We start from the raw sequence: 144,179 nt of genomic DNA on the forward strand, positions 1-144,179 counted from the left end.
GGCTGAATGAAATGGAAAAAGTTTTCAATGCCCTGAGATGCCCTGATGAGGATAGGGTCACTTTTGCTACATTTATGCTGCTGGGAGAAGCGAATATTTGGTGGAATATGGAAAGAGGAAAGATGGGACAGAACGCTACATCTTTGACTTGGAAAGGATTTAAGGAGCTTTTCTATGACAAGTATATTTCCCAAAGCGTGAGATGGCAGAAATTTCGAGAGTTTAACCGGTTAGAGCAGGAGAATATGACGGTCACAGAGTATGCTGCAAAATTTGAAGAACTAGCCAGGTATGCCCCAGGACAGGTGGAGAATGAAAGAGAACGAGCTGAGTAGTTTGAAAGTGGACTTAGAGCCCGAATCAGACAACATGTATCTACCTTCGAGCTTTTTTCCTACAAGGATGTGGTTAACAAGGCTTTGGTAGTTGAAAGGGGCTTGAATGACACTCAAGAAGAGAGGGAAAAAATTTTGAAAAAGAGAAACAGACAAGCTGAGTTATAAAATAAGCATGACAAAAATACTGAATTCAGGCCCAAGAAACAAACTATTGTGAATGATAAAACTCAGCGCAAGGATACTGTAAAATGCTATAGATGTGGCGGACCCCATTATCAGAGCGAGTGCAACTGGTTCAATGGGAATTGCTTTTCGTGTGGCCAGCAGGGCCGCAAGGCAAACACCTGTCCTAATCGCAGTGAGCAACAGGCTCGACAGACGCCTCAGCCTATTCCGAGAGCTCCAGCAAATCAAGTATCTCAGAGTGAACAACAACGAGGAGGACAACAGAGGTCTAGAACTCAGGGGCGAGTCTATGCTCTTACGCAACAGGATGCCAATGCCTCTAACACTGTGGTGACAGGTACGATTAAAGTCTCATCCACCAATGCATATGTTTTGATTGATCCTGGAGCTAGTCATTCTTTCGTATCTGTCGATTTTGTTAGAAGAAATAATACAATGATTTCTATGCCATTAGAAATTGAACTTTGTGTTTCCACCCCTAGTGGAGATGTAATCTTAGTTAACTCTGTCTGCAAAGATTGTATCTTGAATATTGAAGGCAGAAAAATGAAAGTAGATTTACTAGTCCTAGAGATGAAGGATTTCGACATGATCCTTGGGATGGACTGGTTGGCAACATATCATACCACTGTTGACTGCTTCAAGAAAACAGTTAAATTTCAAATCTCTGGTCAGCCAGAGTTTACTTTTAGTGGCAACAAAATGTTACCTCCGCCAAAAGTAATCTCAGCCATATAGGCCAAGCGACTCCTTTGGAAAGGTGATGAAGGATTTTTAGCCATGGTGATGGGCACTCAGCTAGAAGAACTCAAACTAGAAGATATTCCTATTGTGAGGGAATTTCCTGATGTCTTCCCAGAGGATTTGCCAGGATTACCTCCTGATAGAGAGGTTGAATTTTCCATTGATTTGATTCCTAGCACTGAACCGATTTCTAAGGCCCTATACCGGATAGCTCCAGCTGAATTAAAAGTGCTAAAGGAACAACTACAGGAACTGTTGGACAAGGGTTTCATCAGGCCTAGTGTTTCTCCTTGGGGTGCTCCTGTACTATTTGTGAAAAGGAAAGATGGCAGTTTCCGGCTTTGCATAGATTATCGAGAGATAAATGGAGTAACAGTGCGGAACAAATATCCTTTACCGAGAATTGATGATTTGTTTGATCAGTTGCAAGGGACACAAATCTTCTCAAAACTTGATCTACGCTCCGAATATCATCAGTTGAAAATACAGGCTGAAGACATACCAAAGACAGCATTCAGAACTAGATACGGACACTATGAGTTTTTGGTTATGCCTTTCGGGTTAACAAATGCACCGGCAGCCTTTATGGATCTTATGAATCGGATGTTCAAACCCTACCTAGATCAATTTGTGGTAGTGTTTATTGATGACATTCTAGTCTATTCAAAAAGCCCACAAGCGCATGAGGAACATTTGAGGACAGTATTGCAAACTCTTAGAGAAAACGAGCTTTATGGCAAGTTGCAGAAATGTGAATTCTGGTTAAACAGTATCACCTTTCTCGAGCACGTGATCTCCAAGGATGGCATCTCTGTTGACCCAAAGAAAGTGGAGGCAGTAGTTGATTGGAGTAGACCTACTAATGTGTCCGAGGTGCTCAGCTCTTTAGGAATGGCGGGATACTATCGGAGATTCGTTGAGGGATTCTCTCATATTGCCATGCCTCTATCTCGCCTAACCCAAAAGCAAGGGCCTCAGCTGTGTTCTTATGCAAAATGAGAAAGTGATAGCCTATGCTTCTAGACAGTTGAAACCATATGAGCTGAATTACCCTACTCATGATTTAGAGTTAGCAGCTGTGATCTTTGCTTTAAAAATATGGAGGCACTATTTATATGGTGAACATTGTGAAATTTTTACGGACCACAAAAGTTTGAAGTATATCTATACTCAAAAGGAGCTGAATTTGAGGCAAAGGAGATGGTTAGAGCTATTAAAGGATTATGATCTAACTATCAATTACCATCCGGAAAAAGCAAATGTTGTGGCCGATGCTCTAAGCAGGAAATCTTCAAGTAAATTAGCGGCTCTGATCACTACGCAAAGAAACATTTTGTTGGACTTGGAGAGATATGAAATTGAAGTACGACTGCATGATCCTCAAGTACGACTTGCTAATCTTATGGTGCAGCCTACCCTGATTGAGAGGATTAAGTCATCTCAAAAAGAGGATTCAGAATTACAGAGGATAAGGGGAATAGTAGAGTCTGGTGTTCAAAGCGAATTTCATATGCATGAGGGTGGTTCCTTAAGATTCGGTAGCAGATTGTGCGTCCCTAAGGTTTCAGAATTAAGAAATGAAATTTTAGAGGAGGCTCATAGCTCGGCTTATACGATACATCCAGGAGGCACAAAGATGTATCAGAATTTAAAAAAACATTTTTGGTGGAGTGGTATGAAAAAGGATATTGCTCAATTTGTAGCTCAGTATCTAGTATGTCAGCAGGTAAAAGCAGAACATCAGAGACCTGCGGGACCATTACAGTCTCTACTTATTCCTCAATGGAAGTGGGAGCATATCACCATGGACTTTGTGACTAGCTTGCCAAAAACCCTACGAGGTAATGATGCCGTGTGGGTAATTGTTGACCGGCTAACCAAATCAGCACACTTTTTGCCTTTCAGAGTTGGTTTCTCCTTAGAGAGATTGGCAGGTTTATATATAGAGCATATTGTGAAGTTGCATGGGGTCCCAGTTACCATTGTGTCAGATAGAGACAGTAGATTTGTATCACAGTTTTGGAAGAGTCTTCATAAGGCTCTTGGAACCAAATTGAGCTTCAGCACAGCTTTCCACCCCCAAACCGATGGACAGTCAGAAATAACCATCCAGATCTTGGAAGACATGTTGAGAGCCTGTGTCATGGATCTAGGAGGAGCGTGGGATGGCCACTTATCATTAATAGAGTTTGCTTACAATAATAGCTATCAAGCAAGTATACAATAGCTCCTTTTGAGGTGTTGTATGGCTGGAAGTGCCGATCTCCTATTTGTTGGGATGACGTGGGCGAGGGAAAATTGTTAGGCCCAGAGATAGTACAACAAACTGTTGATAAAGTGCAAGTGATCAAAGAACGACTTCATACAGCTCAGAGTCGCCAAAAGAGTTATGCTGATAATAGAAGGAGAGAACTGAAATTTCAAATTGGAGATCATGTTTTCTTGAGAGTGTCACCTACAAAAAGTGTGATGAGATTTGGGGTTCGTGGCAAATTGATCCCTAGGTATATTGGTCCGTTTGAGATTTTGGACAAGGTTGGGGAGGTGGCGTATCAACTGGCTTTACAACCGGCTTTATCCAATGTACACAATGTTTTTCATGTGTCAATGTTGAAGAAATATGTCCCAGATCCGAGTCATATGGTAGCATATGAGCCATTACATCTTCAGGAGGATTTGACCTATGAGGAGTTTCCGGTACGAATTGTGGATAGAAAAGATCAAGTACTACGACATCGAATTTATGAAGGTACAATGGAATAATCATACGGAGAGAGAGGCTACTTGGGAGCTCGAAGAAGAGATGAAAGTCAAGTATCCGCAGCTTTTTGAAACCTTAGGTATGTCAATTTTGAGGACGAAAATTTTCTTTTAGGGGGGGAATGTGAAGGCCCACGTTGGGTTGGGCCGGCCTCTGAGAAAGGGCGGCCCAACACACGAAAAAGGGGGAGTTTCTCCCTCCCCTATTTCAGAAATTCTCCCCCTCCTCCCGAATCCACCAGAAGGGAGGTTTTGGGGTGATAAAAACCCTACCAAATCGGGCCGAAAACCTCCTCCCTTCTCTTTCTAGGGCATCAACCGAGAGGCTTCCACACACACTCACACAAAAGAAAAAGAGAAGGGAGATTGGAGTTTTACCATGTTGCGGGAGGGATCGGAGCATTCGCCGTCGATCCGATCAGGAGGACCTCGCCAGAGACAAGGTGAGCACCTTCTCCTCCTCCTCCATCGTCTTTGGCCATTACCTCTTTGGGAATGTGGCCGGAAAGCCGCCGGATTGATGGAGAAGCCGAGCCTTGTTCGGCCTTCTCTTCTCTCGTTCAGGCCGGCCGTCACTGGGCGTGGCACCGCCGGCACCACCACAGGCCGACGACCAGGGGGCGTCGCCGGCCGTGGGCCGCCTGCTGCCGGGCGCCCTTTCCCCCTTTTCCGTCGGGAAGAAGGAAGAAGAGACGAAGGGAAAGGGTCTTCCCATTCCCTTCCTCTTATTATATTTTTTTGTTTTTCTCTCTAGTTGGGTTCTCTCCTTACACTTGGATCCGGGGAGATCATGGCTTTAAAGACTCTAGATAGTCTTGGGATGCTAGATTTTAGAGGACCCTTTAGAGGATTAAACAAGGGTCCTAAATCATCATATATTTTTGATAAATTTTAACGATGACTTGGTTCTGTAGGGGAACAATCTATTGGACGAGAGGACGTTGAGCAAAGTCCTGCACATTCCGGTTCATAGATCGCCGTGAGGGCGGGTGATTAGTTGTCTGAGTTTTCAACAAAGGATAAGGATCCTTATACGTCAATCCTGCATGATAAAAATAATTTTTGCACCTATTTATGTATAATGTTCTATGATCCAGATAAGAAAGAAACAAACTAGTTTTATATTAAATTGTGTTTTGATCGTATTCGCTTGTGATTGGTATCATGATGGATGCATGCATGCGCATAACCTACACCTACATGATTGGACTGATGGATGTGGTGCTCTAAACTAACCACGTGATATTGGTTGCCCCGTCACGGGCTAGAAACGTGACCGTGGTTAGTCTAAAGCCGGAAATAAATAAATAAATAAATAAATAAAAGAATTGATGTGTGGATGTAAACTGGATTGTATGAAAAAGGACTTTGGGTTTATCTTGTTATTATGGCAGGCTCCGTCACAGGCTAAAAATGTGGTACTTTGGTAGGCCCCCTCACAGGCTAGAAATATGAAACTACAATGTACAGGCTCCGCCACAGGCTGAAAATGTGATACTTTGGCAGGCCTCATCACAGGCTAGAAATGTGGAACTATAATGTGCAGGCCCTGCCACAGGCTGAAAATGTGATAATTTGGTAGCCCCACCACAGGCTGAGAAATGTAACCGAGATTTGACCCAAAGTCGGAGAGATAATTGATCCGGATCAAGTTGAAGAAAAGGCATTGAAACTATAATACAGGTTTATGAGCTATCATATGCTATATCATTCTTGTGTGGCTGGACTTTTATTGATGTTTGATGTACATACTTATATTGATTATTTGAGCTTTGATAGCCGGTTTATGACGTCATGATATGTGCATCGACTTGTCGTGGTTTTCATATTTATATTATTATTGTGTTGGTGTGGATGTGTAGGGATTCTTACTGGGCTGTAAAGCTCATCCCCTTTTCTTCTTTCTTTTTATCAGAGTTGCAGGATGCTTAGATTTGGATGGAATGGGTGCAGAGTGCAAGTATCAGAGTCATTAGCTAGTTAGTTTGTTTATTTTTCTTTGATGTCGATGAACATTTGAAGATCTTGTAATTGAACTAATTTGTTTATTTGGACATGTCAGACTTGTCTATTTGAATTACTAAATTCATTGTGGATTTATTGAAATTTTTGTTAATCATAGGCCTTACATGATCTTTAGGGCACTGCTTTAGGGCTCATGCGGCCGGTTGCGTACCGGACCCGGGTACTGGGTTTGGGGCGTGACAATCCCCATCCCCATCCCCATCCTCGAGCTTGGGCTCACGCTCGGGCTCGGGCAAACGAACTTTACGAGCTCAAGCCCGAGCCTTTGTTGTGCCAAGCAAGCCCGAGCTCGAGCCCAATACCGGGCTCGGTACCGAGCCCGAACCTAAGATTTTGTGAAACGAGCCGAGCCGAGCCCGAGGAGGCTCGGGCTCGGCTCGGCTCATTGACAGCCCTAGTCTCTGGGTGTAAAAAAAAAAAAAAATTGTTATCTTGGAAATATGGCTTCCCATTTTGTTGGTCCTTGGTAATGGATTGAGCATACAAAGAACTTGGTTATCTGGTTCGTGTCAAAAAATGATGCAACTTGGTTATCCCAATGCAACTCAAATTGGTATAAAATCAACAAAGTTGGTTTTCACTCTGATCCCTTTTTCCTTGTATTTGTTTAACAAATGATAACAAATGTGTGCTGTAATTATGTTAGAATACAGAAGTGGCAATGAAGTTTTCGTTTTTAGCGCTTCTTGTATAACAAGTTCTTCATATAACTAATGGACACATTTGTTCCACAAACTTGTGCTTCACTTATTTTAGAATTACTATGGAAAAAAATGTAGAAATGCTGATGCAAATTTGCCGATGCTGGACACAAGCACCGTCAATAAACAAACTGCACCAAAATATTACGATATCTAAAAGCGTCGGCAATGAGTTCTCATAAAAAAAAATGGAAAAATCCGATAGAAATTTGCTAACGCCAGAAAGAAGCATCATTAAAAAAATAAACCACGCCAAATTTTATAGGTACAGCTTTAAAGCGTCGTCTTATTATTGCCTTCCGATAACGCTTCAAATAGGGTTACAAACTTACAAATAAAATCAGATATTTGGATATGGATTGGATAGTTGTCTATCCATATTCATATTTCTTTTTCTTCGAAAGATAAGGATAAGAATATAGATATTATTCGGATGCTCAAATTTGTCCAGAGTATTATTCGGTCCACTTCCACCCTTATAAAAAAAAAAGATATCTATGTCCTGTATGGTGTTGATGTTAAACGATACGTGACAACGTAATGCATTAAGCCTCTACGCCACCTTTGCTGCCCTCACGCGCATTTGAAGTCTCCAGGAATAACATTCTTGCACTACAAGAAAAATAGTTTTTTCCGGCATTTTTTATAACCTTTACCGACGCTATTTAGCGTCGGTAAAAACCCCGCCGACGCAACGCAAAGCGTCGCAAAAGCGTCGGCGATACCTGAGTGGGAAAAATTTTTGCCGACGCTTAAGGAAAGCGTCGGCAAAACCAAAGCTTTACCGACGCTTCCTGAAGCGTCGGCGTACCTTGTTTTGCCGACGCACTAAAGCGTCGGCTTAAACTGCTAATTCGGCGTCCAGGCTGGGTTTTTACGACGCTTATATAGCGTCGCCTAAAGCCATTTTTACCGACGCTTTGTAATCGTCGGCGATGGCGTGCCAGCCCGTGCCAAAGGGGGTTTTTAACGACGCTTTAAAGCGCCGGGAGTGGATTTTTTTTTAAAAAAAAAAAGAAAAACAAAAGCATATTAAAAAACATATTATAGCAATATGAACCTACATTACATTTACATCAAGACAAACATACAGATCATTCGAAACATTCATATTGTCATATAAGATTAAATTTACATAAGTTTAGAATTACAATGTATTTTGAAAAATATAAGAAAGATACATATAAAACTCATTAAATAACAGTCTAAAAAATATCAGGGACCGCATTCAGCCCATCATCTCTACGAGCTGTTGAAGTATCAGGAACTTAAAAAAAAAGGGAAACTTTAGAAGTTAGGAATATGAAAATCATTAACTCATGCAAAATAATAATTATGTATAGTCATCAAATACATATAGTTATTTACCTGAGGAGGGAGAAATCGCTGTAACATAGATGAAATATGCTCAAGCTGAGACTGCAAAGTTTGTTGGTTCTGCTTCAGCTCTGCCAACTCTGCCTGATGGTGATCCTTCATATCTTCAATTATTGCCCGAAGTCTACTAACTTCTGCATTGCACTGCCTTCTCCAGCATTTCTTGTATACACGCCCACTGCAGACAACTGAGTGGGGGTAACTCCAACGCCATAACCCCTCACTCGACCATAACGCTCTGGGCACAATAATTCAGCAGCACCTGAGCTTCGACATGACTGGTCGCGTCGGATGATGATGACTCTCCGACGCGCTCTGAAATAAGAGTTGTTGCCTGATGAGAGCACAAAAGTGCGATCTACATGCTGCTTAAATTAGTATTACTGCCAACATATAACGATAAAATCACTAAGTTAATACTATATTTTTGTTTGGCACAGGTTAGTATAAATTAAAGTCTAAATGCGCATTTGGTAGGGATTAGAGGGATGCATCATGGCCCCAAACTGCGCGGGCCCAATCCTGCCATGATCTGATCGAGTACATGTGTACCCAAACATCCGAGCCCGCGTGCGATCTCCTAGTGATCATCGCGTTCCCTCCTTTCCGGATTAGCACACACACTCTTTCGAAATAGAGACTCCCACTCTCACTTCATCACAAAGAAAAAGACCTTTTTAACCTCCAATCTCATGAAGAATAGCTGAAAATACTATTCATTCCTGAAGTTACTGTTCATGCTGAAATCACTGTTCATATGAACAGTGTTCCGAGATGAAACTATCCAGATGAACAGTGTTCCGTGAAAACACTGTTCATATGAATAGTGTTACGTGAAAACACTGTTCATATGAATAGTGTACGTGAAAACACTGTTCATATGAATAGTGTTACGTGAAAACACTGTTCATATGAATAGTGTTACGTAAAAATACTGTTCATATGAACAGTGTTACGAGAATTTTTTTTAATAGGGTGTTCACTGTTCTTCTTCCTCCCAGCAGCTTCTTCAGCCCGTAGCTCCATTCCAGACCAGCTGCCATTCCGGATTTCAAGCAAATGAAGATCCCCAGCGATCACGCGTCAAGTTCTTCTTCCTCCCGTCGATCTAGCAGCCAGCCAGCCCCTCTTCCAAGCCTCCCAAATCGGCAAGTTGCTTCCATCCCGCCTCTGCACGAACGGATCCACGTCCTCCCAGAATCCCAACCTCAGCCTGCGCCTCCTTCCTTCCGCCCGTCGATCCCACGGCATCAGCCTCCTTCTCGGAATCACAGCAGCCTCCTCCGCCTCAGCCCGCGTCTCCTTCCGTCTGTGATCAAGGAACCGCAGCCAACATCCTTCCCGAATCAGCATCCACCGCGTTCGTGGTCAATCTCCTCCACGATCCGCCCAGCCACGGCATCCTCGCATCCGGATCAGCGCCTCCATTCCGGAGACCCAATCCCATCGATCACGCACCCCGGACGTTCCCTCTTCCGCATCTGCAATCGGCCGCCCGTGATTCCTCCCCTAATTTCAGCACCTCGCGACTATAAGAGGAGGGGTGGAGAGGCCATCGGGAGGGGAGAGGAGCTCGGTTGGGGGCCAAGTGACAGAGGAAAGAACAGAGCCATGCTCTGTTCTTGAAGGAAAAGAATAATAAAAAAAAAAAGAAGAAGAAGGTTTTTTTCCATCGTGGGAGAGAAAGGAATTTTCTTATTTTTATTTTATTTTTTATTTGCAGAATAAAGAAGCATCAGGCTTCATGTCCAATCTTCCTTTTTACTTTTTGTAATTAGTTTTCTTTTCATGAAGTCAAGCAATTTCCTTTCGTGCAATCCTTGTTCTAGGTTCCGTTTAATTTCTGTTTTTTATGCAATACATTAAATGTTCCTTTATGCAATTTGTGTTCGCTTCAATGTTCTTGTCTTCATCCGTTTTAATTTATGCTAAAGTTTTTCTTTTCCATTAAATATATAAATGCTTTTCGAATTTAAGTACCTGTCTTTCCGTTAATTTCAATTAGTAAATCATCTCATATCCCCAACATAATGTTTTTCTTTTATTATTCAAAAATCGATTTTGAATCCGAGTGAACGTTCTAATTTTTATGCAACTCCAATCGTCTCCCTGTGGATCGACCTCTTACAACCGCTATTCTTCGAGTAGGAAAGGTAAGAGTAAAATTAATTTAAACTTTGTTTGTCGGTTCTAACAACGATCTGTTTAGCATATTTTTAGGTAAACAGAAATCGGACGAACAAAAATTTTGGCGCCGTTGCCGGGGAGGCAAATCGAGAAGCAAGAACGATCACGAAGATCAAAACAAATTTTGGATGCCCGGAGTGAACGCACTCCGGTAGTAAGTTTTTATTTTTATTAATTTTTCTTATTTTGATAATTTCTAGTTAATAATTTCGTAGTTATTAAATTCTAAAATTTGAAATTCAAAATTTAAAGTTTGTTTTTTAAAAAAAAAAGTAAAAAAAATTAAAATTCAAAAAAAAGATAATTAAAAAAATTGAAAAAATTTCCAAAATTCAAAAAAAAAATCAAAAATTTAAATTCAAAATTTGAATTATGTGATTCGAAATTTGAGATTTAAATTAAAAAAAAGGTTAAAAAATTAATTTAAAAAAAAAATTTTTGCTAGTAATTGATAGGGTGCAATCCTCCGAGGTGATCATACCTCTATTGGGGCTCCTCACGGAGTAATCTCCAGAGCTTATTCAACGGGCATTCGGAGATTGACTGACGCATAATGATTAGTTTTAGTTTACATTCAAGTTATTCCTATATAAAAAATTAAAAAAAAACAACATAAAATTAAAAAAAAATTAAGAAAAATAAAAAAAATAAAAAAAATTACTTGCTCATTTAATCAGTACAACCTAATGACATTGCATAAACTTTAAAAAACCATTGATTATTTGCTGCATTTAGTATTAAGCATTTGCATAAAAGAATTTAAGGGCAAAACCCATTAAAAAGATAAGGTCAGAAAGTCATTACCTGTCCTTAGCCCAAAAATCACCACCTTGCATACTTATCCTAAGCCAAATTAAATTAAAATCAAATTAAACGTTGGCCTTAGGGTTTTCGAGCTCAATTAGGCTCTTGGAAAGAAGCGGCTGAAAGCCACTCCGGTGAGGATTTAGGCCCTGTTTGGGGGAGCTGTTGGCAGTAGAGCTGTTGGAAGTAGAGCTGTTAAAAGTAGAGCTGTTGGAAGTAGAGCTTTTATAAAAAGCTGTTTGCTGTTTGGTAACTACATTTCTAAAGTGCTGTGGTACTTTAACATTTGTTTGGTAAACAAACTGAGAAAGTACTTTTGTATGACAAAATGACCATAAAGGACATTATTAGTATTATACAATAGTGCATAATAAAATATAATATATATTAATACATAAATATATGATATAGTATAATATTAATGTAATGTAACATAATATTATTATAATATAGTACTATAACATTGTATACTATAGGATAATAATTTAAAATAATATTAAATTATTTAACATAACATAATATTATATTATATTATATTTATAGTATAATACAATAATAAATGTATAAAATATTATAATTATTAGTATAAATTAATTTTTTACTCTTTTGATGACCATTATTTCTCTAACAAATTTTCTAACTAGGTGAAAAAATTGGTTAAATAATTACTAATATTTTTATTTATTTATTTATTTATTATTTTATTTCATTGAAATATATTTATTTATTATTTTATTTATTTATTTATTCGTTCATTTATATACATATTTATTTATTTATTTATTTTTCTTTATTTTTCTTTTTTTTTCCTTTTCTTTTTTTTCTTCTCTTTTTTTCTTTCCTTTTCTTCTTTTTTTTTTCTTTTCTTTTTTCTTCTCTTCTTCTCCTTCCTTCCTCTCTTTCCTTCTTCTCCTTTCTTCTTCTCCCGCGAAGCCGGCGGCGCCGGAAGGGGGACCGGGCCGCGGGAGTGGGGCCGGGATGGCGGGCCGCGGCGGCCGCGGGAGGAGGGGGGCTCGGGACAGGGCCGGGACAGCGGGCCCTGACGGCCGCGGGGGGAGGGGGGCTCGGGAGGGGGCCGGGACGGCGGGCCCCGACGACCGCAGGGGGAGGGCGGCTCGGGAGGCGGCCGGGACGGCGTGCCGCGGCGACCGCGGGGGAGGGGGGCTCGGGAGGGGGCCGGGACGGCGGGCCCCGACGACCGCGGGGGGAGGGGGGCTCGGGAGAGGGCCGGGACGGCGTGCCGCGGCGACCGCGGGGGAGGAGGGGCTCGAAGGGGGCCGAGACGGCGTGCCGCGGCGACCGCAGGGGAGGGAGGGCCTCGGGAGGGGGCCGAGACGGCGGGCCGGCCGGGGAGGCAGCGGCCATGGCGGCCCCTTCCTCCCCTTCCTTTTTTTTTTGGCTGTGTGGTGGGTCGCAGCGGCGGGGGGCTCGGGTGGGGGCTGGGGGGCGCGGCCACGGGTGGCCGGCGTGGTGGCTGCCTCCCAAAAAAAAAAAAAAAAAAAAGAGGAGGGCCGACGGCATTGAGGAGAAGGAGATAGAGAGGAAGAGAGAGAGAGAGAGGGGGGGATGGTGAGAGAGAAAGAGGCGGTGGGATTGAGATTTTTGGGAGGAAAAAGAAACTTTTAAATGGAGGTATTTTGGTCAAAAATACAGCTTTCCGACAAAGCTGAAAACAGCGTTTTCGGAAAGCTCCAAAATTGAGCTTCTGCCAAAAAGCTGTTTTCAGCTTCCCGCAAAAGCTGAAACAGCTTCTTGGAAATTTTACCAAACACACTTTTTTCCCTAAAAGTACTTTTGGAGGGCCAGAAAGTGCTTTTTGGCCCTCCAAAAGCTCCCCCAAACAGGGCCTTAGTAATTGGTGATGTCTAGGAAAGTTTTACAACAGTGAGAACTGTTACGGGTATTGTGGTATCGGTGTATTCTTTCTAGCACCACCACACACCCCGGGACTTTCCTGGTCACTGGTTACTGGATTGCTTAACTGGTAAGCTCAAGCTTAATCTGAAAGGGAGATTAGGAGCTGTCTAATCTAGGAGAGAATTTTAGAAATTTTTTAACCTAATAAATCTCTGTGCAACTAGATTTAAGAAGCTACTAAACCTCACTTAATTCTAAGACTAATAGGGTCAAATTGTTGTGTGGTGTTGGTTGTGGTCATCTGTGTCTAGCCCTTCTCTTCTCTTAGGATTTCGTTTATTTTAGGAGTCAAATCTAATGAATTGTTGATAATGTATGCATGGTAGAAGGTCATTAAGGGATAAGTTAACCCCACTTGATCCTGAGATTGACAGAACTTTTCATCACAACTTGCAAACTGTAAACCAACTGTCAATCTCTATAATGGGTGAACACATTAGAACTTTGAATGAGTTGTTCGCACCCGCATCCGCTAGTCCCCCTACTTGCATAGTATTACCAATTAATAATGCAGCCCAATTCGAGATTCGGGCTGCAACAATAAACATGTTACCCAAGTTTCATGGGTTCGAGAGTGAACAACCCTACATTCATCTAAACAAATTTTTGACAATCTGTCAAACATTTAGAAATCAAAACTTAGATGAAGAGGGTATTAAATTAAGGTTGTTTCCCATGACTTTAGAGGATCGTGCTGCTGCATGGCTGTATTCCCTTGCTTCAAATTCCATCACATCATGGGAACAACTATCTAGGAAGTTCATGGCTAATTTCTATCCCATGGTAAAAACTGAAAAAATTAAGGATGCCATCAGAACTTTTAGAGAAAAATCTGAGGAGGAATTTTTCCAACTTTGGAAAAGATTCCATGATCTTTTGGTCAAGTGCCCGCACCATGGGCTTGATAAGGCTGATCTGGTCTATTTCTTTTACAAAGGACTACCTCCGGCACATAGAAACATGATTGAGTCCATGCACAAGGGTAGGTTCATGAACCAAACCCCAGATCAAGCCTATGAATTTCTTGTTGACTTAGCTGAAAATGCCCAAAATTGGAGTAGCTATGGTGAGGAAGTAAATAGAGATGAGTTCGGGTCTAGAAAATCAGGTAATTATGAAATGAAAGCAGACCCAGAACTCAAAAATGTCATGTCCAATCTGGTGACTGGAATGAACAACTTAAGCAAAAAGTTTGATGCTTTCACTGTTTCCACTAGCTCAAGTTCATATAAAGAGTGAAATCCTATCATGAAAGTGGAACACGAGCCACAGGGCTTATGTATCTTATGTAACAGTTCTGAGCATCTAGTGGAGTGCTGCCCTAATCTGCCCACCATAAAGACCGAACAAGCAAATGCTCTAAATTCATATAGTGCCTTTAAGAAGCCCACTCCCAACTCGTTCAGTCTAGTTTACCATCCTGATAATAGGTTCCACCCAAATTTCTCATACAAGCAGAATGAACCTATTCAGCATCAAGGTGGTCCATCAGATTTTCAGAACAACTTCCCCAGGATAGGTCCATCACAAATGAACCAACCATTGGCTCCATCTGTACCTCCTTATAATGCCCCTATCCCACAGCAACCTTCACAATTAGAAACCATGATGGCTAATATGATGAAACAACAACAAGATTTTATCAAGCAACAACAACAGACCAATACAGCCCAAGCCCAGACTAACCAATTTCATGCGCAAGCAATTGCAAAACTTGAGGTTAGTCTAAGCCAAATAGCAAACTCTCTAGGGGATAGAAAGAAAGGTGAACTACCTAGTCAACCAGTGCCTAACCCTAGTAGACAACAAAATCAAGGTCAGAGAGATCAGTATCAAACCAATTCTAATGGAAATCTGACCTATGAAGTCCAGGCAATTACCACTTTAAGGTCTGGCAAGCAAGTGGACAATAAAGTCCAACTTCCTGAACATGAAAAAGAAAATAAAAATGAATCCGATAAGAATCCTATTCAGAAGAGATGTCAATCAGAAAAAAAGGAAAAACCCATAGAAACATACAAACCTAATGTTCCCTTTCCCAGTAGACTTCGGGACTCCAAGAAATAATCTAACTTTGATGAAATAATGGAAGTTTTTAAAACTGTTCAAATAAATATATCTTTTCTCGATGCCATAAGACAAATTCCCTCCTATACAAAATTCTTGAAAGACCTCACCACGGTCAAAAGAAAAACCAGTATTCCTAGGCAAGCTGTTATGGCTGCACAAGCCTCATCTCTCATTCAACAACAGATTGCCCCGAAATTCAAAGACCCTGGTTGCCCCACCATTGAAATAAAAATAGGAGAGACGATCATCCAGAGAGCCCTATTAGATTTAGGAGCCAGTGTGAACCTACTTCCCTACTATGTGTACCAAAAGTTAGGTTTGGAGGAATTAAAGCCCACAAATATTACCCTTTCCTTAGCAGATAGGATGGTGAAGTATCCCAAGGGGATTGTAGAGAATGTAATAGTGAAGGTAAACGAGTTTTACTATCCTGTGGACTTTGTTATCCTTGAGACCGAACCTGTAATACATCCAGACATTCACACACCTATAATTTTAGGGAGACCTTTCTTAGCCACAGCAAATGCTGTGATCAATTGTCGAAATGGGATGCTGAAGTTATCTTTTGGCAACATGAAAGTCGAGCTTAATGTCTTTAACATAAGTAAACAACCACCAGACGATGAAGAAATCAATGAAGTTGACATGATTGAAAGTTTGGTTCAGGAGACTTTCTTTCAAACTTATAGTAAGGACCCTTTCGAAGCTTACCTTGCCCATTTCGATGAAGGGGTCAAGCATGCGCTCCCTAATTCTGTTCCCCTCATGAGCATAGATCGTCATCAGCCAACTGTTCTTCCTCGGACTCTTCCAAAACCATTCTTAGATAATGGTTGAAAAAAAAAAGGGGGATCTACATTATGTCTGGCTGAAGACATAAAACTTAGCGCTCTTGGGAGGCAACCCAACATATAAATATTAAAAAAATAAAATATATATATATATAATTTACTAACATGCAGGTTTGGAGTTTTTTTGGCCCCAATTGTCACTTTACCCACCCATATCAGGTAACTTCTCCTCTGTCCTATTACTACTTTAAATCTTCTTTAACATTGAGGATAATGTTAGATTTAGGTATGGGGGAGAGACTATTTTTGATTTTTTATGCAATTTAAAAAAAAATAGAAAAAAGGGGGATTTTAAATTTTTAACTCAAACTCTAATCTTTTTGGCTGTACAAACTAGGAATTGCTTTGACAATAGCTTTGAGTTAAGGAATATGATAGCAGTTCTAGCTTGAGTTTTCGTCCCACCTATCTTCTGCTAACATGATACAAGATGATTTAGCACCTACACGTAAACATATGAATAGTGGGGTATGTATAATTGCAACTAATATGAATACTTTTAATCTTCAGGATAATTTAAAGTTATATGTGTGATGAACACTCAAAAAAAAAGAGAGAAAATAAAATAAAATAACGAGTTTATTTTAAGTCTTCTCACTGAGTAACCGGGCCTCTTGCCTGGCAAGCAGCGAGTGTTCGCGTAAAAAGGTGAGGATGGCTGAGATTAAACTCTGAGTGACTAATTTGGCCTTGGAGCCTAGTTGACTTGAGTTATTAAGCCTGTTAGGGTATCTTTACACCTAGTGCCCTAAGCCATCTGGATCGGAAGTCATTGGCCTAACACTCGCTACATGGGTTAGCTAGAAAGCTTAATAAGGCTAGATATTGCACAAGTCATTCTTTTTAGCATTCAAAAAAAAATAATAAAATAAAATAAATAAATAAATAAATCTGGGATGTTCATTACCATTTAACTCTAGAAAGTCCTGAAAATTGAAGTGATCATGTTGGAAGTAAGTGAAAGCCACTCATTTATATGATACTATCTTGCACATCACTACATTGTTAGCAGATAGATAGGGTGTAATGAAACTTGAGTTAGACCCTGCTTAAATATGATACCAACAAGTCTCTATTGTCCTTGCAATTCTAGTTTCATACAATAATACTTGTTCAAATTTCGAGTTAAAAATTAGAAATTTCTGACTAATGAAGTTTGTGGGTAACTTCACTGCAAACCCTCACGAGACAACACTCGTCCACTAGGATAACCTAGGGGTTTAAAGGCTTGTTGCAGGTGCTAAGTGCAATCGTGATGCTCTACGAAAGTGGGTACGTATCTCAGTTTTATGTACTTAGCTTCAATAAAAAGTCATGGGTGAGACTACATCTTTTGTGCCCTCATTTTATCGTTTACTTATTAATTGCTAGAGACTAGCAATAAGCTAGTTGGGGGGTGTGATGAGAGCACAAAAGTGCGATCTACATGCTGCTTAAATTAGTATTACTGCTAACATATAACAATAAAATCACTAAGTTAATACTATATTTTTGTTTGGCACAAGTTAGTATAAATTAAAGTCTAAATGCGCATTTGGTAGGCATTAGAGGGATGCATCATGGCCCCAAACTGCGTGGGCCCAATCCTGCCATGATCTGATCGAGTACATGTGTACCCAAACATCCGAGCCCGCGTGCGATCTCCTAGTGATCATCGCGTTCCCTCCTTTCTGGATTAGCACACACACTCTTTCGAAATAGAGACTCCCACTCTCACTTCATCACAAAGAAAAAGACCTTTTTAACCTCCAATCCCATGAAGAATAGCTGAAAATACTATTCATTCTCGAAGTTACTGTTCATGCTGAAATCACTGTTCATATGAACAGTGTTCCGAGATGAAACTATCCAGATGAACAGTGTTCCGTGAAACCACTGTTCATATGAATAGTGTTACGTGAAAACACTGTTTATAGGAATAGTGTACGTGAAAACACTGTTCATATGAATAGTGTTACGTAAAAATACTGTTCATATGAACAGTGTTACGAGAATTTTTTTTTAATAGGGTGTTCACTGTTCTTCTTCCTCCCAGCAGCTTCTTCAGCCCGTAGCTCCATTCCAGACCAGCTGCCATTCCGGATTTCAAGCAAATGAAGATCCCCAGCGATCACGCGTCAAGTTCTTCTTCCTCCCGTCGATCCAGCAGCCAGCCAGCCCCCTTCCAAGCCTCCCAAATCGGCAAGTTGCTTCCATCCTGCCTCTGCACGCACGGATCCACGTCCTCCCAGAATCCCAGCCTCAGCCTACGCCTCCTTCCTTCCGCCCGTCGATCCCACAGCATCAGCCTCCTTCTCGGAATCACAGCAGCCTCCTCCGCCTCAGCCCGCGTCTCCTTCCGTCTGTGATCAAGGAACTGCAGCCAACATCCTTCCCGAATCAGCATCCACCGCGTTCGTGGTCAATCTCCTCCACGATCCGCCCAGCCACGGCATCCTCGCATCCGGATCAGCGCCTCCATTCCGGAGACCCAATCCCATCGATCATGCACCCCGGACGTTCCCTCTTCCGCATCTGCAATCGGCCGCCCGTGATTCCTCCCCTAATTTCAGCACCTCGCGACTATAAGAGGGGTGGAGAGGCCATCGGGAGGGGAGAGGAGCTCGGTTGGGGGCCAAGTGACAGAGGAAAGAACAGAGCCATGCTCTGTTCTTGAAGGAAAAGAATAATAAAAAAAAAAGAAGAAGAAGGTTTTTTTCCATCGCGGGAGAGAAAGGAATTTTCTTATTTTTATTTTATTTTTTATTTGCAGAATAAAGAAGCATCAGGCTTCATGTCCAATCTTCCTTTTTACTTTTTGTAATTAGTTTTCTTTTCATGAAGTCAAGCAATTTCCTTTCGTGCAATCCTTGTTCTAGGTTCCGTTTAATTTCTGTTTTTTATGCAATACATTAAATGTTCCTTTATGCAATTTGTGTTCGCTTCAATCTTCTTGTCTTCATCCGTTTTAATTTATGCTAAAGCTTTTCTTTTCCATTAAATATATAAATGCTTTTCGAATTTAAGTACCTGTCTTTCCGTTAATTTCAATTAGTAAATCATTTCATATCCCCAACATAATGTTTTTCTTTTATTATTCAAAAATCGATTTTGAATCCGAGTGAACGTTCTAATTTTTATGCAACTCCAATCATCTCCCTGTGGATCGACCTTTTACAACCGCTATTCTTCGAGTAGGAAAGGTAAGAGTAAAATTAATTTAAACTTTGTTTGTCGGTTCTAACAACGATCTGTTTAACCTATTTTTAGGTAAACAGAAATCGGACGAACAGACCTGTCCTATACCTCTCAAAAGAAAAAGTCAAATTAATATATGCCAATAATAGAACTAATAATAATATCGTTGAAAGATTCAAAGATGAATACATACAACTATATTTCTTGACTCCTTCCAAACAAAACTGTCATCTCGGTGGGTGTGAGCTATCTTATAAAACTCCACCTTACCAGGCTCCCTCCCATTATCATCCATCTACAACAAAAAGTATATTGGCAAGCTAGTTATCTTGATACATGCTATATGATAGAGTAGTTAAAAATAGTTTCAAAGAGTTTCAAAAAAAACTTACGAATTCAGCTCTACGCCTAGCATAACTCATCGAGCCTGAAGTATGAGGAACAGTCTGAGAGGCTCGTGCAGCTCTACCAATGTTGGAATATGTCTTTCCAAAAAAAGAATAAACAATATAATATATTTAATGTATAAATTTGTAATCTATATTATTAGTAAGTACAATCTAAAGTATTGAAAAAATATACACAACCTGAGCTTTCTCGGAAAACCAGTAGTGGACAAGCTCCCTCCACTGATGAGGGATTAATCAGGAGGACAAACATAGGCAACCTCCTCTTCTATCATACCATCGTACTTCCAGTCCGCCTTTAACTTGGTCCTATATTCTTTCCACTTGCGGTTGACGGACTTCAGCACCCAATCATGGCTCTCTTTAGGAAGCAAAAACTTACGCTACACCAAAGTAATTAAAGAATGTTATAATAATGTTAAATCAAAAAATAAAATTGGGATAGTAAGCAAATTCAATTATTTACCTCAATAACTTTAAGAAGCTCAACTTTATACGAAGAAAGCATTTCATTCCATTTCAATAGTTGAGCGGACACAACTGACCCTTCCGCGCAACCGATCCTAGAAAAGTCGATAAAATGCTTGCAGCCCTCTTGATGGGCTGCCCCAGTTCATTGCAATGGACAACGATCTTCTCATCCTCATGTAGATTCCACACATCCCGTGCTCGAGTGGGTCCTCGTGTCCTCCTCACTCTTCCCAGTCCATCTATAAAAATAAAATAAAATATACATTAATTAAAACATTAAAAGCAAATGATTTAATATATAAAATGTAAATCAAATTATCCTGGATATGCACGTCATCCATGTCTGGACAATCAGCAGGTGACACGTGCTCAGACTGAGACTTGTGCTGAGTATGGAACTCGTGCTGAGAATGGGACTCGTGCTGCTGGGGCTCGTCGGGCTGCTGGGACCGTAGGGACTGATTGGAAGAAGATCCCACGGATGTGTGCTGAAACTCAACATCTCTGAATCGTTTTTCTCGGGGCATGTTGTTACCTAGTATGCACAGAAAGAATCAAGGATTTTCATCAAAAGAAGAATAAAGAAAAAGGATTGAAAGCCTGTTGAGCTGGCACCTGAAAAACTGCACCTGGACACTATAATCAGATACAATTGGCCCAACGTATAAAGAGCGTGCAATGTGAAGCTCGGATTGCAATGTAGACAATGCTTTGAGGAACAGAATGTGATGAACTGAATGAACAGGAGCCCTCTTGTTCAAGAATATCCTCTTATCAGACATGACAAGTTAAAAGCAAATATCCATATATTATTTAGGAAAACAAAAAATATTACACTATCTTCAATCAAAATCAAGGATAAAGAAATGTTATATTACAAAATGTAAAATAAAAAAAATACATAAAGTAATAATAAATGAACCATCCAAGTATTAAATAATAGCAGGGAATTACTTTTGTCATCTACACTTAAAACCTAACAAAACCAACAAAATATAAAACACCATATGGCTAGCATCGTGATAAAATAATTCTACAAGAGAGTTAGATATATTTGTGATTTGTACTTCAGTTTGACTGATTGATAGATTTTAACATTAATTCTGTATACTCTAATTGCAGATAAATGTGACCATGTTTCTCCAGTTTCCTTGCCAAGGGAGAAGCATGACAGAACAGATGGAAATAAACAAACACGAGGTCTCAGTAAAAGCAAACAATAGGCTTGTAGCAATATGCCCACAACTTATTAATTCATGCAGTTACCACCCGGGAAAAAAGAGAATTAAAGAAGAGTCCATTAACAAGCATGAAACTGGATCCTTAATGAAAAGCAGGGTATCTTTAACAGACATTGGAAATGCTAAACATAAAAAAGATGAAGTTGACCACAATCTCTTAACTTTATTCAGAAGTCAAATACCTATTTTGGTTTCAATGCACCTTCAGAAGATCCTAACTTTATTCTCTACAATCTCTGCAGTTGTCTTGACATGATATAACGGAAATATGAATCCATGGACTTTGACAAAATACATATTTAGGCGAATCCTGTGTGTGTGTGTGTGTGTAACAGGCCCCCATGCAAGCAGAAAAGTACAAATAAAAATGTCAATTAATAAAAAAAAAAAGGAAAATAAACAATGAGCTAAAGAATCAAAAGGACAAGAGATGATTGTATATGTAGACACATGCACACACGCACACGCGCACACAGCTGTTAAATGTGTCAGCATATGAAAATTCATGAATGTAGTTCCATCAACTAACCTTCAAGTTCTCAAGATGTCGCCATAGCTCTTCATCATTACCTTTTAAGAGTTCAGATAAACGTGAAAGCGTAGAGTGAATTCCCACGGAGCTATTATCTAATTGTTGACAGAAATGGTCCACAGAATTACTCATCACTCCTTGCTTCTAGAAATGCAGCAAGAGGAATTATAAATTTGAAGCTTCTTATTTCTCTAGCTTGTGATGTATGCCTCAGGCGACAAATGCATGCAAATGTCAAGCAAGGATCTGAAAGAAACTCTCTCATCGAGTGCATGAGATACAGGTTCTGTCAGAAAGATCAGAAGGTATCATTTGCTTTTCTTATAAAGCATCTAAACATTTGTCCTCTATGTATCTCCAGTAGAATTGGGTACAATGGCGCTCACTCCTTGAATAGAGACGACTGAATTATGTTACTTACCGTCTAGTAAACCAAATAATATAGTAGAAAACATATGATGTTGATGAATTTTGGCTCCAACAAGCTTATATATGTGGAAGTGCAATATATCCCTATTTTGCCCTCTTTCTTGCTTATCAGTGAAACTAAAATGCTCACTTTCTGGGAATTAATTGACCTCTTCACTGATGAACAAATACTAGTTAAAAGAAATCCGAAAGAAAAAAACCAGTCCATGTTTCTTGAAGCCGCATGGACAAGAATCAAAAGTAAGTTCTAGTAGTCTTTTACGTTTTATCTAATCGCATGGCAGACAGTTTCATCAAAGCCCATGGGTTATGGATCAAGTCTAGGTCTGGTTTGGACATTAGAAACTAGAAATAATCCAGAAAAATCAACCAATTTGTGTTTCTTGAACCCCAAGTTGAGAAAGGGAAGTTTGTGATATGAGGAGAAAAAAATGTACATGAGAAAAGAAAAATAACCTTGAGAGCAGAGAGAGCCTGTTCGATTTGATCGGCAGAGAAACCTTCGAGCAAGAGCTTGTCGTAGATGGTCCGGAGCCTCTTCGCTTTTTGAGCTCTCGAAGTGGTGTCCGTACTGGTGGCCGGTCACTCGGTGCCGGAGAGGAGAGAGGACGAGAGGAGCTTGGTGTCGGACGTCGCTCGGCGCCAGAGAGGACAAGGGTCGGTTGGTCGCTCGTCGTCGGAGAGGAGGGAGGAGGAGCCAGAGGAGCTAGGGCTTGATCGATTGGGATGCAAAATGAGGAGGAGGGGGGCGGCCGCTGGTTTTGTTGTGAATTTGACTTTTGACGACGCTTATAAGCGTCGTTTTAGGCCGGAATATACGACGACACTAATAAGCGTCGTCTATTCCTAAGAATTGCTGACGCTTAATGAAAGCGTCGGCAAATGCATGGGCGGTGAAATTTTTCCCGACGCTTTCTTTTAGCGTCGGTAAAAAAACGTCGGGAAAGATCCATTTTTCTATAGTGTTGTCAAGGAGCCCATAAAGAAAGAGAGCTCAGCTCATTGTTTCTGCAATCATTTACGACATACGTGGGCCAGGACTGACATGCATCTTGATGGCAGTACTTGTGTAGGACAATCGAATGTCTCCCAAGGTAATGAACCACAGATCACGTTTGAGTTTGAACAGCCGAAAGTTTCTAACATTGAAAATATTTTACATGTTATTGATGGTGAGTTTCTGTTAGGACATTCTAAATTCAGGTTCACTGCAGGATAATTTTGCTGTACTTAAGGGTTGTTGGAGACATATAACAATGGAGAAAAATCTCAGAAATTACACAAGAATAGGTGATCCTTCAGTATTTTCATGTCATTCAGTCCCTATAACAAATACACATGATCTCAAATATAAGGGCCTAGGTGCTCCAATGGCATCACCACCAAACTGCTGCTCTCACCTAAAATGGAGCATGCTTTAGGTCATATCTCTGGTGATGAGAGTGATGGAGGCAAAGGCACAATAATTCCCAGTTCCCATCTATATATATGGTGTGTCTTGTATTTAGAGAATATATCAGTAAAAGAGCCTTTCTCGGGCTTGCAGCTTGGGGGCTGAGACCCACTATGGAGGGCCGGAGGCCTACGCTAGAAAGTTTGAGAGCTTTTTATCGAGGATTTTTCTTCCACTGTACTCTACTATTAGTGAGCTTCGTTTGATCATCTCTGCCTATGAATATAAACCATAGGCTAAAACTCAAAAATCCTTGTTTCTTTTTGTGCGTGTTCTCTATTTGCTTTACAAACCCTAAATATATTTTTTTAACATAACATCACCCATCCTATGGGGCAAGAAATGTAAGCTTTGTTTGGCCGATAAGATTGCGAGATGATACAAAAATAGTAAGAATAAAGTGTTCCTTCCTTTGTTTGGCAATGGAAAGAATATTCATGAAGAGAAATTATTAAAAATAAGGAAATTATTCTATTCTCTCCGTAGTGTTTTGAATAGAAAAAAATAGAAAGACGCATGCACAAGGATAACTTGAAAATATATCTTAGACACTTTTATACTGAATATACTCCAAGAAGAGTTGTTACCTATAACAACTCTTTCTCTCTCCTTCCTCGGTATGTTCTATCTGATAACTCTTATATGTAAACTATTATTTCAGTTGTAACAACCATCCTTATCGTATCCTTCAAAACAGCTCGATAGCCTTATCTCTTCACCTATATAATTCACCCTTGTAATCTCTCATTGAGTGCGGTAAATAAAATATCATCTCCTTCTTCTATATGGTATCAGAGCCTCCTTAGTTCCCACGAACAACAAAGGATCCTCTGACTTCTCCTCATGGCAGATTCCAGTTCCTCCATTCATCTTGTCTTACACACTCCAGTTTGTGCCAGTACCACCACACTTCTAGTGGTTGTAAATGCATGCTCTCAGCTTCCTCTCAAACTCACGCCGATGAACTTTCCATCTTGGCGTGCTCAGTTTGTTTCTCTTCTTATTGGTTATGATCTAATGGGATATATCAATGGAACAGTTAGGCATCTGGCTACGGTCTCCTTCTCTCAAGACGATGCACCAGTGGTTGTCCACTCCCATTGGCTACGGCAGGACAAGTTGATCCTTCATGCCATTTTTTCCTCCATATCTAAGACAGTTATTCCACTCATTGCGACGTGTGAAACTTCTCATGAGGCGTGGATGACTCCTACTCGCTTATATGCGAATAAATCCCGCTCCTGTGTGATGCAGCTAAAGGAATCTCTATCTTTGGCCCAACGAGTAATATCGTCTGTAACTGAGTTCTTGCAAACAGTCAATGGTTTTGCTGATAAGCTTGCTGCTTTAACACTCCATTGTCTCTGGATGATCTCACACTTTACATCCTCAATAGACTGGGTTCCAATTTCGGGACATTGTGGCACCTATCCGTGCTAGGGAGAAACATTTTTCCTTTGAGGATCTTCATGATCTCTTGGTATCTCATGAGGCTTATCTACAACGACTCGATAGCAATGTAACAGCCACCCTTATCGTATCCTTCAGAACAGCTCGATAGCCTTATCTCTTCACCTATATAATTCACCCTTGTAATCTCTCATTGAGTGCGGTAAAGAAAATATCATCTCCTTCTTCTATATGGTATTAGAGCTTCCTTAGTTCCCACGAACAACAAAGGATCCTCTGGCTTCTCCTCATGGCAGAACCTAGTTCCTCCATTCATCTTGTCTTACACACTCCAATTACTGCCAGTACCACTACACTTCTAGTGGCTGTAAATGCATCCTCTCAGCTTCTTCTCAAACTCACGCCAATGAACTTTCCATCTTGACATGCTCAGTTTGTTTCTCTTCTTATTGGTTATGACCTAATAGGATATATCAATGGAACAGTTAGGCGTCTGACTACGGTCTCCTTCTCTCAAGATGATGCACCAACGGTTGTCCACTCCCATTGGCTACGGCAAGACAAGTTGATCCTTTATGCCATTTTTTCCTTCGTCTCTAAGACAGTTATTCCACTCATTGCGACGTGTGAAACTTCTCATGAGAAGTGGATGACTCTTACTTGCTTATATGCGAATAAATTTCGCTCCCGTGTGATGCAGCTCAAGGAATCTCTATCTTTGGCCCAACGAGGAATATCGTCTGTAACTGAGTTCTTGCAAACAGTCAATAGTTTTTGTTGGACATACTCGGCCGCTGTGCGGGCCATACCTGCGGGGTCCCTAAGCAGCACAGGGAGGGTCACTGTCAGCATGTCCTGCCGCCTGCCAACGGCGATGGCCTGGTTAGTAGGTGGGTTATACCTGAGGGGTCCCTGAACCCATGGCGAGGCCAGGTCGGAGTCCGGGGTTGGGCGAGGCCTTGGTCGGAGTCGACTCGTGGCGCTGCCTTTGGTGGGGTTTAAGGAAATAGAGTTGCGCCTTCACTAATACCGGTCGGTTTTGGTGTAATGGTAGCGCTTGATCCTGACAACTGGTATCAGAGCCAGAGGTCTCGAGTTCGAAACCCAGGCATCGCGTTGGGGGGGGGGGATGTTGGACATACTCGGCCGCTGTGCGGGCCATACCTGCGGGGTCCCTGAGCAGCACAGGGAGGGTCACTGTCAGCATGTCCTGCCGCCTGCCAACGGCGATGGCCTGGTTAGTAGGTGGGTTATACCTGAGGGGTCCCTGAACCCATGGCGAGGCCAGGTCGGAGTCCGGGGTTGGGCGAGGCCTTGGTCGGAGTCGACTCGTGGCGCTGCCTTTGGTGGGGTTTAAGAAAATAGAGTTGCGCCTTCACTAATACCGGTCGGTTTTGGTGTAATGGTAGCGCTTGATCCTGACAAAGGGCAAAACAGTGAAGGAGGCTGACCTGTGTCGTACCCTGCCCCAAAGCGGACAATACCTTTTGCGGGGACGCAGCCTTCTTTTCCTGTTTCAGTTCAGTAGAGCTAAGGTTTAAGGTCGGAGGAACCCCGACCTCATCAGTTTCTTTTTGATGTAGAAAGCTATGGATTAACTGTTGGCCTACTTGTACCGGTAGTTATTGGTTTATTGGTCATCCTATATTAAAATTAAGGGTATCCATATAATTTATTTGCACCTGGTACCAGCTGAACTAGAACATAATTTTTTTTCCCCTTCTTTTCTTTTCTTTTTTTGTGACAAGCAGTAATTCTGATAAAATCTGGATACAGTCTCATATGCTTAAGTTGTTTTCTCCACAGAACTTGTAAAGAAATTTTAAACAATTAAAAGGTTATTTTCAGAATCCTAGTGGCCATGTTAGCTTCGGCATCTCTACTATATAATAAAAGGAAAATAATTTACTTCAGGTAAAAAGTCATGGTTCTGGAAATTATGTATGAAGGCTTCCATGACATAATCTGTGACGCTACAATTATGTTTGAAGGCTCCTTATATATCAGAAACCAAGTGCGGCACAAGATCTTTCATTCTATCAACAAGAGTCTTGGCAAGAATTTTGTGGAGAGTGTTGCACAAGCTAACAAGCCTATATATTTTTGAGATTCGAGGGATTAGTTGTCTTTGGGACAAATGTAGCTTTCCAAGCAATTGGCATCTGATTAGAGATGATGAAAGCCCTCACTGCATGAATAATCTATTTTATATGATAAACCAAAAGGCTTTATAAAATATGGGTTCTAATGATAAACCAAAAGTTACAGTAAGTGTTGTCAAAATAGAGATCTGATTTCTGTATCATCTTCAGTTATAGACCCATCATGTGGATTAATTGACAGGATTCTGCTCTTTCTTTTTTCTCAGGATGGTTGTCTTGTGGAAGTAGCTGGTCTTAGAACCCCCTCCCTTACCACTTAGCCCAAGATCTTTGCCTCCATAAAATTTCTTGTTGCCAAAGAGCATAAAGTAAACTTTTGAAAAACGGATGCCCAACCATTAACTGCATCCTTCAAGGAGCATTCTTATTATATTTTGTACCTGTTAGCACTACAAAAGAAAGGATATCTCCCGGCGGTTTTTTTGGTCTCTACCGATGCTTTTAAGCGTCGGCGTGGGTCCGATTTTTGCCGACGCTAAGAAAAAGCGTCGGCAAAAACAGGGCTTTCCCGACGCTAATAAAAGCGTCGGCAAAAAGACATTCGCCGACGCTTTAAAGTGTCAGGAAAGCCCAAAATGCCACGTCGGCGTAGGCATGCCACACCTTGTATCTACTAACGCTTTAAAGCGTCGGGATTGCTATTTTTTAAAAAAAAATAAAAATACGAATGTAAATTATAAAGGTCAAAAAAGTTTAGTTTTTTAGTTTACTTCAGCATTAACATAAGCGAAAGGTAATATTTTAGTTTACTTTTAAAGTGAACTAGTAATAAAAGTTACTATCCTATAATAAACCAATAAGCTCTACAATCAACTTTCGAGAAAATGTGCAACTGGGGATAATGTATTGAAGACACAACCTTCTGGATGATATTGAATTCCATCTTCTGTTTTATCACAAGGAAGAGTTAGGTAATTCAGAAAATATTAGTGGACATGGAAAAGTTTTATTGCATCTGAGATGTGACAAGCTTAGAACAAATCGGCATGGTCTGAGCATGAATTGGCATCCAGTTAACAGCCAAAGCTTTTTACATTACCATGCATTAAAATAACCTCTAAACATAGAGACATCCACAAATCTAAATAGCCACTAATCATAGGCAGCAGATTATCTGCACAAAGATGGCAATTAGGTTTCACTTTGTTTTGCAAGCACAGAAAATGATCACTGTAACCATGTTGTGGAATCCTATTACTCAAAGGAAGATTTTTCTTGATCAATGTGGTCTGTAATATTTGATCCCAAACACTCCAATAAACCAAATACCCTTGCAAATGCATATAGGCAGATGTTAATCATGCCAATCGCATACTTTTGTTGCTTTTGGCAAAATAAAGCTCATGAGTATAGCAACCTAACATAATAAACAGTCAAGTAATCAAACTCCAAGAACCTTGTTGTATGTTATGTGCCAGCAATCAAGCAATTTGTGATTCATGATAATACATGAGTTAGATTACTCATAGAAAATTAAACTACTATTCGAGGAAAGAACTCACATGCTAGCATGGACAGGCAGAGTTGGAAGTTGACATTTTTCCTCGAGATGATAGTTATCAGCAGCACAGAATGTGGAACAGTAGTAAGCATATCAACCAAGGTTCCTACAGATGCATCAAACTATAAGGCTCAATGGCCACAAATAATTTAATAAGATCATATTGGATATTTGATCAGTGATAAAACATTTTCATAAGCAGAAAAAAGATGAAATGACATTTTGAACATAAGATATGCACATCATTCAGAGGAACATCGGGAAATATGGAGATGAATTTTTCACTGATGGACAGTATTGGAACAGGTCCTGCATTATTGTACTAGGAGTTGGGATTGGGCAGTGAAAAGATCATTTCCCCCTCCTACCATATTTCGGCATTCATCTATGCAAAACATTACAAGTGATGCAGTATTTTCAGTAACACAATTTTAAATATAACGAACACAATTCATTTGATTTTTTTTAAAAAAAAGAATTGCAACATCATGTTAAATAGCATATTAGATAATGTCTTTAAGCATTAGATTATATTGCAAACAATTAACCTGTCAAACATTCATTTTAGTGTGAAGCGAATCTGTTTAAGCATTTCAATGTTTAAATGGTATAAAAATACCACTTAACACTTCAGAGCCTTTTAAATGGCAGCTTTAAGCAACCATATTTGATGATGGTACTTCAAAGAGGGTAAGATGCACCTCCAAGCAACAATCCTCAATTGAGAGCATAAGAAGAGACGTACTTACTAAGAATAAAAACAATGTGATTAATTCCTCTTATCTTCTCTTCCTTTTAATTAAACTGGGGCAAACTAATAAATATAATCCAACATAAGCAATTCTGTTTTCTTATTTTTCTTATGTAATACGACACATATCACCTCAATATGTTGGAAATCAATGTGTTTGAAGAATAGACAGAGGTCCTACTCCTAGTTGGAACATTGAAAAAAGAAGAAGAAGAGCTGGCTCTCAAGCACACAGAGACAGGACATGTCCTAGTGTAACTTTAAGGGTTGATGAAACACCAAAAAACAACAAATATTTTTTATCTTCTTCTTCAGAGAGGAAAGAGAGGAACCATTGACAGTATGCCAACTTGTCATTGCTTTGCCCCAAGAGCATGCATCCAAAAAAGTTCACAACTAAAATCTACTTCAGATCTAAGCTTCAACCAATGGCCCAATTTGAACCTTCCAGTACCACAAAACCCTAAACCAACATTCCCTTCCATCTAAACCATTTTAACTTGATCCTATCACCCTAAACCTTCAGTAAGCAACAAAACCCTTCAATATGTTTGTACTCTCATAAAATTCACAAATTGATACAAACATATTTAATCTAAGACTCAGGAACCAATGGAGATGATCATTGCCTGCTTGCGGACTGGGCAGCCGGTCGCCATGGTGCACCGGTAGCATGCCCGGGGGCACGGATTCCCTTTGGCCATCTTCTGTCCATACTTTCTCCATTGACATCCATCAGTGATCTATAAGACAAGTGGGGCATTGTCTAATTAGTTTCAACATTAATTGCTATCATAATTACCACAATCGATCAGATTAGAGATATGGATGGAAATTTGTCTCGGGTCATCTTACCATAGGTGCTTCGGATCCTGCTCGGACCGATACACGGGCTTTCCTCATGGTGGCCTCTTGGCTCTGTTCTGCACTCTTGGGGGAGGCCAATTTGGATGCTTTGTTAGGGTTCCAACCTTCGGACGATGGGTCAGGGCTGTCCTCCCTGTTAGTTCTTTCATGGTCAAACGAAACTATCTCTTTGTTCGTATTATACTTGTTTAGGTGGTACTCCATTGATCCTGCTTCGACATTGTTCGTGGGCGAAGAGGACCGGTCCCAGCCTCCACCTTCAATCGAGGAGCGAGAGGGCTCATCAGTGTTTGCGGCCGGACCAAGGTCCAAGAACTGCCTCGGCACGATCCTCCCATCGGTCTTCTCGTCCGAAGCCTGATGAATTATAGATCTCGAAATCAGTTGATCTACTATATATTTCTTCAGGAATTCATGAATTTAAAGGTCTGGAGGGCAAGTAACAAGCGAGATCTCTTCAGGGCCGTGCTCCATGTCGACGACCACGTAGTCGTAGCCGGCGAGGGTCAGGGAAGAGCGCAGGAGGAAGAGGCCGCAGAGGGTCTCGCCGGCGATGAGGTGGGACTTGAGGATCCGTGGTTCGAGGGAGAGGGGGGCGAAGTCGGGATCCAAGGAGGCGGTGAAGAGGCGGGCGAAGACATCATCGCCGGAGCCGTTCTGCTTCTTGAATCTGGAGGGGATTAGGGAGGGGGGGCGATGATGATGAGAGAGAGAGAGAAGACCAGGAATGGACGAGGAATGGGGAGGGGGTTCCGTTTTCTCTTCGATCTCTGGAATGGGTTGAGGGTGGAGGGCGGTGGCCGGGAAAACGGAAAGAGAGAGAGGGCTCGTTGGGATTTAGGATGTTGGGGGAATGTTGGCTTCTGACGACGCATCATCTTAGGCTGGCAACTACACCTACGCTTATTAGCGTCGTCTTTTGCCGACGCTTGTAAAAAGCGTCGGTAAAACCGACTTTTCCTGTAGTGTAGTTCGGAAAAGCATTGATGTAAAGCGAGAGTATAGGTGGTGATCTTGATGCACATCAGAATTCCCTACTCACATGCCATAAGAGAACTGGCTTAGTTCATGGGAATTAGTAACATACATAGCAGATGGCAGAACATAGAATTGCCAAGTCATCTTTAGATGGATCTAAGAAACTGGTGTGCAATAATTCGGCGTCCAAAGCAATTTCCATCTTGGATTAAATCGAAGAGTTCTTTACTTTAGGGCGCCAAAAAAGTGAAAGTAAAAGTATATATCAACCTTATATTGGACTCGATCACGACTTAAAATTATGATAACATATGTTAATGACAACAACATGAATTAGGAAAGGTAGGAATCCATTGACCCATAACGATCAATTGGTGTCGCTACAAAATTTGAAGGCTATGTTAGATTTGGGAAGGAGCATATGTACGCAATTTTATCTCTTGATGCCAAGAAATTATTTACATGTTTCAAACATGTAAAATCCAGGTCACATGAAGTGGCTTTATCATTTGATCTACTATTAATCTTTATAACTAAAAAGGTATCGCGATAAATTTTAGTTTTCCTCGGGTGAAGTATTTCTTTTGATATTAGAGAGTATTGAACTTTATTATTAAAATAATAACCGGATATGTGGTTAAATAGCAGCCATAATGGCTGCTATAATGGGTTTTGTAACAGTTATTTGACCACACAATAGCTGATATGGTGGGCGAAGATAACTATCAAATAACGGCTATTATTTGGAGGGGAAAAAAGAATACATCAAGGCCTTGTACCAACATCGCTTTTTTTTTTTTTTTTGTTGGTACAATAGCGACTCACACTAGATGTGCATGAGTATACCCAGAGAGATCAGAAAGAAGAAGATGACATAGAGGAGACGGAGCTGACTCAATACTCTCCTAAATGAGAGCATCTGAATGGTCCGCAGCATAGGAGGCTACCCAATCAGCAGCAATGTTCGTCTTCTGAAAAACGTGAGTGGCCCGAAAGAAGGCCAGCCCTCTTGCGAGCCTACAAATGTCCCGAAGCAATGGGTGTCGGTCGACCTAGCTGGGCTCGCTCTGAATCTAGTTGATCACCGTGGCTGAATCACCCTCAAGATGAACACAATCCGCACTCAAATGCAGTCTAGTATGGGTGATGCTCTCCCATACAGCTCGTAGCTCTGCAGCGATGATAGACTCATCGAAGATGTGCCGATCCCGGGCGGCAACAAATCTAGAGTCCCGAGCTCTAATCACGAAGCCTACTCCTCCTTTGCTTCCATCCTCAAAGATGCTGCCATCAAAGTTTACCTTAAAAAAACTATGGGATGGAGGCTCCCAGGAAACAAAAACAGTCCTGGACGCTACTCGAGCAAAAAGGAAACCCTAGATGTCCTTGGTCACTCTAGGTAATGCCACAACAGTAGAACTGATGACCTCAGCTGCATGAAGAAAAGCTCTGTTCACCACTGTCCTCAAGTGCACTCTTCTACCCTCGAAGATTTCGGTATTTCTATCCAGCCATATATGGTATGCTAGGTAGGCACATATGATACCCCACTCTACAGTACTAGGCCTACGTCGGGACTCCTTCAGCTAGCTCAGGAGTCCTCAGTCGAGGTCATAGCCTGCGGTGAGGCCATGACGCATCCTCAAATTTGAATCGTCCGAGAGCAACCAAAGAGGACATGACTAATAGACTCCTCCATGCTGGGGCATCCCTCGCAAGTTGAGATGACTCGCACCCTCTCCTAGCCAGTACACCCATGGTCGGCAAGCATTTCCATGCCACCTTCCAAATGAATAAGGCAACGTGGGAGTGGACGTGCATCCTTTAGATCCATTCTCCATCTATCTAATGAGTCAACCCAACGCAAACCATATCCTATAGGTCTCGGGCTTTGACCTTCGACCTCCTAGTTGCTTGCCAGATCCTCCTATCTGCGGTCTCCCTAGTGGATATCCGAGTTGCCAAGACCCTTTCGGCCAGCAACTCCCCAAAGACATGTCAAGCATAGTCCTCGTCCTATCTGCTCTCCCCAAGGACAATCAGATCACAAACTCTACAGCCCGCAAGGGATCTTGGGTCAAACATGGTAGGCCAGCGGCCAAGCGGTAGCTCCGACATCCTTCTCTCCTCCATGGCATCAATAACCCGGCCATCCCCAATCGCCCAACTGATCAAGGGGAGCACCGTCAGGGCACGGGCACAGATCTTCCTCCAGATGAAGGAACAGTGGTGCCCGGGGTGGAAGATAGACCCAACAACTAAATCTCTATACATGGCCCTCATCAGTGTGCACCAAAGACTCTCAGGCTCCAGGAGGTACCTACCTGCATGCTTAGTCACTAAGATCTCTCGCCTAGTAGTCAAACAGTGAATGTCCAGTCCCTTGCTGCTAGTTGGTTGACAGATCAAGTCCCAAGCAAGCAGGTGGATGCTGCCTCCTCCTCCTCGCCTTCCTTAGATGAAGCTCCGAAACGGTTGTTCCAGCATCCTCAGCGGTGCTAGCGGTACGAAGGTGTTAGAAAGTAAAAAGACAGGAATCGAGCTCAGAACTGACCTAACCAATATGACTTTGCCCATCATGAAAAGAGCACTCACCTGCCATTCCTCCAACCTGTGCTTGATACTCAGCTCCACGGCTGAACAATTCCCCCTACGAAGACGTCGCCTAGTAACAAGAATTCCAAGATATCTCATGGTGCCCCCTTACTCGCCTACCCCAAAATCTCCATGATAGTTCCCTTCATGGAAATAGTTGACTTGGTTAGGTTCATCTGTTGCCCGGAAGCCCTACGGTACTCAATGATTTTTTGAATTGGTTACACCAAGTGTCTCGTTGCACGGGTTATCCGAAAGCAATCTTCGGCAAATAACAAATGAGCGCCGACACGAGCTAATTCGCGAGGCTAATTCAAAAGATGCCCCCAAGCCCGTTCTAACAGTTATTATATGAAGGTAAATATATAACGGCTATTTTCAACCACGAAAACATCCCAAATATTTTCAACCACGAATGTTGTCATGACGAACAACGGGCAAATCTGCTACGCGTCACGAATCCATCCATAGATCACAGACGCGGGCCCTGTCGATATATAAACCAGAAATCCAATATCTTTTTCTGATCGAAGTGAAGGCAAAAAAGATTTCGAAGAAGGAAAAAAAAAAAAAATGGTGGCAGCCATTGCTGCTGCTACTCTTCCAAACACTGCTTTTTTGCCGAAAAATCTCTCCTTTTCCAGCACAAGCCATCAATTCCTTGGTGGGTTCTCAAAAAGACTCTATTTTGATCAGAAATTTGGGAATAGAAGCAAGGATTTGATCGGTTTAGTGGTCGCTTCTGCTGCTGCTGCTAGTAGTAGCGATAGCAGGGGAGCTGGGAGGTTCTATCTAAACTTCACTGGCTTCCCTTTCCCACTTGGCCCGTTCCTCAATAGACGCACAATAAGGACCGAGGTGAGCTAGCTTCGCCGTGCTGTTTCCTTTTAGAATCGTTCTCTGGTAGTTGAGGTACTGAAGTTGTATGATTGCCTATTTTGATTGGTCACTTTGTGTGGTGTGATAAGTTTCGAAGAGATTATTGGGTAGAAGCATAGTTAATAACATGGGGGAAGTGGATACTAAATTTTTATACATGATATTAGTTTGATGTGCTCGTTATTGGCTAGAAAGATTCGTCTTTATTCCATTCAGATACTATCTTTTCATCATTCTAGACATGTCCAATTGCAAGTATGCAGGCTAAAAGCTATGATTTCTTACTGCTAATTTTATATTACTTCTTAGTACCAAATGTCCTTCGATCAGATCCACATGTTGTTTTTGGGATTTGTCGCTGTTATGGCTAGCCATTTTTTAATATTTGGTTCCTCTCCAGTCTCCAAGACTTCATCTTCAAAAAATAATGTAATATTGAAAACCTTGAAAGAATGAATTCACTGGTTGGATCTGTGATCCTGGCCATATAAAATTAGACTATTGAATAGCCCAGCGTTTAATTTATAGGGCATAAATCATTTGTAAGTATGTATGTGTTTCTTCATGCTCTAAAGGGATTGTTTTATTCACTTTGGTTCTCGCTCCTCAAGATTCAAAGAGTGTTCCACCATGTTTCCTTAATCATGTTTTGCAATCTGTCATTCCAGTACTCTAGATTTGAGTGGTATAGAGAGGGATATCTTTATCTCCCATCCTTTTGGAAAGACTGGAATAATCAAACATGATAAACTCATTTTACTACCTCATTTTTTTGGTACAAATTTTACTACCTCATTTATCAGTATCAAAAGAGACTAATGTTCTCTTATGTATATTCCTCTCTCTCTCTCTCTCTCTCTCTCTCTCTCTCTCTCTCTTACTTAGTTGACATGCATGCAGAAAGACAAACCTTTTCTGGTAATATTGACACTGTCCCTTTTGCTGTTCTGTTATAAGGCTGTGAAAAATTGCATATGGCTCTTTGAACAAGAGCAAGCATTGGGCTTCAGTAGTGTCTCAACAAACATTCGGATGACAGTCATCAAGCTTAAATCCGGAGGGCTGTGGGTCCATGCACCCATCGCTCCAACTAAGGAATGCATTCAGGTTCTTGCTTTATCCATGTCTTTTCCTTCTTTTAATTCTTCTTCTTGTAGTTTACTCGCTTGAAGTATCCATCACCAGAAACCAAAATATTATCTTTTGCTTAAGGGTTACTTAATTATCAGCATAATAAGCCTGTGGATGCTTGATTTAAATCCTTGATCATATGAGAAAAGGAAGCTTACAAGCCAGATGTATGCATGTACAGTGTTAATAAGTACCTGATATTGTTGGTGGCACTTGGAATTACCTAATTTTTTGTACGACTCTGTAGAAAAATTCCATATGCTTTTTAATAATTACCTAATTTGATTAATTGTTTCATTTTATGCCATATGAAATCCCAGATCTTGAAGGAGTTGGATGCTCCTGTTGAACACATTGTCCTGCCCACTTTTGCCTATGAACATAAAATCTTTGTTGGGCCATTCTCAAGAAAGTTCCCACAAGCACAAATTTGGGTGGCCCCTAGGCAGTGGAGTTGGCCAATTAATTTGCCGCTCGAGTTCTTTGGAATCTTCCGGGCCAAAGCTCTAAAAGATGAGGATACTTCAACCCCATGGGCTGATGAGATTGACCAAAAAGTTCTCAGCTCACCAGAAGTTGGTAATGTCTTCATCTTAACTTTATTACTTCTTATCTGGACTTGCATTTGTCATCTTCATCCTCCTTGCCCTCCTGATTTCTGATATATTTTATTTCTTCTGAATGAAGATTTCTCATTATTTCGCAACGAAAATATATTTGGAAGATGAACATTGAGCATTCATTCAAGTTTCTGCAGACATCCTATTCTAAGCCTTTACTTCGTAGTTAAAAAACATTCAGAATATTGCAGGCTTGCATTGGTTAGCCTTTGCTTGCCTGATGATTGAGATGGGTGATTCAGGCTGTAGTTTCTAATCAGATGGTTTAACTTCTTACAGGGATTGGCCCTTATGTAGAGGTAGCATTTTACCATAAACGTTCGCGAACATTATTAGTAACGGATGCTGTCATTTTCGTTCCAAGGCGGCCACCAGAATGTATCAGCAAAGAATCATTGTTAGCATCTGCAAAGAATGGTTTAGCAGTGAAGCTCCTCAGCAAAGGGAAGGAAGTTCCAGAGGAACCTGTTGTTGACAATAAGATAAATCGTCAAAAAGGTGAGTATGCTATTTGACTGATTAATTCCATCCCATTATAGTCTGTTCTTCATGTTCCTGGTTATTTTTTCTATGAGTTTGGGTGTTTCTAAGAACATATGATGACAAATTAGGTATGGTCAGATCCAGTTTATTTTATGTCTTGCAGATGGCCCTAGGCAAGTCTAAGGCATATATATATATATATATATATATATATATATATGATTCCTTTTTTGAGCAAACATATTTATGATTATGGATCACCGAACTAGAGAAAAATCATAAATATATGTGACTCTGTCCATGAGAAACAAGGGATAAATTAACAAGAATATCAGGTAAATGTGGGAACCATGCTTTTCAGGATTCATGTTTGAATCTTGATTAGTTATGCTCTTAAACTAGTAAGCAACCACCAATTGGCTGAGAAAAACATTTAACCCTTCAATACTGTGATTTTGTTAGTATAAGTGAAGGAATTATAACATCATCGGTGTACATAACAAAATAAAATTAAAGTATGAGGCTTCGAAGAAAACCTGTGTTTCCATTGTTTAGGGTTTCAAACATAAAATCCTTATCGACGAGGTTCAAAGCTTGAGCCTGTTAACAAAGAACCTTACAAATTTAGACTTTGATTATAGCTAATTAGAAAAAGATTGATGCCATAGGATGCAACTCCAGCTTCAGTAAGATGCATTGCCTGCCAAATCAGAATCTGACGTAGCAGATTTGGATCCAAGTAAGAATATTATCATCACAAGTGCAATGGATCATTGATCAGATAATCTGAGATGACCCATGGAACTGTTATATCGGAAAATGTCGGTGAATCTGTTACAGGTTCACATTCATTTACTAAATAGCTAACTAGTGCTGGCTCAAAATCAACCATTGGACCGAGCTGAAAATTGGAGGCAATGAAGGTCTATTCCCTTTTTTCAGCATCTGCATTGGATCACAAATTAGTGTCATGAAGCTGCTGCTATAGTTGCTCAACTCATAAGTTTTCCTGCAGTTCCGCCCATAATTTAGTTTGAATGACCTGGATCTTGAAGATCATTAATCCCATATCTGCCACCAGATCTGGATGATATCTGAAGGGAAAGAAGCTTGATTTGTCGTCTTCCAGATGACATACGTAGATCTTAGATCAGATAGGCAGATCAGATGTAGCAGCTTTCAGAATCTTTCACCGATGCATCTAGAATCCAGTTCTAGTGTTCTGGATTGAAATGGCAGCTGTTCTCAGAACCACAATTGGATCTAAATGAAATCTGGAAGCAAAGGAGCCTGATAGATCTTCTACAACAGGCTTGCAGTAAATTACCGGCCAGACCTGTAATTAAAATTTTCCATTGACTGTCGTTGTGGAATGATCACCTCGCAGTTTAGTTTTGCCAAACTATGCAAACATAGCTTCTTGAACCAACATGCAAGCATATTGAGATTGGTCTTCAACCTGCAATAAATTAAAAAAAATTAAAGTCCCTGTTGTAGCAAGGACTGCACATGAAAATCTTTGTTTTTATAGCATAGCAGCCTTCATGAGCTATAGGAGTTTGGAACTTTGACATGAGATCATGTGATTCGGGCTCAGCACATCATCGAACCGTATACATGATTGATTGGGTTGCAGGCGACAACAGAGGCAACCTGAAATTGAAAACAATTTAAAAGAGCCCAGTCCTGCATTTGACTGGGCTATTCTCCTCACAGCTTGGCAAGAGACACCGTCCCTGTTATTTTAAGACTTCAGCACCCAAGCAAGGAGTGACAGCAAGAAGAAACGAGAAAACTTGGCTCGGTCATAGCAATAGTGAGCAATGGTATACATCGTACCGGCCTAAATCGGGCAGTACAGAACATACTATACCGTACCAGTTCGGTACTAGTACTCGGTACAGGTGGCGTACCTCGGTACAGGTGGCGTACCTTGGTACATCAAAAAAAAATTGTATTGTACCATACCGACACTGTATTAGTGTGGTACCCATACAGGGTCTGGTACCGAGATGGCGAACCTTGATAATGAGGCTTGAACGTGCATGCATGGGCGGACATTCCTTCTGCCCTGATGCTTGCACTATAGCTTGAGGAAAGAGAGAGGGTATCCTAGTCTTCTTCCTCTTTATTTCCATCTAAGCCCACAACAAACCCTTACATTGGATTCATGATTCACTTACCTCCTTAACTTGATTGACTCAGAACAAGCAAAGCTTGATGTCTGAATTCAGCTCAATGAAGTTCAATGGGGTTGGACCCTTAAGGAAGACAATAGGATTTGTAATAAAGCCATCTTACGTTGATATCCACTCATGTAATAGTAGTCCAAAACAGCTCTGTAAGATAACTGGTGCTGGCTAGCTGTTCCACCTCATGTGATGCACATCTAGAATTATCTCATATGGTACCAAAATGTAAGGTTTCCATGAGTCTCCTTGGGCCTAAACAAATTATATAGTCCAAAATTGGTTCATAAGACCGAGATCCGATAGTAATCACCAAAATAAACTTACCAATTATACTAATATGTGTAGAATGTATACCCAACAATGATTCTTTGTCGACTTAAGACTTTCCAAGATATGGATTATGTTGGCATAGCATCAAAATACTCAATATATCCCATTATTTAGGAGTTCATGATATATTGTCCTTCTATTGATGAATATTGTATCTTTTATTTGTCATAATTATGTGCGCATGTAGATCGGAATTTATGCTGATATTGTCGACTGCTTTAATTTCCCCATTCTGCATCTGCAAGACAGACTTGGCTTGACAAACTACGTAAGGTCATAAAATCTTTCTGACCAGACATAGAGCTCATCTGAGCTTCACAAAATCATATACCAAAACTAGTTGGTTGAAGGTAGATAGTTTGATATTCTGGGAGGATGATCCAGAAACTTTTGTGTACCTAAATTCCTTCGCCCTGTCACTAGGAGTTGTTTAATGTAAGAATTCACTTGAAGTTTTCCATAATTATTGTAGCACTTGGGGAGAACTACAGAGCACTTTAGAGCCCACAAGTGGTTTATTTTTCTGTTCATCTCTAGTGCATGCTAATTTTATCACGGTTTTATTTTCATAAAAGATATGATTCAATTGTGATAAAGCTTTTCTGGATCCTTAGACATGATTGCTGATAGATAGTGCTGCTACTAGATCACTTGCATCTATTTGTGATGCTTAAATGGACCCCAGCACGCTATGAACGCAATGAATCAGAGATGATATATTGATCTTTCTTTCATATTACTATCTTAATGCACAATCTTGTGTTATGAAAGAACAATTGTTGTTCATATTGAACTTGAAGATCCATGCTAAACTTTTTTGCATCAATACAACTCCAGCGTCCCCCACCCACCCAAAGAACAGAAAAAGAAAAAAGAAAAAGGAAACAACTCTGTGGTCTTATTTTTCTGTTCATCTCTAGTACATGCTAATTTTATCACGGTCTTATTTTCATAAAAGATATGATTCGATTGTGATAAAGCTTTTCTGGATCCTTAGACATGATTGCTGATAGATAGTGCTGCTACTAGATCACTTGCATCTATTTGTGATGCTTAGATGGACCCCGGCATGCAATGAATCAGAGATGATATATTGATCTTTCTTTCATATTACAATCTTAATGCACAATCTTGTGTTATGAAAGAACAATTGTTGTTCATATGGAACTTGAAGATCCATGATAAACTTTTTTGCATCAATATAACTCCAGTCCCCACCCACCCAATGAACAAAGAAAAGAAAAAAAGAAAAAGGAAACAACTCTGTGGTCCATCAACAGAAGCAAAAGCCCCCAAACGCCTTCCTTTTCCCAAACTCACACACACACAAAAGGAGGAAAAAAGAATTCTGCAGGGATGCTAAAGTTTCTGCATCAGCAACACTCAGAGCCAAAGTTTCAACATCAACAAAACCCACAGCCAAAAAATTTAAAAATGCATATATAAGAAAAGAAAGAATTCTTCGGTGATGCTAAAATTTCTATATCAACAATGCCCATAGCCAAAAGTTTCAACATCAAAAAAATCCAACCGCAGCCAAAAAAAATTAAAAACAAAAAGAGTGGCTTGCCAAGAAATTTATAAAGTTAAACAAATAAAAGAATGATTTGCTAAAAAAACTTAAAAATCACAAATTTATTCATGCGGTGAGCGTGGATCGAACACTCGACCTTCAGATCTTCAGTCTGACGCTCTCCCAACTGAGCTATCCCCGCATTGCATGAAATTATTACTCACTATTTATATTTGCTATTATAAAAGCTATGATTTACTCACTATTTGTATTTACTATTATAAAAGCAATGATTCTGGAGAACATTTCTGGCATCATTTTAAGTCCTGAGTTACACCATGTCATCAGCAAGTTGATTTGAGAACACTGCCAAACTCCTGGAAGAAATCATGCTTGTCAATGAAGTCAGTCGATTATAACAAAAATGATTAAATTCCATATGCACACTGTATGTCAACCAAAACTGCATCTTTCTCTCTAGGACTCCAAACAGGTTATTTGCCAACAAGATGAATATTAAATTGAAGAAAAAATTGATCTCCTTGTTGAAGTGCTAATGTAAAATGAGATTCTCTGTTGATCCTTCCAAAGCTGAAGCATATTGCCATGGCAGTCAGCTTCCTATGCACCTTCTAGGTTTTATCTAACTGCTAGTTTCTTCTTGTTCAATGCTAGACCTTCTACAGTACTTTCTAGCAGGTCATACAAGAACTTTGTAGAGTAAATCTTTACTGCTATTATATTTGTCTCCATCCTTACAGGGTGGGAAAGAATGGTTCTGCAGATCTTGTTTCTCGGCCCTTCAAATCTTCTGGAGCCCACTGCAAGCTTCGCTCAGATGTCACAGAAGTTGATCGTTTCTCCCATCGTGAAGACATTAGTTTTTAGCAAAGTTCCAGAAAAGGTGTGTATCATGATCTGCTGAAATAAAAAACGTTTCTAATTTAAGCTACTATTCCTGCTTGTTTCATCCTTGTTCATGACTTCTTAAGTGTTTGTAGTAAATTTGCATGCCGATTTGTTATGCCCCTAGCATGATACGCCATACTGGCTCAAACCAGACGGTACGGGACATACCGTACCATACCAGTTTAGCTAATATCCAGTATGGGTGGTGTACTACACCATATTGTATCGACACTGTGCTAGTATGGTACTAGTACAGATCTGGTAGTGAGATAATAAACTTTGGACTCTAGTGTCCTGTCATATGTGCCTCCACTGAAAAATTTAAAAATCCAATTGTTAGAAGGATAGCTGGCTGGTTTGATAAGATTTCAAGTCCTAAGAAAGATGCTGCAGGTTGTAGTTGTCTTGAACTTCAAACAGGACATGGAGTCTGATGGAAATATATCTGTCATTCGTGCACCCATCAAAAATTCACTTGCAATATTTGTTGTACCATTTTCCAAGAGCGTGACTTTTATGATGTGGTCCCTTTTGAAATGAAGCAGGCCAACAATTATGATTTGCCATTGGGGTGCAATCAGCAACCACACTTTTGTGCATGTGTGCGCATTTGAGCAAGAGAGATCAAGAGTTTTCACTTTCGGCCATGATAAAAAGATGGCAGTTTAATAACCTTATTTCCTGCATAGCTTTTGCATCTTTTCATATATGCTGCTCTCTCAGCATCACACAAGTTAGATATGTTAACTACACATGACCTTTACAATCTTTTTATTAGTATGCATCTGAAGAAGCATCAATGCTTTTGTAGCAATGCCTTATGTTGATGAATCATTTGCACTCTACTTTTACAGATGCATATATTGAAATTTTATGAACACAGTATTTTCCTGTATGATGAGAGAAACCAGGCATAGATTCAGTTTTATATGCGCAATTTTCAGGTGAGGGATTGGGTCGATCGGATCGCTAAAGACTGGCCATTCAGGCGGATAATCCCTGCCCATTTTGCTGCTCCAATAAACGCAAGCAGGTCAGACTTCTTGGCAGCATTTACTTTCCTTGATGAGCTTCTGGGTGAGCGCTTTGTCACAAGGCCTTCACTGTCTCTTGTCTTCGCATCCCTCATGGGGAGAGCAACCAGTTACTTCCCACCGGATGATATGAAGACCTTGTCATCCCTCGACGAATTCTTGGTGTCAGTTGGAGCTGTGAAGAAAACTGTTTCAGGAAGAAAACGGTAACAATGCGAAGACAGTGTACATTTCATGTGCCTGTCCGCCATTCTGGAATAGATTACTGTACATAGAGTTTACTCAGCCATACTCTTTTATTTTACTCGGATCAAAACAAAGAATGTAGACTCAGAGGGATGTAGTCTCTGGGTCTTCTTTTTTTTTGTCACCATAATGTTGGATGATTTCTTTGTTATAGGTAATGACTTTAAGGTTGTTTAATAGAAGAGCATGGCTAATGCTGCTGAAGTAAGATCGGCTGAGTAATTAGTGAGAAAGCATTTGATGCCTAACAGGATTTCTTACATGCACTGCTGTAATAGTATGGGCCATATCTACACCCCTTATGGAGAACAAACGTTCTTTTAATTACAAAATCTGTATCATTTGATGGATTTAGAGTCTGAATTTTGTATGGTAAAGGTGAAAGTTCATTATTCAGACTCTTGCCAGCATTCCTTGGTATATAGTATGTGAATGGGACTTGCTGTTGGTGACTTGGTGACACTATCGAAAAGGATTCTGACATATATGGTGACTTGTCCAGTACATAAAATCAGATGCAAACATTTCATGGGCAGCCTTTATATATGCCGCTCATTACAACTGTGGAAAGAGATGAGGATATTAATAGCATATTATAACTTCTCAGGTCCATAATTATTCTCAGTGAATAGTGAATACTAAATAATTTCTAAAGCTAGAAATATTAGCTGTTCCCAAGAAAAAGTAAAATATTAGCCGTACTAGAACTTTGTAATCTACTCATTTTTTTGGCTTACAAGTCTTCGCGATCGTTTGAAATGGGTATGAGAATTGTTGGAAATAGATAAACTTAATTGTGCATTGATCCAAGAGATGTTATTTAAGACATTTGTGTTTCCAAAAAGACCTTTTAGCTTACCTATGAAATTTACTTAGAATTCCTCTTCATGAGTAAAACTTTAAATATGACTCTTAGTATTTTGTATAGAGGTTACTTGAAGGGTTGTAAAATCCTCTTTATAAAGGATTGTTACTTGAGTCATTTTGTATTGAAGAGAGTTGCAGAAATTTAATATAGAGTAAAGTCCTCTTCATTCCTTAGTGAAATATACTACAATATTCTTTTCCTCTATCCACCTCTTCAAAGTGGTATCAGAGCAAGATCATGGCTACCGGAGTGCTTCCCATTCCTCGTCTTACCAATACCAACTATGAAAATTGGAGTATCCAAAAGAATGACACATGGGAGCTTACCACTCTTCCAGAATGCCATGAACCCATCGGAGTGAAATGGGTTTATAAGGTAAAGAAGAACGCAGAAGGAAAGATAGAAAAATACAAGGCTTGCTTAGTAGCTAAAGGCTACAAACAGCAAGCCGGGATTGACTACGAGGAGGTATTTGCTCCCGTAGCTCGTATGGAGACAATTCGCCTAGTAATTTCTGGCAGCACAAAACAATTGGAGAATCTACCAACTAGATGTGAAGTCGGCCTTTTTGAATGGTTTATTAGAAGAAGAAGTATATGTTGAGCAACCTAAAGGGTATGTGAAGAAGGAATGCAAAGAGAAGGTTTTAAAGCTAAAGAAGGCACTTTATGGCTTAAAACAAGCTCCAAGAGCTTGGAACTCAAGGATTGACAGCTACTTCAAAGCAAACGGCTTCAAGCAATGTCCCTCTGAGTATGCTGTGTATGAAAAAGAAAAAAATTCTAACATATTACTTGTTTGTTTGTATGTGGATGATCTCATCTTTACAGGTAACGATCCACAAATGATTGAAGAATTCAAGCATGTTATGATGAAGGAATTTGAGATGACAGACATGGGACTCGTGACATACTTTCTTGGTTTGGAAGTCAAACAACATGAAGAAGGAATTTTCAATCCCAAGAAGGCTATGCTAAAGAAATCTTGAAGAGATTCAAAATGGAAGATTGTAATCCTATAAGCACCTCCGTTGATTGTGGAGCAAAAATATCAAAAGAAGATGAAGGAAAGGTTGTTGACCCTACTCTCTACAGAAGCTTAGTGGGAAGTTTGAGGTATATGACCTGTACAAGGCCGGACATATTATATGCAGTCGGCTTAGTCAGTAGATTTATGGAAGAGCCCAAATCAATGCATCGGAAGGCAGCAAAGAGGATTCTTCGGTACATCCGAGGTACTATTACTGATGGACCATTTTATTCTCATCTTGATAATTTTGAACTTGTTGGCTACTCAGATAGTGATTGGGCTGGAGACATGGATGACCGTAAAAGTACTTCTGGATTCGCATTTTTTTATGGGAAATGCAGTATTTTCATGGATGTCAAAGAAGCAACCTATTGTTACTCTTTGTACATGTGAAACTGAATATGTTGCTGCATCTGCATGTGTATCACATGCAATATGGCTAAGAAACTTGCTAAAGGAAGTTGGTTCTGAGCAAAAGAAGCCCACTAAGATAAACATTGATAACAAATCAGCCATTGCACTAGGAAAGAATCCGGTGTATCATCAAAGAAGCAAACATATTAATATTCGTTTTCATTCAATCCGGGAACATGTGAAGAATAAAGAGGTAGTGCTACAATATGTGAAGACTCAAGATCAAGTGGCTGATATATTCACTAAACCCTTGAAAGTAGACCTCTTCATCAAGTTTAAAAGTTCTCTTGGTATGATAAAGAAAGAACAATTAAGTTTAAGGGGGGGTGTTGGAAGTTGATAAACTTAATTATGCTGAAAAATTCAAAGGGTCATATGAAGTATCCAAAGGGTCATATGAAGTATTCAAAGGGTCATATGAAGTATCCAAAGGGTCATATGGATAATCTAAAAGGTCTCATTATGATGTACTTATTAGGGGTGTTAAAAGGTCACTTCTAGTGCCTATAAATATGTGACTATCATGAAGAAGAATGCATGGAAGAAAAAGGAAAGGAGTGGTAGATAGAGAGGGCTTGAAAGAAAAATTGTATTCCTCTTTTAAGAAAAGTTGTACTCCTCCATTATCTTATATAAAGTATTTTCTTTTCATGTTCTTGTATTTCCACCACCATTGCATATTCTATCAAGAATGACTATATTTTTTAATGTATTTAGTTCGTGACTGAAATCGAAATAGAATTTCAACACTAGAGGGGAGTCGGATTATTTTCTTCAAAGAATAGGAATGGACCCCTCTATCTAAATAGCTGGAAAACATGCCCTTCAATTATTGGAGATATTTATGGCCGTACTGTCTAAATGTAATTATTAATCAAGCAGGCCTAGAGACTAGCATATGTGATCATTATGTTATCTAGGTTGCATGTAATGAACCTAAGACTAAGCTTTCTTTTTTCCTATCAAAAGGAGACAATAATTAGTGCATATGATATTAGGGTCCTCAAAAAGTTCTCTCTGCACTCTTTGATGTTCGTCGTGCTCTTCTCCGTTTCATTCTTATCACAGAGGGTTGGTAAGGTGGACCTAGCTGCCGACAAGCACCAGATCAAGGCCTTCAAGTACAGTGACCTCTCTTGGCTCTATTTTAACGAGTGCTAGATTTGTGGCTGGTCGAGCGTGAAAGATGCTTCCATATATCCCTACATGACCCACGCAATGCTGACCAATTGATCCATCAGAGATCCATTGTATCCATTAGAAGGCACATCTTTCTGGTTTTTAGATCACCCTCTCTATCTAATCTCCTCCCACCAGAATAGATATGTTCACTTTCAGACACCCCCTCACCTCCCGAGAGAGAGAGAGAGAGAGAGAGAGAGAGAGAGAGAGAGAGAGAGGAGAAACTTTCACCAAAAAAAAAAAAAGAGAGAGGAGAAATTATTAGATGGACTAGATCGACCATGGACCTAGAATGAAATCACCCATTATTCCTCCTCATTTTTCTTTTTTATGTGTAATAACAACACAATCTAGGATGATTTCACGTAGGTCCACGGTGGACCAGGTGCACCTAATAATTGAGAGAGAGAGAGAGAGAGAGAGAGAGAATTTTAGGGTCTAGATAGTTCATCTTGTTGCTTGCTCCTTTTTTTTTTCTTTTTTTTTTTTAAACCATCAACAGGCATAGTCAAAAATTCATCCTAGAGAAAAACAACCAATAAAGTCAGAAGGGTCAACTTTCTTTGCATAGTTTTATATGCAAAATTTTTATGTTGCCCAACCAATGGATCCTTAAGAGACACTTTATGTAGAATCAATTGTTAAAAACTAGAGTGCCACTTATGTAGAATGTTCCCCACAAATATTTGTTTAAAACTTTATAGCGGGTGAGAGGAAGGCATATTCTTTGGAATTTGTATGAAGTACAAGCAATGCTACTATTTTTGCAATCAAGAAGTTGCATGTCCAGAGCTGTTAATTACATATACTCAATAACTATATTTTTATTTTTCTCGATTTACTAAGTATTTATATGTAGCTGCATTTTTGAATCATGAATATGCTTATCATAAAGGCCTAAAATCATAAAGGTAGCAGTGAAAGGTCTTAGCCTTCCTACAAGACTGCTGCATTTTACCAAAAGAAGACTGAGGAAAAGCATCGATAAGAGTACTTATTAAGCAAATCATCATATAGATCTCATTAATTTGTTAGATCAATTTATAAAATCTAGAAAATTATGAAGCTCAAAATTTAATGTAAGTTTATAGTGATGCATGATTACATTCTCGAATATAGTTAGGGATATCCTTTTCCATGGTTAGGGATATACTATTAATTATCATACATCTATGCATTTAGAAAAAAAAATAAAAAAGTGCCAATTGCAATGCAAGTCTCCAACAATCTATGTAAACTATGATATCCTAACTACAAATGTAAACTACATTTGTGATATAAAAAAAGGATATCTAAGTTTATGATACTCTTGTACCATATGATTCGAATCATGAAAACAGTCGTAAAGAGTGTTCTATCCTTCAAAGGACCTAAGAAACCTCGTATTCTAATAGGCTCATTATTGAAGGCCAAATCATTTTTCTTATTGTAGCATAAAATTTGAAGTACACAAAGATTGAGTCCATTGATTGCCCTCATTGAGACCTTATTGCTATTCTACAATCAAAATGCACCCATATATATATATCTTTTTCCGAGAGCCACAATAAAGTAATACATTGGATAATGTATATTAAATTAACAATAAAACCATCACAAGAGAATAATGTTGTTGAAATAATTAAGTAGCGAACAATTTCTTGATATCTTCGTTGCATATCCATTACCATTTAAAAACTTGCACCTCCTAGCTCAATCATAAATTAAATTAAGGTTGTAAAATAATAAAAAGAAGTCTGCAGAAGAATCCGAGGCTTTCTATGAGCAAAAAGAAATCCCGACCTCCCTTTTGACCGGCAGTACTTCATCTGACTTGCCAGCTCACGAGACATCCCAACTTGCAAGCCACCATCTCGCACGTGTCAACGAAGGGGCATGTGCGACCTCGTGGGCCAACTAATTAATATGGCTTTCTCTTGCCCTGAGACCACGCAAATCACGCTCTGTTTTTGTTTTGCTTTGTTTTGCGTTTCGGATCGATATATTGCCAAGGATATATTTGCCAACGCAAATCTTGAAATATCCTAACAAGATTATACATGATGAATATCAACCGCTTGAACTATGGTTTGGTTTATTTATTTGAGCAATTAATTCTTCCACAAATATTTTTTTTTCTTTTGATTGACCTGCTAAAGGCAATTTTGAAACAATCCATTTCCTTTACATTATTAATTGATCACTATAAACTTGCAAGCGTCTTTCTCCTCTTTAATTCTATTGCCATGGAAAAACTAGAATCTATATTGAAAGCAGAATTAGTTTAGGTTACAGAGTTAATTACTCTAATTCAACTCTAATGTTAATTAACCATCTTTTTCATCTAATAAATTCTTATGTGTGAATTGGTTGCAAGGCTTTTATTGTTCAAAAACTATTGCATACCTAACATTTATTTTTTTTCATACCTCTATTATCTTATTGTAATCAAATTTTGAATATTAACTAGTACTAGTTACTTTGTAAAGATTAGTTGTTAATTCTCTAGGCAAAACTATATGAACGTGGCTCAAAACTGTGGCAAACTTCTGAACTGTTCAACATGCATTTAAGGTATACTTGCATAATGCACTTAAATACACCTAAAAGATAACAATAATTTTATTATTAATTTTTTAAAATAATAATAACTTACAAAATTATAGATTATTGTGAAAATAGAAATCTGATTTCAAATCGTTTGTATTAATATTAGTAGACTTATCCCCTTTATTGATTGGCATCCAATTTTTATCTCAACGCTTTTGCCTTCGCCAAATTTCAAAAAAAAATTATAAAAAAATAATGATACTATATTATGAATTTTAAATTTATCATACTTTTTCTATCCTAACCTTATATTGAAAAATATATCTTGCCATTGAAGTGGTTGCTCAGCGAAATGAGCCTTACTTCCAACCAAGTGGTTTCGAATTCGAAACGGGCGGGCGTCAATTAAATTGAAGAGACCGGATGCTCTCTACTCGGATACGGAGTTTAGAAGGGCTACTAGTCTGCTGGTAGCCTTGGTGGTGCTAGATGTGACGTACTCATACGGTGGATTTATGTTCGAGTCAGAGAGGTCACCGAGCCGGCACACGGGTGGAGAGGATATGAGTAAAACAGGCCGGAGTGCCTAACACACGATCATTTCTGCCTGCATCGAACATTCTTATGGCAGGGTGGGGACCCAGTAGAGACTGCTACGCGGGGGTGGGTTTGTCCCTTCCTCCCTTTTCCTTTTTGATGTACCAAAAAAAATTATATATATATATCTTTTCTAAAATTATAGCAAAATAAAAAAAAATCTAATTTACCTTTTTTATTTTTTTATCAAAAACTCTTTTCGGAGGTTCATGGATTGAAAAATATAAATTAATATATATATATATATATATTACTTTTAAATAAAATATTTTTATGTAAAGTTTCTTATTTTTTTGCACGTGTATAACGTGTATAATATTTATATATATTTAAATGGCCTCACTATTGGGCCCACCGTTATGCACGCAGGTTGGGTTCATATCTTTCGCCCGAAAGAAGGATCCACCTTCCTTGGTGCGAATCCACCGTTAGATCACCCCATGCAATGCTTTCAACACGTTCCGACCACCTTCATCCATCCATCTGCACAACTATCAAAGCGATCAATGGATGATCCAACGGTGGATTCGTGCCAAGGAAGGCAAATGCTTTACCTCCCTCGCACAAAAGATACAACCCGAACTACGCCTATTGGTTTAATACACCGTCTCCTTCCCTTCCGGAAATAGAGATGCCATTTCTATGTCCCATCTCCGAGGCCGGTGCGCCTTCCTTTCTTCTCGCCTCCTTTCTCTCTCTCTCTCTCTCTTTCGCTTTTATCGCTATCGCTTTCGCTGTTCGTTCATCTGCAGCAACAAACGCGCAGCACTCCCATAACGCCCTCTTTGTCGCACACGCGATCTCTAAAAGGGGCGCTTGTTGCTCTCTCTCGGTGGAGGAAGGCTCTTTTCCTCGCATTCTAGCGAGTGGTATTCCCACAAAGATGCGATCTTGATACGTATTTCCTTTTCGGTACATACTTTAATGGTCCTCCCTTAGAAAGCCCGTCTTTTCTTCCTTTCTTTTCTCTCCGGCATTATAATTTCTCTCTCTCTGTCTCTCTCTCTCTCAGGTTTTTTTTTCCGGACGGGCTTCTTCATCTGTTCTTAATTGTTTTTGTTATCTTTCATGGTTTTATAGATGGGGGGATGGGTTTCGATCCATGACGGTCGAGAAAATGGACGAAAGTTTTCAACTTGACGGGCATTTTTTGGGCTTTAACTCAATCAAATAGAGGTAGCTTTCTGATTCTTGTATTTGAATGCTGATCATGTGATTCTTTTTAATTGTCTCGAGCAGAAGTATAGAAAGTTCGGATCTTGATGGCAGTTCTTTTGAATGAAAATAGATGTAGTTGTTGTACCATAGAAAGGCGTTAATGATGTGTGATTGGTTCTGAAATTTATTGTTCCTTAAAGTTTGTAGTTTGTTTGGATCAAGGAATTGACTAAATGTTTTATTTAAACAGATCAATTTATTTTCTGAGCAGACTGAATTATCCTTAAATAGGTTCGTTATAAGGAAGGCATCATTGAAGGGAAAATTATCTTTTTCCATCTACATCATGTTACTTTCTCTCTTTGTTTTTCCAATACAACAGCCCCTTCACCCGCAAGTTTCCTGATGGAAGGACTAGCAGAATTATGTGAAGTAGCTCGCCAGCTGTTTCCATTCAATTATTCTGTTTTTTTTAATTCATAAATGTGGACATATACTGTAGTTTAAAAAAGAGAAATAAATGTATGAAGTGCCGCTTCTCATGTTAATATGGGATAAACTAAATTTAATGATACTTTAGAATAAAAGGGATAAATTTATGTCAAAGGAGCAATTTCAGATTTTGCGATAGTTTAGGTGCAGAAGATTGCAGAAAAAGATCAATGCTAACTTCGATGTATTTTTCTTCCAAGTAGCTTTTGGTCTTTTTTTTTTTTTGTTAACTTCAGAGCAACTAAAGGATAGCAGAATGAGGAAAATGTAATGACATGTTTTAAGATTTTAAATCCTTTTGCAGTAGCACATATTTGAAAAGCCTGAAAAACATTTTTGTGCTCTTGTTTCCCCAAAAAGAGATTGCATGGGTGGAAGCCTGGCCAAGAATGGAGTGAGGGTGGAATTGGAATGTCAAGAACAAAGGCTTTACCTGTCACGCCCCGGACCCGGATCCGTGACACGGCCGTGCTATTGCCGACTATCGCCTACAGTAGCACGCAGCCTCATACAGGGGTAACAGGTAGCCAAAAGGATTCAAACTTATATATATATATATTAAAAGTTTTGCAGTACAACCTTCAAGTTTGAAACAAAAAATACAGAACTTCTATGCTATTCAAATGTACAAAAGTATATAAGCTTCTCCAAAAATACGAAGCTCTGTAACAAAATAAAAAACATATCTGGTGGCGATCACTGATGAGGATCTGAAAGAAAACGAAGCATAAACAGATGTGAGCTACACGGCTCAGTAAGTAATCCTGCATAATCCTACCGGATCAACCAGTAGGCTAAACATGTAAATCAGGGTTTGAGAAGCTGACATGCATGTTTATCTAATAATCATCATGGTATAATATGTATGCAATTTAAACAAGGTAGTAGTGCAAATCACAAAATTTTCATAATATATGCATATAAAACCGTGCCCCCGGCATGCCGTGGTCCATTCTCTCGGATGCTACTGCGAAGTCAGACTCGACCACTGGCGGGGCCAGCTCAGTTACTATTTAGCCACTGGCGGGGCAGGCTCAGTTACTATTCAGCCACTGGCGGGGCAAGCTCAGTTACTATTCAGCCACTGGCGGGGCAGGCCCAATTCCAACTCAGCCACTGGCGGGGCAGGCTCAGTTACTATTCAGCCACTGGCGGGGCAGCTCAGTTACTATTCAGCCACTGGCGGGGCAGCTCAGTTACTATTCAGCCAATGGCAGCTCAGTCATTCTCAGTAGCATCTTTGAGCCCATTATAGTGCCTCTGGGCTAGCTAAGACTTTATAAACTTACATGCATGATTAAAATATTAGTATCATCATGTTGCATACATAGCCATAGCTTCTGGGATCATGCAAGTTACTTATGCATTGTAACATATCATGCATGAAACATATATATACTTAAAATAAATGCTTAGGAAAACATTAATAACATGACATGATCCATAACAGGATTAGGACAGGTTACTTACATTCTTCACTAATCATGCATACAATTCAAATTATATGAAAAACACTGGTTCATCTTATAAAACGTAATACAAGATCTACGATAGGATTAAGACAGATTACTTACCTCAATTCGCTTTCCAAATTTCTCAAGTCCAGGTGACAAATCCTTAATCACCTAAAACAACACCATAGGGATCACATTATTCCCCATTTATTTATTATAAAATTTCTTAGCTCATCATACTATGAACTTACTTGCTTGGATCCCATCCAAGGATCTAGCCCAAGTCCAATTTACCCAATTTAGAGCCTTTGGGGCTCGATTTTTAAACTTAGCCTAGTCTAATTGGGCTTGGGTTAGTCAAATTTGGCTAACCCATTTCATTTTTTTTTTTTTTTCCTTTTTCTTTCCTTTCCTTTTTCCTTCTTTTCTTCTCCTTTCTTTCTCTTTTCTTTTTCTTCTTTTCTTCTCCTTTCTTTCTCTTTTCTTTTTCTTCTTTTCTTCTCCTTCCCGAAGCTTCTCTTTTCTTTTTTCTTCTTTTCTTCTCTTTCCCGAAGCTTCTCCCGACTCCTCTCTTCCTTCCGCCGCGAAGAGAGGAGGGTGAGCTCGGGAGGGGTTGAGCCCCGGACGGCCGGCTCCCGCGACCGGCTCCCGCGGCCGTCACCCGCGGCCGAAGCCCGCGACGCCCTCGGCCGCGCTCGCGGCCGACGCTCGACGCCCGCATCCCCGGCCGGCCTGCGGCCGAGGCTCGTGCCGGCGGCGCTCGCAGCCGAAGCCGGTGGCCGCCGCACGTGACAATAACTGGTGAGTCCCTGTTCCCTCTCTCTTTTTTTTTTTTTTTTATTTCCTCTTCTCCTCTTTCTTTTTTTTTTTTTTGTGTGTGTGTGGGAGCCGCGCCGCCACCTCTTCGCCGGTGAAGAGGCGGGGGCTCGGCGGAGGCTGGCGGCCTCGGGGCCGCGCCGGTCGCCGGTACGGCCAGACCCGGCGACCCCTTGGCTGCCCCTCTGCCCGAGGGCGGCCTTGGCCGGGGTCGGTCATCCGCAGGCCGAGTCCGGTTGGGCTCGGCCCGGGTGGCGTTGGGCTCGGGTTCGGGCCGTTCTCAGGCCGGCCCGCGGCCTGTAGGTCCGGCCTGCAGTCCTCCTCCTGTCTCTCTCTCCCGTGCCGGTCTCCTCCTCACTGTGCCGGTCTCCTCCCCTCTGTTTCATCAGTGAAACAGAGGGGAGAATACCCCACAGAGGGGTACCTCCACCCTGTCTCTGCCCAGAGATCTATTTACAGAGCCTTACCTTTTTGTGGTCGGTTGAAGCTGTGGGGGATCACCTCGGTTCACAGTCCCTCCTTCCTCTCCTGGGCTGCAGGGTCCCTTCCGCCTCCAGCTCCAAGGCTTGGCTCTCTGGCGCAGTAGATCCAGAGGGTTAGAGGTTTAGGGAGGGTACATTCAATTCGGGGTTAGCAAATCTCAGGGGTTTTAAATACAGGGCTTATGACTTGACCCCAAAGGAGAGGTGGCGTTCTCTCCTTCCTCACTTCTCCGGGAGCCACCAGCTGCCCCTCCTCCTCAGGCCAGCTCACAGCTCCGTTGCCCGAGGGGGAGGAGGTGGCGGGCTCCTATTTTGCATGCCGGTGGGGGTTTCTCCGTTAGCCATCTGGTGGTCTTGTCTTTTCAGCCCTCAGGCGGGAGATTATGGCCATCTTGGGCCAGCTAACCCCTCCCTGCCCAATACTATTCAACTGGGCCCTACAGTATTGGGCCCGGTCTGTATTGGGCCCGGACATTACATCCTCCCCCCCTTAAATAAATTTCGTCCTCGAAATTAAGCATACCTTGGTTCTCGAAGAGCTGAGGGTAGCATTGTCGCATCTCCTCCTCCAATTCCCAGGTAGCTTCCCTTTCAGTGTGGTTGGTCCACTGGACTTTAACATAGGGAATGGTGCGCCTTCGGAGGATTTGCTCTTTTCTGTCTATGATGCGCAGGGGAGCCTCCTCATAGGTTAAATCTTCATTTAATTGCAGAGGCTCATGTGGCACCACATGGCTGGGATCCAGAACATACCTCCGTAACAAGGAGACGTGGAAGACGTTGTGTACGCCTGATAGCTCCGGGGGTAGGGCCAATTTGTAGGCAACCTTGCCTATCCTGGCAAGAATCTCGAATGGGCCGATGTAGCGAGGACTTAGCTTGCCGTGTCTTCCGAATCGGGTAATGCCCTTCGATGGAGAAATTTTCAGGAAGACAAAGTTTCCCTCCAAAAATTCCAAAGCCCTTCTTCCTCTGTCAGCCCATCTTTTCTGTCTATCCTGAGCAGCCTGAAGCCTTTGCTTAATCAGTAGTACCTTGTCCCTGGTGTGCTGGACCAATTCGGGGCCTAGCATTTTCCGCTCCCCGACTTCATCCCAGTGTAAGGGGGATCGGCATTTTCTCCCATAGAGGGCTTCGTATGGGGCCATCTGGATACTGGAATGGTAACTATTGTTATAAGCAAATTCCACCAGTGGTATATGACTGTCCCAATTTCCACCTAGGTCCACAGTGCAAGCCCTCAACATGTCTTCCAGAGTTTGGATTGTCCGCTCTGACTGGCCGTCGGTCTGGGGGTGGTATGCTGTACTGAGCCTCAGTCCGGTACCCATGGCCTTCTGAAAGCTTCCCCAGAATCTGGACACGAATCGGGGGTCACGATCAGAAATGATACTCACTGGTACTCCGTGCAGGCGTACAATCTCGTCGATGTATAATTGGGCCAGCTTGTCTAGAGGAGTACCAGTTCTGAATGGTAGAAAGTGGGCCGATTTTGTGAGACGGTCAACTATCACCCATACCGCATCATTCTTCCTTACTGTTCTAGGAAGTCCTGTAACCAAATCCATCGTGATGTGCTCCCACTTCCATTCAGGAATTTCTATTGGTTCTAGCAACCCTGCCGGCCTCTGGTGCTCTGCTTTTACCAGCTGACAGGTCAAACATCGGGCCACAAACTCAGCTATCTCCCTCTTCATCCCCTTCCACCAGTAATGTTCCCGAAGGTCCCGGTACATCTTAGTACTGCCTGGGTGAATAGAGAAACGGGATTGGTGGGCCTCTTCCATGATTTCCCTTCTTAGGTCAACATTTGCCGGTACACACAGTCGGTGACCAAACCTTAGGGTACCATCGGGGTGCATTTGGAGCTCGGGTCGCAACCCTTTCTCCACTTCATCCTTGAGCTGGCAGATGTGCTCATCAGACTGCTGGGCAATCTTTATTTTGTCGATCAAGGTTGGTTGTATACTCAAGGCGGCCAGCAAACTTCTTGTAGTTCGGGTAACCACCTCAACCTGCAGTTTATCGAGATCTTTCTGAATCTGTGGTTGAGTGGTGAGTAATGCGGTGGAGCTCATTACTGACTTTCTGCTTAGGGCATCAGCCACCACGTTGGCCTTTCCTGGGTGGTACTTAATACTCAGGTCATAATCCTTCAGGAGTTCCAACCACCTTCTTTGCCTCATATTCAATTCCTTCTGGGTGAATATATACTTTAGGCTCTTGTGGTCGGTGTACACTTCACAGTGTTCGCCATATAAATAATGTCTCCAAAGTTTCAAGGCGAACACTACTGCGGCCAACTCCAGGTCATGTGTCGGGTAGTTCTGTTCATAGGGTTTCAGCTGTCTCGAGGCATAGGCTACCACCTTGCCATCTTGCATCAGCACACAGCCTAGCCCGTTCTTGGAAGCATCACTGTAGATGGTAAATTCTCCAGTTAAGGACGGCAATGTTAAAATTGGGGCAGAAACTAACCTTTGTTTAAGCTCCTGGAAGCTCCTCTCACACTTGCCGTCCCAGATAAACTTGGCCCGTTTCTTAGTCAACTGGGTCAAGGGGGTAGCTATTTTGGAGAACCCTTCCACAAATCGCCGGTAATACCCGGCTAATCCCAAAAAGCTTCTTATTTCCTTGGCGTTGGTAGGACGAGGCCAATCCACCACCGCTTCTATCTTCTTGGGGTCCACTGACACTCCTTCCTTGGAGATTATATGGCCGAGAAACGCCACACTGTTCAGCCAGAACTCACATTTGTTCAGCTTGGCATACAGCCTTTTCTCTCGAAGGATTTGTAGCACCACCCTCAAATGGTCCTCATGTTCCTTCCGGCTCTTTGAGTATATCAAAATGTCATCGATGAAAACTATCACGAACTGATCCAAATATAGTTTAAAGACTCTGTTCATTAAGTCCATAAATGCAGCCGGGGCATTGGTCAATCCAAAAGGCATAACCAGAAATTCATAATGCCCATACCTGGTTCGAAATGCAGTTTTTGGCACATCCTCAGATTTGATCTTTAGCTGATGGTAACCCGACCTCAAATCTATCTTGGAGAAGACTTGGGCGCCTTGCAGCTGATCAAACAGGTCATCGATCCGGGGTAGGGGATATTTGTTCTTTATGGTTATCTTGTTCAATTCCCGGTAATCGATGCATAGCCGCATACTCCCGTCTTTCTTTTTCACAAACAGGACAGGAGCTCCCCATGGCGACGCACTGGGCTGAATGAACTTTTTATCTAGGAGTTCTTGTAGTTGTACCTTCAATTCCCTTAACTCAGCAGGGGCCATCCGATAAGGAGCCTTGGAGACTGGCCCCTCTCCTGGTGCGAGGTCGATAGTGAATTCGATCTCTCGATCTGGGGGTAATCCTGGTAGTTCCTCCGGGAAGACATCCGGATATTCTCTGACTACTGGAATATCTTCCAGTTTGGTCTCTTTCTGGGTATCCACTACACAGGCCAGATAGGCCATACACCCTTTTCTCAAAGCCTTTCCAGCTTTCAAGGCAGAAATAAAGTGTAGTGTAGGAGCATCTTGAAGGGGTATATCGCCCTGAAAGAAAAATTCTTGTTCCCCAGGTATCCGAAATACCACCCTCTTGTGGTAACAATCAATGTGGGCGTGATACTGTGACATCCAGTCCATGCCCAAGATAATATCAAAGTCTTGCATGTCAAGCTATAAAAGATTTGTCTCTAATTCTTTTTCCCCTATCTGAATTATGCAATCTCTATATTTAATGTCAACAATTACGGTTTTCTGAAGGGGTGTAGCAACATGCCATGGTTCCACTAATTTCTCAGATGTGCTATGTAGTTGTCTGGAAAAACTAACTGACACGAAAGAATGCGTAGAACCAGAATCAAATAGAATGAGGGCAGGAACCGAGTTGACCAGAAGTGTACCTGTCACCACCTGATCGCTAGCACTGGCATCCTGTCGAGTCAGTGCGAAAACTCGAGGGTTACCCCTCGATCTCTGGTCCTCTGGTGCAGTTTGTCTAGGCTCGTCCTTCCTTCGGCTAGGGCAGTTGCGGGCGATGTGTCCTGTCTGCCCGCAAGAATAACAAGCTCCAGTCTTCTTCATGCAGGTACCCTTGTGGTTTCCGCCACAGGTGAGGCAGCCTCTGCTCTGTCTCTTCTTGGGCACAGATCCCTTGCTGCCTCCAGACCCACTACTCTGAGCTCCCGACGATCGGGTCCTCTTCATGTCTTCTCTCTCCCTCCCGGACCGTATTAGGTCAGCCTCAACCTTCAAGGCTCGGTCCAGTACATCCTTGTAGCTTGAGAACAGATGGGAGGATATTCGGGATCGAATCCCGTACCTCAATCCCTGTTCAAACCGGTTTACCTTACTTCTCTCCTCCTCCATGAACTGGGGGCAAAATCGTCCCAGCTCGTTGAATTTATTGGCATACTCCAGAACAGACATTCGGTCGGTCTGGGTCAGCGCCAAGAATTCATTTTGCTTAGACTGGTTGACTGAATCCGAAAAATATTGGTTGTAAAACAACCTCTTGAAGTCCCTCCATGTAAGTCCGTCGACGGCATAGGCTGTCTCCATGGCCGTCCACCAGAACTCGGCGTTTCCTGTCAGCATAGAGGTCGCCATCTGGACCTTCACCTCATCGGGGAAAAGAAGAGCTCGGAACATCTTCTCTATTTCCCGGATCCATGCTTCTGCTGCCATAGGGTCAGGCCCACCCTCAAAGGTCGGAGGGTTTAGTCGGCGAAACCTCTCATAGCAGGTGCCTGCCGGTGGCATAGCGGCCAGCTGCATCATCTGCTGCTGTTGCAGCACTTGTGTCATAAGCTGGTACACTCCGGCTAGGCCTGCCTGACCTGCTGCAGATCGTGGAGTATCTGGGGGAACCGACTGCTCACTAGGCTCCGGGGAGGGTGGTCTCCTGTCGTCATCCATATCTCTCGAACAATCGCCTTGCAGTCAAAAATTTTAAAGTGAGATTATGATAAACTAGCATATTATAACTTTTTCTATGACAGTGACATTCTTAACTACCCCTTTCCTTAGGCATTTTATGGTTATTCTTTTGTTTAACCTAAGGCTCTGATACCACTAGATGTCACGCCCCGGACCCGGATCCGTGACACGGCCGTGCTATTGCCGACTATCGCCTACAGTAGCACGCAGCCTCATACAGGGGTAACAGGTAGCCAAAAGGATTCAAACTTATATATATATATATTAAAAGTTTTGCAGTACAACCTTCAAGTTTGAAACAAAAAATACAGAACTTCTATGCTATTCAAATGTACAAAAGTATATAAGCTTCTCCAAAAATACGAAGCTCTGTAACAAAATAAAAAACATATCTGGTGGCGATCACTGATGAGGATCTGAAAGAAAACGAAGCATAAACAGATGTGAGCTACACGGCTCAGTAAGTAATCCTGCATAATCCTACCGGATCAACCAGTAGGCTAAACATGTAAATCAGGGTTTGAGAAGCTGACATGCATGTTTATCTAATAATCATCATGGTATAATATGTATGCAATTTAAACAAGGTAGTAGTGCAAATCACAAAATTTTCATAATATATGCATATAAAACCGTGCCCCCGGCATGCCGTGGTCCATTCTCTCGGATGCTACTGCGAAGTCAGACTCGACCACTGGCGGGGCCAGCTCAGTTACTATTCAGCCACTGGCGGGGCAGGCTCAGTTACTATTCAGCCACTGGCGGGGCAAGCTCAGTTACTATTCAGCCACTGGCGGGGCAGGCCCAATTCCAACTCAGCCACTGGCGGGGCAGGCTCAGTTACTATTCAGCCACTGGCGGGGCAGCTCAGTTACTATTCAGCCACTGGCGGGGCAGCTCAGTTACTATTCAGCCAATGGCAGCTCAGTCATTCTCAGTAGCATCTTTGAGCCCATTATAGTGCCTCTGGGCTAGCTAAGACTTTATAAACTTACATGCATGATTAAAATATCAGTATCATCATGTTGCATACATAGCCATAGCTTCTGGGATCATGCAAGTTACTTATGCATTGTAACATATCATGCATGAAACATATATATACTTAAAATAAATGCTTAGGAAAACATTAATAACATGACATGATCCATAACAGGATTAGGACAGGTTACTTACATTCTTCACTAATCATGCATACAATTCAAATTATATGAAAAACACTGGTTCATCTTATAAAACGTAATACAAGATCTACGATAGGATTAAGACAGATTACTTACCTCAATTCGCTTTCCAAATTTCTCAAGTCCAGGTGACAAATCCTTAATCACCTAAAACAACACCATAGGGATCACATTATTCCCCATTTATTTATTATAAAATTTCTTAGCTCATCATACTATGAACTTACTTGCTTGGATCCCATCCAAGGATCTAGCCCAAGTCCAATTTACCCAATTTAGAGCCTTTGGGGCTCGATTTTTAAACTTAGCCTAGTCTAATTGGGCTTGGGTTAGTCAAATTTGGCTAACCCATTTCATTTTTTTTTTTTTTTCCTTTTTCTTTCCTTTCCTTTTTCCTTCTTTTCTTCTCCTTTCTTTCTCTTTTCTTTTTCTTCTTTTCTTCTCCTTTCTTTCTCTTTTCTTTTTCTTCTTTTCTTCTCCTTCCCGAAGCTTCTCTTTTCTTTTTTCTTCTTTTCTTCTCTTTCCCGAAGCTTCTCCCGACTCCTCTCTTCCTTCCGCCGCGAAGAGAGGAGGGTGAGCTCGGGAGGGGTTGAGCCCCGGACGGCCGGCTCCCGCGACCGGCTCCCGCGGCCGTCACCCGCGGCCGAAGCCCGCGACGCCCTCGGCCGCGCTCGCGGCCGACGCTCGACGCCCGCATCCCCGGCCGGCCTGCGGCCGAGGCTCGTGCCGGCGGCGCTCGCAGCCGAAGCCGGTGGCCGCCGCACGTGACAATAACTGGTGAGTCCCTGTTCCCTCTCTCTTTTTTTTTTTTTTATTTCCTCTTCTCCTCTTTCTTTTTTTTTTTTTGTGTGTGTGTGGGAGCCGCGCCGCCACCTCTTCGCCGGTGAAGAGGCGGGGGCTCGGCGGAGGCTGGCGGCCTCGGGGCCGCGCCGGTCGCCGGTACGGCCAGACCCGGCGACCCCTTGGCTGCCCCTCTGCCCGAGGGCGGCCTTGGCCGGGGTCGGTCATCCGCAGGCCGAGTCCGGTTGGGCTCGGCCCGGGTGGCGTTGGGCTCGGGTTCGGGCCGTTCTCAGGCCGGCCCGCGGCCTGTAGGTCCGGCCTGCAGTCCTCCTCCTGTCTCTCTCTCCCGTGCCGGTCTCCTCCTCACTGTGCCGGTCTCCTCCCCTCTGTTTCATCAGTGAAACAGAGGGGAGAATACCCCACAGAGGGGTACCTCCACCCTGTCTCTGCCCAGAGATCTATTTACAGAGCCTTACCTTTTTGTGGTCGGTTGAAGCTGTGGGGGATCACCTCGGTTCACAGTCCCTCCTTCCTCTCCTGGGCTGCAGGGTCCCTTCCGCCTCCAGCTCCAAGGCTTGGCTCTCTGGCGCAGTAGATCCAGAGGGTTAGAGGTTTAGGGAGGGTACATTCAATTCGGGGTTAGCAAATCTCAGGGGTTTTAAATACAGGGCTTATGACTTGACCCCAAAGGAGAGGTGGCGTTCTCTCCTTCCTCACTTCTCCGGGAGCCACCAGCTGCCCCTCCTCCTCAGGCCAGCTCACAGCTCCGTTGCCCGAGGGGGAGGAGGTGGCGGGCTCCTATCTTGCATGCCGGTGGGGGTTTCTCCGTTAGCCATCTGGTGGTCTTGTCTTTTCAGCCCTCAGGCGGGAGATTATGGCCATCTTGGGCCAGCTAACCCCTCCCTGGCCCAATACTATTCAACTGGGCCCTACAGTATTGGGCCCGGTCTGTATTGGGCCCGGACATTACATTACCAACTCAACCAGTTGGCACCCTCCTCAGATGGTTCCTTCCATCATGAGGGTCCATGGTTTTGCAGAAGCATTTCGTGGACATTTTTAAAAGTTGGTATGATATTTAAATTTTTCTCACATTTTTAAAATGTCACTGGTCTTATGAGGTTTAGGGTTCCTTATCACTGGATAAATAAGGTCATCCTTCTGTTTCCTGATTTTACTGAGAAACTGATTCTTTACGATGCAATAATTTGATTTTTTTTTTTCAAATATAACTTGAGGACTATTGGCTTATGGGCAGGTGCTCTATAGAAATTCTTATGCTTTTGGATTAAAGTATGCTTTTAAACATATTTCAGATTGGGACGATTTATGTAATGGAGTTTAAAAAAATCCATTGGCATTTCCTGTTCTCGTTTCCCTTACATATGATCTCTTACTGGTTATTTCTATATTGTATTGTAGATTTCTGGGTTTTTATGGGATTGTAAATAAGTTCTGAAATTTTGTGCCAATTTGTTTTGGGAAGAAATGCTGTCAAGGAGCCGGAGCATCCACTGTAGTCTCCGACTTAGAACTTCGCAATAGGTCTATTCATAAAAGTCTTCAACTTTTCTTCACAAAGAGTTTGATTACCATTATAACTAGCTTTCATAAAATAAACTGAGTGGAATAAGAAACAAACAAGAGTCTTAATGTAATGAGATACAAACAGCAGCCTGATACATTATTAATAACATTGTCCCTGCTGCTTGCTCAAGAAGTTTTTATTCCAAATTATCGATATCATATGATACACTGACTCCCATTAATTTAGATGATAATAGAGAGGGTAATTGTTATTTCCATACAAATTTTCATAAAAGCAGGTTGTATTGAATTTTCAATTGTGGCATGGCCATCTGTGCTGTAAATGAAATTCTGGCTTGTTGAGAGTCTATATCTGCTAAATTAATTGCATCAGTTAGTATGCTTCAAATTTAGCTTTCCTCCACAATTTTGATGAGTCAGTCCTAAATTAGCAAAGAAATCTTTGAGCCTTAGCTAATGCTCTAAAAGTCATGTACTTGCATAAAGCAATATAAAGAGCTTAGTGACTATGCTTGTTTCCTTATTTCTCTAACCTTCATGCATCTTCCTATTTGGTTGCAGTACCAGGAACTTGCTCTGTGCTTACCTAGGTGTCCTGCAGAAGTGAAGATATTATTTACTGTTCATACTAGTCATCTTTCATCTTTTTATTTTTGATGCGTGAAGAAGTGATGGAGAGAGGTACCACTTCAGTAACCCCTGAGGTGATTAAGCCTAGAAGTGGGGTAAGGAGAAATTCAGCAGGAAAAGCAAGTACTACTGCTTCACCATCTCTTTCAAACAGTGGTGAAAAGCCTGTTCCTAATTACCTCAGAGCTTCAACTGGCTCCTGTCATGATTTCTGTAAATATGGAATTAAGCATGGTTTTGAAGCAAAGAAAGGGCTTCCAATACGTGCCAAACTTCTCGGCAATAGCAGGAAACCAGATGAAGAACAAAATCAAGCAAAGGTTTTGACACCACGAGAGAGAAGGAAGAGACTGGAGCTCAAGGACAATCAATTTCAAACAATGTATGGAAGTAGAGATAAAGTTGTCATGCGGAAGGATCTGCCACCTGAGAAGGTGATTCAGATTTCAGATACATCTACCAATCAAGCTGAAGTATCCGGTGAAGAATCCTCAGGCATAAAGCCAAAGTGCTTATCGCCCAACCTGACAACAGTTGCATCTCTTGGGCATAAACCTGCAAATCTAGCTGATGAATCATCGGAGGAGGGATCTATAACCATCAAACCAGTGACCTCATCACACATCCAGAAAAGCAACACGCCTGATGAGCACAAATTTCCAGTAGAAGGGTTATGTGAAGAATCTGCAGAGATTATGCCTGTGACATCAGACAACCAGAAGCATATTGTGTCTGCTAAGAATACACCTGTCGCTCGGGTAGAAGAACCGTATGTGGAGGATGTTAGCACGAAGCTTGTGGTTTCATCACAGACTAGGACAGGCATTGCATTCACTGAGCATGTCGCTAGCAGTCTAGTAGAAGAATCATCAGAAGAGCTTGAAATCATAAAGTCACTTGTCCAGGAAAACATTGTGTGTGCAGATCATGCACCAATCAATCAAGCAGAAGGATTATCCATTCAGAAAAGCATTACATCTGCTGAGAATATATCAGCTGATCAAGCAGCAAGATTATCTGAAGAACAAAGCCAGGTGAAGATTTTGAATGCAGGTGATAATAAAAAGAGAGAGATGAACAAGCTGAAGACTGCACAAAAGAATGTTTTTGAGGACTCTGTTAAAGCTAAAGTCATCAAGCAGAAACTAACTGATGCATCTGTCAAGAAGACTGCATCACCTGTCATGGAAACCATCACATCTGTTAAGCTAACGAGTACCATGAAGAAGAGGCCATCATTTGTTAATAAAACCATTGCACCTTTGGCGCATAGAATTATCAAGCAAAGTGCTCAATCAATTCCGAAGGCAGGTGCTGCATCTGCTGAACCTGCAACCTCTTCGAAACAAAAGGAAACTACTTCTCCTTCAATTTCTACAACTGGCCTAACTGGTCAAAGGAACCTGGAGAACAAGAGCATTAAGAGTCCAGGCCAGTCAAAAATTGGAGAGGGGAAAGTATTGAAACCACCGAAAGCTTCTGTCTTGACCAAGTCTCCTGTTAATCGGGTTTCAATCATGAAGTTGAAGAAATACGGGAACATGAAGCCTTCTTCCCTGGTGAAGACTGAAGCAAAAGTTGGAAAGGTAGATAGCAATGCCGAGAAAATCAAGGAGAAAACTGTGTACACTGTTGAGCTGAAGTCAGGGAAGTCAGATCAGAAGACCATAAAGCGAAAACCCAGCAAACTTGGATCATATCCATCATCACGTTCCTCATTATCAGCTTCGTCATTAAGGTCTTCACCATCTGCATCATCACATGACTCTGAGTCTACAGTAAGCGAAGTGAGTGTACCTGCTACGGTCAAAGAGGGAACTGAGAGGAGGGAAACTGATGTTTCGAAGGGTAAAAACAAGAGGACACCAAGTAGAACTGGAAGTGTTCACTCTGAAGGTAAATCTACTAGACTGTGCAATTTAAAATTTCAGAGGGGCAAGGTAGTTAATCTCCAGTCTGAGGATAATGGTCCGAGAAAACTTAGATTCAGACCAGCAAAAGTTGTGAGCGAGAATCAGAATGGTAAAGAAGTAGGGAGGAGAAACTTTAGGAAGCAGAGAGCAACTTGTGCAGGAGCCCCAAACACTCCCACTTCAGATGCTCGGGCTGTTGTATTGAGACATCAAGATGTACAGGACAAGAAAGACACCCAAGGTTTGCTCAATCATGTGATTGAAGAAACTGCAAGTAAGCTTGTGGAGACTAGGAAGAGCAAGGTGAAGGCCTTGGTGGGTGCTTTTGAAACTGTGATCTCTCTCCAAGAAAACAAACTAGCTCCTGCTGTTGCAGTTCCATGATTACTTTGTGATGGTGGTTGAATGTGATACTTGTAGATGATGTTTCCTCATGAAAAACTCAAAATAACAGTAATTGAGCTTGGATTTTACTGGTACATATGAATTAGGACGTGGACAGGCTTGTGCATGTATATAAATGGGTAAACTGAAGAAAGGTAGCTTTGGGTTGAAAAAGGTTTACCGGGTTTTGCATGTGTGGTTTGATGCCAGTCTTCTTGTCTGAGATTTCCATTCTTTTTTCTTTCCCCGACGTAGATACTAATTTGATTTCTCTCATATATACTGCAAATCAAGTTAAGAAGCTTGCAGATATAAGGTTGAGATTATCTGAATAAAATGCTTTCCCTCATTTTGCTGTATTCTTTCTATTTCAGTAAGTTGTTTGGCACTTCAATGACCTCAACCTCTAATTGGAGGATGCAACTTCAGATCTATACCGAATTGGATTTGTGCAAGGGCTCCTATATCTCCGAGACTTAAAGTTTTACAAGTTTTTTTTTCTTCAGTTCGTTAAATCAGCGAACATGAGATATTTGAAGCATTGTTAATTTTGCAAGTAATATCATTTTCTTTGAGATACGTAAATGCTAATCATTTCATGTAAGTGAAATTGAGCTGCCAGGTCATTGTGGCGACAAGTATATCTGAATGAAATGCTGTTTTCCCATACACCATTATGTTTCAGTTCATTATCTTATAGTATTAATTTTAACAGTTCTAGGAGTTAGCCGCATCTCTGAGATATCTAAGTTAGATCTGCCAGATCCATTGTGGCAACTATCTGTTCACAAGTACTCCAATGAAATGCTGATTTCCCCCCCCTACAACACTATCTCCCATTTCATTATAACAATTGGTTTTTTGACAAAATTGATGGCTGAAATAATACAAGGGTAAAAGTGGGTAAATAAGCAATTATTTGTCGAGTAACATTCTCAATCCCCCTCTATAGCATACATATTTGTCCTCTTAACTTCCCATCATTTATATTGGCAATACTCAACGGAATGTGGATTTTCTGATTTAAAATGAGATTTATGTATCTAGGATGAGTGTTTTCAAGACTACTGATAGAATGTTAGACTGCATGTCTGCTTGTTGTTTCAGTGTAATCGTTTCAGTCCTTCAAGATTGTGACACCTAGCGTATGATTGAAGTTATAGTTCAAGAAAGTTATAGTTATGTTTACATAGTTTCAAGAAGGTTTAAAATTTGCATTAGTTCTGAAAATTTCTGTCAATAAGCTTGGTCAGGAGTAAATATGGAGTGGATATGGATTAATATACTATCCAACAAGCCTGTCAACAACCTGCTTTCTCTCTCTTTCCCTTGAAGTGTTCTTTGTATTAAGAAAAATTAAACATTCATAGAAGGTAAATAAGCAGCATAGTCTCGTACGCTATCCTTCAGCTATGCTTAGCCATTCATTAACATATAATGGAGCCTTATTTGGTTGGGTTCTTTTTTTTTTTTTAATCATTTCATTCATGAGAAGAAAGACTCTACATTTTTATTTTTTTATTTTTTTTGGTACAACGGTGGCTCACATCCTACGGATATGAATGCGGCCAACAAAGTTAAAAAATAAAAGACTACCTAGAAACTCCGGCACCGCCTCGTGGGCCGTTCAAATAAAGCCACTAAAATGCTGAGCTATATAAGAGGCAACTTAATCAGCGGTCTCGTTTGCCTTTCTATAGATATACATGGCTTGGTGGGAGCGGCCTTTCCCCAGCCATGCTTTTTCAACTCCAAATCTACTCAATTACTGCTGTCAAATCTTTTTCAAAGAGAATGCTATCTGGGCCCAGCGCCTGCCTTGAGGAGGATGTTGGTTTATCTGTTTCCATGAGGAGGATGTTGGTCGAGACTCCACATTTATCTGTTTCCACGTAAAAAGCAGCCTAATCCCCAGGTACAAGGAAAAAAAAAAGACGGACATTCATCAGATGGTCAGCGTCGTCTGATTACAGAAGCTAAAGGCCATGATTCGACCAACAAGCCGATATCCGTGTTCCGCGATTCGACCAACAAGCCGATATCCGTGTTCCGCCGTCACAACGTAACAATATAAGATCACCTCAGTCTAATTCTCTCCACTTGGAGGCGTCTGGAAATCTTGTCTCGCCAGGGAACAACAAATCAGAGACCATCGCAGCTGACGCCTGGCAAGCTGGATTCGCCCCATGTGGACTAAAATACCCCCAAACTTTAAGGAAATATCACATTCATTCTGTTGGGTATGGGGGTCATTTATCTAATTGTTTCACTATGAAAGTTTTCTGGGCTACCCCTCTGTGCTTTGCTGGGATTACACACAACGCGAGAGAGAGAGAGGGAGACAGAGAGAGAGAGAGATAGAGTTGTCTTCTTCGAAGAGGGGAAAGGAAAAGTAAAGCTATCTTCTAGCTGAGGTGAGGAATTGTATGAGTATTAGAAACAATTTTGTTATTATTTTTCTTGGTTTAAGTTCCTAAAAATGTCGTTTCCACCCTAAATTTTTGATTTTTAGTATTTTTTTTCATGTGGTTATCTAGTTTTATTCCATATGCTTTGGATTTGGGTGATGGAAATTGGTTTCAGGGATCGAAGAGGGAAAATTTTGATGTACATCACATCTTACACGCACTATGAATATTGTCGGAAATTGCTAAATGTGGAAAAGTCTTGAGGATGTTAGGAATGTCGGAATTTCGACTTCTAGGTGCAAATTGAAAAGGCTTTTTTTTCTCAGATTCTTTCCTTTCTTGTTATTTGAGGTCGCAGATAGATCTTTGGAGAGGAAAAGCTTATAAATCTTTTATTGATGTGTTTATAGAGCTTATTCCTGGAACAGATTTAATATTACTGGACTTGGTTTATAGCGTAGACTTTGTTCCTGTTCACGATGTTGCTCGGTTATTTGGGAAAAGAAAATATTATGATACAAATTACAAAAGAATCTGAACTGGGGGGGTTTAGGAAAGTATTGAATTGCTCTAAGTGGGAGACTTATGGCAGTTTAATTTGAGAAAAATATAGAAACTTCATATTTCAAAAGGAGGATAACATGGTTTGTAGGTTGATTATTTGGCACATAAGTGAATGATTGTGGTATTGTAAATGGGAGGAGAATGCAATCCAAGGTTTGGATGGAAAGGTTGTTGTTACATCCATCTGTTAAATGGAAGAACAATCTAATTTGGTTAGTTGGTGCTTCATTGGAGTTGCAAAACAAGTTACAGCGATCTACGATATCTCTTTAGTCCTTGGAAAATGATAGTAATAATTCTAACATATAAGCTTATAATCTTTGGAGTGTGGACAAACAGGTGTATATGATGGTTGTGGCGAGTGGGTCGAAGCTTGTCTTTTTGTGGAGTTCTATACATTCTTTCGAAGCTTTGCTATATTCAGGCAATCCTGCCAAGTTATGTTTCGCATGTTTCAAATCATAGTTTTAAAATTTAGAATGTTATTACCATGAACAGAAAATTTGTAGCAAGAATAATGGAAAAATGAACATGGTAGACTGAAGTACAAAATACAAATGTTTTGAAGCTTCTTTGCATAGTATGTTGCTTGGTCTTTTGCAGCTGAATTTTCATTTACATACCAGCACCTAGAGTCAATTAGCTCTTTTGTCAGCATATTAAAAGTACCTACTGCTAGTTTAGCTATCTTCCACCATTAAATGGTACACTAATGTCTAATTATGTCCAGTCTCCAGATGTTGTTTGTTTAATTTGACTATCCTGGGTTCCTTGCATTTTTCTCTACAGTCTAGGCAAATTGGATTAATTGCTACTTTAAATACTTTATTCAGTTTAGCATCTCTGTAAACAGCAATTGAACTACTGCAACAAATAATCTGCACCATAATGAAGAGTATTTAAGATTCCTTGTAATGAAATCTTCAAAAATATTTCTAGGGATTCGCGATTTATTGTCAATGATGATGTTAAAGTCATGTAATTTGATTTTTTTTTAAATCAAAAAAATAGAAGCTGATTTTTCAAGCAAAAGTTTATACTTTATATTCTGTCCATTTGGATGGAATTACCTCTGAGAGTAGCTTCTCTGCTCTCATTCAGGCATGCGAACTTTTTGGTGTCGACATTTTCCATTTTAACCTATTCCCACTAAATCTGCCTAAGTTAGTTCGTCATCCATAATAATCCACCTTCCAAGTGGATACTGTGGTTTTCCTTATATTAGGCATATAGAAAGAAAGTATGGAACAACTAAATTTCTGTTCATGGATTTGAACGATTTGAATTTTTTGCTTGTAGAACCTGACTGCAGCCAAACTCTTTCACTACCTGATTTTGTCTTGATTAAGATGGCATGTTGTAAAAGAATTAGTTGCTTTTTGGACCTAGTCAATAGATTTGACTTGCACAAATTGTTCTATATAAGTTCCAGTTAGACCCTAAAATCATAGTAAATTGCACTTAACAAAAATATTTTTGGTTTAACCAATCAGGGTTTTTAGTTGTAGCAATTACTTTTGGACTTAGCTAACCATGTTTTGGCACTTCTTATTTTCCTATCATTTCTTTGTTGAATGTCCTTTGTCCTCATAATGCATTAGCATTTTATATGACTGAAGTTATTTAGATTCATAAACATATAAGATTTTATTGATAACGACAACATTAATGGAATAAATCAATGGTTAATGATGATTTTTTGGTGAAATTTAAACATAATCAAGCAATGAAAACGTAATTACAGCTGCTTGTTTTAACAGTTTGTAACAATGCTGGTAGCGAAGCAGTATCGCTGTACACACTCAGCAACATGTGTATGCACAAAAGGCCATTTAAGTGAGGATGCCATATTCTTAGTATTCCAACACCTTAATTGGAACCCTAAGTTGATTGCGAAAATTTCCTGTGTCTGCATATGGTTTGATGAAATTGCAAAGCGAGTGTTGTGGAAAGAGTTCTGCCGAACCCGGGCCCCTAAGATGATGCTAGATTTGCAGTCTAGTGGCAGTCATAATGTTGATGGGAACTGGAAAGCGCTTGGGAAGCTTCTCATTTACTGTTCAGGGTGCAGCAAGGGTGGTCTGTCTGACAGCATTGATATCCCGGGTCATTTTGTCTACCGAACACGATTCTCCAGGACATCAGGGAAAAGTTTTCTTCTTCCACAGTGCAGGTCAGATGTGCTGTATGTATCAGACCCTTGCGAGCATCTTGATCAAGGAGAGGAGGGTGATGTTGGTTTTTTCCGTGGTGTCTTCAAATCATTTTCCATTTCAAGAGTTAGGAAGATGCTAATTGACAGGGATGCCAAGCTCCATGCCACTGAGGTTTGTCCATATTGTAAGGCAAAGTTGTGGAGCATGCTGCAGGCAAAGATGATACCCCAAAGTGCATGTCACAGGTTGGGTGCTTATGATGATGGCATAGAGTATTATGTGTGTCTTAATGGGCATATGCTTGGGATCTGCACTCTCTTACCCCTTTCTGATTCTGAGGAGGCATCTGAACTGGAGTGATTACTTGTGGCTACATTTAGGTAAATATCTCTTAATTATGTTGTCTTCTACCACTATGTATTTAGTATGCTGAAACATGAATATCATGAAATCCATTATCTTTAACTTACTAAATAAATGGTATCATGAGGAACTTCATTCAATTTAAAATACAAAATCAATGATATTCACTATGGAAACTGAACTGCCAATCACCAAATTAAATTGTTGTTTTCATCAAAATTTGTTGTCTTTGGATCAAAATGCCTATGCTGGTTATTTGGAGGGGGGGGGGGGGGATCCAAGGGCAAGTTTGGCTTTGTCAAGCTTCCAATGTACAGCATTTATGGTCTCTAGCTACGTCACTGCACCATGTTAATGTTTATATGTGGTAACTGTTACATTGTTACTGAAGTTATGTTTGTTTAATTGACTATTGGAATGAAGTCAATGTTTCGATGTTGTTGCATTCACCTGAAGGCTATTCTGTCCCTGTTGATGTAACTTTCTCATTAGAATGTATCTTTCTTGAGGCTTTAATATGATAAATCACTTTAAATCTTATGAACAAGTTTTAGACTAATTCCAGAGTTCCAATTACATGACAGATTATAACCTGCCATTCTTAATTTTGAAATTCTCAAGATAACCAAGCCCCATGTCATTTAAGTATTGTCAGTTGACTTTCAGGTTTTGATGATCTAGGACTCTCATATAGCCTTCTCTACATGTTCTAATACTACCAGGACCCATAATTTTCTTTTTTGAACAGGTAATCAAGCATTTAGAGTCTGAAATCTTAGGCATTGTATATTCATTAAGGATCTTATTGGACACTTTATAAGGAAAAATGATTAGAGTAAGTGCTATTGGCTTTGAACGTCACTTTCTCATGTACTGGCTACATGTAAGGTTATATGTGTCACGCCCCGAATCTGGGCTTTGAATGTGGCGCAGGGGCGGAAGGAGATGCAGAGGGCTTTCTTTGCTATCAGCAGACTTGGGGTCGACCCGTATTAAGCTAGGGTTGACTCGAGGTAGTCGGGGTCGACTCGTGACAGGCTGGGGTCGACTCGAGGTAGTCGGAGTCGATTCGTGACAGGCTGGTGGTCGACTCTCTCAGAGAATCCAAAGAGCGAGTTCTTCTGTTTTCCAATTGGGGTCGACTCAAGGATCCTTGGGGTCGACTCGATGAAGTTGGAGTCGACTCGAGACGACGTGGGGTCGACTCTTGGTCAGGAGGAGTCGACTCTTTCAGAAAATCCTGAACTTCACGGACGGGCTGATCTCGTGGAACTTGATCCGAACATGAATTCTTAGGGAAAAGTGATGGGATTGGATTATGGGAGATGTGGGAGAAAGGCTAGATGATGATGGAATGATTCTAGAAGATTTAAACAAAGAAAAAACTTGATTCAAAGAAAGATGAGGAAGAGATGGTTGTGGGAGTCTCACCCAAACCAAATCAACTGGGCAGGAGGAGAAGAGGAGTCTCACCCCTTTCCTTCAGCCTGTTGGCATCACACCAACGAAGAAGAGTCTCTCTTCACGAAACAAAGAGTCTCTTTTGAATGAACTCAAATATTTATGCATTTTATTCTTCAAACCTTCCTTTATATAGAGAGGGAGGCTGGAAAAAGATAAGGACTAGAATTCCGAATTTAGTTGGACTCTTAACTAGATAAGGACTGTTTTTAAACCTTCAATCTCCTAATTGATCTCCTAAACAACTTACCAAATGAGGCTTATCCGCATGTGGAAGCCTTTATTGGCGTGAGAAGGAAAAGGACTTCAGCCGCAAGCAATTGGAATCCTCCTTGCGCATGAAATCAAAAACCACTCCTGTGGGACTCGATCCAATTGACATGTGGTTACTCCTAATTAACCAATGACCCACTCGACGTCTTAGACTCAATCTAATTAGGCGTCAAAGACACTAAGCTATAGTGAATTAAATTCACTTATTACAAGGACTCAAACGACTTTGGACTCAATTTTTCTCAAACACCATGACCCAATATTCATGGACTATGGCGTGAGGAGGATGCTCCTGCATCAATTCTCTCTGGCTGGGAAAAGACTCGACTCCGTTGAGTTTCGCGACTGGTATAGGTCGAAGAGATCCGGGTTCAGCCGCTAGACTTCCTCTGTCTTCAACTACGAACAATCTGAAATTGGTCGGCCTTTTCATTTGACTAAAAATTTCTGATATCCACCTCGACGAGTAGACACGATTTGATCATCCAAAATCTCTTTAATGGTGTCTTTTGGAGCTGTTCGTCGTAGTAGGGATGGCGGCACTGGAGGGGGGTCTTCTACTTCAACATGATGTCCTTCATATGGTTGTAGGTCTCCAATGTTGAAAATGGGGCTGACCTACAAGTCATCTGGTAACTCAAGCATGTAGCATTAGGTCCTAGCCGTTTTAATACCTTGAAGGGACCAGCTCGACGAGGTTGAAGTTTCTGAAAATTCCTGTGGGGAAAACGTTTAGCACCCAACCGAATAAGTACAAGGTCTCCTTCTTGGAACTCAAGAGGACGTCGTTTCAGATCTGCTTGCTGTTTGTACATATCAGTGCTGGTGGCTAATCGGCGTCGTACTTCAGCATGGATGTCCTGTATGTGCCTTGCAAAATCTTCACCACCTTCACTGATTCTTGTGTTGATAGGTAGGTGAAGTAGATCAATAGGTTGCCTAGGCTTTAGCCCAAGCACGATCTCGAAGGGTGACATCCCCGTAGTTCGGTTGACGCTGCTGTTGTAGGCAAACTTAGCATGTGGCAAGATTAAATCCCAAGATTTAATATGATCTCGGACTAAGCATCGAAGAAGGTTTCCAAGGCTGCGATTGACCACCTCAGTCTGCCCATCGGTTTGGGGATGATAGGTGCTAAAAAAAGAAAGACGGATGCCAAGCTTCGCCCACAGTGTCTTCCAAAAATAGCTAACGAACTTGACATCACGATCAGATACAATAGTCTTCGGGAGCCCATGTAAACGAACCACTTCTTTTAAGAACAAATCAACAACTCGAGATGCATCATAAGTCTTTGTACATGGCACAAAGTGCGACATCTTCAAAAACCTGTCAACAATGACAAAGATAGAATCATGTCCTCGTACCGTCTTGGGTAACCCTAGCACGAAGTCCATGCTAAGGTCCTCCCATGGTGAGCTCGGTAATGGTAGTGGAGAGTAGAGGCCGGCGTTAGTCTTAGATCCTTTCGCAAGCGGACAAGTGCGACACTGCTTGATGATTCGACTAACGTCCCTCCGTAATGTCGGCCAATAAAATCGGTCCTCCACCATGCTGATAGTCTTATCACGGCCAAAATGTCCTGCAAGACCTCCACCATGAACCTCTCTAATGATGTGATCTCGAAGTGAAGACTCTGGGACACATAGGCGAGTGCTCCGAAAGAAGAAACCATCGTGCACAAAAAATTCTGGATGCTGCCGTCTGTCTCCTGCTGAGACTCCTGCAAAAATAGACTGAAATTGTGCATATGTAGAATATAAGGTTTTCAGATCTTCAAACCCTATTACCTCAGCTTCCAATAGAGTTAGGATATGTGACTTTCGGCTGAGAGCATCAGCAACACGGTTCTCTGCACCCGGTCTATGTTTCAGCACGAATGTAAACTGCTACAGCACCTCCACCCATCTGGCATGCCGTGCACTTAACTTCTTTTGGGAGTTGATGTACTTCAGTGAATCAGGGTCGGTGTACATGACGAAGTCCCGATGTAGGAGATAGTGTCTCCAATGTTTAAGAGTTTGAACCACAGCGTAGAACTCGACGTCATATGTGGAGTATCGGCGCTTTGCATCATTGAGCTTCTCGCTGTAGAAGGTGATGGGATGGCCTTGACTTAGAACTCCACCAATTCCGATGTGGGATGCGTCACAAGAAACCTCAAATACCTGCTCAAAATTTGGAAGTCGAAGAATTGGAGCTTGAGCTAGAAGTACCTTGATTTCTTCAAAGGCTTTGGTGGCTGCCGGACTCTATTGAAAGAATTCAGCTCGCATACAGTTTGTGATTGGGGCCATTATGCTGCTGAAGTTCCTTATGAACTTTCGGTAGAAGGATGCCAGACCATGGAAGCTCCTTACTTCATGAATGTTGCATGGTATAGACCACTCTCGAATGGCTTTAACCTTTTCTGGATCGGCAGAAACTTCATTGGCTGAAACTATAAACCCGAGGAAAGGAACTTGTGGCTCGGCAAAGAAGCACTTCTTCAAGTTGACATATAGCTTTTCTGATCTGAGAGTGCGAAGCACTTGGCGAAGATGTTGTTGATGCTCCACACGGCTACGACTGAAAATCAATATGTCATCAAAATAAATAACTACGAAGCGGCCAATGTATGGTTTCAGCACTTGATTCATGACTCGCATGAAGGTACTTGGCGCATTAGAAAGACCAAAGGGCATAACCATCCACTCAAAAAGTCCCTCCTTGGTCTTGAATGTCGTCTTCCATTCATCCCCATGTCTGATTCTGATCTGGTGGTAGCCACTTTGAAGATCCAACTTTGAGAAGATGATGGCTCTATGTAGTAAATCCAGCATATCGTCAAGTCGAGGAATTGGAAAATGGTACTGCACTGTAATCTTGTTGATTGCTCGGCTGTCCACACACAACCTCCATGAACCATCCTTCTTGGGAGTAAGTAGAGCTGGGACGGCACATGGGCTGAGGCTCTCTCGGATGAATCCCTTATCCAATAGCTCTTGCAGTTGGCTCCTATGCTCCGATGAATTAAAAGATAAGGACTACAATTTGATATTGATTTCTTTTTTTTTTAAGGATATTAATCCTATGCTCCGATGAATTAAACAATTTCAAATTAACTTATAAGCACATTCAACCATCCCAAATCTTTTTTTTTTTTGTTAAACTTATTTAAGTCTCTCATGAAATCACATTAGCATTTCATCAATGGTGATACAAAATCCAAGATCAACTCATAGCCCGGACTTATATATATATATATATATTTGCCAAAACTAAATTGTTCCAATTCCTCTAATTCTGAATCACATCCAAAATTTACAACATAATTATATATAATTATATATATATATATATAACATCAACTAATATTCATTTAATTGATTTATCGCGGGATCATAAAGTACTACACTTTATCCATAATAGAACATTTGAGCCTAAGATATTCTTCAAGATTGATAATTATTTTCAAACTTTACTAAATGACTTCCAATCAAAATACTAATTTTGCATTGTAATTTGAAAAGATCTAAATTTTCATATTCCAAGTAAACAAAGGAGAAACTTTTAAATCTCATTCTCAAATATATTTTCTTTCTATATAATAGTTTCATACATAATTGTCACACAGATTTCATCCCCGAAGAATATAAAATCTTTTATTGTCCAAGCCTTAAACAACTTACGAATGAACCCTATCTTGCCATCAAAATAATTAACTTCAAACTAGAAGTATTATCCGTAGTACAACGATATCAAGTTGAACTTCCAAAATCACTTATATACTAATACACCAATAATCACAATGTACTTTAATATTCTATGGCTAGTACTCTACTTAACATTAGCCAAAAAACATAATCTAAAATACAAGTTACTCCATTGAGAAATCACCAAAAATAGTTTATTTACATTTTGGCACAGTTTGCTAGCATTCTGATTTTCGCATTTCAAATCTCAGATAAGATAGCACAATTTATCAATAACAAGGACATTTGTCTCCTTGCTTAATTTCTATCCATCTCGCCAACTTTCCGATGAATCTTAATGATCCTACCACTTAAGACAATACCTTTATTTTTATCATAATCCATTAGAGATCTTAAACTTGAGCTCTCATACACTTCTATCCCAGTCCTTATTGGTTTTACACCTATGTTCTGATTCCAATTTTTGTCACAATCCTCAATGATCTTAAATCTCCAACTTTGAAGCCACTTATGCCACAGTCCTTAGTAGTCTTAAACCTTAAGCTCTGATATTATTTCTATCATGCTCTGATATTATTTCTATCACAATCGTAAGTGATCTTAAACCTAGTTTCTGATAGTTTAATTGTCATAATCCCCAATTATCTTAAACTTCAAACTCTGATAGTTTTTCTCGTCACAATCCCAAGTAATCTTAACCTAAGCTCTAATACCACTAAATGTCACGTCCTAAATCTGGGCTTTGAATGTCGAGCCCTAGGTCCGGCCCGTGACACGGCCGTGCTACTGTAGGATGTTGCCCACATTAATACGAAGCCCATGCTAACAATAATTCTTACATACGACAAGATAAAATTTCAACAATTTCATTTGCAATTCAATAGGAAGCAGGTACAGAGCATCTGAATCATATACTTGAGTTTGCAATATTACAATCCAAACTTATTAATATGGCTACATCTATGAAGTCTTGTATCTATTCTTCAAACCCCATTTTCTTTGTTCTTCCCCGCTTCTAGTAATCTTATTTATCTATAGGAAAAAAATAGATAAAAAGATATGAGCTACACAACTCAGTAAGTAACCAAGTACTATCTTATTGGATCAAGCATAATTATGCTTGTAGTCAAAATAAAGCATTTAATAGATGATATACATAAATCAGGTCGTAAAGCAATATATGTTCCATCCATGAAAGTTCATAATCATGATAATGCAAGTCATATAAAAATGTTGCCATCTATCCACACTTTATGAAACATACTCTCAGACGGATGTGCTGGGTCACTATAATCCCGTGACAGGGCCTGTTTATCTTAGTCGACTAATTCTGTTATTCGTTACCAACTTTAACCCGTTGGCAGAGGGCCTGTTATTGTTTGGATGCTAGCTCCAGGGTGTCGACTGGCCTCTATTTATAGAGGCGGTCATATCTATCTGAGAGTTTATAAATTATATTATTTTTCTTTCATAAATCATAATCATCACAAATAGGTTGAAAAATGATAAATGACATCGTTATGCATAAAATTCATGATTATGCCACAAATGTCATTTCCATGCAATTTATCATAACCATAATTCATACTCAATCATATATTCACGAAGGAATGCAATTTGATCAAATTCATGAATCACATGCAATCATATGCTTGATCATAATTTTGAGAAAATACATCATATCAAATACAATTTCATAATTTCATACTTACAATTAAACAGTAATTTGAAATCAATAAGATTGTGCTAGGGTTACTTACATCAATTTGCTCACCAAATCCTAGGCTTAGATGCCAATCTCCAATACCTAGCAATTATCATCAGATTATATGTCACCTGCACATTCAATTTCTATTTATTTAGATTCTTTTCTTAATTAACCCATTTACATCCCATCTGTAGGACTCAATTTCATTTTCGGATTCCTAGTCTGATTCAATTTCAACTTCTGGTTTATGTCCAGTTAAATTCCTGATTCAGGTCTAATCAATTTTTTGGTTCAGGTCTAACCCACATTTTCGGTTTAGGTCTAGTCAGTTTTTTGGTTTAGGTTTGGGCTTATTTGCCTTCTATTTCAGGTCTGACCCAGTTGCCCGGTTCAGATCTGACCCAATTGTTTTCTCTGGGCCCATTTGCATTCAGGCTCGAAGTTTAGTTAAAATCTGGATCAGACCCTTGGCCTAATTCAGTTATTGGCCCAGTTTAGTTTTGAGTTCATTACTGCTTGGCTCGGACCGAGCCCAAATCTGATTACAGGCCTATTTTAATAATTCAGCCTGTGGCCCATTAAGGTCCTTTCTTCGGTTTTCTAGTTTTAGATTGAGTTATTGGGCCTTGAAACCAATAACCCAATTTTACATTTAGGTGTAACTATGGTCCATATAATTTCTTCCTTAAAATAGCCCGGCCCACTATTTTTTTTTTCTTTTCTTTCTTTTCTTTTCTTTTCTTTTTTTTTCTTTCTTTTCTTTTCTTTTTTATTTTCTTTCTCTTCTTTTTCTTTCCTTTTCTTTTCTTCTCTTCTTCCTGTTTCTTCCCAAAGCTTCTCCATTGCTTTCTTCTTTCTTTTTCTTCTCCTCCTCCTCTCTTCTCCCGACGCCTTCTCCTTTCCCCTTTCTTCTCCTTTCTTCTCCCACGAAGAGAGGAGGGTGAGCTCGGGAGGAGTTAAACCATGGCCGGCGGCGTCCATGGTGGCTGGCCCTCTCCTTCTTCCCGCAAAGGAGACACGCACACGGGAGAAGAAGAAAAGCCCGCGGCACCTTCTCCTTCTTCCCTTTTTCTTCTTCTTTTCCACTGTTCCTTCTTTGTTTTCTTACTGAAGAGAGAAGAGGAACAAGGAACGGTTGCGCTCTCCGGCCCTCAAGATGGCCGCCACCGAGGGCTGGCAGCGCCTATGGCCGAAGGCATGCCGACGGCCACAGGTGCCTCCCCTTCCTTTTTCCTCTCCCTCGGTTCCTCCCCTTCCCTTTTTTTTTAAATATCAATTGGTATATCAAAGAGGCGAAGGCTAGAGTTTAGCTGCTTCGAGGATGGTTTGCAGCCTCCTCCTCTGGCGGCACCCGCCTGGCTTTGGAGATAAGCCGCATCGACCCTCTCTGGCGGCATCGACGTGGGTGCAGAAAACCCTAATTCTGAGGGAGGATTTTCGGGGCTTTTATAGCTCCCTCGGAGAGTTAGAGGCCGCAACGGCCAATGGGCCTGGCCCACTGGCCCAACTGTATGCGGCCGGTCAATGAACCGGGCCTTCACAATCTGGGAGTTCATCTTGGGTCTCCAAGCATAGAGAAAACTATTCTTTGGTCTCTAAATGTATTTGCTACCTCAAATCAGGTTGCGATAGGTGCTGCTACCAGCTCATTTTACCGCAACTGATTTTTTTCTGCTTTCTTGTGCATGCTTACATTGTATATTCTACATATGAAGTTTCATATCATTCAACATCTATAATGCACAAGAGTTGGAACGCCATTGTATTCTCATTTTTATGAGAAATTGTCTGTTCAATTGGATGCATTTGCCGAAGTTTTTTTGCCTCCCTCCTACTATGTATACTATAAGACACATTTTTCTATTTTTAGGATATGAGGAGACCTCCCCTTTCCTCTAGTACTGACCTAACATCAGTCAGCCATTGGTCTACCTCAGAAACTCCCCACTCTGGCCCCTATTCTCTACCTGACAGCAGCAGTCTTTGATTGTTCCTATTGCTTGATGGTTCTGTTATTCTGTTGTGTTTTGAACCACTCAACCCTTTTTCCCTTCTTGGTCATGCTCAGAAATATTTAAAGGTGCACTTCTGATAAAAGTCATCCATAAATATAAATATATCTCTTGTAATATACAGCATTTATCCCTAGTTTTATATGATTGATGATTTGCAAGAAAAATTGCCCGCGACTGGCTAAGATGAAGTAGCATCATCGAGGACACTGGGGTCTACCATCACCTTAGTGACTCAGAAGCAGACACATGCATGAGGAATGTCCCCTGTTGATCTCATCTGTTTTGCCATCTCCCTTATCTTAAGTTCATCATTCCTTTCTCTCTTGTCTACAAGCAGTCTATCTTCTGCAGAAATTTTATCAATTCTTGATATCTCATTTTGATATTCTTCCAAGGCTTTTGCTCGTCTCGGCTCTGGTCCTCTCTGCAATCTCAACAAACAAATGATCACTGAACTGAAAAAAAATCTTCTAAGTTATCATAAACCTGCTATTTTCAATATTTTGGAATCAAAAAATAAAGCTGTATGCAGTTAGGTTCATCTTTGTACACAGAGGACTGAACTCTTCCGATTATTAGGGGAGCTTGTCTGAAGTAATTTATGCATCCCTGTAATCCTTTTGAGGTTGTAGAGAAAAAAGGTAATGATTGATCAGGAGAACTTTGAAAGCATTCAGAAAAGGTTGTACTGGAGGCTGTTTGGAGCTTATTCAAGGTAATGATAAATTCTTTTGGGAGAAGAATCTGTTTGTTTCTTTTCAAATACTGGACCCAGTCACAACATACAATGTGATTCATAATATCATTGGAAGAAACTTCTAGCATATTCTGTTGAAAAATTGTTCAATGTATGTTGGCAGATGGCTGACAGTTATTGAAATTTGAGCTTAATGTTGCTTCTGATTAAGAGGAGTTGATGGTTACAGAGTCATATTTGAGCATTTACATTTTTGTCAGCAAGTAGAAGGCTTGTCTCTCATGAAGAAAAGCTTTACAAAAAAATCCATTATACGAGTAAAGAATCATTTAAAGCACTTATTATGAATAGAAATGCTATTATTGTGATGTTTTTGTTCAGAACGTGGAAAAATATCTGGTTTTGAGAATTTACTTGCTTACAATTCAACGACATTTGATAAAGAAAATGTCAACATGATAGGGGGCATGTTGAATTACTGAAGTATATAATAGGACTGAAAAAAGGTGAGAAATAAGCACACAGATTAGCTAGGCCGAGGGAGAGACAAATTAGAGAAATATAAGGCTGGATGCATTAAGAATGAAGAAAGTATGATTTGGGTAAAAGTGGTGGGGTCAAAGATAGATAGAATATTTATTTCCAAGAGTTGTTGAAGTATGAATGGCCTTGAAAAGGATGTAAATGATGAGGCAATAAAGTTAAATGTTTATGAGAAGCATTAGGTTAATTTGGTTGTAAGATCTTGATTATAGGGAAATTTCTAGGTCAAAGGAGAAGTATTGTAGCAATATTATTCATGTGTGAGAACATCTTGTACATTATTGATCAGTGGTTGTGGATAAAAACTAAATTGCCATCCTATAGAGTTATTGTACTGAGTGATGGAACAACACTCAAGGGATTGCATGAAGTTTTGACAACTAGTTTGTGTTTATGCTTGGAAGTAATCAGACCTGGACCGGAGTTGGCTCACTGGTTCAACCATTGGGTCAACAGGCTATACCATTAGAATATTAAAAAATAAATTTGTCGAAGAATAGAGAGTATGTTATAAAAATATAAAACTCTGCACTATATGTAATGCAAACATGTGTCTAACCTTGATCCTATAAGTACACTTTCCTCTTAATAAGTATCCCCATTCACTGTTGAATTAATTACTAGGAAAGAGAAGGAAGAGCAGTGCACAAACTAAAAGACTATTATCTCTAAATAATCTTGATTGATGGATCACACCCATCTGTCAAATGTTCTCTCTTCTTGAATAAAGCACACACCTAGATAGAGAGTCTGAGGCAGTGAGGATCGAGGGAAGACAATAAGTGGGAAGGGGGTGAGAGTCTCTCCCTGATGAGGGGATGAATTGGATTTTGCTGTTTACATATGGAACATTAGAGTGAAACATCCGAACCATGACCTCATCAATGACCTCACCCGGAGTGGCAATGCCTCCTTGCATTGTTTTTGCCACACCATTTGCCTCCTGTACTCCACATTATTGGTCTTGGGACATTCCCTTAACCTCCTTGGCTCTGGTGAGCATGTCTTTGCCAAGATCCACATTTTCTCAGCTAGTCAGCTCACCCATGTCTATGACCTTAAGGCATTCCCAGTAGCCACAGTGGTTCCTGACCATCATTTGTATTGGAGGTGATGACCGCCATCTTCTGCTCTTAAGATTGAGGCTCTTTGCGGAGATGATGATCAAGAGTTTCCTTTTTCTCTTCAATATCTAAATCCATCAAATGATGAAAATGCACTGAAGGATTTGAAAGAAATCAAAAAACAAGGCATATTGGTCCATGTGTATCAGTTTGTTATAACTGCTTTGCTGAAATTGTAAGAGTCGCCATTTCAACGAAATTCACACTCTTAGGGGTTCCAATCCAACTGAATAGGGCACCGTTTCACCAGTTTACTGGTTGAACCAGATGGTCCATTCTAGATCTGTTATTGGTGCTTGCAAGGTTAATAAAAAGTCTATTTTTTCTTTGATAACTGACTGAAATATTTAGATAGAATAGAAGAAATCTTCATGATGTTTTATCAATTTGGACACAGGAAATAATAAGGTATCATGAGTGCTGATAACAAAAAGTTGGCATTTATGGTCAATTTGATTATAGGAAATTTATGAGAAAGGAAAAGGACAAAAAGTTCTTTCTTTCCTCGGGAAGCAAAATTTGTTCCAGTTATTTGGTTTGTTCTAAGTTTCTAGAGAAGTTGAACTCTGCAGTTTTTGGCCCCTTTTGGTGGAAAATGAAACTGCAGGTTCTCTGAATTGATAAATAATTTCCATATTGTCATGTTTTCTTGTGAACCAAACAACTAAAAGAACTGGTTTTCCAATTTCTTTTCATGTCTTCGGCCTTTTACTGAGAGAAAGATGAAATGCAAGCTTTCATCTCTTTCCATTTCCATATTTTCATGTTTTGCTTGTGAACTGACTGAGTAGAGGAACTATTTTTTGGGTTCTTGTTCCATGTTTCAAACAAAACCTAAGGAAGAAAGATGTGCCTAAAGGTTGGATGAATATTTTGAAGGATATGTATATTGGATGAAATGCAAGCTTTCATCTCTTTCCATTTCCATATTGTCATGTTTTGCTTGTGAACTGACTGACTAGAGGAACTTTTTTTTGGGTTCTTGTTCCATGTTTCAAACAAAACCTAAGGAAGAAAGATGTGCCTAAAGGTTGGATGAATATTTTGAAGGATATGTATATTGGAGTAGTGATCGCTGGTTGTCATGGTAAGATGACTGAACTTCAAATGAATTGGATTTGAAAGAGGAGCTAGCACTAGCAAGATTACTCTTTACACTTGTCACAGATGAACTTACTAATGATATTCAAAAGGAGGCAACTTGGTGTGCATTTTTTGCAAATGATATAATACTAATTTACAGGAGGAGGATAAGGTTGAGTACTGAAGTAAAATTACAAGGAACTTTGCAGGATAACAGTCTAAAACTAGTAGAACCAAAACATAATATATACGATGCAATTGTAAATGATGGATCAATATCAAAATTTGAAAATTGTTGTTATCTGGATTTAGAATAAATAGTTAATTATATCTTAAAAATTAGAGTTGGATGGATTAAGTATATGGTGCTTTTGGGATGCTATGTGATTGATGCATTCCTATTAGGCTTAAGAAGTGGTTTTATGAGGCAAAAATAATACAAATAATGCCATACAGTCGGAAGAATGATTATCAAGGAGGTACCAAACTCACAGGACAAGCATAGCTTAAAGCAAAGTGTTGAAGACCACATTAAGATGGTACTGCCACAAGCAATAGAGATTTTAGAAGGCCTTGATAAAGGTAAGGGCCAAGTTTGTCTCAAAAGGCCAAGAAAGATAATGGAGGACCTTTGATACAGGAACGAAAGTTGTAAGAAATTGCGATGCAACCCTTGATAGGAAGAATGACCAAACAATTGATTCATAAAGCTTACTTGAATATGTGGTCCGAGGCTTGATGGTTATGGTTATCGATATGGCTAAAACGACAAAACAAAACAAACAAAACAAACAGAAGAAGAAGAAGAGGTAGACCTGTTTTTGTTCCAGCCGTTGCTTTGCTTTTATCTTCTTCTCAGTCTCCCGATCCAAAATTTTGGATTTCATCTTCTCATACCTGAAAGTAGTTGTAGTAGTCACAAGTCCGGACACTTAGGTATGATGCCGTAGCACTATCAAGATAACTATAAATCTACAGAACCGGCCGAACTGTTATTACCGTGTTTTTATCTTATCTCTCTTTGCCTTCTCCCAAGCATCTGCCTCTGTTTCCAATTTGTTGGACCTAGCTGAGTTCCCCTCCTTTTTCTCAATACTAGATGATGAAATTGTAGGTTTTATGGCGGATTGAGCTTTTGGCCCTAGTCTCGCTTCATTTCCACTTCCAAATTTCTTGCTACCTGTGTCATTTATATACTTATCAGTGAAGGTTGTGGCATTTTTAATGGTTAGGATGGTACCTGTTGACTTTTCTGTACTCTTGCGCTTAATGGTTGAATCATTCTGCATCCTTTGGTCTGAAATTGATGATTTCCTTGTAATTTTGTCACCTGAAGCATGGAGGGAACTAATGCATGAAATGGGGAAATAGTGGTTTTAATATCAGATTGTTTTTTACCGTTGATAGCAGATGGGTAAATGTAGGTTTCTTGTATATTTGTAATATTGCTGCTTAAATTTTAGACCATAAATAATATCCAACTTAGCCTATTTCCAAGTTGCTAAACATTTCTAAAAAATCTTCAAGATTTACCTGTTGATTTGCTGTCATCATTTGCTTCCTTACTGAACCAGGAATATATTCGTGTGCTTGTCTTGCCTTCTCTTTTGCTTTTGGATAAATCAGAAATTTCCATTTCTTCGAGTGGACTTTTCTTGTTCAGGGAACTTTCTTCATCCATTGAGGCAATGGAATATGCAGCTGCTGCAACCGCCATCTCAAATTCTCCATCGGTGGAAAACTCTACCCGATTCATTATCAAGTTTAACTAGCTTTAGGATCTGTTATATGCGTTTCTTCTCTCTGCAGAAAATAATATGTTGCTCTTTTATTGTTTTCATTATTTGTGCAGTCCAAGACTGCAGTTTACTTTGAAAACTATAACAAGCTGCACATAATTTGATCATGTTGGAAAAGAGCATGAGAGATTTTTCTTTCATGTAAGCAGCATATCTAAAATGCCTAACTCTATGTTTCAAGCAAGGGAGTAAGGAGAAAGCTTTTCTAACATAATGGTTTAGATAATCAAAAAATTCATTGAAACAGCAAATAAATTTATTAGGATCAATGAAGGCTTGATACAGCCTAACAAATTTTGGGTGAGAGTAAGGAGTGCTGAATGATTACAGAGGTGCAGATTCTAATTATGATTATTACATTACATGTAGATGTTGACAGCTGCCCATTTAAACAAAAAGTAAAGATTCATTAAGATGACATGGAGGCAGAAGATCTAGGTTTTTATGTCTTGTTATATGCAAAATGATTGTAAAATGAACCCGAAAACATTCTTGAACTAATCCCCTATTTAATGGAGATAACAAAAAATAACTCAGACAAGTACCTATCTTAAAGGACACTGCTTATTGTGGTGGTATTCTTCCCTCTCCTACAAAAGAGACCAGAGCATTAGAAGGTTAAATAGAAAATGATAAATAATTATCGATGATGTCAGGGTATATTAAGTGAGTAGCTAATATATATCATCAGATGAAATTTTGGTTCCAACTTTTTAAAATATACAGATAACAGAAGATTGTATGATGAGCAGGCACCATAGCGTCACACTTTGAATTGTATACAGTTTTTTCTTCTCATCTGGGAATTAGCACTGAATAAACTAGATCATCAGTTATTTTTTCTTATTGTCTTGAAATTTAAAGTCACTTGATGGTTGTTCTCATAGTTGTTCGCTACAGCAAGTGCATGAAGTACTCTTTGAAGTGATGACATATTTTTGCCCCGTAAAAGAATCATCCCTGATAAATATGATCTATTCATTTCCTATGTGTTTCTAGCCAATGGAGTTATCTTTGATCATCAGCCACTTCTCATGTAAGCATTTTATTAGATGTTTTAACTGTCCAAGATTTATACATGAAAAAGAAAAGTTAAATAATTTTGAAGAATGCACGCATATATGATAATGATCGAAAGTTGATATTTCCACTACCATAAAAGACATAAGCTATTTTCTTTTTTGAAAAAAAAAAGTGTAGTTTAGTTCCTGATGCATCCATATAAGAAGTACCTCAAGTTCTCTCACCAATTTTCTATTCCCATGATGCGCCTCGGTTGATCTTTGGAGTTCTCTGGTGTTTCAGAGAGATGGAGTCAAGCAGGAAGAGATACGCCACTCCGGTGATCAAGCTCGGAGACCTGATCTTGCTTGTGGTGGTTTATTTGGTGGCAGCTTGTGAAGACTTATAAAGAGGTGAGGGGCAAGCAGTGTGGGATGTGCTTTCCCACGCTAGTCCTGTTTGCACATGTGTGAGGAAAGGATCTCCCTTTTTTTCACTTTTGTGCCCCAGGTCTTGGTTTGTTTCTTTATGCTATTTCCTTTTGGGCTAATAGGCTAGAAGATTGTATTTGGGGGAAACGAATGTGCTGTTTCTTTTCTTTAGGCCTTCTCATGCCAGTGTAAGAAGGTCATACTAGGAGGTTTGCCTGCTTAAATTTGCCCCTCACTTTGCAGCTCTTAGTGCTGTGAATATATTCTCCTTGGTGAGCAAAAGCTTCCTCTGGGATTTGCCAAAGAGAGAGATTCTGATCAGTGTGGTCTGACTTTCCGTCGTCGCTGCCGCTGTTAAATCTGGTTAGAATATTCCTCGGAAAAACTTCCAGAGATCAAATCCTTCAGTGGAGAAAATTTGAATGCTCGGATGGACAGATGGCAGCCCTTCATAGCCATTCAGATGATAAAATAGGAAAATGGCATGATAGGTTGGAATCATCTTTATAGAAGTCCAGTTAATTGGTTGCCCTTTCTTTTGTTCTTCACCAATATGGCAGCTGTTCTAGAGCTCTCATATTCTTATCCTGCACTGAGAAGGTGAAAGAAGCATGATGCTTGATTTTCTTATAATTTGGTTGGATGCAACTGCATCACCAGCCGGTCGCATGTTTCGGCGATCAGCTGCGTTTAAAACTGGCCTCAAGCCTCAACTGTGCTTTTAACTGGATCATCCTCTACTCTAGTTACGCGAGGAAGGGGGGAGGCTTTTCAAATGTGTAACCTAAACTATGGCCAAATAAACGATTTCAGCAGCTGAGGGAGACAATGGGTAGGGATGTAATCGAGCTTGGGTTTATCGAGCGTGGGTTTGAAATTAATTACGAGCTTCAACTCTTGAATCAAGCTTAGTTTGTTTACCATTATTTCAAGCTTAGGTAGAGCTTCTTTCCGAAATGAGTCAAAGACTAGTTGATCGGCTTGTTAAATCTAATTGAGATAGATTAATTCAAGTTTGAATTGACCACCGGCCAAGATTGAATCATAGCTAGATTCAAGCTTGTTTCAATCTCGCTTGTTTAACTCCCAATTTAACATTTAATTGATTGCAAAAATAAATAAAACACCCTGATTGAAGTCCAGATCCGATGATACATTATCTAAAAGATATATAATATATAAATATAAATCTAAATAGAAATATAAATTATTTCAAATATTATTGAGCCGAGCTCTATTGTACCAATAGATTTGTAGCTCAACTTGAAATCAAATCAAGCACGATTCGAGCTTTTCTGAAGCAAGCTCTACCTGCTTGGTTTGTTTGACAGCTCTACTTACAGGGATAATCCAAATGCATGGATGTTGAATTCATCCTGGTACATCAGCAAAGTGCAAGGCAAGCATGAGCTCCATTCAGAAAGAACACAAGCTTGTGCAGTTCAGCCCAGATGATGCCATCGACTGCAATTGTACATAAAGTCCAATATTACTAGGGACTGGCGCATCACTATTTGATGCCATTTCAAGTGCATTTTGTACTGGAAGTATGACCTGCTCTAGCTTCCTGGTTCTTTGGGTTAAATGGCATCTTCAACACAGAAGTTACTGCAACCAGGTAATTATCAGTACTATCCAACTGGACCTTCAATAAGGACCAGAGGTGTGGGGGGAAAAAGCAACTAAAGAGACTGGAATCTTTATTCTCAACTGTCATGCATTCAAACTTGACATCAAGATGCAGGCATTTACATTGCAACTATAATTGAAAGTGGCAAGGCTGAAACTGGAAATTTTGCAGCTTCTCACTTAAATGTACTAGTTGGGAGCACAGGTTGCACAAAAGACAGCAATGTTGTTAAAAGCCAGTGACATCTAGGACTATTCAGTAAATAAACAAGATGCTTAGTATTTTGCATCATCAGCTTGCTAAAAGACTATATTGCATCCAATCCACTTGTTCAAACTAATCTTTTTGATGCTATTTAAAACACAGCAGAGAATTCACTTGAGCAAACCAAATTAATCTTAAAAAGAGAGACGCAAACAGGGAATTTTTACAGCAGGCTGAATGGTACACATAGTCTATCACAACCTACAAATTTGCATAGGTTTATCATGAGATACCAGAACAACCTACAGATGATAGCCCAGGGCCAGAGAAAAGACAAGGTAAGAAAAAGAATTATATACACATTCTTATGAGCTATGAATGGTAAGAAATATTCTTATGATCATTTTTCACAAAATCAAAACTTCCTGTGCCACCAGTGATGCAGCCATTACTCATGGGACCAAGTCCTTGGCATCCTTAAATGAAGGGCCAGACTTAGAGATGCAAGAAGTTGATCGTGGCTACATCTCTCATACCACCCTCCTCCCTGCTTTATCCTGTCTTGCCTTCTGGCCTTTTACTGGGGCTCCAAGATACAACAGTTCCTTATGAAGTCATTGGAGCAGTTTACAAGCTTTGTCCAGAATGGCTGGAGGTGCTTAAAGCCAATCTCCAGCCACGGCTTACACTGTCCACTGTCCTGATAACCCAAGCCTAGCATGTGCCAAGATGCGTCGATACGATAAACGTTGCCTCTGAATGCTTTTAATGCAGCAGGCGGCAATGTGCCAAGCTTCCATAATGCTAGATTTGATTTCAGATTCTGCAATCCAACAACGAAATAATGGATAGACTATCATGGGATGAATCTTGAAAGTAGAGAGGCAGCAATGGATTCTGCTTTGGTACATAAGAGAACAAGATTCCAAAACATGTGCAACACAGCTGGTAGAAGATTATGGTTGGTAGGATCCCTTGTCGGCATTCTATAACATCTATGGCATGCATCAGCAGCTAAAAGCACACATTCTGCCAAGATATATTCAAAAGATGGACAGAAAAGTTAATAACTAAGGCACTGTTTTGGGGAGGGTAACACCCTTTGATGAAAGATGGTGTGAGTCAAGGAAATATTATCAGCAGTATTTGTAAATGAGGACTATAATAGAGGTTGCAGAATAACAGGAACCATATTTGGGGTTGCAAAGGGGACACTTGTTATTCTTAATTCTTGGTTCACGGAAGAAAACATTATTGCCATTTCCATTAAGATAAGTTTGATCTCTTATCAATATTCTGGAATTATATGTAGCATTGTCTTATGCATGCCCAAAAAATGAATGTATGATACAGTGGCTTATGAAGAAGGCAGACCACCAAATCAATGAAACTAGCTAAGACAATAGCCAGAAAAAATATACATCAATCAGAATTACATACATGAATATTGAAAAATACATGAGAATGGGGAAATATATCAAAATTAGAGTTTCTGTAGCATACATCATGTCTTATTGCAGTTTCAAATATTATTTATAAGTTTAATCAAAAGAATGAATACATAATGTAAATGGTTATTAAAGGATGAGCTCAAAAAAAAAAAAGTGATGGCAATTTACAAAATAGTTTATAATGATATTAGAAAAGAAAGGGACCAATTTTATTGAAGCACACTAAGGGAATAGTATAAGAGGAGCAACAATTATGGAGTATGTGAATGTCCTGCCAAACAATTCAGATAATTATACTTAAGGCAGCTTAAAATGTATATAAAAGATAAAGGGCTAGGATAAGATGATATACCAACTGAACTATAAGAAATTATGGAAGAAAACAAGTTGATTTGAGTAAGTTGTTAATTCAGTAAGCATAGAATATGACAAATGTTAAGAGACTAAAAGGCTAAATGGTACTACTTGTGAAAAATTAATTATAAAGCTATTAGCCAAGATTGATGGATCAAAGATAAAAGGGCATCCCAATGGTAGCTTTGGCTTGATTCTAAAATGATCAACCATCAAGACTAGCTTCTTGGGCTCATTTGTTTCTTGCTTACCCTAAACTAGACTTAACCCTGAAGTTGCAACTTTCAACCGAAACTTATTACCTTCTTCTAAGTGATTAGGACCAAGGTCGAGATTTGGACTTCCAAATTACCATCTTGTTTTTTCAAGCTTTAAAGACTGGGAGAGAATAAAAACAAGGAGCCTAATGGTGGTGCATGTCTTGTGGACACGGACACACGAATCAGATTCAGACATGTGCTAAAAGTCTGACATGACGAGGAAAACCAAGGGAGATATGGGAACCATAGCCAAAAGCAACTTTAACTATATCTTATACGTTAAATTTTGCTAAAAGAAAACACTAAAAGATCATCCAAACTTTCCAATTAGCTTAAAAATATGAGACAAATAACAGTTTGCATGATTCCTTCAATACCTACATCCTTGACTAATTTCTAATAGTAGAACAAAAGCTTGTTTCTGACAGCATTACAGCGTATCAAACTCGTTGTTGAAATATGCCTTTGACGTGATAACCAAAGAATCAAGTAGGTATCCAAGTGTCTCACGCATATTTGTTTTGGATTATGTAGTAGCTTACACAAATTCTTGAAACTGGATGAAAGAGTCCACGAAACAGGAAGTTCCAGTTATCTAGAATTGACTGAACTTGCCTCACCCAACTTGATCATGAAACTCAACTGGATTAGAGCTGTCTTGCCCAAACATAACTTGGCCGAGTCATACACAACTTCACCCAACCCAGTCAAAGCAGGACCAAACCAAGTGAACCAAAGCTAACTTCTACCTCACCATGGTCAACAAGATTTCACATTCATTACTTTCAAGCAAACATTCATTGGAACTACAACATGAATTGTATTCGACAAACTCATCAAACTTAAGTTCTGCTTTTGGGAGCTCTATTCAAACAAATAGCCCTGTAGATAATCAACATGTTTTTAGATATGATACTTGTCTAAAGTCTATACTTAAAGATGTGTAAAAGAAAGCATGCCAATATTGGAGGCACCAAAGGAAATACTATCTTAAGCAAAAGGAAGTCTATCATAAGGTCTCATCGACCACTTTAAACCTTTCATATGAGAAAGCATGCATGGGAATGTATGGCCAAGAGAAAGTTCCAAGCATGGTGACCAAGGGGTTGCTCTTAAGCTCTATAGAGGAATGGACAACACACTAATAGAATTTGGCTTCATTGGATGAAATAGAAGGTTGCTGGAGTGTGTATAGCAAGAACAATCCATGTCCATAGAAATAACTATAATTTTTGTGGATTAACTTAAGTGGGAAATATAAGTAAAACATGTTTTATGTGCATCAGAGTAGTAAATTAGGACTTTATAGTTAAAAAATAAAGGGGCTCCACCGACTGAGACTAAAATAAATAAATGATATGGATTGCAAACTAAGATTGTACAAACATCAAGGTTTGCAATCTAGGCATTGGACCTATACAGGTACCATGTTTATATATTGTCGTTGCACCCAATATATAGGGGGGGTTAGTTTGACATACCGAGTACCGGTTCTATGTGAAAGTTTGTATATTGTTCCTTAGAGCACAAGTTCTTTTTTGAAAGCTCATGATTGATCGATCGACTAGTACACAAGGGACCAATTGAACCACAAGTGTCCCATATATATCACACCAATCTATGACTGCCGCAAAGAATTGGTGATCTAAGCACGAAATGGACTGGTGAGGGGTAGTACTCTTCAACAAGCCAAAGGTGACCAAGTTCAATAGCCTCTTGCTCAAGCCCAAGAGGATGAGCAAGCAGAAAATTGTATACAATTCCCTGATGAAAATTTTAATTACTAAAGAGAATCTCTAACTTACAAGATCCATGTAGTTAAAGGCTTCAAGTTATTTGGGGTCTTTTTCATATGATCTTCTTTAGACTCAAAGTAGAAAAGCAAACTATTTAAATTTCCTTAAAAAACTTTAGTTACTTAGGAGTCACTAAGACACTAAATTGCAATAGAGATTGCAATGATCCACGGTCTTAATGCAGATTTATAATATTGCATATTGTTTCTAGATTCCTATGTTGCTATATAAATATTTATGGGTCTATAAGGTGCAATTTCCACCATTAGCATCTGCCTATGGTATGGAAATCATAGAGAAAAATACTTTTAGTTTCCCTAATTATTAGTTGATTCCTAAGTTGTAAGTATATATGGTCATTGATACCTACCAACTTTATGTGATATTAAGGTGATCATGTCTATTTCTTAATGAGTGTATTTTTTTTTATTTAGTTATCTCTAAGGTGAAAGTCCATATTTGTCAAGTCAATATTATCTTTTTAATTTTTTATTCTTTAAGTAAAATTGTTTCTAGGTGCCTACATGACTGCATATTTATTTATCAAAACAAAGATGCAAGCATATGAAATCATCAGGATCCATTGAGTTTGTCAAAAAATAAAGGAAGTGTAGGATTAGGAGTTTATTGGGTCAGATTGGGTCTAAGTTTTACCAAACCTAGACTCGTACCTATTGAAGTTTTGGGTACAACTTTCATTCCTTACTGGATTTATTAAGGGATGGGTCTGGTCGGTTGGACTAATAAAAGTGTGAGGTGACACTCAAGTTGGATGAAAGTCGGATGAAAGTAGAAATCAGATATCAAATGCCATATCTAGAAGAGTTAATTAAGCTAAACAATTCATGCTTTAAAAAGGTTTTAAATTTCCAATAAAAATAATTCATGAATGACAAGCACTTGACAGTTAACTGCGTAACAACAATGAATTAATAATTGAAAGGATATACCTTATTTAAATTAAAGGATAAATACTCAAACATGTTATTACATGTCATTACTTTTATATTTTTTAAATTGAAGGATATATGAATAAATCTAATATTGTATACAGGTGTGTGCATTTAAATATTTATGTGACTATATGTATATATGCATATATCTATATATATATATATATATATATATATATATATATATATATATATATATATATATATATATATATATATATATATATATATATATTTATATATATTCTGCAAATTTATAAGCAGTTTTGTTTCACTCATATAACTATCGGGTTTAACTCATCGATGAATAAAAAAAAAAAAATCTATTCAATACATTCAACCTCTTTTCTTTATTTATTTCTAGGAAAGAGGTAAAAGTTCATGTTCCAACGAATCACACGTAGAGATATTGATAACACACATAGAGAGAATTCTACAATCAAAATATTTTCTATCCAGATTTTTATGTGTAGCAATAATATATATATATATATATATGTATGTATGTATGTATATATGTATGTATGTATGTATGTATGTATGTATGTATATATATAGATATATATGTATGTATGTATCTATATATATATATATATATATATATATATATATATATATATATATATATATATATATATATATGTATGTGTGCGTGTGTGTATATATATATATATGTATATATATATATATATGTATATATATATATATATATGTATATATATATATATATGTATATATATATATGTATATATATATATATATATATATATATATATATATATATATATGTATATATATATATATGTATATATATATATATATATATGTATATATATATATATATATATGTCTATATATATATATATATGTATATATGTGTATATATATATATGTATGTTACGGGGGAACTCAGCCACCATGCCCCACGTGACCGGCACGCGCGCCCAAGAAGACTACAGCTGCCCCTTGATCCAGTAACCCGACCCCGAGTCGGATATCTTCGGCTTCGCAGCCCGACCCCGAGTCGGCTGCCCCTTGATCCAGCAGTCCGACCCCGAGTCGGATATCTTCGGCTTCGCAGCCCGACCCCGAGTCGGCTGCCCCTTGATCCAGCAATCCGACCCCGAGTCGGCAATCTCTCGACAACGACAGGCTGTTCCCCTGAAGCACGCCGCGACCCTCTGCTCCACTACTCCCTGCAACGGTCGTATCCGGCGCTGCTCCACGATCTCCTGTAACAGCCGTACAAAGCGGAGCTCCACTACGCCCTGTCATGGCCGTACCTAGCGCTGCCCCACGACGCCCTGTAACGGCCATGTCAGTGGCAACTCCATCGTGCCACACGATGACCAACCCCCCAAAAGGACCCCCCAGCCTGGTATATATGCGGCTGGGGGGAGAAGGGGGGGTGAGCAAGAACTTCCAGAGCATTCTCCTACTTGCTACTATTATCTCTCCTTCTCCTCCAATCTCCTCTGACTTGATCGTCGGAGGGCCCCCACTACCCCAGTGGTGGTGCGAGGCTTGCTTGCAGGTTTCCCGGTGGAAGGTGGAGCGCAATCAACACCAACCAAGGTAACTCAGACGGAATCCCGTTCACACCGCTGTGCCAATCGTTCTCGGTTTGGACCACCAGCAACAGTTGGCGCTAGAGGAAGGGCCCGAATCTCAGAGCGATCGTAATGGCACGGCGAGGTGGTCGTGGAGCTTCCAATGCCTCCGGTCGCGGGGCCTCTCGCGCCTCCGGCCGGGAGGCCGCTGCGTCTCCAACACATTCTCAGCAACACTCCACCGCTCCACCTCCCATTCAGATGGTCGAAGCCGCTCAGTTCGACCAGTTAGCCCAGCAGGTTCGCACCCTCGCGGAGGCAGTGCAGAACCTGCAGGGTGTGATGTCTCGGGCGCCGCAGCGGGCCCAGGAGCCGCTGCTCCCTGAGCGCTCACCTGTCCTCCTCAACCCGCGCTCCTTCCTCTCCCATGGGGAGGAGCGCCGGCGCGAGGAAGATTCTCGAGCACGGTCCATTCTGCCGGGACCTTCCCATCGGAGCTGCGCGGGGTACGAGAGGCGGGCCCGGGCGCGTTCCCAGACCCCCCACGATGACGCCATGGTGATCTCCCTCACTATGGCAAACTATGATGTAAGGCGTGTTCTTGTGGATAGTGGAAGCTCAGCTGATATTTTGTTTTACGAGGCCTTCCAAAAGATGAGCTTGTCCAGACAATTGTTGCACAAAACATCCACCCCCCTTATAGGATTCACTGGTGACGCTATCTCGGCCGAAGGTGTCGTTGAGCTGCCTGTGACTGCGGGCGTTGCACCCGCAGAAGCCACGGTGCGGCTCGGGTTCTTGGTCGTCCGTGTTCCCTCGGCCTACAACGCTATCCTCGGACGACCCGGACTGAACGCCCTTCGTGCGGTGGTCTCTGCGTACCACTTGCTCATGCGGTTCCCCACGGCGGCCGGGATTGGAGAGGTCCGAGGTGACCAACCGACCGCAAGGCAATGTTTCCTAGCAACTCTCAAAGGGAAGAAGCCCGTAGAAGCCTTAAGCGTCGAGTCCCTCGACGCCAGAGACGAGGTGGCCTTGCGGCACGGGGAGCCGGCCGAGGGTGTGATCGAAGTTCCCCTCGAGGAAGGTCGCCCGGACAGGACGATCCGGGTCGGCGCCAATCTCGACCTAGGAGCTCGGGCCCGGTTGGTGGAATTCCTCCGAGCCAATGTCGATATGTTTGCCTGGTCGGCGGCCGATGTACCTGGGATCGACCCGGAGGTCATTTCTCACGCCCTCAACGTCGACCCGACCCACCGACCAGTAAAACAGAAGAAGAGACACTGTGCCCCGGATCGGATCCGGGTGGTCGACCAGGAGGTAGACAAACTCTTGGAGGCAGGATTCATAAGGGAGGTGAGCTACCCCGAGTGGCTGGCAAATGTCGTACTTGTCCGGAAGGCGAGCGGGAAGTGGAGGATGTGCGTCGACTACACCGACCTGAACAAGGCGTGTCCCAAGGATAGCTTTCCGCTTCCGCGGATAGACCAACTGGTCGACGCGACTTCTGGATATCAGCTGCTGTCTTTCATGGACGCCTTCTCCGGCTACAACCAGATAATGATGGCTCCACAGGACGAGGAGAAAACTGCCTTTATAACAGACCGGGGGCTGTACTGTTACAAGGTAATGCCCTTCGGTCTGAAGAATGCTGGCGCCACTTACCAGCGCCTTGTCAACAAAATCTTCAAAGAGCAAATCGGCCGGAACATGGAGGTGTACGTGGACGATATGCTGGTGAAGAGCCGCCATGCAGACCAGCACATCGCGGATCTGGAGGAGACTTTCGCCACCTTGCGGAAGTTTTGCATGAAGCTGAACCCAGCGAAGTGCGCCTTTGGCGCTTCGGCCGGGAGGTTTCTCGGTTTCATTGTCAACCAGCGGGGGATCGAAGCCAACCCGGACAAAATCAAGGCCATCCAAGATATGTCCCCACCGACCAAAGTGAAGGAGGTTCAGGAGCTCGCTGGGAGGGTCGCCGCGCTCGGACGATTTGTGGCAAAATCGGCCGAACGCTGCCAACCTTTCTTCAAGGTGTTGAAACGCCCGAAAGACTTCCTCTGGACGGCCGAATGTCAAGCAGCATTCGACCAGCTCAAGGAATACTTGGCGTCTCCTCCCCTGCTGTCCAAGCCGCAAGAAGGGGAGATGCTCTACCTCTATCTGGCGGTCTCCCCAACCGCAGTCAGTGTGGTACTGGTTCGGGAAGAGGCAAAGCTCCAGAAGCCTGTGTACTACATCAGCCGGGTCCTAGGGATGCCGAGACGCGGTATACGAAGGCTGAAAAGATCGCCTTCGCGCTGCTGACCGCGACCAGGAGGCTTCGCCCCTATTTCCAGGCCCATTCTGTCATCCTCTTGACCGATCAACCGCTGCGGCAGATCCTCAGCAATTCTGAGAATGCGGGACGGCTGGTGAAGTGGGCAGTAGAACTTGGTGAGTTCGACATCCGCTACCAGCCCCGACCCGCCATCAAGGCCCAGGTGCTCGCGGATTTCCTCGCTGAGTGCACGGTGCAGGAGGCGGAACCTAGGTCGCCGGAAACACCCAGCCTCAACCTCCCGATTTGGACGCTTCACATCGATGGGTCGTCGAACCCCGAAGGTGGAGGGGCCGGGCTGGTCCTTACCAGTCCTGATGGAGTGATAGCCGAGTATGCCTTGAGGTTCGGATTTCCAGTGACCAACAACGAGGCGGAGTACGAGGCCCTAGTCACGGGACTCAAACTCACCAAGGAGCTCGGCATCCGGCGCCTGAAGGTCTTCACCGACTCCCAGCTGGTGGTCGGGCAGGTCCGTGGGGAGTTCGAGGCCCGGAACCCGACCATGCAGAATTACGTCCGGAAGGTGCAAGCACTCATTTCCGACCTCGGCAGTGTCGATATCCAGCAGGTCCCGAGAAGTGAAAATGCCAGGGCCGACAGGTTGTCCCGCTTAGTGGGCGCAGACGCGCACAACTTGTCGAGGGCGATCTACCTGGAGACCCTGGATGCCCCGAGCATCGGCGAGGCTGGAGCGGTGATGGCGATTGATCCGGAGCCGTCTTGGATGGACCCGCTTGTCGCCTACCTCGCCGAAGGGATCCTCCCTGAAGACGAAGATCAAGCTCGGCGACTTGTTATGAAGTCCGCCCACTACGTACTCTATGAAGGGAGGCTGTATCGGACCTCGTTCACCGCCCCCCTCTTAAAGTGCCTCCGCCCCTCGGAAGCGGCCTACGTCCTCGGCGAAGTCCACGAAGGCGTTTGCGGATCACACTTGGGGGCTAGGTCCTTGGCGCACAAGATCATGAGGCAAGGCTATTATTGGCCTACCTTGTTGGAGGACTCAAAGGATCATGTACGGAAATGCGACGCCTGCCAGCGCCACGCCAACGTCCAGAGAGTCCCTTCTGTCCCATTGGTACCAATCACTGCACCCTGGCCCTTCGCCCAGTGGGGAATGGATATCCTCGGACCATTCCCCGTCGCTTCAGCTCAGCGGAAATTTTTGATTGTTGCAATCGACTACTTCACCAAGTGGGTGGAGGCAGAGCCGCTGGCCACTATCACGGAGGCGCAAGTCCGGAAGTTCGTGAAGAAGAACATCATTGTCCGATTTGGGGTACCTCGGGTCCTCATCTCGGATAATGGTCGACAGTTCGACAACAAGCATTTCCGTGACTTCTGCGAGGAGTTCGGGATCGAGCATCGGTTCACATCTGTGTCGCATCCCCAAACCAACGGCGAGGCCGAGGTCACAAATCGGACAATCCTCCAAGGAATCAAAGCACGAATCGGTCGGACGGGGCAAACTTGGGTCGAAGAACTCGAGAATGTCCTTTGGGCGTATCGGACCACGCATCGGACCCCTACCGGGGAGACGCCTTTCAGCCTAACCTATGGCACGGAAGCCGTTGTCCCCGTGGAGCTCGGACTCCCCTCACCTCGGGTGGCCGCGCACCGACCCGAGGCCAATTCGGAGCAACTCCGAGGGAACCTGGATCTCTTGGAAGAAGCGAGGGAAATGGCGCAGGTTCGGATGGCGATGTATCAGCGGAGGGTGGCCCGATATTACAACTCCAAGGTCCGACCGAAGCTTTTCAGAATCGGAGATCTGGTGCTAAGGCGAGCTAAAGCATCTCAACCTGTGGAAGGTGGGAAGCTAGCGCCAAATTGGGAAGGCCCGTATAGGGTTCGCTGGGTAAACCGACCTGGCTCCTACCAGTTGGAGGCCCTAGATGGTCGAGAAATTCCAAGGAGCTGGAATTCCGCTAACCTGCGGATGTATTACCAGTAGAACGACAATGCCAGAAAGACAGTTCAAAAATGTATAACACTTTTCATTTCAATAATTTCTGGTTACAATGGCGTGCTCGTATGATTACAAGGAATTCCCAGAGGGGAATTAGGGTGTAAAGAAAGTAAAGAAGAGGTGGAGACTCCGAGGAGCTGAAGATCTGGGATCCCGAAACCTCCATCTGAAGCGGCTGCAATCCCGCCGGAAGTGGGTGCTTCCAACCGGAGGCGCCATCGGCGTCTCACGAAAAAGACGAAGAGCCGGCGCGGATGAAGAAGAAGTGGACGAAGGAGAAGTCCACACTGCTCCTACCCAGAGGCGCCATCCACGCCTCACGAAAAAGACGAGGAGCCGCCGCAGAAGAAGCTCCCGCTGCCTCCAGGGGAACGCCACCTCCAAGGGATATTCCGGTCCTCCCCAGTGTTAGGGGAGAGAAGGAATACAAGGGAGAAGAGCATATGGAGGCGCGGTCCCGGATCAAGCGTCTGGTGCGGAGCTCAATCGGGAGGCCGAACTTCAAGGAGGGGAGACGTGATCCCGGATGAAACGCCTAGAGCGGAGTTCCGCCGGGGAGAACCTCCTTGTTGATCCCAGATGAAACGGCTAGTTGGCGGAAGTCGCGAAGGGCGCGCCTCCCGTTCCTTCGATAGGGGTCTCTCAACCATGCGCCGGAGAGGAGGCCCACGATCCATGGCAATCTGAACAGCTCCGGCTTGGCAGGCTCCATCGCACCTGCACCTATATTTATAGCCAAACTGCGGCCCCCCGGTCGTTCCGATGCGGGTGGCTCCAATAAATGCGGGCGCATTGAATCCGGAGCCGATCCGGCTCTCGAGGCGTATCTTCCGGCGATTTCCTAAGCGTCATTCTCCTTAATCGCATTCTTTGTGCAGGATACTCCGGGTGGCCTGTACCCCTAGGTCCACGTATCTCCGCTCGCGCCCAGGCCGCATCCGCCTCGAAGAACGCGCGTATCGCGGCCGCTTAACTGACACTCCTCGCAAGCAGCAACTGGCGATCCGATTTCCCAGGTAACCCCTCAATTAGCATTTAATGCCCATCTGGTGTTCCCCAGGCAACGCTTGGAGAGGAGGAGAAACACGATCGCAGCTGGCCACGGAGAAATCCCGTCGGGCGGCAAGCGACAGGCGCATGACCAGCGAGCGGAATTTCCCGAGGCTCGGCCCTCGGATGCCAGGCTAACCCGATGATCATCCCGGGAGCAGACTAGCCTGAAGCCCCGACCGGTCGCCTCGGCTTGCGCCAGCCTTGGCCGACCAACGAGCGGAATTTTCCGAGGCTCGGCCCTCGGATGCCAGGCTAACCCGATGATCATCCCGGGAGCAGACTAGCCTGAAGCCCCGACCGGTCGCCTCGGCTTGCGCCAGCCTTGGCCGACCAACGAGCGGAATTTCCTGAGGCCTGACAACCCTCGGATGCCAGGCTAACCCGATGATCATCCCGGGAGCAGACTAGCCTGAAGCCCCGACCGGTCGCCTCGGCTTGCGCCAGCCTTGGCCGACCAACGAGCGGAGTTTTCCGAGGCTCGGCCCTCGGATGCCAGGCTAACCCGATGATCATCCCGGGAGCAGACTAGCCTGAAGCCCCGACCGGTCGCCTCGGCTTGCGCCAGCCTTGGCCGACCAACGAGCGGAATTTCCCGAGGCTCGGCCCTCGGATGCCAGGCTAACCCGATGATCATCCCGGGAGCAGACTAGCCTGAAGCCCCGACCGGTCGCCTCGGCTTGCGCCAGCCTTGGCCGACCAACGAGCGGAGTTTCCCGAGGCTCGGCCCTCGGATGCCAGGCTAACCCGATGATCATCCCGGGAGCAGACTAGCCTGAAGCCCCGACCGGTCGCCTCGGCTTGCGCCAGCCTTGGCCGACCAACGAGCGAAATTTTCCGAGGCTCGGCCCTCGGATGCCAGGCTAACCCGATGATCATCCCGGGAGCAGACTAGCCTGAAGCCCCGACCGGTCGCCTCGGCTTGCGCCAGCCTTGGCCGACCAACGAGCGGAATTTCCCGAGGCTCGGCCCTCAGATGCCAGGCTAACCCGATGATCATCCCGGGAGCAGACTAGCCTGAAGCCCCGACCGGTCGCCTCGGCTTGCGCCAGCCTTGGCCGACCAACGAGCGGAATTTCCCGAGGCTCGGCCCTCGGATGCCAGGCTAACCCGATGATCATCCCGGGAGCAGACTAGCCTGAAGCCCCGACCGGTCGCCTCGGCTTGCGCCAGCCTTGGCCGACCAACGAGCGGAATTTCCTGGGGCCTAACCCTCGGATGCCTGGCCTAGCGCCGGAAGAATTTTCTGAGGCCTAACCCTCGGATGCCTGGCCTAGCGCCGGAAGAATTCCCTGAGGCCTAACCCTCGGATGCCTGGCTTAGCGCCGGAAGAATTTCCTGAGGCCTAACCCTCGGATGCCTGGCTTAGTGCCGGAAGAATTTCCTGAGGCCTAACCCTCGGATGCCTGGCTTAGTGCCGGAAGAATTTCCTGAGGCCTAACCCTCGGATGCCTGGCTTAGTGCCGGAAGAATTTCCTGAGGCCTAACCCTCGGATGCCTGGCTTAGTGCCGGAAGAATTTCCCGAGGCCTAACCCTCGGATGCCTGGCTTAGCGCCGAAAGAATTTCCTGAGGCCTAACCCTCGGATGCCTGGCTTAGTGCCGGAAGAATTTCCTGAGGCCTAACCCTCGGATGCCTGGCTTAGTGCCGGAAGAATTTCCTGAGGCCTAACCCTCAGATACCTGGCCTAGCGCCAGAAGAATTTCAAGAGTCGGGAGTCAGCGAGACGCTACCAAGAGTTAGAAAGAAGAAGGACGAAAGTGAAATGAAGAAACTCTATTTGCATTAACTTTCATTGTTTCAGGGCCGAGACCCATACAACTTGGCAAAACGCCAACACACAAAGAAAAGTACAGAGGGTCAGCTTGGAGGAACCCCCGGGTCGGGAACGCCCGGCACGTCTGCAAGGGGTAGGGAGACGGTTGGAGAATCAACAGGCAATGGCGCCGGAGGAGAGTCGAGAAGGGAGATCCCACTCAGGTCAATTTCGGGGTACTTAGCCGACACCCTTGCCAGGCCTTCCTCGAAGCCTAAGACAAAGGAGTCGGACCCCGCGTCCGACATGTCACGGACGAACTCGTCAGACTGACGATAGGCCTGTACCGCCCCCGACATGTCACGGGTGAACTCGGCGGACTGACGATAAGCCTGTACCGCCTGACGCCCGATCTCCGCACTCTTCTCGGCCAGCGCCGCCTCTGCTCGCTCCATAATCTGAGCTTTTGCCTCCAAGACCTTCGCCACAATCCGGTCATCCGCCTCGGAGGAGACCCTCAGCAGATCAGCCTGGGCCTCCTTGTGCTTCGCCTCGGCAGCGATGCGAGCAGCCTCAGCCTCCTCCAGGCGCGAATGAAGCTCCTGGTCGCTCACGCGGGACTTCTCCAAGGCCGACTCCAATTCGCCCAGCTTGGCTTCAAGAGACCGGGTCCGGTTGCGGGCGTTGTCGGCTGACCGCTGGGCCTTCTCCCACCTCTCCCGGTAGTCGGCAGCCTTCCGGGACTGCTTCTCGGCCCGCTCCTCCGCCTTCTTGATCTCGCCCTCGAGACCCGAGGCAACCTTGAGTTGCTTCCGAGCCTCCAACAGTTGCTTCTCGAGGGTGGCGAAGCCGAGTGCCCGCTCTTCGGCCACCTGGAGCCTCGTCTCGAGGTCCCTGGTCGTCCTCCCCGCCGCAGCCTGACCTCCCTCCTCTACTGCCTTCAGTTGGCTCTCGGCCCTCGCCAGAAGCCTCGCCTGTTCCTCGTAGCACTCCTCCAGGCGGATCATGTACTGGGCGAGCTAAGAGATAGGAAAAACGGGGGCGTCAGGCGGGGATCAACAGAGCCTATAAATGATGAAAGCGACCAAAAGAACACTCACCGACATGAGACAGACGCAGCTGGCAGCCCCAACGTCAGGGACCCTCATCTTCCGGACCCGCCTGCGGTCCTTCTCCAGCAGCACCGTCTCGATGAGGTTTCGGGTGCCGGCGAAAGTGAAGGCCGACCCCGACTTCTCTCCAGAGTCGGACGGTGGTTCTGCAGCCTTACCCTTACCCATCGCTTGGGGAAGAGTCATGCTGACCATGCTCGGGGCGGGGACCGCCCCTGGAATTGACAGGGTCCCGCTCGGCCGGGGCCTCGGCGCGTCCCTCCTCGTATCATCCGGAGCCGACCGAGTCGAAGGCTGGGCTGGGGACCGATCACGTCCAACCCGTCCATCCCGGGCGCGCCCGAGTGATGCCTCCGGAGAAACGGTAGTCTCGGCGTCGGAGGGCTGATACAGCATCAACTGCCGGTCCGCGCCCGCGGCGTCCCCCTGATCGGCGGGTCCGGACCCGTCTGTCGGCGTCGGAGTCGCCTGCCGGCGGGACTTCTTCGCCGGTGGGGCCCCGCTCGGAGGAGCTCGTTTCTTCCTCCGGACTGCTTCCAGTAGGGACGTCCTACCAACAGCCGTTGCCTTGTCCGACCGCATGACGTCGTCGATCTCTGCAAAAAGGACGAGGTGGTCGGAGGTTGAGAAACTGAAGGAAAGAACGAGACGAAAGAGGAGAAAGGAGCTAAAAAAGAAATGGTGGCGGGCTCACGGTCAGCGGGGATCGAGCTCAGACCGACGTTCACCAAGGTATCCTCGGAAATAAGGCGAGCCACCGGGGGGAGCCGGCCCTCGGCAACCAACTCCTTCAAGACGGCGACGCCATCGGATTCCTCCCTCGACAACCTCGATAGGCCAATCGGGGACTTCATCGGCGTCTCCCAGGTTGCCCTGATTCCCCAAGAGGGATCTGCGTCAACGAAAAAGAAGCGCCCCTTCCAGCCGTAAATGGAGGTAGGAGCCTCCTTGACGAGGCCGCACCCTCGCCGCGCCGCAAAGCACCACCACCCTTTATCCTGGGGGTGGCCGCTCAGGCCGTAGCATTCCCAAAAGACATTCAGGGTGGCGGGAACCTCGTGCATGCGGCAGAGAACCTGAAAGGCCGTCAGGGCGCGCCATGAGTTCGGCACCAGTTGCGTCGGCGCCACTCTTAAACCCCGAAGCACCTGAACGACTAAGTCCGAGGGGGGAAAGCGGAACCCGGCCTGAAGAATGCCCTCATTGATGGCAACCTTCCCTGGAGGAGGATGGGACATTCTCTCCTCAGGCCCCGGGAGTGTAACATTGCAGGCATCGGGAAGGTGGTATCGAGCCACGAACCTATCTAGGTCTTCGGCGACCAACTCCGACTTAATGCGGTCTGCTCTCACTTCGCCCATCCCTAATGGCCAGTGAATCTACGGTCAGGACAGGGTCAAGAAGGGGGAAAGGACCGGAACGACTGGAGTACACTAATACAAAAGGAGAGTATGGAGAGCCCTAAATTAAAGAATGGGGCAACTCACCGGAAGAGAAGGAAGAACGGCTCCGAGAGCGTCAAAGGAGGAGCAAGCGAACAGTCCGACGGCGATGACGGCAGCGCAAAGGAGAAACTCGAAGATGTCTGTAAAGAGAAAGGCGGACGGAGGAGGACCCCCGGTTAAATAGGCGGAAAAGTGGGTGACGCCTCGGTGACGCCGGAGGACGCCTGGCTGCCGAAGGGTCGCTCGCGCCCCAAAGGCGAATCGACGCCATTAAGGAAGGATGTCCGCCGAAATCCTCAGACTGCCAGGTCAGCAACAACCGCCATACGCCATAAAGAAGGCGGGGAGCTCGAAGCGCGCGCGCCTCTCCGAGGGATGGCGGCAATCTCGAAGCATCACTTTCTTCACCCGTTCCCCTTCTGGTTCCAGGCTCGGAAGTGGGGGGCTACTGTTACGGGGGAACTCAGCCACCATGCCCCACGTGACCGGCACGCGCGCCCAAGAAGACTACAGCTGCCCCTTGATCCAGTAACCCGACCCCGAGTCGGATATCTTCGGCTTCGCAGCCCGACCCCGAGTCGGCTGCCCCTTGATCCAGCAGTCCGACCCCGAGTCGGATATCTTCGGCTTCGCAGCCCGACCCCGAGTCGGCTGCCCCTTGATCCAGCAATCCGACCCCGAGTCGGCAATCTCTCGACAACGACAGGCTGTTCCCCTGAAGCACGCCGCGACCCTCTGCTCCACTACTCCCTGCAACGGTCGTATCCGGCGCTGCTCCACGATCTCCTGTAACAGCCGTACAAAGCGGAGCTCCACTACGCCCTGTCATGGCCGTACCCAGCGCTGCCCCACGACGCCCTGTAACGGCCATGTCAGTGGCAACTCCATCGTGCCACACGATGACCAACCCCCCAAAAGGACCCCCCAGCCTGGTATATATGCGGCTGGGGGGAGAAGGAGGGGGTGAGCAAGAACTTCCAGAGCATTCTCCTACTTGCTACTATTATCTCTCCTTCTCCTCCAATCTCCTCTGACTTGATCGTCGGAGGGCCCCCACTACCCCAGTGGTGGTGCGAGGCTTGCTTGCAGGTTTCCCGGTGGAAGGTGGAGCGCAATCAACACCAACCAAGGTAACTCAGACGGAATCCCGTTCACACTGCTGTGCCAATCGTTCTCGGTTTGGACCACCAGCAACAATGTATATATGTGTATATATATATATATATATATGTATGTATATATATATATATGTATGTATGTATATATATATATATGTATATATATATACACACATCATACACAGATACATACATACATATTGTACATATGTATATAATAAACTAAATAATTTATATGGGTTTAGGTCGGGCATAAAAACCTCAAACCAGACCTAACCCGGAGTTTTGATAGGTTTGATTCTGATTCCATATCCAACCCTTCAAGTTCCGGTCAGGTCTCAATCAAATTTAGATTGAATATCATATTTATGGGATAGAGAGACAACGTACGTAGGATCCTGGGCAAATATAGCAATTGCCATTATTAAGGGAATACAGTGAAATGAAAAAGGAGCGGTATCATCTAAGCTAATCTTTAATTTTGCTGGATCCACGTGATGTGTAGCAATTTTAGTCCTATTACAGCTCAGAAAATCATTTAGAATTATTTCAAATATAGTTCCCATCTAAAGATCAACATAACAAAATTAATCATGACATTAAAAGTTAATGAAAATTTTGAACATTAAAAGTTAATGAAAATAAAAAATCATACTAATATATTATGAAATTGCTGCATGCAGTGCATTCAGTTATCAATTAGCCAAATTGCGAATCTTAAGCAAACATCTAGTAATTAGATGATAAAAATTTGTTTTTTAGATGGACAAAAGCTTTTTATTTGAGATCAAATGATATTTATCCATATTAATTTGGCTACAAATGTGCTAATTGATGAGACCCTAATTCAGTCATCTGATCACGTTGTGCGGACACATGTCAAGCAAAGTCTATATCCACGAGCACATAATATGCAAGACAAGCTGCGCATAGGGGTGGCAATCGGGTCGAATCGGACATAAACGGGTCGGGTTAGATGTTAAACGGGTCAGAAAAATATAAATCTGAACCCGACTTATTTATTAAATAGGTAACCCAGCCCGACCTGTTTAACCTATTTAGTAAACAGGTTGATTAAATAGGTCGGGTTTACTCTTCTAACCCGTTTAACCAAATAGAGAGAGAGAGAAGGGAGGGTGGGCCGGTCACCCTATCGTTGATCTCGGCCGCCGGTGGGGTTGCTTCTAGCGAGAGAGAGAGAGAGAGAGAGAGAGAGAGGTGGGGCCATGGGGGGTTCAATGGGGCGAGAGAGAGAGGTGGGGGGTTCGATGGAGAGGTGGGGCCGTGGGGGGGTTTGACGGAGAGAGAGAGAGAGGTGGGGGGTTCGACAGAGAGGTGGAGGTTTCGACGAAGAGAGAGAGAGGTGCCTGCTTCGATAAATCAGGCCTGGCTCAGAGCTTAGGGCTTGAGGGGGATAGGTGGTGGTGGCACCGGAGGAGGGTTTGGTGGTGGGGTTTGTGGGGTGGGGGAAGGATAGAGGGAGTGAGGCATACCGATTGAGATGGCGCCTCTGAAGTTAGCGGCGACGAGGTCGGGGGCGGCAATCCTTGGATCTCAGCGGAGAGGGTGAGGCCGAGATCGACGGCAGTTGAGATGGAAAGATCGAGTTCGGCAAGGCAGTGATTCGAGAGCAAGGTCCACCGCCACTGTCGCCGGATGCTGAGTTACGTCCCGTGCGATGCGACGTTCACAGCGAAATTCGAACGGAACATCGTTCATCGTATGAACGCACCTCGGATCGTAGAATTCAAAAAATTTTCTGGATCCAAATCCAGAAGATCTTTGAACTCATTAGGGAGGGGAGATTAGGATCTGAGGAGGGTTGATTAAGATTTATAAAACTGAAACAAAAATCATAAGTTATAAATTTGAATATCTCATCTTCAAAAATTCTGCAGGTGTAGAACACCGCAGCCTGATGATCTATTCTAGGTTCCTGTTTGAGCCGCACAATTGTCCGGCCTCTACAGGTATTCACACGAGGACTAATCATCTGAAAATAGGTCTTACCGGAGTGCTAGCATCTTGCAAAGATCTCTCATGACTATCATAATATTGGAATATAAAAATCTGCAGCATACCTCTTTGAAGAAGAACGCTTCCTTCTTCAACCTTGCTCGCAATGGAGAAAGATGAGGGATGAAGCTTTAAGCGTGGATCTTCCTTGCCTTGCTCCCGTGGATAAAGACGAAGACGAGGTCCCCTTGCTACCGTGGAGAAGGAAGGAAGAAGAGAGGGAGAGAGGAGGCGTGGGGATCTGGGATTATCAATTCAATGCACATGCCTCCCCTTTTATAGATTGGGTTTAGGGCTTCTCCTAATCTTACTAGGAGTATGGGACTAAAACCCACCCTTGGATTAATGCCAAGTGTCCAATCCTTGTGCTCATAGATGCATGACATGTGTCCACTTAATCAATTGATTAATTTTCTAATCATATTAGGATTCCTAATCTTATTAGGAGAATTAATTGATTTGGGAGCATGCATCCAACGACGCCATGTGGACTTTAAAGTCCGCATAGTGTGAACATGACTTAAGTCATATTCATCCTATGACGATATGTGGTCTTTAAAATCTGCACAAACCTTGGTTTAATCAAATTGACCCAATCAAGAACCCAAATCAATTTGGGTCGAACCCAATTTGATTTGGCTCATTAAATCAGCCCAATTGCAATCAATTCCACTTAATTCTTCTTCCATTAACTCACTAACACTTTGTCACGCCCCAAACCCATCACTCGGGTCGACCACGTGACACGGCCACATAATCCCTAAAGTAGAACCCTAGAGATCATGTAAGGCCTAGAAGGTACAATATTTACATAAATACCAAAATTAATGATTAATGTAATTAAATCAAATCTAACCAAAATGTACTGATTAATTATATAATTTCAAATGTCCATAAGCAAAAGATAAATTAACTTCTATCTATCTTGCAGTCAGACTCAATGCTGATCTCATTTCTCGTCCCACCCGATGGACTCTACAAATCCAGTACCTCTGAAAAAGAAAGTAAGAGTAGTATGAGCTTTTCCAGCCCTGTAAGAATTCCAACAGCCACATACAGTAATAATGGTAAAATCATCAAAGTAACAAATAAATGTCATTTCATCATTTCAAAAGCTCAACAAACAACAAGTATATATAACTAGTACATATACATAAATCCTCTTTACACATTATGTGATTCACTTTCGTATTACTCGGATCCCCAAGTTTTAAGACTTTTCACTTCTGGCTTTGGACTAACCAAGTTCATGACCCAGTCCAAGACTGCATAAATCCCACGCATAATGTAATAACCCCAAATTATATATATATATATACATATATATATATACATATACATATATATATACATATATATATATGTATATATGTATATATATATAAAGGGATAAAATAGTCCTTTAAAATTGATATAAAGGGTAAAATTGGAAGGAATCAAAAGATAATGGCATAATTGTAGATGCGTTGAAGTGGCAAAGGTAAAATGGAAAGAAAACAAAAGTTAATGGCATAACAGTAGATATGTTGAAGTGTTAGGGGCAAAATGGAAATTTAATAATATTAAACAAAGGGTGAATAGTGCTTGATGTGACTTAATTCATGGGTTGGTGCTGTGTCCGTGGAGTGAAACAGAGAAGAAAAAGGGGGGGAGTCTCAGGCGGTGGAAACACAGAGAGAAGGGAAAAGAAGAAGAAGAAAAGAAAGGAAGAAAAGAAGAGGAAGAGGAAAGAAGAAAGAAGAAGGGAAGGGAGCCCTGATTGCGCTACCAACTGAAGGAAAAAGCGTAGATCTCCTTCCCCTCTACTCAAAGACCTCGATTTTTCGTAGAGAAAAAGGTAAATACCCATCCCTACCTAGTCTTTTGATGAAATTAGGCTATACAAAGGGTGGATGTAGTCTAGAGGGGTCGGATAAGGGTTGTAGAGGTGGTTAAAAGAGGAAGAATCGAATTTCGACAAGTTTTTCCTACGGAAAAACTATGTTGAAGTCTCAACTTTGGTGAATTATTTCATAGGGCAATCGGCCTCCGATGATGATGTATCTTACCATTTTGGAAACCTCTATGAGTGTAGAACATTGGGTATAAATTTTATAAAAATTGGAGTTCGGAAAGTGGATTAAAATCGGGATGAAATAACCCACTGTCAGTCCAAATTACTGTTCATCCGAGAGGAAAAAAAGTGAGAAAGTGGTGGGAGTCGCCTCAAAATGCGTCGGAGTCGACTCGAGGTCACTGGAGTTGACTCGGGGCAGATTGGGGTCGACTCATGCCTCAGAGGGGCCGACTCACGAGGTTGGGGGTCGACTCTCTCTGAGAGTCCAAAAAATGAAGTTTTGCGGCTCTGTGGTCGGGGTCGACTCATGAGGTTGGGGTCGACTCATGCTTCAGTGAAATTTTTAGTGAAGGAGGATTTTGACTCTTTCTCGCACATCTTGACCCTATAGCATTGGTCCAAGGTGTGTGTGGGATACTCTTGCATCATAATACTTATAAGGGGAAGATTAATTGATAGGAAAAAAGAAAAAAAGGAAAGAATTTAGAAAAGAGGGGAGTTGAATCAATTAAAGTTTTCTATATTTATGATTCGCACGTAGATTATGGCCCTTGATACAAGACTAAATGTATTGTAAATGCATGTATCAGTTGGGCAAGAAGTTAGGGAACAAGAGGAGGAAGTCCCCTACTGCCTACTGTAGATTTTTGGAGACGTATCAGGGCTGTGCCAGATTGGCAGGTGAGTGGGAGTTATGTACTTTGCATTATGAGCACATTCCTTATTCATTTTCATGAATGTTGCCAAGTATGACTTGATTCCACCTGAGCTTATTGATTAATTGTTGTGGTAGATTCCTCTATGTTTTGTTCTCCATACTTGATTATTCTGTACATGCATTTGAGGGAACATTGAGAGGAATTATGAGGAGTAGATGAGTAATTAAATTGGTTCCAAATTGTGAAATGACTTCTTTTGTAAATTGATTTCATTTCCTCTATTTCAAAGACTTGTGAGTGGTAGTCTTGATTATACTCTTTTATGAGTAGTTAAATTGGTTCCGAGTTGTGAAATGACTTCTTTTGTAAATTGATTTCATTTCCTCTATTTCAAAGACTTGTAGAGCCCTTTTTTATGGCATATTGAGTTGCATTGCTCTTCCTTGACCTCTCACTCCCAATCCTGATGTTAGTTTATGATTGGGTCGGAGTTGAGTGAGTGGTAGTCTCGATTATGCTCCTTTTTAGTAGAGTATTGGGAGGGTGCATTATGGTATTATGCATGGCTTGGCAGTATCTACAGGACACCTATAGTCGATGGGGTTAGACATCGGCCTGTGTGCACATAGTAGCCTTTTGGGTGGACGGAGCCCAGTCCCTTCTTGGGGGGGACACGGCCTTAGGCGTAGGATCGGCCGGTCCTACGACTTATATTTTGTTTGCCGCCGAGCATAGTAAGACCCCGCGAGGTGCAGTATGGCTTTCCGCGGATGTAGAATTCCCGCGAGGTATCGTTTAGTATATAGATGTGAAATGTTTCTATGGATTTCTGTTCTGGATACTGGCCCGCATTTACATGATCAGTATGGTGTCTTATCCTGCATATGCATGTGACAGTAGGAAGTTGTTGTGGTTCGCCTGGGGCGTAAGACCCACCTCCCGATGCTATTTATCAATGTTTCAACATATTGACACCCGATTTGTATGTTCCAGCATTATGATTTGTCGAGCATATTCATGAGTAGCATATATGTTTACTTGATTATTCCATATGTGCTTCAGATGAGTTGATTGTGATTGTGGTGATATTGATGATTTACTCCATATTCTCTATGTTGATTTCATGTTCATCGTGTTATTGATCTTGAGATTTCATCTCGAGCCATGATTATATCTTGTCTCATATGCATAGTACTCACTACTCCACTCACTGAGTATTCATATACTCACTCCCCATTTGATATTTTTGTTGCAGGACAGATGTTGTATAGAGAGGAGCAGGGTTAGAGATTGCCTGCTAGCTGTGCCGCTCCATAGTATAATGTAGATAGAGGTTTATACCTTTTGGTATATTATAAACTTTCTATTGTATGTAGTGTATAGTTACAGTCATAGATCCTGTTGTGGATATGGGTTGACCATGGATAGATTGGGAAGCAGGTATATATATATATATATATGTGCAGATCAGTTGTGTGCCTGTGATAATGTATTGCTATATATTGTCCAGGTTTATTATGTGACAGATTATGTGATTGCTGCTCTGACAGATAGTGTTGTTGTATGTGTTGCGATAATCCTGACAGGTCACCATAGGAAAGGTGATCATTTTGTGCATGCATCATGTCAAAATTTTTCAGAATTTATTGATGATTGATAGGTAGTAGGGTTCTACGTGGTGGCTGGTGGCCTTATGCCTACTCGCACCCTAGGACCGTCGCGGCGGCCCGCTGGGAATGGGTGGGGGTCACGACACATAAGCTCGTGGCAGCTATCCTACGTGTAAGCCCGTGGAAGCTATCCTACGCATAAGCTCGTAGAGGCTATCCCACGCGTAAGCCCGTGGAGGTTATCCCACGCATCAGCTTGTGGCAGCTATCGTACGCATAAGCTCATAGAGGCTATCTGATGGCAAGGTTAGTCCAACCCATTTTACATGTCTAGCTTTACATGTTTAATCACATTTCAATCACATCACATATTTTCATAAATTCTCAAAAATATGAATATTCTTTCCAATTGAATTATTTAATATTTCTATAGCAATCAACAAGCACACCTCATATGTGTCATACAAGCTCATAAAATTAATAACAACATACTGATAAAAATATATCCAACGATAAATCCAATAAATACATAAATAGAGGTACTCAGATGTAGGGATTCTTACAGAAATTTGTGGACTGACTCAAATACGGATCCGGATCACAACCTACGAGCTGGAGTGCTAAGTCCCCTGATCAAAACCTCCTGGCACCGCTGACTCCTCCCCTACAACATCAGTTACAATCACAAACTAAATCATTTAATATTTAAATATTCTAAACCATAATTCACATCTACTATGGGGTCCATCACCAGGTCCCCAAACATCTCAATCCCTCCAGATCTAGAGAACCATGAGGGGAAAACCTCAGTCCACCACTCCCCATCCCCAACAAAACCCTAGAAATCTCTCACCAATCCCCTCACAGTCCCGATCAACCCTCCATCTGCCATGGATCTCGGCCAACCGGCGGCCGGCGGCGGCAAGATCCGGAAGAGAAAAGCCGAAACAGGGGTACCCTGTTTCGGACTCTTCTCCGCGGATCTCACCGGCCAAACCCCAACCAAAGCAGCCCTAAACCTAGCAAAGAAGTGCAAGGGAAAGTGCCCCGCTTACCTCTGCCCGATAGGGTGCTCCGGCGATCTTTCCGGCGAGAAATCGGAGGAGGAATCCTTGAGTAAGCTCGGATCAAAGCCCACGGATCCAAGGTTCTTCGTGCGATTGGTGGGGATCTTCGTTGAAGGAAGGAGGATTTATGGTATCCTCCTTGACTGGCTGGCTCGCGAAATCCGCCACCTTCCCCCACGATCGCCATCTTCTCTGGTGGTAACTCCCCCCCTCGCGATTCTTCTTCCACGATCGTGCCTAGGGCACGATCGTAAATGGTAGATGGGCCCGGCTTCTTCGGGCTGGCTCATCAATCTCTCTCTCTCTCTCTCTCTCTCTCTTTTTCTGATCTGGGTTCTCACAATCTCCCCTCCTAAAAAAAAATTCGTCCGTGAAATTAACGTACTTGAAGTCTCAAACTTTAAAAATATACATCCATCATATCATCCTTGAGATCTCAAATAGTCTCCCTCTTGGAGTACCTACTCACAAGATTTTGACATACAAAAATCACAGCATCTCAAAACTTGATCCTTTCTATTTACCACATGTAGTAAGTTCTTTTGATCTCCTTCAAAAGAATTCCAAACTCCCAACCTTGGATTAAAATGCCATAATTATATCCCAAAATAATTAATTTCTCTTGATTCTACATAGAGATCATAATTAGCTTAACAGAAATAGGAGAAATCTTTAGTATCAAATGCTCTTAATATTCTATAATCATTTTTCTTTTCTTAACTTTGCCTGTGATTAAATGATCAACCTTTATCCTAGAAAAACCGCAAAGCTGTTCAAATAGGTATATTAACAATGTCAGAGCTAGGAGTCGAAGAACTATGTTAAATCATTCCAGGCCCAAGCTTAATCACAGAGCTATCAATCCGTTAACGCTAAATTTGAGATGCCCCAAAATTCTTCTTAGAATTATCAAAAATAGGAGAGCCCATAACTACTTCCAGTAGGCAAAGAATCAACGACATTCTCCTCTACTAGAAAACTAACTCAAGTCTTCCATAATAATACCTTTCATATCAATGTATTATTATTATTATTTTTTCTTTTTCTAATCGGTTTCAAAATAACTCAAACCACTACACTTCCGCTGCGCACTCTAATCTAACTCATCAAATTCTCTAAAGTCACAAAATAATTTCTGACCAAAGTATCACTTTGCATCGAGACTAAGAAAATCCAAATTTTAAATTTTCAAGTAGAACTAGAGCAAAACCTCTAGATCTTTTTGTCCTCGATTTATATAGAGTATACTTACCATAACTAACCCCCAATTCTTTAGTCAAGTTTAAGGTCACTACGTGATCTCCACAACCTTCTTAGAATCCAAAAATATCTAGGTTTAATTTAAAGGGGGTAATTCTTGTATTCTCTTAGCAATTTAATTAGAAAATCTATATTGATTTTTCTTCCAACAGAAATTACTTCAAATTCAATAGGTTAGAACTGTTGAGCCTATATCACTATGGGTAGGAATTAACTCTATCAAACTCCAAATCCTTCTTCACCAAAACTCTTAATGTCTATGATCAATGCTACACATAATAACTCACATAAGCATCTCAAAATCGAAATCTCTACTCAATATTTATTTTACAATGACAAAGATTTCTGGTTAGATCATAAACCTAGACTTGAGTTCAAGTTAACACATCCAATAATCTCCAACAATTATAAGAAATATTCAGGAGCCCAATCCAGATATACAAATTCAAATAATTAGAATACTCCACCAATTTGCATACTATATGGCCTTAAGAATTTAATCCACTAATAGAAATACGCAAATTTACAATATTCAAACATGTCAATTCCAAATATAATTCACATACAGATTTAACCTCGAAAAATATTCTTTTCAATATTATGAAATCTTCTTAGCTCACTCCAATACTAAATCAACGTACAAATCCCACTCTAATAATTAGCAGCAAAACCAAAAGTATGATCACATCAAAACCTATATCAAGTTTGAATTTTTAGGTCATTTAAATAATATCTAAACATCATATAACCGATATGCCATTGTTGACCTTCCTACATTTATCTTAGGTCAAACCTCTCTTATCATGATTAAAGACAATTTATACTTTCCTTCTACACTCATCGAAAACCAAATCCGATGCATACATTTTATCACAATGCCCAGTGATCTTACACCTTAAGCACTGAATTTAATTGTCATGTTCCAGGTGATCATAACCTTAAGCTATGATATATTTCTGTCACAATACCTAGTGATCATAAACATATGCTCAGATTCCAATTTGTCACAATTTTCAATGATCTTAAACCTCAAACTATGATGCCACTAAGGCCACAATCCCTAGTGGTTTTAAACCTTAGATTATAATATCATTCTTGTTACAATCTCAAGTGATTATAAACCAAATCTCTGATAGTTTTTCTATCATAATTCCCTACTCACACTCACCTGAACCTAAATCCTAGGATACCTTAACCTTAAGCTATGAAACCAAATCTGTCATGCCCCAAACCCATCACTCGGGTCGACCATGTGACACGGCCACATAATCCCTAAAGTAGAATCCTAGAGATCATGTAAGGCCTAGAAGGTACAATATTCACATAAATACCAAAATTAATGATTAATGTAATTAAATCAAATCCAACCAAAATGTACTGATTAATTATATAATTTCAAATGTCCACAAGCAAAAGATAAATTAATTTCTATCTATCTAGCAGTCAGACTCCATGCTGATCTCATTTCTCATCCCACCCGATGGACTCTACAAATCCAGTGCCTCTGAAAAACAAAGTAAGAGTAGTATGAGCTTTTCCAGCCCAGTAAGAATCCCAACAGCCACATACAGTAATAATGGTAAAATCATCAAAGTAACAAATAAATTTCATTTCATCATTTCAAAAGCTCAACAAACAACAAGTATATATAACCAATATATATACATAAATCCTCTTTACACATTATGTGATTCACTTTCGTATTACTCTGATCCCCAAGTTTTAAGACTTTTCACTTCTGGCTTTGGACTAACCAAGTTCATGACCCAGTCCAAGACTGCATAAATCCCACGCATAAGCTCATGGCAGCTATCCCACGTGTAAGCCCGTGGAGGCTATCCTACACATAAGCTCGTAGAGGCTATCCCACGCGTAAGCCCGTAGAGGCTATCCCATGCATCAGCTCGTAGCAGCTATCCTACGCATAAGCTCGTAGAGGCTATCTCATGACAAGGTTAGTCCAACCCATTTTACATGTCTAGCTTTACATGTTTAATCACATTTCAATCACATCACATATTTTCATAAATTCTCAAAAATATGAATATTCTTCCCAATTGAATTATTTAATATTTCCATAGCAATTAACATGCACACCTCATATGTGTCATATAAGCTCATAAAATTAATAACAACATACTGATAAAAATATATCCAATGATAAATCCAATAAATGCATAAATAGAGGTGCTCAGATGTAGAAATTCTTACAAAAATTTATAGACTGACTCAAATACGGATCCGGATCACAACCTACGAGCTGGGATGCTAAGTCCCCTGATCAAAACCTCTTGGCACCGCTGACTCCTCCCCTACAACATCAGTTACAATCACAAACTAAATCATTTAATATTTAAATATTCTAAACCATAATTCACATCTACTATGGGGTCCATCACCAGGTCCCTAAACATCTCAATCCTTCCAGATCTAGGGCAGTTGGGGTGGCCCGACTCCCACCCTTGTACCACCGACAATGTCGTCGCTAGCCGTGGCCGCTACCATGCCGGCGACGATGGCCAGTCTCGGCGAAGAGACTAAGAGAAGGGTGGATGAGAGAGAAGGGTTCTTTCCTTCCCTTCTCCCTTCACGAATGGGAGTACATCTCCCATCATGGATGGGAGTACATCTCCCATCCTCCACCTCTTTGGTCCAAGGGCAACAACCATGGTGGCTGTGCCCTCACCTTCCCCACCCTCGGCCACCACTGGCCGAACCATTGCCGGCCGCCACTTTTGCAGTCGCCGGTGATGGTGGCCGGCCAAGAGAAAGAGAGAAGAAGAGGAGATCTCTTCTTCTTCTTCCTTCCAAGAACCGGCATGATTTCCCTCCCCCTCCTCCAACATCAACAAAAGGACTTCATATTGGTGGCTCGGCCTTCACCTGACGGCAGCTGCAGTGGCTCTGATATCACCGCCGTCGCCGGCCGGCGACCAACCAACGAGAGGAAGAGGAGAGGAAGAAGGAACCACGAGGAGAAAACCTCGATCCACCACTCCCCATCCCCAACAAAACCCTAGAAATCTCTCACCAATCCCCTCACAGTCCCGATCAACCCTCCATCTGCCATGAATCTCGGCCAACCGGCGGCGGCAAGATCCTGAAGAGAAAAGCCGAAACAGGGGTACCTTGTTTCGGACTCTTCTCCGCGGATCTCACCGGCCAAACCCCAACCAAAGCAGCCCTAAACCTAGCAAATGAAGTGCAAGGGAAAGTGCCCCGCTTACCTCCGCCCAACAGGGTGCTCCGGCGATCTTTCCGGCGAGAAATCGGAGGAGGAATCTTTGAGTAAGCTCGGATCAAAGCCCACGGATCCAAGGTTCTTCATGCAATTGGTGGGGATCTTCGTTGAAGGAAGGAGGATTTATGGTATCTTCCTTGACCGGCTGGCTCGCGAAATCCGCCGCCTTCCCCCATGATCGCCGTCTTCTCCGGCTGTAACTCCCCCCCCCCTCTCGCGATTCTTTTTCCACGATCGTGCCTAGGGAACGATTGTAAATGGTAGATGGGCCCAGCTTCTTCAGTCCGGCCCATCAATCTCTCTCTCTCTCTCTCTCTCTCTCTTTTCTGATCTGGGTTCTCACACACTAAGTGGGTTAATTCAATCACCAATCATATTGATGATTGATTTCTATTGTGATTCCAAATTACAATTATGATAGTCTGACTAATTAAATCCTCTATGTGTGTGACCCCGTAGGTTCTATTCTGACTGGTAGTAAGACATATTGAGATCTCCATCTCAATATCACTGAAACTCCTTTCAGTAGACTGAAACGATTTCAGCTCTACTCTAAGAGTTCACTGATCACCAAGTAAATGCTTTCGAGTCTCACAATCCACTAGTGACACCTAGCAGTATGTGGTGGCAACCCAGCAGAATGGAATTTCTGAACCTCTAGGTGCAGTTAGCATATGATACAGTCCCTCTATCATAGATCCCGACGTGACGGAGGTCATGGATATCTCGTCAAACCCCATCGTCCGTCATATATCAAATTTATACGACTTCCAGTTCGAGATATGAAAAACTCTTTTTCCAAAATACCTGGCCAGAAATTTATCGAACTTAATCTCATAAATCACATATGATCACTCCTATTCTATCAAGGTCGATAGATCCCATCTAGATACAACCCTATTCCAAAATGAACCTACTGTAGCCAATCCGCTCTACAAGAACCCGAGTGGCTAGGGCCCAAGTTCACATGCTCGTCAAACTACAGCAACCTCACAGTGAATAGCTGAAGCATCGCAGGTCAAAGGACCAGTCATACAACTACAGCATAAGTAGTAACTGACGAATGGATAGACATCCATGTGACTACTATCTTTGGTCACGCTCAGTACCTTGTTCTCTAACAAGTACTTGCACAATCACTCCAGTGTCTCTATACCGTGGACTCGAGACTCGTCTATCTGACTAAGTGATCTGTGTACTAATCTCAGCGGATCGATCGCCGTCCCTCGTGATGGATCCATCGATCAGGAGCATTTAGAAATTAATCCCTATGACACATGCCTCAAATTCTCAACTCCTTGAGAATATGTGTCATCATCTATTAATTTCTTGGACGATTCATGGACACATACAAATATGAATGAAAAATAAATTGCCCAATCTTATTTATTAATAAGTGTCAAATTAGAAATTTGTGCCCCAGATTACAAATATGCGTTAGCCACGTTGGCTTCTAGGGCATACTTCTAACAATCTCCTACTTGCACTAAAGCCAATCAGACATGTATTTAAGTCCCATTTTCTCAAGATGGACTTCTAATTTTTTCTGATTAAGCTGCTTAGTGAATGGGTCTGCCATGTTATCAGTGGAGTCTACTCTCTGACCTCTACATATTTCTTTTCGAGGTAGTCGCGAATTAGATGAAATTGCCGCTCTATGTGCTTGGACTTCTGGTGAGACCTCGGCTCTTTAGCCAGTGCTATGGTGCCATTGTTGTCGCAGAAAAGGGTTATGGCATCTGATGACATGACTTCTAGCTCTTCGACAAACTTCTTGTACCAGAATGCTTCCTTCGCAGCATCCGATGCAGCAATGTACTCTGCTTCCATGGTAGAATCTGCAATAATCAGTTGCTTGGAACTCTTCCAATTCATCGATCCTCCATTGCATAAAAATACATATTCTGATGTAGACTTTCTATCGTTAGGGTCAGTCATGAAGTTTGAATCAGTATATCCTTCTACCTTTAATTCTGTGCCTCTCCCAAAGACCAAAAACATATCCTTAGTCCTTCTCAAGTACTTAAGAATATTTTTCACAGCTATCCAGTGCTCCTCGCCTGAATTTGACTGATATCTGCTCGTGACACTCACAGTATGTGCTATATCAGGTCGAGTACATAGTATAGCATACATGAGGCTCCCTATTGCCGATGCATAAGGAATCCTACTCATGCGCTGAATCTCTTCAGATGTTTTGGGGCACACCTTTTGGAGAGATTTATCCCATGCCTTAGGAGTAACAATCCTCTCTTAGAGTTTTCCATGCTGAACTTTTCAGCACTTCCTCTATGTACATTTTGTTGGGAATTGTATCCTAAATGTCAATCGTCAGCATATTGATGATTGAATTTTGTAAATGAATTGACAAATTAATAAAGTATTATTTGGCATTATTCATCATTTCATCTTCAAATGAACTCTTATATGATGAAGTCCTTAGGACTTATGTTATGATAAAGGAGGATTTATCTTTGAGTCCTTAAACTTGTTCGCGACCAAATGATATGTTGTTACTAGGATGACAACATTATCGAGATTAGGTCGTTGTGTGACATATACGTTGGTTGTCCTCTTAACCAAGGAGTGTGGAGACACTGGTATGCCATACAGGTGAAGTGTAGGAGTACATTTCACTAAACGTGACCAATTTCGGAATGCTCTACTGTCAAAAGATGTTCTGAGTGGATATGGGTATAAGTTTGGCCCTCTGACCTGAGACCGCAACCTGTGACTAGCAAGCAACTTACTGTACTTTAGTACCGGACTACCTGAATTTCTAATTCAGTGACGGAAGGTCACTGGGTATAGTCAAGTACTTGCGTAGTCAGTTGTGAGTCAAGATGGAATTGACCCCTCCTGGAAACAGGAGATAATGTCTTGTGTTCAATTTAGCAAAATCTTGGCCAGGGTAATCCTTGTGAGAAGTCACAGAATTTCTAAAGTTGAATCACATCATGGATGCACATATTACAGAGTTAACAGAACTCTGAAGTCATCTTGACATTTAGGAGTCATAGGGATAAATTATACGGTAACCATAGTCCAAGAATTCTTGAATGTTGCTTTGCGATCATTCGGCCTATCCGGACGTCGGATACCATTGCTAAATGGTCACATCGATTAGTAGAGGAAGACGTTCCTATACTACCGGCTTAGGTTCGAACCTATGAGGTCATATGCATAGAAGTTTCTAGATTGATCAAATGGCTGATTGATGATTAAGAATCATTCAGGGGTAATTTGGTCAATTCGATTGACAAATTATCCTAAGCAAAAGTTGCATTAAAATAATTATTGAATTATTGGAGGATTAATTAGCAATTAGATTGCTAATGAACTCAATTTGATTGAGTAATTGGGCTTAGGTTGAGCTAAATTGAATAGGATTCAATTTGGGCTGCATCAGGGTTTGACCTAATTGGATGGGTTCAACCCAAGTAGATTGAGCTTGACCCAATTGATGGGACTTGATCCAATTGGATTGGGCTTTGTTGCCCAGTGGATACAACCCAAGAGGGGGGGTGAATTGGGTCTTTTAAAACTTTTAGGCTACTTCTAACACTTTTCAATTAATTATGCTAAGTTGTATAGATGCACAGTGGAATTTAAACTTAGCAACAGTTTGATTTATTGAGTGAGACTTGATTAAGTAAATTGAATATGCTTGCAACTAAAGGATGCGCGGATAAGAGTTAAGCAAGCAATTTATCTAAGTAAGTAAGTGAGCAAGTTAGACAATGACAAAAAGCATCACAAACACAACAAATATATAGTGGTTCAGTGCACCCCAGCACCTACATCCACTCCCCAAGACCTCTTGGGAATTTCACTATAATCCTCCAGATTACAGTCCGGTAGTTTTGCGAGTGCACTACCCAACTCGTTGTTTTACACCGGGCTAACAACGAACCCTACAATCTGGTAGTTTTTCGAGTGAACTACCCAACTCGTTGTTTTACCCCGGGCTAACAACGAACCCTAACACCCCCAATTTTAACTTAGGCTTGGGACGCCTATCCCTTGTTCCAAGTCCCTTGACTGAAACAAGCTCAATATTCAAACGTTTTACAAAAGATTTGAAAGCTCTTAAGAAGTAAATATAACAATGAGAAACAATAAAATCGGAAGAACCCTTTTTGCCGTTGGAAGCGTGGATGATGGTGGTTCTTCTGATGTGGATCACGTTGGCTTGAATGCGAGCTTTGATTGCCAAGTGGGAGTGAGTAGATGAGCTCGAAATCAGATGGGAAAGCTTGAATGCACTTGATTTCTCCTCTTGAAAGCTCTAACTCCCTTGAACCTCTTTTTCTTTCTTCTCTCTTGAATGATCTTGTGTTGGGTTGGTGAGAAGTTGTTGAGAAGCACTTAAGAGGTCCCTTTTATAGCCCAAAAAGCAAATATAGCCGTTAGACACAAAGATATGACCGTTTGAAATTCAAATCTACCTGAAAAAGTTGTCAGTCGCGTCCCAGGCGCTCCGGGGACGTCTCCGCGCTTTACGGGGACGTCTCCGCTTGTTTGCGCTTTTTGCATGGGGACGACTCCGCTGCTTCGGGGACGACTCCGCGCTCCGGGGACGTCTCTGCGCTTTACGGGGACGTCTCCGCTTATTTGCGCTTTTTGCATGGGGACGACTCCGCTGCTTCGGGGACGACTCCGCCGTTATATCTCCGAAAAACAAGTCTTCTGGAACTCTCTGAGAGAGTCGACTCCGCTTTTTCAGGGGACGTCTCCGGATGTGCCAGTTCTTCCTGTTTGTGCCAGAGACGTCTCTGAGACAACCCGAAGACGTCTCGGCTGTCTCTGATCTGTTTTCTTCAGCTCAAAAATTCTTCAATAAATTCATGAAAAATATGGGAACTTGCCTAGACATTTCTTAACAATACTCTTAATTAACCAACTAAAATCCTCAAATAACTTGTTAAGATAAAGGGAATTATGCTCTAGTGTTTTGTATTCATCAAAATCCATTAGAGGGTCAACAATCTCTCCCTTTTTGATGATGACAAAACTTGGAGTATGTGCAATATAAAATATATTGTGTTCTAGGACTAATGCATAGCTAAGTTGCATGAATTAGAAAACATATATATTTAAAACATACTTCATGATAATGCTTTCGATTTAACCAGCTTAACACAATCAACATATTTCAATTAACACAATCAACATATTTCAATTTAAGCTGATTTGTATTCAATTCAAAACATACAGCATTATGAGCATATACTTAGATATTTCTCCCCCTTTTTGACAACATCAAAAAGGTTGCAAGATAATGAAACATTAAGCACAAAGATAAGAATACTCAAATATTTCTTTTTCTTTTTGTACTCTGATTTGCATGTCAAATTATTGCAAGAATATGAATCATATAACTCAAGGCAATAATATTAGAAAAAGATTAATGAGCATAGATCAGAGCCAATTATAATGAGAACACATCGAATGTGGTTCCAAAGATAGTTTTCAAATCAAGTGTAGGTGGAATCTTTCTCAAGTTAATTCAAGAAGTACCAAGAATGATATTCAAGGAAAGCACGAATGGAAATTTAACTTTTCTTCAATAATAAGTATGAAAGCTTGTTCATTTAAGATCTTTTGCCCAATATATTAAGTATTTTAGCAACATGAGAGCAATTGAACTAATTTTCAGAATATAAGAACAAAAATATTGTGGCATACATATCAAAATATGAATTCATGAAATTTATGATATATCTTAGAGCATTCATAAAATGCAAGGCTTTGAAAGTTCTTTTAGAGTTCTTTTAAAGACTTTCTTTTATTCCTTAAAAAATAAGCACAATTTGATATATAAGAATATGAATTGGCACTAAATTGAAGGTCTAAAGAGCAAGCCAATTAGGACTCATTAGTGAATTCCAAAATAGATTTTCTGAGAGACACTCAAGAAAATTCAACACATTATTCTTCCCCTATTTCATTGAACTAGAGGCTCTTAAGATCAACTGTTTCAATTGTAATTTGGTTCATAATTGATGCATAAGATATACTAACCAAATAACAAGCCTCAAGGTGTATCATAAAGATTTTCAGATTTAAATTTCAAATGATACATATTGGAGAGTATTAGGATCACTTCTCATTTAGTATTCTTTCTCTCTCCTTTAGTTATAGATTTATGCGATTAAGTTCCATAAGATCTCTCCTTCTGAAATTTTCTTTCTCCCCCTCAATTGATCATTCCATTTAAGAGTTTAGAATTTGAAGATAATGTTCAATAAAATTGTCAATCTCAAAAATATATTTTCTATAAGTTTCAGCTTATTTTCATAAGACTCAAGGTTTGAGATAAGACAACCTTTATAGAACTCATCTCAAGGTATAAACTTATTATATAATTAAAGCAAGTCTTGCAATATAAGGAGGTTCATCAAAATCAATCCATAAAAATCAAGGTATGCTTCAAATTAAAGTAACTTTAGGATAGGATACTGAATATCTAAAGCTCCCCCTCAAAAGATGCATTCTTCTTTAATCATTCTTTTCTATTGTTGAATTTCAGATTTTAATGATAAACGTGAATAAAACTGAAATTCTATGATATCGAGAATGTAGAGTAATCTAGCATTATTCAAAATTTGTAGCAATTACTCTTTCTAATCCTTCAAGAACAAGTTATGCTTTCTCTTAATCTTAGAGAAAATGTATAGAAATATTAATCAGAAAATGATTCATTTGAAGCTCAGTTTCTTTCAAAAGCATTTACATTTTCTTTCTTTTAAGAATCATTTGAGTGAGCTGAAATATTTCTAGCTTTAAGATCATTCACTCTATATATAAATTCTGATGGAAGTCTTTAAGAATGTAGGAGAGAAAAACATATAGATTACCATTGAGGTATATATATTTATAGAGCTCAAATTCTTAATCATAGTTTTTCAGCAATGTATACATGAAGCACAATAACTCTCTTAATATCAAAATAAAATCATATATTTAGAAATTTTTTTTTGCAATCAAGATCATCGAAAGACACATCATTTGAACCAATATTAGTACACTTTAAAGATAAGAAATGATATGTTTCAGATGCGTATCGGGGCAAACAATCAAGGCATTAGAATTTCTCTATTTTTCTTAAACTGTAGTTTTTATCTATAAATCATATTGAGTTTAAGCTTTTATACAAAATCAGATTCTGAATTTCATAAAGATTTTCAATAGAGGCTTTCAAAATCATAATTTGAGATATGTATCTTCCACATTGTAGCTCATCTTAAATCATTACTATTGAAAATACATATTTCAAACATATAAGAGCATATTCAGAATATTTGTATTTATGTTGAGTTTTGGTATGAATTAGAACATTATATACCAAGGTTAGGCAAGTTGAAAGATAAAACAAAATCAATTCATTTTGCCTAATTAGAGATATACTTCTCTTCTCCTTTTTACAAATTTATTCAACTTTCAGATTTCAAAGATGATTGTGAACGACAAATTTAAAATTTCTTTTCAATAATACCATAAAATAACTTCATATAGTATTTCAAACATTCAATCAAATTATCCAAGCATGGAGCATTACAAAATATTGAGAACTCATAATTCAAGACATCATGCCACATGCAAAATATATTATGTGTTAAGTCATGCATTAAAATAATAAGAAAAAGAATGTCAAGGATCAAAATCAATTCTTTTCAAATAAACTCCCCCTATTTAAATATAATTTTGCACTGATTTCATCCTTGAAATGTGTTTTCAAGTGATTAAAGCTTGACTTGATTCTTCTTATATACTTTCATTTACTTTGTTATTCATTTTTACTTTCTTATGCTCTATACTCTATTTGCTCCCTATCCGGTGGAGTTGGAAGGGGCACGAGGTACTACCACTAGCCTCCCTCTTGTGCCGTCCCTAATATGCCCTACACCGAATAGTTGGATCAAATAGTGCCGGGTACTACCACTAGCCTCCCCATTGGCACCATCCCTATGATGAGCAATATAGAAAGGTTAAAATATTTACTTTAAACTCTCCCTCTATTTAAGTATAATTCATCACGGATTTTATCCTTCCAAAAGAATGCTCACACAAGTCTTACAAATGTGGTGAATATATTACGCTTGTTTTGCTTTTTCTTAAGATTGGAGTATTTGCCTTTACTTAGATTTTACTTTTCTTGAATAATATCCATTATCTCTCTTTTATCTCTCTTTCTTTTTGTTATTCTCAAGTAATTTTCTTGAAAGAGCAGAATAAAGAAATAATCAAATGTATCATATAGAGGTATATCATGCAAACACATTTTCATTATGCTCAAGAATTCATAGCTTCTCACAAGTCATTTTAAATCAAAATTCTAAGTATAAACTTGTGTAGTTCATGGTTATGACATAGGTAAAGATATATTTTAGTTTGGGCAAACCATGAAACAATTTCTAAAAGCACAAGTCAATCAATACATATATAGACATGATATCAAGAAATTAATAATTAAAGACTTTAATCATGCCATAGTAAGATTTAAGTTAATGACTTTGCTCAGCTAATTTATGAGAGAGGTATCTAAAATTACCGAATCATTCTGCATTCTTCAAGTCAAATACCTACTAGATTTCTTATGTGTAACCTTTTGGCTAAAGAAAGTTCTCTCTCGTGTTTGCATGTGAATGTTTATTGTACCTTTTATGGAGGTGTCCTTCAAGTTGAAATCTCCCATTTTCTTGCTCAAGGATCCTGCAAACTCCTTTTCTTTCTTGAAAGAAAGTCATTAGTTTCTTCAAGATACAAAACATTCATCTACCATATTTTTAACTAGATGACTCAATACAAGATATGACACTAGTTGAATGTTGAGTCACTTTACTCAAGAGATTGCCTAAGTATAAGCAAGCACATATCACTTGAACTAAAGAGATAGTTTCATTAACCAAGATGGTTCAAGGACAAGCATGTGAGGCAATATGAAGATTTATCAAGGTCAAACTAATTTCTTATTTTCAAAATCAATTTAGTTTAGATTTTATTTGCTTAAGATAATTATCAATAAGACACGCTAGCTAAGTTTTAATCAACTTATCTTAAACAGTTGTTTCTATCAAAATTCAGATTATGATTTATTTGTTATCAATAAATTATGATTCATTAGAGTTAGATTGAAATCTTGCTCATAATGAGCATAAAATCTGGTCTACTAGCTGTATGATAAAATAAGTATTCTATCATGCTTCAATACAGCTTTAAAAACAATAGATCTACCTTGCTCATTCTTTTCAAATTCTACAAGATGAGGTCATAGAATACCTTCTTCATGCCAATCTTCTATAAGAGTTTTCTTGTGGACTAACTTTGGTCAATGAAGATCCTCTTTCTTGTTTCTCTTAATTTGGAGTTTGAGAGAAGATGTTAATTCATTCATCATACATTTTTCAAACTCACCTTGCATGAGCTTAGTAAAATCTTCATATAAATCCTCGTTTGTAGAACCAAAAAGTGATATCATCAATGTATACTTTGAGCAAATAAGATATCACAAATTCTTCTTTTTGATGCATAGATTTATCACTATTACTTTCTATCAAAAAGTTACTCAAACTTTTATATTATGCTTTTGATGCTTGTTCCAAATCATATATTGCTTTATCATATTTGTAATGAGTGTTTTCAAATATGGTGGTTATTTAACATATATCTTCTTTAATAAAATAAGCACCTAGGAGTGCATTCTACACATTCATTTGATAGAATATAAAGCTCATAAAGCAAGCAAATGATAATGGTGATCTTTACTTCTAATCATGCAAGAATTTCATCAAGATCTATTTCATCTTTTCTTAATTTAGTCTTTTAGTAATCATCAATTTTACTTCATTAAGTGTATTTCTGAAAAACTCAATTTGGTTCTAATTATTAACAAGTTTTCAGATTGTTATATGTAAAAGATTAACCATATACATATATAATTTAATTTTAGTATCTTGATAATAAATCATTAGTCTCATAAAGAATAAAATGAGTTGATATTTCTACAATTCGAATCTTTTTATTGAATGTTCTATATGCATTGCTTGATGAATGATATCCAAAGATAGAAATATCTTTATCAGATTTGGCATTATTTTCAAAAGAACATATCAAGCATAACGTGTATGACTGAAAAATATGAAAGATATGCAATGGTTCATTTTCCATTTTTCAGAAGATCAAAAGGAGTTTTCATAAAAAAATAGATCTAATAGAAATCATATGTATGACAAGCAGTGATGATAGCTTTTAAAAATTATTTAAGTAGATGACTATCATACACAATTGTCTTTTTCATTTCTTCAAGAATTCTATTAACCCTATTTTACTTAAGGTGTCCTTGGTGCTGAAATAATTAATTTCTGTATAAACTTTATCAGGATTTTGGTTTTCAACACTGTGCCATGATACCTTCACAGTTTGGAAACCTTTATCATTTGAAACACTTTTACAAGATTTAGCAAATACAGAAAATATTTCAATTTTATTTGCCAAGAACAAATCCAATGTAAGCTTTTGAAAACTTAGTGATGGAAACAACATCTTTAGATTTAGAAATTGATTCTTGTTTGTTTCCTTAGTTAACATGCATAGCAAACTTTGACCTTTCAGAAGATAATCTAAGTAAGGCAATGGCAAGGTCTTTTGAGATTAAGTACATACTAGCATGAGTTGATTTTATATGCCAAAGATGGTTTCTTTAATCTTGGTATTCATAGTGCATATATTCAAAAGCATACCTGTTGACCCCCTAATGGATTTTGATGAATACAAAACACTAGAGCATAATTCCATTATATCTTAACAATTTAATTAAGGAATTCATGTGTTTTATCTAGAATATTGTTGAGAAATGTCTAGGCAAGTTCCCATAATTTTTATGAATTCATTGAAGAACATTTTGAGTTAATGAAAAAGTTCAGGGACAGCCGAGACGTCTCCTGATAGTTTCAGAGACGTCTCTGGCACAAACAGGAAGAACTGGCACACTTGGAGACGTCCCCGGCACCTGCCGAGTCGTCCCCGCGTTAGCGGAGTCGACTCTCTCAGAAGCGGAGTCGACTCTCTCAGTGGCGGCAGAAAGGCAGTTTTCAAGAGATATGCGCGAGACGTCCCCACTGTACGCCGAGTCGTCCCCGCAGGTAAAAAGGAGAGTTCCCGAGTCGTCCCCAAGATAGCCGAGACGGCTCTCTCAGGGTTTTCCAGAGAATGGTTTTTTCGGTGATAAGGCAGCGGAGTCGACCCTGAGACAGCGGAGCCGTCCCTATGCATAAAGTGCAGACGAGCCGAGACGTCCCCTGAAAGAGCGGAGTCGACTCTCTCAGGGAATTCCAGAGGACATGTCTTTCGGAGATAAAGAAGCGGAGTCGTCCCCAAGGCAGCGGAGTCGTCCCCACTCACAAAGTGCAGACAAGCCGAGACGTCCCCGTAAAGTGCCGAGTCGACCCCAGACAACATAAAAAGTAAAATCCTGTAGGCGAGACGTCCCTCGTTGTAGCGGAGACGTCCCCGGAGCGCCTGGGACGCGACTGACAGCTTTTCAGGTTTGGTTTGAATTTCAAATCCTTCTCTTTTTGTTTCTAACGGCTATATTTGCTTTTTGGGCTATAAAAAGGGACCTCTTAAGTGGTTCTCAACAACTCTTCACCAACCAAAAAGCTAGATCATTCAAGAGAGAAGCTAGAAAGAAAAGCTCAAGGGAGTGAGTGCATTCAAGGAAGGAAATCAAGTATTCTCAAGTCTCCCAAGCGATTTCAAGCTCAACCACTCTTGTGCGCTCGGGATTCGAAGCTCACACTCAACCCTACGCGCTCCACCTCGGAAGAATCAACATTTCCCACGCTTCCAACGGCAAAAGGATTCTTCCGGGTTACATTATTCATAATTGTTATATTTGCTTCTTAGAGCTTTTATTTCCTTTTGTAAACTCTTTTATTGTGGTGCTTGTTCCAGTCAAGGGACTTGGAACAAGGGAAAGGCGTCCCAAGCCTAAGAGAAATTGGGGGTTTTAGGGTTTGTTGTGAGCCCGGTGTAAAACAACGAGTTGGGTAGTGAACTCGCAAAACTACCGTACTGTAATCTTGGATTATAGTGGAAATTTCCAAAGGCGCTTTGGGGAGTGGATGTAGGAGCGGTGAAGGCTCCGAACCACTATAAAACCGTGTATTTGTGGTTGTCTCTTCTTATCTCTTTATCTTTATTTTAGTTCATATATTTGTGTGTTTTATTTTTAATTAGGCAAAAAGTTTTTAAAACACCCAATTCACCCCCCTCTTGGGTGACCATCTCTGGGCAGCAAGTGGTATCAGAGCGGGTGCTCTGTATATTTCTTGAAAGACCTAACCCTCTTAGCCAAAGATCTAGATGGCAACACCCTTTAACAATGTTCCTGCCGAGGGGCAAGCAACCAATAGACCTCCACTCTTCAATGGGACAAATTATACCTATTGGAAGACGAGAATGAGAATTTTCATTCAAGCACAAGACTATGCCTTGTGGAGGGTTATAGTCAAGGGACCACAAGAACCATCACACGTGGTGAATGGCATTCGAGTTCCCAAACCTGAGGAGGATTGGGATGAGAATGATGATAGGATGGCTCAACTCAATTCTAGAGCCATGAACTCATTATTTTGTTCTCTAGATGTAAATGAGTTCAATAGAGTCTCTACATGCAGTTCCGCTAAGAAAATATGGGATAGGCTTGAAGTTACCCACGAGGGTACAAATCAAGTCAAAGAGTCCAAAGTGAACATTCTAGTTCACAAGTATGAATTGTTTAAGATGGAACCTAATGAAACCATCACATGCATGTTTACACGTTTTACCGAAATTATTAATGGTCTAAAAAGCTTGGGCAAATCTTACACTAACCCCGAACTTGTGAGTAAAATTCTCAGGTCACTGCCAAAAGCATGGGAAGCAAAGGTCACGGCGATTGTAGAAGCCAAAGACCTCAACACCTTGGGGCTAGAACAACTCTTGGGCTCATTGATGACGCATGAGCTCACGATGAAGCAGCATGAAGAAGAGTTGCCAAAGAAAAAGACAATCGCACTCAAGGCTACCTCAAGTGTATGTGAAGAAGAGAGCAGTGAGAGTGAAGAAGAAAGTCAAGATGAGGACTTGGGTTTGATAGTAAGGAAATTTAAAAAGTTCATGAGAAGAAAGAAACCATTCCCAAGAAAGAAATTTGGAGGGAGAAATGATTGGGAAAAAGAAAAAGAAAAAGAAAGAGACCCAATCGTATGCTATGACTGCAAGAGACCGGGACATATTCGTTCCGAATGCCCACAACAAAAGAAGCATTTTGGAAAGAAGAAGAAAAAGGCATTGAAGGCAACATGGGATGACAGTGACACATCATCCTCCGAGGAAGAGAAGGAAGAGACCGCCAATCTATGCTTCATGGCGCTCGAAGATGACGAGGTATGTCAAAACCCAACTATAAATTTTACTTTAGAAGAATTATATGATGCTTTTCAAGAACTTATGGGTGATTGTAGTATGTTAGGAGCAAAGAATAAAGAATTAAAAGCCTCAAATCAAAAACTAAAGGAAAATATTGAAAACCTATTAATTGAAAAGGAGAGCGTTAAAAATATGAACACTACTAACCTAAAAATCGAAAATTCAAGACTTAGCACTGAAAATGAAAAGGCAAAAACACTAATCAAGGAATTAAATCTAAAAGTAAATTCCCTACTCAATAGTAATACCTCACTTGCGCAAACTGTTGAATCTCTTAAAAAAGATATGAAAGAACTAGTTAAAGAAAATTTGAATCTTAAGAATGAGGTACATAAGTACAAGCCAATTGTTGAAAAATTCACACAAAGCTCTGAAAAATTAAATCTTATTCTTTCAAATCAAAGAGCTGTTTTTAATAAAGCTGGATTAGGATATAAAACTAATAAGCAACAAAAGTATCTAAAGAATTTCTTTGTAAAAGCAAAAGACGTAAAAACTGAAAAACCAACATGCTTTCTTTGTGGAAAGAACGGACATAAAGCCTACTCTTGTATTCAAAGAAAAATCCAAACTAACAAGGGTACATTTGTAAAAGCTAAAAACATAACTAAAGTATGGGTGCCTAAGGGAGTCAACTACACTAACCACGAAGGACCCAAGAAAACTTGGGTACCTAAGAGCTTCACATGATCATTTTGCAGATATGCCTTGCAGCCGGAAATAAAAAGAGAATGTGGTATCTTGATAGTGGTTGCTCAAGGCATATGACCGGTGACAAGAGTCTCTTCGTCACCTTGGAATCAAAAGAAGGAGGAGTAGTCACATTTGGAGACAATGCTAAAGGTCGAATTATTGGTGTTGGTAAAATCTCCATATCACCCTCCTCATTTATAGATAATGTATTGTTAGTTAATGGACTAAAACATAATTTATTAAGTATAAGTCAATTTTGTGACAAGGGCTTTAAAGTGTCATTTGAATCATCACTATGCATAATTAATAGTCCAATTGATAATGAGATCATACTCACAGGACATAGGCATGGAAACGTTTACATGGTAGATCTTGATGATCTCACCATGAGGGATGGCCAATGTCTTGTAGCCATGAATCCCAAAGTCAATGAGACTAGTTGGTTATGGCATCGTAGGTTAGGGCATGCTAGCATGGATTTAATCTCTAAATTGATCACAAAGGATCTAGTCAAAGGACTACCAAAAATAGACTTTGAAAAGAATAAAATTTGTGCGGCATGTCAATTAGGAAAACAAACAAGAAGTTCTTTCAAGTCTAAGAACATAGTCTCAACATCAAAACCCTTAGAACTAATTCACATGGATTTGTTTGGACCCACTAGAACTGCTAGTCTAGGGGGTAAGAAATTTGGTCTTGTCATTGTTGATGATTTTTCACGTTTTACATGGGTTTCATTTCTTGCACACAAAGATGAGTCCTTTCTCGCTTTTGTCAAGTTTCATAATAAGGTTTCGAATGAACTCAATCTTAAACTAAAAGCAATTAGGAGTGATCATGGTACCGAGTTTGAAAATCAACACTTTGAAAAGTTTTGTGACGAAAATGGTATCAATCACAATTTCTCGGCACCTAGGACACCCCAACAAAATGGGGTGGTAGAAAGGAAGAATCGCACACTAGCAGATATGGCTCGTACCATGTTGTGCGAATCGGATCTACCAAAGTATTTCTGGGCTGAAGCAATAAATACCTCATGTTATATCTTAAATCGTGCTTTAGTTAGATCCATCTTAAAGAAAACACCGTATGAATTGATAAAAGGTAAGAAACCAAATATAAGTTATTTTCATGTTTTCGGTTGTCGATGCTTTATTTTGAATAATGGAAAGGACAATCTCAGTAAATTTAGTGCTAAATCAGATGAGGGGATCTTCTTAGGTTATTCCTCATCTAGTAGAGCATACAGGGTCTTCAACAAGAGAACTCTCGTTGTTGAAGAATCCATTCATGTTGTTTTTGATGAAACTAATGGAGATTCTTCTAGAAAAGAAGAAGATGGTGATGCAGGTATACTTGAAGACCGAATAAAGGAATTCTCCATACAAGACAAACAACATGAGGATGAGGTCAAGGAAGATACAAATCAGCAAGATGAAGAAGGTCAACCTCCATCAAAAATTCAAGATTTTCCTAAAGAATGGAGGTATGCACATGGTCATCCAAAGGATCTAATCCTTGGTGATCCTTCACAAGGTATAAGAACTAGATCCTCTTTAAGAAACACTAGTAATTACCTTGCTTTCGTATCACAAATAGAGCCTAAATCACTAGAAGAAGCTGAAAAAGATGATAATTGGATGAATGCTATGCAAGAGGAATTAAATCAATTCGAAAGAAATAAAGTTTGGACTCTAATGAAAAGACCCCCTAATGTTTCAATTATAGGTACCAAGTGGGTGTATAGAAATAAACTAGATGAAGATGGAATAGTAATAAGAAACAAAGCTAGGCTAGTGGCCAATGGATATAATCAGGAGGAAGGAATAGATTTTGACGAAACTTTTGCTCCTGTTGCTAGATTAGAGGCTATTAGACTACTTTTAGCATATGCATGCTTCATGGATGTTAAACTTTATCAAATGGATGTAAAAAGTGCATTTTTAAATGGCTATATAATGGAGGAAGTTTATGTAGGACAACCTCCAGGTTTTGAAAATCACTTACATCCAGATTATGTTTATAAATTGCATAAAGCATTGTATGGACTTAAGCAAGCCCCTAGGGCATGGTATGAAAGGTTAAGTAATTTCCTAATTGAGAACAAATTCAAGAGAGGAAATGTAGACAAAACCCTCTTTATTAAAAGAAAAGGAAATGACTTATTGCTTGTACAAATTTATGTGGATGATATAATTTTTGGTGCTACTAATGATAGTCTTTGTCAAGAGTTTGCCAAGCTTATGCAGGGAGAATTTGAAATGAGCATGATGGGTGAGCTCAACTTCTTCCTTGGGTTACAAATAAAACAATCAGAGGAAGGCATCTTCATCAGTCAGTCCAAATACATCAAGGAAATGCTGGAAAAATTCAAGATGAAGGATGCAAAGGAAATCAGCACACCCATGGGCTCAAGTTGCAAGCTAGACAAAGATGAAAAAGGTAAAAGTATAGACTGCAAATTATACAGAGGTATGATAGGCTCTCTACTTTATCTTACTGCTAGTAGACCAGATATATTATTCAGTGTTTGTATGTGTGCTAGATACCAAGCATGTCCTAAGGAATCACACTTGCAAGCTGTTAAGAGAATTTTTAGATATCTAGTAGGGACATCTAATGTAGGCTTATGGTATTCTAAACAATCTGACATAAACTTAATTGCTTATTCCGATGCTGATTTTGCCGGGTGCAAACTCGACAGAAAAAGCACAAGTGGCACATGTCAATTCTTGGGTGCCAATTTGGTTTCTTGGTTTAGCAAGAAACAAAATTCAGTTGCTTTGTCCACAGCTGAGGCTGAGTACATTGCAGCTGGAAGCTGTTGTGCCCAAGTTCTTTGGATTAAGCAACAACTTGAAGACTTCGGTATCAAAATGGATAATATACCAATTAAATGTGATAATACAAGTGCAATTAATTTAACAAAAAATCCTGTCCAACACTCTAAGTCAAAGCATATAGAGATTAGGCATCATTTTATTAGGGATCATGTGCTGAAAAATGATGTGATGATTGAATATGTATGTACAGAGAATCAATTAGCTGATATCTTTACAAAGCCCCTTTGTAAAGAAAGATTCAATTTCTTAAGGAATGCCTTGAGCTTGTATGATCCTAGCAAATGAGTTGAATTTGTATTGGATTACTTTGCTACTCAAACTAGTAATCAACTTCAAGGTAGACATAAGTGAAAACATGAATTCATCTAAGCTAAATGACGAACTGTTTGACTTTCCGGAGGATGGTTACCCTCCCTTGGACTCTTCATGGAGATATTTTCAGAACCTATTTCATAGGTATTCGAAATTTGGTCAAACATTCCTCATTTCAATATTAATAATTCAAAAAAAAATTATCAAATTATTATAGGTTGTATCATTAAGGGGGAGGATCACAAACAAATTCACTCTAAGTTTATCAAAAGAGATCATATTGATTAGGGTAATTAAACAAAATTGGGAGAAGATAGAATACAGTCTGAAATTTTTCAGTGCCGGAGACGTCTCTGGCAAATCGCAGAGACGTCCCCCCAAGGGGAGACGTCTCGCCTTAGTCGCGGAGACGTCTCGGGGACCGAATGAGGGCTTTTTAAATAGGTCGAAATCGCTCGAGCCGACTCGAGCTTTCTCCCTCATTCCCGACCAAAACGGAAAACCCTAGCCTCCATTTGCTCTCCACCTCAAATCCCAGCCTCCGTTTGCTCTAAATCACAAACCCTAGCATCCATGGCACCAAAGAAAGCTAGGACAACCCGTGGGAGGCGACCTAGAGTAGCGGCCGACGGTGAGGAACGGCGGGAAGAACCCTCCGCGCCTTCTCCTCCGGTTGCTCCGCCGACCACGACGATTTTCTGTGCAAATCGCACAGTCACGACTGGTAGGTACATCGATTTCTCCTTTTTAGATCATGAGGGGTTCTCTATTGGAGAGAGACTCCGAGCTCAAGGGTGGGAGCACCTTTGCACACTAAATACCTCGACCTATCCCGGCCTAGTTAGAGAGTTTTTTAGCAATATGGCATTAGGGGACCAAGGGTACACTGGATGTGTCCGGGGGACATTAGTGGAAGTAAATGAAGATGTCCTATCCACTGTCCTACAAATCCCTAAGGACGGTGAGGCTCCAACCTCACTTCCCCAAAGGGAATTAGCCCTAAATCTGCTGTTAGGACAAGAGGACTGCGGCCCTCTTGATGTTATCAACTCCCAAGACCTAAACGCCGAAATGAGATTACTTTTAAGTATTGTCAACCGGGTCTTGTTTCCCAAAACCGGTCGCTTCGATTTTGTTTCGGAGCGAGACTTAGCTATTATGCATCATATCCTACAAGGGATCCCTCTAAACCTTCCTAGACTCATGCTAAATTACATTGCCCTATGTCATAGGTATTCTAGGTTTAGTATACCCTATGGCATGATCTTTACCTTAATCTTTAAACACTTCAAGGTTCCCATTCCAACAAATGAACCTGCAAAGGCCTTGAGAAACACCGACTACTATAATGAGGGCACAATGAGAAGAATGGAGTTTCATAAGATAGATGGGTCGTGGGTCAAGGTTCCAAAAAGAAAAGCACAAACCATAGAGCCTGAAATCCCACATCATGAGTCTGACCATCACTCTCCTCCACCTAGCCACATGAACATCCCTGATATTCCCTCCAGCTCAGCTGGACCTTCCACGTCCATGCCACCACCTCCTCCAGTCAGTGGGCCCTCCTTCCTATCAGAGGATCAGATGCACACCTTAGCATCTGCCATTTGCCAGCAGATAAGGGAGGAGATGAGATCCATGATCTCCACAGAGTTGGCCCCCATCAGAGCTTCACATGAAGGGCTTCTACAAGAGATGAAGGATATTAGAAGTCAAATTGAAGCTACAACACAAGAAATAATTGGTGTGGGTGCCACCCAAACCATCAGATCATTAGAACTCAAGGACAGCTTGAAGAGCATTTCCAAGAGTCTTAAAGAGCTAACAAAGCCAGATGGCAATGTGAGCACCTTAGTTGCCCAACTCAGAGGAAGAATTGAAATGGCAACTATAGAGTTTGAGGCACTTGGCAGGTTTCCACAAGTCACAGGGAGATCAATTTAAGACCCTCATGGATTCTATCAATGCATTCATAGATGCAGCTTGTAAGGCTTATGCACAAAGTACATCTAGTAGGCCCCATGAGCAACGTCGCCGATGATGGATATCTTGTAGGATCTTCTTTTTGTAAATCCTAGGCTATTTTGAAACACCTTTTGTATTAGAAATCAATACTTGTAATGATTTCTTCTTTTGACTATGTACTGACTTCAAAGGTTTATGATGACATATGAATGAATACAATCTCTTTTGAACACTTTGTGTACATTGCCAATTCTGCGTATGTGTTTCTGTGATTGTGTATGTGATTGTATGATATGCCATAAAAATCTTACCACATACCTTGAGTGTTCAAATTTGATACAAAGAAACAATGCACATAAAACAGGGGGAGCACATCTTGTGATAACTATGTTAAACTAAAAGATAAGTCTGAAATGAATTCCAAAACAAAGGGGGAGTGATATGAATACATTAATAGAAATGACTTGGACAGGGGGAGCACAACTTGAATATCCTTGAGTAAAATGAATGCTGAATTCCACTATAAATTGAGTCTTAAGCACCTAAGGATAATTTGTCCCCTTCATGTTGCTGACAAAAAGGGGGAGTAGATAGTATATGGAATGCAAAATTTATAATAGATATTGAATATGGAGATATTGAAAGGGGGAGTATGAAAGGGGGAGTAGACATGGATATTGAATATGGAATGCAAAATTTTTTAATCATACTCCAAAGTTGAATTAGGAAAGATAAAATTGAAGAATATTGATTTTAAGATAATTGCCCTTCTGGAAAAGAAAGGAGGAGTCAAAAAGAATCTAGCTTTCAATTATCTTCAGCATCAATATTTCATTTTAACTTGATTCAAACTCAGTTCATATGCCAAAATCATTTAAGAACTATAAAGATCAATCTTATGCACAAGGAAAGAACTGAATTGAGTGATGCACATTGTATCTAGGCCAAAATATTATACTTGTACATCCGATCAAATACTGTGTATATGTTTAAATTTCAAATTTTGCATATACTCAGTGTTTTGTCATCATCAAAAAGGGGGAGATTGTTGACCCCCTAATGGATTTTGATGAATACAAAACACTAGAGCATAATTCCATTATATCTTAACAATTTAATTAAGGAATTCATGTGTTTTATCTAGAATATTGTTGAGAAATGTCTAGGCAAGTTTCCATAATTTTTATGAATTCATTGAAGAACATTTTGAGTTAATGAAAAAGTTCAGGGACAGCCGAGACGTCTCCTGATAGTTTCAGAGACGTCTCTGGCACAAACAGGAAGAACTGGCACACTTGGAGACGTCCCCGGCACCTGCCGAGTCGTCCCCGCGTTAGCGGAGTCGACTCTCTCAGAAGCGGAGTCGACTCTCTCAGTGGCGGCAGAAAGGCAGTTTTTAAGAGATATGCGCGAGACGTCCCCACTGTACGCCGAGTCGTCCCCGCAGGTAAAAAGGAGAGTTCCCGAGTCGTCCCCAAGATAGCCGAGACGGCTCTCTCAGGGTTTTCCAGAGAATGGTTTTTTCGGTGATAAGGCAGCGGAGTCGACCCTGAGATAGCGGAGCCGTCCCCATGCATAAAGTGCAGACGAGCCGAGACGTCCCCTGAAAGAGCGGAGTCGACTCTCTCAGGGAATTCCAGAGGACATGTCTTTCGGAGATAAAGAAGCGGAGTCGTCCCCAAGGCAGCGGAGTCGTCCCCACTCAAAAAGTGCAGACAAGCCGAGACGTCCCCGTAAAGTGCCGAGTCGACCCCAGACAACATAAAAAGTAAAATCCTGTAGGCGAGACGTCCCTCGTTGTAGCGGAGACGTCTCCGGAGCGCCTGGGACGCGACTGACAGCTTTTCAGGTTTGGTTTGAATTTCAAATCCTTCTCTTTTTGTTTCTAACGGCTATATTTGCTTTTTGGGCTATAAAAAGGGACCTCTTAAGTGGTTCTCAACAACTCTTCACCAACCAAAAAGCTAGATCATTCAAGAGAGAAGTTAGAAAGAAAAGCTCAAGGGAGTGAGTGCATTCAAGGAAGGAAATCAAGTATTCTCAAGTCTCCCAAGCGATTTCAAGCTCAACCACTCTTGTGCGCTCGGGATTCGAAGCTCACACTCAACCCTACGCGCTCCACCTCGGAAGAATCAACATTTTCCACGCTTCCAACGGCAAAAGGATTCTTCCGGGTTACATTATTCATAATTGTTATATTTGCTTCTTAGAGCTTTTATTTCCTTTTGTAAACTCTTTTATTGTGGTGCTTGTTCCAGTCAAGGGACTTGGAACAAGGGAAAGGCGTCCCAAGCCTAAGAGAAATTGGGGGTTTTAGGGTTTGTTGTGAGCCCGGTGTAAAACAACGAGTTGGGTAGTGAACTCGCAAAACTACCGTACTGTAATCTTGGATTATAGTGGAAATTCCCAAAGGCGCTTTGGGGAGTGGATGTAGGAGCGGTGAAGGCTCCGAACCACTATAAAACCGTGTGTTTGTGGTTGTCTCTTCTTATCTCTTTATCTTTATTTTAGTTCATATATTTGTGTGTTTTATTTTTAATTAGACAAAAAGTTTTTAAAACACCCAATTCACCCCCCTCTTGGGTGACCATCTCTGGGCAACAATACCAAGTACACATTATCATATCTATGATCAATAAACAATAATGCCATGGATAAAAACTCTCAATCAAGCATATAGAGAATTCATAGAGTTATTCTTAATAAATTGATTAATCATTTAGCAACTTATCCAATAGTGAGTAAAGCATACTATAAAATGAAGTGATTTGATTATATTTCCAAAAGTATTTTTTATATCACAAAATTGATCAATACTTGCAATTCAGATTTTAATCAAATACTAAAGCAAAATAATGATGAGATGCAAGGATTACTGATTTCATTATTATTATTTTTTTATTTAAAATTACTTTTCATAAGTATATTTTAAGTTTCATTTTTGACGTGTGTCTAGAGCACCCATTTGTATGAAAGTTCTATTTGTTCCATGGGTATCTTGGTACACCTATGTCTACATCCTCATAATTTCATTTTGGGTACCCAAGCTTGCTTGGGTCCTTGAGAGTTAGGACATATGGTTCCTTTTGGAACCCAAATCTGTTTAATAGGAATAACTTTACCATTTGATTTAATTGTGTTAGAACGATGGAAAAAGTTGTTATGCCCATTCTTTTCATGTTTGAAATAAGTTATCTTATTTAATGGTTTGCTTGATGCATTAATAACCTTTTTCTCTAGAGATTTATTGTTAAGTAAAGGAGTCAAGCCAAGTTTTGATTTATCATGAGCAACATATTGGCTTTCAAACATCAATTTTAATCGTTCTGAACTTACAGTGAATTTGTTAATAAGAGATTTTGATTGGTTAATTTCTTCACTTAAGTTTTGATTTTTTTAATTAAATTCTGATTTTTCTGAATCAATTGTTCTGAATTTAACCTTAAGCTTTCATTTTCAGAATTCAGTTTGTCATATATTTTAGCAATAGAATTTCTTTCTTTTGAGATTTCCAGATTTAGCTTTTTAAGATTTTTATTTTTGATAGCTAATTTTCTACATTCATCATACAAATCATGAAGAGCATTTAATAGTTCATCATAAGAATATTCTTCATAAAATTTATTTGGTGTAAAATTAGATTCAGATTCTACTTTATCTTCTAATGCCATAAAACATAAGTTAGTTACCTCTTGTAGTTCATTGTTGCTTCTAGCTTTCAATTTTTTGCTTGACTCTTCCTTGGTCAAGGCTTTCTTGCTTTTTATCTCTTTCTTCCTTTCTTCTTGCTTCCTCTTCTTCTTTGTCTTTAGGAAGCTTTTGAATCTTTCGGTGTTCGGAAATGGATCCTTGTTTCCATCACCGTACTCTTTATTTTTTGAACTAATCTGCCTCTGAGTCGACTCGGGCCTTGTTGGAGTCGACTCGGCTATTGTGGAGGATTCTGCAATCTCATTGTTAGTACGCAATTGAAGCACATGTGAGCTAATTTGAGATTTGTCATAAATAATTGTTAAAGTATCCCAGATTTCTTTAGCAGATAAGCATGCAGAAATCTTATGAAATATGGATTCATGGATAGCACAATATAGAAAGTTCATAGCATTAGCATTCAATTGTGCTAAGTCTTTTTCATTGACATTTTGAGAAAGTGTGTGAGGTCCATTTATAATAATATTCCACATTTTATAGTTTTGTGATTGAACAAAAATTTTCATTCTAGCTTTCCATTGAATATAGTAAGTTCCATCAAACAGTGGAGGTCTGTTTATGGAAAGTCCCTCGGCAAATAATATGTTATGTGGGGTTGTCATAATCTTTAGCTCTAGTCGGTTAAGACTATAATCAATAGAAGAGCACCTGCTCTGATACCACTTGTTGCCCAGTGGATACAATCCAAGAGGGGGGGTGAATTGGGTCTTTTAAAACTTTTAGGTTACTTCTAACACTTTTCAATTAATTATGCTAAGTTGTATAGATGCACAGTGAAATTTAAACTTAGCAACAGTTTGATTTATTGAGTGAGACTTGATTAAGTAAATTGAATATGCTTGCAACTAAAGGATGCGCGGATAAGAGTTAAGCAAGCAATTTATCTAAGTAAGTAAGTGAGCAAGTTAGACAATGACAAAAAGCATCACAAACACAACAAATATATAGTGGTTCAGTGCACCCCAGCACCTACATCCACTCCCCAAGACCTCTTGGGAATTTCACTATAATCCTCCAGATTACAGTCCGGTAGTTTTGCGAGTGCACTACCCAACTCGTTGTTTTACACCGGGCTAACAACGAACCCTACAATCCGGTAGTTTTTCGAGTGAACTACCCAACTCGTTGTTTTACCCCGGGCTAACAACGAACCCTAACACCCCCAATTTTAACTTAGAATTGGGACGCCTATCCCTTGTTCCAAGTCCCTTGACTGAAACAAGCTCAATATTCAAACGTTTTACAAAAGATTTGAAAGCTCTTAAGAAGTAAATATAACAATGAGAAACAATAAAATCGGAAGAACCCTTTTTGCCGTTGGAAGCGTGGATGATGGTGGTTCTTCTGATGTGGATCACGTTGGCTTGAATGCGAGCTTTGATTGCCAAGTGGGAGTGAGTAGATGAGCTCGAAATCAGATGGGAAAGCTTGAATGCACTTGATTTCTCCTCTTGAAAGCTCTAACTCCCTTGAACCTCTTTTTCTTTCTTCTCTCTTGAATGATCTTGTGTTGGGTTGGTGAGAAGTTGTTGAGAAGCACTTAAGAGGTCCCTTTTATAGCCCAAAAAGCAAATATAGCCGTTAGACACAAAGATATGACCGTTTGAAATTCAAATCTACCTGAAAAAGTTGTCAGTCGCGTCCCAGGCGCTCCGGGGACGTCTCCGCGCTTTACGGGGACATCTCCGCTTGTTTGCGCTTTTTGCATGGGGACGACTCCGCTGCTTCGGGGACGACTCCGCGCTCCGGGGACGTCTCCGCGCTTTACGGGGACGTCTCCGCTTGTTTGCGCTTTTTGCATGGGGACGACTCCGCTGCTTCGGGGACGACTCCGCCGTTATATCTCCGAAAAACAAGTCTTCTGGAACTCTCTGAGAGAGTCGACTCCGCTTTTTCAGGGGACGTCTCCGGACGTGCCAGTTCTTCCTGTTTGTGCCAGAGACGTCTCTGAGACAACCCGGAGACGTCTCGGCTGTCCCTGATCTGTTTTCTTCAGCTCAAAAATTCTTCAATAAATTCTTGAAAAATATGGGAACTTGCCTAGACATTTCTTAACAATACTCTTAATTAACCAACTAAAATCCTCAAATAACTTGTTAAGATAAAGGGAATTATGCTCTAGTGTTTTGTATTCATCAAAATCCATTAGAGGGTCAACAGGCTTGATCCAAATCAATTAGAAGACCTTATTTGATGATGATTATGAGTCCAAATAATCGGAATTGGATAAGGAGAAGAATTCCTAAATTTTAGGAACCCATCCTTATCTTCCTGGAGAAGAATGACACCTTAATTTATCCCCAATATTTTCTACGCCTATCCTCTTTATTTTTGGCCAAAAATTGGCGTGAGAAGAGAGAAGGAGTGGGGCTATATTTTCTAAAAATGGTGCCTTAAATCTTTCTAGAAAGATTTAGATGAATTTCCTAATTTGTAGGGATTGCATGGTGCATGAAATAGGGTGGTGTGCGGCTGAACTTTGGACGCATGAATTCCTATCTTTTAGGGATCCAAAATGCACGAAATTTGGATATGTTTATCTCCTCTTAGCTGCCAAATCACCAAAATTTTTTAGAAATTTTATCAGCCAAATTAGTTGGCTAAAGTAGGTGTGAGGCGTGGGGTGGTCTTTTGGCTATAAAAGACCCTCATGCCTTGGGTTCAATATATACCATATTTAGAGGTTTCAAAAAATTTTGAAAAAAATTCCTGAGGGCCTCCATCCCTTCTTCTCCTTCTTCCTCACGTCCATCCTCCATATCCTTGAAGAACAATCAAAAGTTGAGTGTTTAGAAGGAGACAGTTTCAGCCATTGCAACGTTCCTGCGCGAGCTAGAACTCCCGCGGAAGACGATCTACCTAGGGCTTCGCGTGTACTTCTCGTAGAGGCCATTCGTGTGCGTGGCTGTGAAGTCAAAGATCAAATCCACAAGTTTCTTCCATCATAAAAGGTATTAATTCTATATTAATCTTTTTATTCTGGAGTCAGGGTCTAGGTCTGATTCTCCGAGGTTTTACCCTCCTTTGGGGCTCCTCACGGAGATATCTCCAGAATCCATTCTATGGATATTCGAAGATTAATTGGAATAGAATTTTTAAGTTTCAGATGTGATAGTTAATCATGCATGAAAGTTTTAGCATAATTGTTTAAACGATTCCGGCGTAATCCTATGTGTTCTTAAGGTACTGATTTCTAGATTTGATCTTGTAAGCATGCATGAATTAAATTGTTTGATTCGATTTTTCCGCTGCATTTTAAAACTTAAAAAGAACTACATATGGCTTGATCCCCCTTATGAA

General features: G+C 41.2%; 5 protein-coding genes, 1 non-coding gene and 1 pseudogene across 24 annotated transcripts in view; 4 read left to right on the plus strand and 3 right to left on the minus strand.

The window, feature by feature from the left end:
• Nucleotides 1-1,262, plus strand: part of LOC103696207 (uncharacterized) — a 1,599-nt gene extending 337 nt beyond the window's left edge. Inside the window, exons 3-4 of the mRNA XM_089930446.1 lie at nt 1-289; nt 533-1,262. The exon at nt 1-289 is cut by the window's left edge and continues 39 nt beyond it. Coding sequence (XP_089786572.1) covers nt 1-289; nt 533-1,262 — 1,019 coding nt within the window. The remainder of the gene's footprint in view (nt 290-532) is intronic.
• Nucleotides 1,263-7,848: 6,586 nt separating this feature from the next.
• Nucleotides 7,849-31,237, minus strand: LOC103707676 (WRKY transcription factor 42-like). 8 transcript variants are annotated; one of them, XM_088721142.2, is made up of 12 exons: nt 30,806-31,237; nt 30,350-30,718; nt 30,124-30,237; nt 28,745-28,849; nt 20,631-20,785; nt 20,348-20,550; nt 20,011-20,254; nt 19,725-19,927; nt 19,530-19,622; nt 19,331-19,432; nt 8,123-8,446; nt 7,849-8,021 (listed from the first exon to the last, which is right to left on the minus strand). In XM_088721142.2, exons 1-4 carry the CDS (start codon nt 30,833-30,835, stop codon nt 28,802-28,804), a joined length of 561 nt encoding a protein of 186 aa, XP_088577268.1. In that variant the 5' UTR covers nt 30,836-31,237; the 3' UTR covers nt 7,849-8,021; nt 8,123-8,446; nt 19,331-19,432; nt 19,530-19,622; nt 19,725-19,927; nt 20,011-20,254; nt 20,348-20,550; nt 20,631-20,785; nt 28,745-28,801. The 8 variants fall into 8 exon arrangements, with proteins under 8 accessions (XP_088577268.1, XP_088577264.1, XP_088577266.1 ...); XM_088721138.2 differs by lacking the exon at nt 7,849-8,021 and having other exon boundaries at nt 8,349-8,446; nt 20,645-20,748; nt 30,350-31,237; XM_088721140.2 differs by lacking the exons at nt 7,849-8,021; nt 8,123-8,446 and having other exon boundaries at nt 19,252-19,432.
• Nucleotides 31,238-34,341: 3,104 nt separating this feature from the next.
• LOC103696205 (lysine-tRNA ligase) lies at nt 34,342-43,625 on the plus strand. Of its 3 annotated transcripts, none has more exons than XM_088721145.2 (6): nt 34,450-34,792; nt 35,771-35,920; nt 36,265-36,523; nt 36,844-37,062; nt 41,844-41,986; nt 42,846-42,970. In XM_088721145.2, the coding sequence occupies exons 1-6, from the start codon at nt 34,508-34,510 to the stop codon at nt 42,906-42,908; spliced, it is 1,119 nt and encodes a 372-aa protein (XP_088577271.2). In that variant the 5' UTR covers nt 34,450-34,507; the 3' UTR covers nt 42,909-42,970. The 3 variants fall into 3 exon arrangements, with proteins under 3 accessions (XP_017695884.3, XP_088577271.2, XP_008775963.3); XM_008777741.5 differs by having other exon boundaries at nt 34,452-34,792; nt 42,936-43,625; XM_017840395.5 differs by lacking the exon at nt 35,771-35,920 and having other exon boundaries at nt 34,342-34,792; nt 42,936-43,625.
• Nucleotides 41,212-41,284, minus strand: TRNAF-GAA (transfer RNA phenylalanine (anticodon GAA)). The gene has a single exon. It is a non-coding gene; the product is annotated as a tRNA-Phe (tRNA).
• Nucleotides 43,626-50,506: 6,881 nt separating the features above from the next.
• LOC103696204 (uncharacterized) lies at nt 50,507-66,349 on the plus strand. Of its 2 annotated transcripts, none has more exons than XM_088721147.2 (3): nt 50,507-50,802; nt 50,903-51,066; nt 63,315-66,349. In XM_088721147.2, exon 3 carries the CDS (start codon nt 63,410-63,412, stop codon nt 65,678-65,680), a length of 2,271 nt encoding a protein of 756 aa, XP_088577273.2. In that variant the 5' UTR covers nt 50,507-50,802; nt 50,903-51,066; nt 63,315-63,409; the 3' UTR covers nt 65,681-66,349. The 2 variants fall into 2 exon arrangements, with proteins under 2 accessions (XP_088577273.2, XP_088577272.2); XM_088721146.2 differs by having other exon boundaries at nt 50,971-51,066.
• Nucleotides 66,350-67,794: 1,445 nt separating this feature from the next.
• On the plus strand, nt 67,795-87,306 carry LOC103696203 (EID1-like F-box protein 2 pseudogene; annotated as a pseudogene). 5 transcript variants are annotated; one of them, XR_602365.6, is made up of 4 exons: nt 67,795-68,094; nt 70,413-71,188; nt 85,434-85,503; nt 86,875-87,306. The product of XR_602365.6 is annotated as an EID1-like F-box protein 2 pseudogene, transcript variant X4 (transcript). The 5 variants fall into 5 exon arrangements; XR_015986477.2 differs by lacking the exon at nt 85,434-85,503 and adding an exon at nt 86,569-86,605; XR_602364.6 differs by having other exon boundaries at nt 67,796-68,094; nt 85,345-85,503.
• LOC103696202 (uncharacterized) lies at nt 80,395-86,951 on the minus strand. Of its 4 annotated transcripts, none has more exons than XM_039116764.2 (6): nt 86,802-86,940; nt 86,115-86,159; nt 85,304-85,573; nt 85,011-85,100; nt 84,770-84,950; nt 80,395-84,667 (listed from the first exon to the last, which is right to left on the minus strand). In XM_039116764.2, exons 3-6 carry the CDS (start codon nt 85,524-85,526, stop codon nt 84,334-84,336), a joined length of 828 nt encoding a protein of 275 aa, XP_038972692.2. In that variant the 5' UTR covers nt 85,527-85,573; nt 86,115-86,159; nt 86,802-86,940; the 3' UTR covers nt 80,395-84,333. The 4 variants fall into 4 exon arrangements, with proteins under 4 accessions (XP_038972692.2, XP_008775959.3, XP_088577275.1 ...); XM_008777737.5 differs by having other exon boundaries at nt 80,395-80,747; nt 84,586-84,667; nt 84,770-85,100; XM_088721149.1 differs by having other exon boundaries at nt 84,770-85,100; nt 86,817-86,951.
• Nucleotides 87,307-144,179: the final 56,873 nt, after the last annotated feature.

The sequence above is a fragment of the Phoenix dactylifera genome, chromosome 1 (assembly GCF_051530095.1).
Source record: "Phoenix dactylifera cultivar Ajwa chromosome 1, Ajwa_hap1_PhDact_Kaust_v1.1, whole genome shotgun sequence".
In the NCBI taxonomy this organism is placed as follows: domain Eukaryota; kingdom Viridiplantae; phylum Streptophyta; class Magnoliopsida; order Arecales; family Arecaceae; genus Phoenix; species Phoenix dactylifera.

Coding starts and splice junctions, on each gene's coding strand:
- LOC103707676 (XM_088721138.2), bottom strand. CDS start 30,226: ATGTCAATGGAGAAAGTATGGACAGAAGATGGCCAAAGGGAATCCGTG. Junction 28,850..30,123: donor GCTGCCCAGTCCGCAAGCAG/GCAATGATCATC, acceptor ATGCATCTGTAG/GAACCTTGGTTGATATGCTT. Junction 20,749..28,744: donor CTGCCTGTCCATGCTAGCAT/GTGAGTTCTTTC, acceptor CTGTTCATTCAG/TTCATCACATTCTGTTCCTC.
- LOC103696205 (XM_008777741.5), top strand. CDS start 34,508: ATGGTGGCAGCCATTGCTGCTGCTACTCTTCCAAACACTGCTTTTTTG. Junction 35,921..36,264: donor CAACTAAGGAATGCATTCAG/GTTCTTGCTTTA, acceptor ATGAAATCCCAG/ATCTTGAAGGAGTTGGATGC. Junction 36,524..36,843: donor TCTCAGCTCACCAGAAGTTG/GTAATGTCTTCA, acceptor AACTTCTTACAG/GGATTGGCCCTTATGTAGAG.
- LOC103696204 (XM_088721147.2), top strand. CDS start 63,410: ATGCGTGAAGAAGTGATGGAGAGAGGTACCACTTCAGTAACCCCTGAG.
- LOC103696202 (XM_088721149.1), bottom strand. CDS start 85,526: ATGAATCGGGTAGAGTTTTCCACCGATGGAGAATTTGAGATGGCGGTT. Junction 85,101..85,303: donor TGATGACAGCAAATCAACAG/GTAAATCTTGAA, acceptor TCCATGCTTCAG/GTGACAAAATTACAAGGAAA. Junction 84,668..84,769: donor AGAGATAAGATAAAAACACG/GTAATAACAGTT, acceptor AACTACTTTCAG/GTATGAGAAGATGAAATCCA.